General features: G+C 38.2%; 1 long non-coding RNA gene across 3 annotated transcripts; it reads left to right on the top strand.

Annotated features, from left to right (window-relative positions):
* The first annotated feature begins 955 nt into the window (after nt 1-955).
* On the top strand, nt 956-72,449 carry LOC118351658 (uncharacterized). Of its 3 annotated transcripts, XR_004807431.2 has the most exons (7): nt 956-1,010; nt 14,021-14,111; nt 16,057-16,141; nt 16,683-16,839; nt 67,694-67,812; nt 72,171-72,212; nt 72,329-72,449. It is a non-coding gene; the product is annotated as an uncharacterized LOC118351658 (long non-coding RNA). The 3 variants fall into 3 exon arrangements; XR_004807430.2 differs by lacking the exon at nt 14,021-14,111; XR_007404253.1 differs by lacking the exon at nt 14,021-14,111 and having other exon boundaries at nt 976-1,672.
* The last annotated feature ends 49,447 nt before the right edge of the window (nt 72,450-121,896 follow it).

The following is a 121,896-nucleotide window of genomic DNA, read 5'->3' as shown; positions in this document are numbered from 1 at the left end:
TTCATCCCTTCATGTCTGTTTCTTTTCCCCTTTACCAGAAGCACTTTTTGGACTATATTTTGAATATTCTTCTACAGTCAAACATCATCAATTCTTAAGTACTGTCCCTCACTTCAAAAGAATAAGTAGAAACATTCTTTACAAGATACCCACCCATTCTGTGTGTGTGTGTGTGTGTGTGTGTGTGTGTGTGTGTGTTTTCCAACTCCCTAGATTAAAGTTAACTCCCTCTATCTGCAGATTGTAAAATTTCTCTCGCTGGGAGGTTTTCTACTCTGTGTACTTTTATGACATTTGTAAGCATTAATGATATGCTGCAGCATTTTGTAGAGTACTATAACAGAGAATTACATATTAGAAAAAAATTAAAACCATCAAGTCTGTCGTCAGGCATTAGGAGAACTGCTGAATATTTCAAACACGTTTGGGATTTCTATAAAATTTGGCTTGGCATTTATATGGGGTTCCAAATAGTTTTTATCTCTCTCATCTTAATGATTACCCCAATTCATGTACTCGGTTTTTTCACTTTGCAGGAGAAATCAGCAAAAAGAAATTTATAGATCAGGTCAGAACTGGTAAAGCCAAAATTAGACTTTTTGCTTTATCTGTTTAAAAAGTGAAGAGAAAAACCTTTAGCTGGCGAATCTCTTAAATGGTTGAGATGATGAAAATGTAAATATCAACTAATATCTCAAACACAAAATAAAGATAAAGCTAAAAGATGTTAATTTGCTAAAAGGCCAGAAACTGAAAAGTCCTCTGGCCCTTCTGGTATATTTATCTACTGTTCACATTTCTGAAGAAGAAAAATTCTATGTGGAAAGTAAGAAAAAAGGTGCAGTAAATTAGGTAAATTGCCCCAGGTCTTCTGCTTAGGAAACTGTATGAGATATCAATCTACATATAGATTGTTCCTATAGAAACATATAGAATGTTTCATCATTTGTGATCTAAGACATCAATAATTCTGCCCTCATGGAACTTATATTCTGATGGGGGATGGGGAGGTAAGCCAATACTACATTGACAAGATGACTTGAAAGATCTAGGTTCTGGGAAAAACATCAAATGAGACAAAGCAAAGAACAAGCTGGTGCAGGCAGTGGGGCTGAGGGGAGATATTTATATTCATTGAAAAATTATTTGTAGGTTTGTCATGGAAAAATTCAAGCATATAAAGTAGAGTAAACAGGAAAACGAACCCCCATGTAACCATAGCCTCCTTCGGCAATGTCAGCTCATGGTCAATCTTATTTTCTCTTTGTCTCCACCAAATATTCCTGATTATTTCATGTATAAATATTTCACGATGTATTTCCCAAAGATAAATAACCTTTTTTTTCTTTTTACACAAACCACACCACCACTTTCACATTCTAAACAGAACTTGATAACTTATGATTTTAGAACTTACCCTTGAAGGAAGGTCTATTGGAGAAGGTACAATTTGATGAGATCGGAGTGAAAAAAGGAGTGAGCCTTAAGAAGATATGGTGATGGTACCAAACTTTAATTTTTTGGTTTTTGCTTTTTTTACACAAATTCACCAGTTTATTAGCTATAGGGGAAAATGACTGATTGCTCAAAATCAATTCTTGTTCCCTATCAAACACGTAGCTCACAGAACATTCTTTACAAAGGAATTGAAGATCTACATTTTTGGTGCAAGGTATGTCGGGGTTTTTTCCCCCCCATCTTCTTCATGACAGAGGGAGGTAGCTGAATCAATGAAGGAACTATACTTGCCTCAAATGGGCAACATAAACATAGAGGTCCCATGAACAGAAGATTCAAAACTGGTACTGGAACAGAGCCAAGCCCTGGTCAATCTTCTGTGTAGAAGGTTACATCTGAATGACCAACAAAGTCTTCAGCTGCTTCCTTGTTCTAAAGCTGGCCAGACTAGAGATCTTGCTGGCTGGCTTTTTCATTATTTCTCTTTTGAAGATCTCCTTAACCACACCTTTCTGGAACCAAGAGACAAAAATACTCTTTAAAAACCGTTGAATTACCTGCCACCACTTTGAGAAGCATCTTTGTGCTTACTTGTTCTTTCTCTGGATGAAAAGCAGCCCAACATAGAAGCAGCATTAATGTTCCTTTGCTGGCAGTTCCATCCAACCTCCCAGGGGAAGGCATTTTGCCAAGCCCTCCTCTGCCCATTTGAAATTCAAATCCTTGAATTTGCCTCAGTGCCACCTTTGTCCAGAAACCTCAAAAGACCCAATCCATGTCGATCTGCCTTGAAATTATAAAGGGACATATTACTGCGTAGGAAGATAAAGTGTGTTGAAATAACATCCAGGGTGGTGGTTAAATAAATTCAGGAAAACCAGGACATTCACTGTGAAGCCGAGACTGTCCTCAACTCACCTCCCAGGCAAGAAGTGGGCAGACAAGCCACATGATGGAGGTGGGCACTCTTGAACTAATGACTTTAGTGACTGTTTGACTTAGAAATAACATATCTTCCCAACTCTTAGCAGCCTCTGAGCTCTTTTTCCATGCATCTCCAAAAATGTGATTAAAGCTTTAGCTTAAGAAAATTTTAGTTAAGTTGGGAGAACCTTGTGTCTATTTTCTCGCTCAGGGATTTCTTGCTGAAAAGGCCTTGGCATATTCATTCAGGATCAGCTTGAACTTTATTTTCCATATCCACCAAATGGGACCATTCAGGTTGGGTTATATAGTTGATTTGAGGATAAAATAAACATGGCAAGATGCTTTGAGAAGTAAAAGGCCCAATGTAATGTAAACTTTAAAGATCAGGAACGCACCGAGAAGCCATGCAGCTGTACTTTCTGGCTGCTGAGGGATATGTTTGGCCCCTTTGATCTCAAAGGAATTTACCAGGCACCTACTCTGTGTTTGCATGTCTTCTCTGGTGCCAAAAAATGTGTGAGTGTGAGAGGGTGGTGGTGGGGAGACAAGAAACACACAAAATGATGAAGTGGCAATATATTGCACCATGGATCCTTCAGAAGGTTAACCTCTTCGAGCCTGAGTTTTCTTGTCAATTAAAGAAGACAATAATAAGACCTGTCTCATACAATACTTGTAAGGATCTAAAGAGAAAGAATGGGCAAAGCATTTATCAAAGTGTCTGGCACAGAAAGCTCTATAATTCTATCTACTTTAAAAAAGACTTTTACATTTTTCCTCCTCAAAAAAGGCAGTAAAATTCTGATTTCTCCCCCTCTCTGTCAGCGTTAAGAAGAGTGGATTTTTTTTTTTTTTACTGTCAGAAATAGGAGCCATGAAGATTGCTGAAAAAGAACTGCTGTCCAAGAATCACCGAGCAGAAGTCTTAGTGGGGAATGGAATGAGGGAGGGTAGTAGTTAGGCCTATTAAGATGTTATTTTGGGGGCACCTGGGTGGCTCAGTGGTTGAGCATCTGCCTTTGGCTCAGGATGTGATCCCAGGGTCTTGGGTTGAGTCCTGTGCCTGGCTCTCTGCAGGGAGCCTGGTTCTTCCTCTGCCTGTGTCTCTGCCTCTCTCTCTGTATCTCTGATGAATAAATAAGTAAAATCTTTAAAAAAAGAAAAAGATTTTAATGATTCCCAAGACAGAGGCATGGAAACTGTGATTGAGAAGAATGATAAATGATGGAGTCAGTTCTCAGAGGAAAGAAGGGCCAGAACCAAGGATATAGAACTCAGTGGCATATATGTATGTCCCTCTTCTTTTTGTGGACAAGGGTGCTCGACACCGTCCTCTCATGGCAGTCTTTCTCACTGAGCAAGCAGAGCAGAGATGATAATTGCTCTGGCTGACACTTGGCCCATGTCATGTGTGGTCTCTTTAGAGATGGAAAAGTTATTCGCAGAAGGGAAGAGCATGACTTTTCCAGAAGCAGGAGCTAAGGAAGAGACAGGGGGTGAATACAGTGAACAACCTCAAGATGAAAACAGATGGATCATTTCACCTACCTCTTCCATATAGGAACCTGGCTTATGATTCGAGCTTGCAAGAAAGCAATGAGGTGGGGGCTGCGGGGGGTGAGGAACGAACGGAGATGGTTTAGATCAGTCTACAGAATAACAATGACACAGATGCTTCGAGCATTATGACTAGGCACTCCATTGGGTGTTTCGCATATCTTTTCTCCTTTAATCCTTCCAGTGATTTGATGAAATTAGTCATGTTATTACCTCTATTGGGTGGATAAGGAAACTGGGGTTAGTAACCAAAATTATTCAACTAGTCAGTGGCAGAACTAAGGTTTGAAGCCGGGCTGTATGATCCTGGAGCCCAAGCACTGAGCTCAATAGAGGATTTTTAATATATTAAGGAAACAAGAAGTGGATAAAAGCCAATGTGAAGGAGAAAATGCAATGGATTTTTCACTTATGCCCAGGGCTTCCTATTTATTTATTTAGTCTCAAAAATATGTTTCTATGGTAAACAAAACTGAGGAAGAGTGAAACTGCTTCTTTGACACAAACTACAGACAAAAGGCTTTACAACTGGTTGTGTTTGATAAGAGAGAATACTTCTGTGGTGCCTAAAAGAGAACTGATTATAAATGCTACAATGAAAATTTGTCTTTTCAACAATATCCTCCTTAAAGTTACCTGTCGATTGTTGATAAGTGGTAGTGTATTATACTATAGGGTCCACGTGTGTGTGTGTGTAAACCGACCTGTTTGTGTTACACTGTCTAGTCTATCTGCTAAAAACAGCTGGACATTAGAATGATCTAACCACAAAGCAGCTAAGTGATTACTTAGAGTGGTTTAGTTGTCATGTCATATTCCTTTGATTCATTCTTATTTTTTGCTTTCGAGTTTCATTCCATTGAACCATTTAGTGGTGCTTCATCGTGGAGCTTATTTATTCCTCATAAAGTAGGAGGACTTTATCACCAAATATGATATTGTAACGTCATAAATGTGTCAGATGTCCGAAAGAAACACACTACTGGTGCAACATCACTCTGCGCCCACATCTCTATTAAATAAGACCATCTTCTGATAGATGGCGGCTTTCAAAACCATTCCCTTTCTCATTCAACAGTGCAGAGCATCCATGCAGTCAGATGTTTATTTATTATACAATTCATGCCTCTGAACATTCACTTTTTGTTTCATGTTTCTTATCAGTGTCAATTGTAATCAATTACTTGTATAAAATGATGGAACTCCTAATTTATGACATGATGACACACAGTAGATACAGCATTTCTATCTAGAATTGAACTGTACCTCTGCACTAGTTTTCTGCCAGAGCCAATAAAGGGCTCTGGGGATTAGAACCAAGATGAATAAAGCATATTTTCTTTTTCTTAGCCCCCTTTCCTAACTAGTTCAACTTTTAGAAATAACATTGGCTAGCCAATGAAAACACTCCTTTGATAAAGGCTAAGAATTTAAGATAAAAAACAGCTGGGCAGGGTTTTTTTTATACAAAAGGAAACAACTTTGAACTACATAGACAATGTCGTTTAAACCCAAACAGATGTGGTTTAATCTTGTTTTTGATCCTCTTGTAGATTTTTCTCAAAATGCCTGCATATGCATAGAAATGATGACTTTCAGATGTTTGAACATAATTTGTCTCTGTTAGAATATCACCTTGGTACATAGATCATGTACACCAAATACTCCCAGTCTTTGAACACGGACAGCAGGGTACAGGGAGAATTTATGTTGGTCTTTTGGTCTTGCCCACCAATTTTGTAAGAAACTGAAAGGGGAGAAGAAAAGCAATGGTATCCATATACTGTCATTTTCAGAACAAGAGTCACATGTGTTCTCCATGACTTCAGTAAATCATGGTGATAGTTTTAGATCCTAACACTTAGAAATGCTTTTAAGATGAATCCTATCACGTGAATGCTCTAAAAATAACACACTGTTGATTTGTGCACCATTTTGTGTCCCCACTGATTATTATCCACTTATCATATGATTTCCTCATGTATTAAGGCTTTCCCATCCCCTCTCTAGGAGAAGAAACCACTAGAGCAAAACTATGTTAAAATATAAAATGTCATCAGTTAGACTGTAAAGGCACCCACTAAAATATACTCAAACCCACTTTCAACTTCAAAGGCTATTAGAGTTGTTACCGCAGGCATTAGCCCAATGATTGAAGGAAGGGTTGTACAGATAGAAATTTTATATAATTTTTTTCTTCTCTTCTCCCTCCGTCTCCCCACTTGAAGAGTATAATGGGGAAGTGTGGGGAGAGTCTGTGAAACATGTGGAGAGACCTAAGATCATGAGTAGGAATCAAAAGCAAGGAGAGCTCTGAGGGCAGAGGACGCTGAGTAGTTAACACCCAACTCAGTCAAATGACCTTGGGCAAGTACATAAACAGCACTGCTTCAATTTAGCCTTGCCTTCAAGTTGCCTCCTCCTTGGTTTCTACAATTTTCTCTACAGTCATAGTCCTTGAGAGTATTTAAAAGACCAGCTGGACAAAGAGGAAATGAGATGCACATATTTATTTGAAAAATTCTGAAAGGAGCATGGAGTGCACACACGTGTGTGTGCATGTGCATGTGATGTGAAGAGAGTAAGCAAAGGGAGAGATGGAGATGAGGTGCACTGATGGCAGTGGTGGCTTTGTGCTTGATCATTGGGAAACCAGCCCAATAGCTCCCATCAAAATACACAAGAAGGGTCCCACTTTTTTAAGTGGTCAGTTTCTAGAACTCTTGGTTCTTTGGCAGCAAACTGTTGCTCTATGTAATGTCTCACCCCTTCAAAACTCACCTCGGGGCATAAGTGCAATGTGAGGTCATTTGGAGCCACAATCTAATCTACAAGAATCATCTGGCATCATATGCGAATGCTTATTATTTAAAAAATGCAGTTCTGTTTATACTGTTGGAGTCTCTAAGTCCTCTTCATTATCCGTTCATGCTGTCTGTCTGGATGTGTTTTCTGATCTTTGTGTGAGGAAGTTGTCTCTGCTCAATGTGACTCAGGAAGAAAATATGAGGCTCTGATGCCCTATGTTGTCATGATTCCCATGCCAGGGGCTTCATGAGTGATGTTTCCCACCAAGAATTACAGTAGCTGCCAAGCGATGGAGGAGGCGGGCACTGGCCCAATTATACAGCAGTGAGTGAGAGTTCCAGAAGTTTCATGGAAATCCAACTGACTCCTGGGGCAATGAGGAAGGGGCCGGGGACTGGAGGAAGCAGGGGGGGAAGCAGCATACCCCCTACATCAAGGGACCCTTGATCCTGAGCCAGGAGAGGATGGAAGTGAAGGTGGCTGCAACCCCTCTGGTGAATAGTTTTAGGAGTGGGAGAAGGAGTACATGTGACATAGTAGGGACAAACAAGATGGAAAAAAGTCACTGGACCAGGGGACCACAGAACTGGGTTCTAGTACCACAACTTGTTCACTCTGTGATTTTAGACAAATTATTTTCACTTTTCTTGTATACCTCGTGTAAAAGCAAAAAAATCAGATATCTTTTAAAGATCCTTCCAACTAGAAATGTTCTTAGAATAAGTCTTTTTTTTTCTACTTGTGATCTAGTAAACACATACCTCTAACTCCTTTTTTAAAAAAAATATTTATTCATGAGAGACACAGAGAGAGACAGAGAAGCAGAGACACAGGCAGAGGGAGAAGCAGGCTCCATGCAGGGAGTCTGATGTGAGACTTGATTCTGGGACCCCAGAGGACCACGCCCCGGGCTGAAGGCAGGTGCCAAACCGCTGAGCCACCCAGGCGTCCCTATACCTCTCACTCCTATTTCAGCTGTATGCATGGCAGAAAAGAAAAGGCGGAAGGGAAAAGAAAGGGAGAGGGAGACAAGAGCCAAGATGGAAGAAACACAGAAATGAAACAGTGATGATAATTTTGGCCCGTCTTCCAGTCTGTGAGGGCATGTGTGGTGTGGCTTTGAAGAAATGGGAGTCTTTATCTGCATTTGGTCTCAGACTCCAGGAGCCTCCCATGCCACGAGAATCTCACCCTGCTGAGTAACATCCTGATACTTAAAGAGACTAGTGTTAAACATTATCATGGTTTAAATTTTTATTATTGTTTTTGGTACAACATAGGCTCTAATACAAGCCAAATACTCCATCTGATACTCAACCAAAGACTCATTACTCTGGTGTGATGCTGGAGGAAAACCTGGCTGGGTTGGACTTGCAGAGAATGTCTTTCTAATGAGTCTTCAAGGGTAATTCAAACTGTATGGGATTTTTCACCCCATGTGGTGACTAGAAAAACTAGAATGCTATACCTACTGCGTGTATATGCCTCTTGGCATTGTGGCAGTCCCTGCTGTAATTTGGAGAACAGATTAAAGAGATCCAGCAAGAAGGGAAGAGGGGGTGAAATCATAAGTCACTCTTCATCTTAGAGTCTCTGTGAGGTGAGGATGTCAAATAACTAATTTGTATTGAGGCCCTTCTGTGTGCAAGGCACCATGTGGGACATTTTAGACAAATATATATATATATTTTTCTTCTTCACAACAATCTCATGATTCATTCAAAGGCTTAACTCATTTTACTGCCCTCCTACTAAATGCCAAAAACTCTCCTGGACTCCAGGGGAGAGTAGTAAACAAAAAGCATTCTGCTCTCTCTTGTGAGGTTGAATTCTGGTAGCAGGGAGAGATGAGAAACAAATTCACATGACGTCAGGTAGTGAGAAGCACTGCGGAGAAAAAGAAGGCAGAGCAAGGGGATAGAGAATGCCAGAAGGACAGGTGGGTGGTCAGAGAGGCCTCTCTGGTGAAGTCAAAGAAGCAAGGGAGCAAGGCTGGTTCCCGAGCAGAGAAAGCAGTCACAATTCCCCTACTACAGATGGGGAAACCGAGCTTCCCAAGGTCTCTTATTTAATAAGCTGTGATGATCCCATGAGATCGCCACACAGCATCTGCTTCACATTTTAAAAGGATGCAAGTCAGAGGAGGGCTGTGAGTACAAGCATGTCTGGCACTAAACACTGCATGATTCTATTAACAACACACCATTGCTTTGTCTGCATAGTGCCTGAGCTGGCCAGGTTCTCCTACTATACTGAACTAAGAGAATTGGCAAGTTGCACTGGTATTATATAGAAAAGGCACACATTTTCCTGGAAGTCTTTCCCCTTATTTATTCTACTCTTGAACCTCGGGCTATGAACAAAGAGTCAGTGAAGCATGGTTTTCACACAGTGTTCACAAAGTGACAGGACTCCTCAAAGAGGCTTCAAGGACTTTTGTGAAACATGTCAGGGAGGGTCAGTAGCTAGAGCTCATGGCCACCGGCTCCTGTGTCACCCAGAACAGAAATGATTTTATCACTCTAATATATTGGGGTTCTGAAATGAAATTTCCAGTCCTAGTACAAAATTTGAAAAATACATGAAAGCTATGGCTCCTTGTGAATAAATAGAGAGGCTTCTTGAGCCATCTTAAAAATGTGGCTTTAAATGCAAAGTTTCTTAAAAAGTTCCTGGTGGAATGATCACCCTACGGGGTAGCCTTAAAGTAGTGAGAAGTAAATGGCATATGTAAGTCTCCAATTGGATGAGAAAGCCAACTGATCCAAGCAACTGCTAAGAAATTCTGACCAAAGATTTGGAGAACCCATTGGAAGGGCTGACTTCTTCCCTAACAGATGTGGTATATACACTATGTGCACACGCACACGTGTGTGCGCACACACGGCATGAGTTTTTGTTGTTGTTGTTGTTGTTGTTTTCTAAGAAAGGTTTTTAAAAAATAGATAAAAATCAGGTTAGGAGGGACTTCTTTCACTCTAAACATTTCAGAAAATGTATAATTTCCACACTAAGAGAATTAGAATTCTTACCCACTAGGTAATTAAATAGGAAGAACTTGGAAAGAGAGTTTGAAAGCTGAAGTATGGTGTCTCATTCACAATTGATAAGAGGTTCATTTCCTCATTATTTAGTTGTTTGTTGCTGTTTGTTTCAATCAAAAAAGGAATATCCAGAGCTGACAGATGGATGCCTCTGGCTGTGGTGGTCATGGCGTGTATGTTTGCATGCGTATGAGTGCAGTCTCTGAGAAGAAAGATCTTTCTGTCTCCCAATTTTTTCCAAAAGGCCTCTTAGAGCAGAGAGTAGGTTCTCACCAAGAGAGTGAAAGCAACAGTAGTGGGTGTATCTTCTGAAACACTTCCTTAAATGGAATTCGTTTCCTCTGTACTCTCTCTTTCCCCATTCTATGAGCTGGATCTTGGATGTATAGTGGGAGCCACCTTTAATCAGGTGGGTAAGAATTCACACTAGAGGATAGCAGAGCCGTCTTTCTGGAAAAAGGAAAAGGAAAAAGGAAACAGATACTTGGATGATTTCTTGGAGAGAAGCTACCTACATTCTGTGACTGTCTCTGTAATATTTCAGGAAAGAGAAACTCTCTTGTTTGCACCACTGTGTTTCTGTGGTTGTCCTTGCTTTGTTTCTCTGTTTTAGCAATTTATCTTATACCCCAACCAATAACTGCCAATTAGATATAAGAAAAGATTAAAAGTTTATTTGGCTCTAGATTACTATATTTTTGAATCCTCTCTTCAATTGACCACTTACTACCCTTTGAGGCCCACAGGGGAATTACATATGTAGATAAGAATTGGACCTCAAACTTTAGTCTTCTATTGAGGTTGGCTGAATCATACAGAAAGATATTAAAAACTCAGTCACCAATAGGGGTTGGGCAGATCAATGCAAAGAAGCAAAGCTTACTGGGTAGTGTTGCACTCAGTGAGAATGTGTGACCCATTTAACTGTCATTCAGAAAAACGGACTGAGTATTTGATATTTTTAATCATTTAAAAGAAAATGGAATCTAGATTTTTTTTAAAAAGTGAAATCCACAAATTTTAATTAATAGGTTAATTTAAAGAAATTTAAGAGAAAATACCATGTGCACCAAAGAAAAGATTTCTTTAGGACAGGCCTCTAAGGCTTAGGAGAAATTTCCTGTTGCCTGGACTAAAAATTAGTCTTTGATCTAGAACCAAAGATATGTGGTTTGTTGGATGTTTTCTGACTTATTCTCTTAAGTCTTACACCAAAACACCACAAACCTAATCGGATAAGTATCAGTAAGATAAGCCTATTCCAGGCCAAATGTATATAAGCAGCAAAAAGTTGCTAGCCCCAAAGTAAGAAAGGTAGCCTCATGTCTTGAGTGGATATGGTGTGGGTCATTTGACCAAACATTTTTGGCCTGAACAAATAGTTCTGGAGTCTGTTTTATTTTTCCAGTAGAATCAATCAGTGTTCTCAGTTCCGAGTAAAGGAATTATTGGTGCCAAGGAAAATTAATAATTTATTAGAATGTCACAATTAAATGGTTGGGAGGTTGGGAAGAATAGGAGCCAGTGAAATTCCTTTAATCTTGTTTTTTTCCAATGAGTAGACACAACATCAACTATCTTTTGATTCTGTCTGTGACATTTTAGCAGAGCTCCATGTCCACAAATAACAGCTGCTAAATGGTTCTATATAAGGGACAAGTTAACTATACCATGGTACACAGAGTCAATGAGCAACTTGCAGCCATTAGAGAGAATGTGGTAGATCTCTTGCCATCAGGGCAGTTGGGGCACCATGTTGATGGCCACAGAGTAGAGCCAAGGAAGATCTACAAATGAAAACAAGGGTGCTACTTCTATAAGAGTGGGAAAAATATTCCTGGTTATGCCAAAACAATAGATAGTCACTATAATAACAGTTCCCATGTAGAGATTGCTTCCCAGACTTTCCTGAAAAAAACTTTTTTTCCTGAATATTGCATCCTGAGAAAAATGAATTTTATTTTATTTATTTTTTTAAATGAATTTTAGAAGTCAGGAAAATAGAAAAAAGTATCTTAATTCTGTGGGAATAAAAGATTGATATCACTTAGAGACATTACTCTTCAAAGGAATCCAATGCTGTCAAGAAGAAGAAAGCAAGAACAGGAAAAGTTCATGCAGAGTTGAAGGTCAAAGTCAACGTTTCTTACTAGTAACTGGGATAGGATGAGAAAAAGAGAAGCATTCACAATCTTATTGGTTTTGCTTGTAGCTGAGCCATGTTATAACTACATGTTAGTGGCACTGTTGCTGCTTATGGTGCATTATTTCGATAAATAAGGTGAATGCTAAGGTTATTCACATGATATCCTCTGTAGTAAACTTGTGAGTGGTATTCAAAGAAATGACAAGTTTTGGAAGAAAAATAGTAAGTCTTTAAATTGTCAGTTTCTACACACAATTCTATGTAGAGCTTACCACATGAGTAGAGGGTTAACATTTAAAACTCCCCAAAGGGATGCCTGAGTGGCTCAGAGGTCGAGCAACTGCCTTCAGCTCAGGCCGTGATCCCAGGGTACTGGGATCGAGTCCTGCATCAGGCTCCTTGCAAGGAGCCCTCAGGCTCCCTCTGCCTATGTCTCTGCCCCTCTTTCTCTGTGTCTCATGAATTTAAAAAATCTTAAAAAAATTAAAAATAGAAAAAATAAAACTCCCCAAAAATGTCCCCAGATTTTTTCCAGCATTTGAGTATCCAGTGTAGACTACAGTTTGTTGTTAGTACTTCTAAATTTAGGTATCTTTGTTATCAAACAATTTTGTTGCTATTCCTAATAATGAGTTAAGTATATGAAGAAAGTTGGATGTATTTGATAACAATTTATGATTTGAGGTATTCCAAATAATTTCAATTTTTCCCCTATTCTCTAACATTATCAGGCTAGAGTTCAGAAACTAATTACACTTGCCACAGGGAAGAGGGATTGTCCAAAGAGAAAGCCAAGGAGAGAAGCAAAGAGAAGGAATGCTGGCTGAGGCTTCCAAGAGAGAGAGCTGAGGCTGGTCTATACTATCACAGCCCTGAGAAAGAGAGAGAGAGAACTCTTCCCAAGAGAGAAGACCAAAGGAGAGGCAGACCAGTCTCCTCCTTTAGAGAGGAATAAGGGAAGAACAGGATCTAAATGTGTATGTGTGAATCAGGAGAGGGTAGGAGGAAGGAGGAGAGTGGAAATTTTGGCTCCTTGAAATCCACTAGAATTCCAACTAATCCTTCCCTCCCTCCCTCCCTCCTTCCTTCCTTCCTTCCTTCCTTCCTTCCTTCCTTCCTTCCTTCCTTCCTTCCTTCCTTCCTTCCTTCCTTTCACTTTTTTAGATTGGAGAATTATCTAAATGCAGATCTGGGAGTTCCATTTGGGTTGACCAGACAAGAATCAGCTGGATTTGATGGTTTCCCATCACCCACTGGGAATGGGTACACCTGCATATAATTTCTCCAGAGGGAGTGGATCTCTTCTGTTGGGGAGAGGCTATAAATAGTGAGAGTATGTTGAGGAATTTATCTCCTCAAATTCAGTGGAGAGAAGGAAAAAGGCCCATCTGGTGGTAAAAAGAACAGCTGTATAAACCCTTAGGAAGAGGTCTGTTTTATTATGGACTTGGATGACCGTTCTGAATATAGACTTAATGAATCTGTGAGTGGTGTGAGGCTAGGGGTTACAGTGAATATGTGGCTGTACAACTAGAATGCAGATAGAATTTGATAGGCTGAAACAGTGAATGAAATCTACCAATGTCAAACCTCTTATGAATAAGTGTATTAAGTCCTGGCCTTGGGTCCAAACACTAACTGTGCAAGTGCAAGAAGCAAAGAGATCTCAGAATTTAAATAGATAGAAAATGGAATTTGAATGAAGAGTGGACGGGGCAGCCCAAAACTTAATATTATATGTAATGAATTGACAATAGTATCTTTTGTGAATTGAATATAAAATAAGATACTACATGCAGTGCCAGGAGTATACTAAGTGCTTAATAAATGCTAATTGCTATTGCTGCTATGGTCACTGTTTGCTCTTGTTGACAAGAGGGTGAAAACAGGGCAGAGTGTTGAATACTTTGAGGTTTCTGGATGGATTTGCTCTCATCCTTCTTTTTCCTCTAGTCTTTTCTTCCATGTTCATTTTTAAATGTACTTTGGTGTTGCTGGGATTGATAAAAGTGGAGTTAGGAACTAGCTAGGGAAAGGGGCTCTGATCAGAAACCAACCTTAAATCCTTCTTACTGTCTAGGGCTGTGTCAGAAGCTTTACATGGATTATGTGATTGAAGCCTCTCAACAACCCCAAAGTTAGCAGCGATTGTCTCCCCATTTACAAACCAGGTTTGTACCTCTAACAAAGGCTCAGAAAGTGGCTTCACTGATATTACAGAACCAGAAGGGGACAGAACAGGGCTTTCAATGTAGATCTTTGCATTCTTCTCAATGGCTTTCTCTATGTGACTATGTCCCCACTGTAGGAGCTCCCCTACTCTGAGTCTGCAGCAGGGATGATGGGGGTCAGGGTGGAAATGGAGGTTGAGAATGGGTTTTGGGAAATGGGGGTTGAGAATGGTAGGGAGAAAATAAGGGGATTAAACAAACCATTTATGTGGCTACATCATTTCAAACAATTCAAAATATTTGTTCCCCTCAGAGAGGCTCAACAATAGTATCTTTGCATTTAGTTCCAGAGAAGTGGTTGGGTTTTGGACTTCTCAACGTGCCCACACTCTCTGATGGGTCCGCTGAAATGCTTCCAATTTTAAGTGACCCTTGAAGGAAGATTGAGTTGTGAGATCAATTGGTAAAACTTTATTTTCCTTTCTCTTTAACCCAGAGAAAGCTATCATATTCTCAATTTACAAAAAAAAAAAAGAAAAAGTTTACAGGAAGAAAAAATGTTCTCTCTTTGGAGATAAAAATAGCATCTGCTTTTCTGGGAGCCAGTTAGCAGCTGGAGGAAATTATTTCTATCTTATCTCTGACCCTTTCCTAAGTTTGCTGGTCACCTTTTTCTTTAATTACTTTTGCCACTATGATTTAAAACTACCAGTTTTAGCATCCAGAATTTCACTAGCACCTGGATGCTCAGATTTTTTGCTTAGCTTTAAAGTTTAGCCAAATTATACCACATGGCAATTTTAGGAGCTTGTCACCCTGTTCTAAACACTTTATTCTGAAAACAATAGCCATCATTTTAGAAGAAAATGCTCCCTGACTTCACTTATATTGCAAAGTTTTGACAAATTCTGAGTTTGAATTAAGCCACCAGTTCCCAAAACCATGTAGGAAAAACAATCAAGTCTAGGCTAGGAGCTATCTTTGTTTTCTCTTCAAATATGATATTTTAAAGTAAATTATATTTTGGGGGGCATGGAGAAGAACACATATTTAAAATGTGATCTTTATTCCATTTACATAAAAGTTTTCTGGTACCCACTGGACTCAGGGTAGGCAGAAACCTTATTATTAACTAAAATTTGAGAACTCTGTAGCATGGTCACTTTGAAGTGGCTCTTTGTTGTGGTTGGAATTCTAGGATGGGAGAAAAAGCTGTCGGCAACCTTGGGGAATTACTTAACTTTTCCTGTATTTGTTCCTTAGCAGTATAAGAAATGGCTCTTTTCAGCATAGGGAGTAGAGAAGTATACTTTAAAAATAGGGGCAGGATAGTTTTTCTTTTCCTTTGAATTCTCTTATCCTTAGTAAAAAGGAATGATCTTTTTTTTTTTTTTAAGATTTTATTTATTTATTCATCACACACACACACACACACACACACACACACACACACACGGAGGCAGAGACATAGGCAGAGGGAGAAGCAGGCTCCATACAGGGAGCCTGATATGGGACTCCGTCCTGGGTCTCCAGGATCAGGCCCTGGGCCAAAGGCGGCACTAACCACTGAGCCACCTGGGCTGCCCAGGAATGAGCTTCTTAACAAAATTTTGTCTCTCTATCCTTGGTGATTGAAAAGCATTGATGCCAGAGAGAACACAGGGAAGGGAGGGTGACAAACAACAGAGAGGGAAATTGGGAAAAGTCTACTTCCCACTATCAGCACTCAGATTAGGAGACTGACAATTCTTTATGAGGTGGCCAAGTGGTGAAGTATTAATCAGATGGCGATTGTGCTACGGATAGTGTTTTATTAGTGCCATGCTATGGTAGTAAAGACTAGCTTCCTGCACTACAGTAAGAGTGAATATTTAATAGAACTCTACTAAAGAAAAAAAAAAAAGAACTCTACTAAAGTATTTTTTTCAATGTGTTTGTCATTTAGAATTGGAGAAGAACATTGTCCTCATGGAGTGATGACCATCACTTACAGAGCTAACCTGGATCAGTACTCACATGGGCCAGGACGGGTGGGTGTCTGGTTAGGAGGCCTGCCTGCCCTGTAAGAATCTGTTGGGGACAGAATAGAACAGAGCAGCTTCTCACCTTTCTGAGCTGTTTAAATTCAAATTACCTTTGAGGGATCTGAAGACAGTCTGTCCAACCAAAGATTAGAATCATTCAGACAAGATGGGTCTCATAAGATTAATTTGGTCAGTCTCCTGCCTTTTGAAAGGATGTACATAAAGGGCAGGAAAATGACACTTCTCCCTTGAAAGGGAAATCTGTAAACTTTTTTTATTTTATTTTATTTTATTTTATTTATTTATTTATTTATTTATTTATTTATTTATTTATTTATTTATTTATTTAGAAATCTGTAAACTTAATGAAATAATAGTCAGGGGCTGAACCTCCATTTAAATTGAAAAATGTAATTTTTAATTTCTCATTGATGTTTTCTAATTTTTGAGTTAAAATTAAACAAAAAGTATCTTGTAATTCCAAACTTCCAGTTTATAAAGTAAAAACTAAAAATTATAAAACTCAGAATTATATTTTATCTTTCAGATGTGAAGTTCAGTGACACAGTTCCATAACACACGCTTGAAAGCTGTGTTCCTTTCCTTCTCAAGTGACCATCTGAGAACAAAAATTATCCTTCTGAAGCTAAACGTAGTCCACATTCGGCATGCACAGTAAATGCAGTACACATTTGGCATGCATAGTAAGTTCTTTCAACCTTGTGGTTTTAGTTAATTTTTAAAATACTTGATCATGAGAATCAATACTCTTGCTTTCCATTTTGCAGCCACTTAAAAATAAAAGCTTAATGTCTAAGTTCAATAATGCATTTAGAGGATGCAATAAGCTCCACTTTTTAGGCAAAGTTAGTTTTGTCAATGAGACAAAAGGCAGAGAAAGTAGAATATTCTGAAACATTTGTTCAGTCAACACATCAAAGTATATTTCTGAAGGCTCTTGAGTTCTTTAAGGTTATCAGGTGTGAATGTACAGGTTGTACAATATTTGGGCACCACTTGCATGCCATTAACACTTTGTATTTATAAAGCAGCTTTGCTTTTTTGAAATGTTTCAGATAGATCTTACAAAAGTCCTATATTTCTCTGACAATACACACGTGAAAGAACGAACATCTAGCTTAGGACAAAAATGAGATGAGTGAATTGACTTTGATAACTGCAATGCGGCATCAGAAGCTGGGGCTCGAGTCTCTGTTTTAAATGTGGAGGATGTTAATTTTCTTTTCAATACAATGCTTGCCCAAATTAGGCAACAGAATCTTAATCTCCAACTTTCTACTTACCCCCCTTGTGAAGTACTTACGACTCCTACATTAACAAGTACTTTATTAAATTTCACATACAACAATCAAATAGGCTAAACACAAGAGAGAAAGCATTGGACTCTGGTGAATGTGCTGCACAATGCTTATGAGTGGGGGCTCTGAGGTTGGGGAGGTCTGAGCTGGCACCCTAGATTGGACACTGTCTGTGTGCTAATGGACGAGAAAAAACAAAAAACTTTTGTGCCTAGTTTCTTCATCCATAAAATGGGTGATTGCAGGGCTTCCTCACAGTTGTTTGGGGAATTAAATGACAGGATGCACGTAAACCTTCTCGAACAGGGCCCAACTTGGAAAATATGCTAATATTTTGTTGAGTTCCTACATAATAGTAGTCAATCACTGTGACTTCTCCTTCAACAGTCATTCTTCACTTACCCACCAGAAGTCTTTATTTACTTTAGATATACCTTGACTACTTTAAGAGTAATTTCAGCCAGTTTAAAACAGAACAACTGATACGGGGAATCAATGAATAAAAAAGACAAAACCAAAGGAGAGAAGGACAAATTCTAATGAGGATTCCTGGTTTAAGGAAAACAAGGCAATGCACATAAAACAGCTCTGAGAGGGAGACAGAACATGAAAGACTCCTAACTCTGGGAAACAAACAAGGGGTGGTGGAAAGGGAGGTGGGCAGGGGGTTGGGGTGACTGGGTGATGGGCACTGAGGGGGGCCCTTGATGGGATGAGCACTGGGTGTTATGCTATATGTTGGCAAATTGAACTCCAATAAAAAAACAAAAAACAAAAAACAAAGAAAACAAAACAAAATAAAACTTAGCTCTGAGATCCCTGGCAGCCAGAGGAGAGAGGGATACTCAATACACCGAACCATGGATTGTACTGCAGACAAGAATGCATTCTGGTTCATTTCCATTACCAATAGCTGAATAACAAACTGACCTAACACTCGTGACTGAAATCATCAGGACTCATCAGTTTTCAGATTTCTGTGCATTGGTTGAGTGACTCTTCTGCTAATCTTGCAAGGGTCACACACTGGAGGCTGGGATTGTTCATTGGGAATCTTGGTTTAGTCCACATGGCCAACCTGTGCTTCCTCACAGCATGGCAGTCTCAAGGTAGCATTCCTATAGGACAAGCCGCAGTACTCAAGGCTCTGCTCAATTATGCTGGCTAACATCCCACTGATGAAATCAAGTCATAAAACCAAGCCCAGAGTAACATTAGGTGGGAACGCCAGGAGGCTATGGTTCATTGAGTCCATAATCTACCAGTGTTTTAGGACAGGCCAACTTAGAAATCTGGGACTCATTGGTACCTCTGTTTTTTTTTTTTTTTTGATACAGCTATCTTCATATTTCATATCCTTTTTGCTATTAAATCTTGTTTCCATGTGTTACATCTTTTTCCCCCCTCTAGTGAAACCACCAGTCTAAGCCTTATAACCTCTTATCAGCTAGGACTATAAAGATTTTGTTAGCCTTCTGCCTCTGGGAGCCCCGGAATAGTTTTTTCTCCCTTTTGGTTGATGTCCCTTCAGACCTTGCTTGCTGAAGCAGAAGTTTTACAATAGTTCTGCACATGTTGTCCATAGATTCAAGTGCTTCAGCAGATCTGTAAGCTGTGATGAATTCCTGGCAAAATTTTTGTAGCTTTAAGGTGTGAATAGAATAAACGGGGGGGAACATCCAAAACGCAGACTCCTGGGCCTATCAAAAGTTAATCTACAGAGAGCTAAGAGCATATGAGGCATTTTATCAGCATAAAGAAATATTGCCCTCTGAATTATACTTTCTCATCCTTTTTCTTCTGACACTTATTTTTCTTCCAGTATTTTACGTATCATTGGCCTATTTTACCTTCAAGTATAACCAGACAGCCTTGTGCTTAATTCTCTCCATCTTTTTTGGTAACTGGGCAATTTTGGATAAATCACTACACCTGTCTGAGCCTCTGTTTCTTCATGGATTAAATGGAGATAGTTTCCTACCTCTTATTATCATTGTGAAGACTAAATGACACAAAATAGATAAAGTACAGTGCCTGAAACATAATAAGAAGTCCACCACTACTACTACTACTACTCCTGCTGCTACTATTACTACTTCCTATGGTGTTTTAGGTTCTGCTTAAGAATACAGCCAATGCAAGAAAACAGAGTTAACAGATGAGAGAACCAGTCAATCTCTGATGACTTTGCTTGAGCACTTGGATCCAGCTGTGCCTGAAGCCATCCTTCTTGTTGGACTTTCTATTTACTAGGGTTGACAGGTTCCCTTTTTGCTTTAAGCCAGCTGGAACTAGATGTTCATCTCTTATAACAGAAAGGTCCTGACTTAGGTAGGGCCCAATCCTGCTCTGTATCAGTTTCATCTGATGAATGTGGTTAAAATATGGTTATGGTTTCTTTTTTTGGTCCCTGGAGATTCTGATTTTGTTGGCTTGGGATATGGCTGGGGGACATGTATTTTAGAGCACCCTAAAATGAGTCAGACATCACTAGTCTATTCATCACCTTTAGGAAACTGTCTTCTTCAATTTTGAGTTCCTTATTTGGCAGTCCCTACAGGACCTTGTAGGCTATCTTGCACATAGAAGACCCACTAGTCCTTTAAATATTTGTTGAATTGAACACACATTCCAGGAACATGAGTAAGGAGAAAGGACAGATTTTCTTGATAGGCTGATTACATAAAGTTGGGAGGATAGTTAAAAAGAAACAGATTACTTCCAGAAATTTTTAGCATTTCAGGGTAGCTACCTCGCTTGAATTAATTTCAGACAAATTAAAAATTCTATTCATTTTTCTCTTTCAAGCTTTAATGTTTCGGTTGTTACCAATTTATCACATGGCCTTGGACCTATTTCCTGACAATTTAATATTGCATTTTGTTTTTTTTTAATTTGTTTCAAATTAAGACCTCTTTGCTACATATAAAGATTTCATGTTAGGGTTGCCCTTTATGATAAATTTTACTTCAACTGAATGATTGTCTAATAGAAGTTTCAGTCCCATTCCAACCACATCAAGGGATTTCCAGAGAAAAATAGTTTCATACATTCAGTAGCCTGATAAATGGGGTGGGAATCCTTCTTTACTAAAGACAGACAGTAAAAGGTGTTACTGATGGAAGCATTACCCGCACACGCTATCAAAGTGGGAGAGACATCAGAGCCCACCTGGAACAAAACTTTGGTCCATTTATTTAATGCACACATTGGAAATTTCTTCTCCTGGCCCCACAAATATTACACTGGCTCTTTTGGAAAAAATGCATCTGAAGGCCTGTCTGGATGGATTTTTAAGAGTTATAGACTCGAGTTGACAACGTGACCACAGGAAAAGATTTATTCCAAAGACTTTCAGTGGGAACCACCCATCATCGGCGATGGAAGGGAGTTTGAAAGATCATTTTAAAAAGCGGCATTGCATTGATGGTTTGGATTATAAAGCTTAAAATAGGCCAAAGATAACTCAATTCAAACCACTGGAATTAAATTAGAACCTGGAAATTCATAAGCCAGAAAATATATGCATGCAGTCACATATTAGGGGCTCCTCTAATCAGATACATTATAATGTATCAAAATGAGGAACTTCATCCCATTTTTAACATCACAACAAGATCTACACTCCCCCCCCCCTCCACATCCTTCTATGTGATTATCAATTACAACATCAAAGCTAGGGTTTCTCTTAGGGGAAGAAGAGTATTCCAGGATCTCCAGGAGGGAGAAAATACCCCATTCTTTCTGCTAGAGTGACACATATTTTTAGATGGAAGAAAATCTTGGAATCATGTAGCCCAGGGATCCTTCATCTTGATTCTATGGATCTGCTGTGTGGGGAACGGGGTCAGTGGTTAAAGCTTACTGGAAACTGGAACATGTAAGTTAGTTACATTTTGCGTCTGAGTGTATATGAGATCCTGTGAGGTAGAAGCACTGAGAAAGATTAAGAGTTATCAATTTTCTCTCACTGAACCCATTTTATGGATGGGAGTCCTAAGGACTACATGGTCATACCTAACAGCACCCAGCAAGTAACTTGAAGAACTGTCTTGGAGTTATGGGTGACAGAGGAGAATCTATGAATGTGAGGGTGACAGGATGGGAAACCCTACAGTGAACTTAGCCCATAGCTCTGCTTCTTTCACCTACAGTGTTTTCCCCTTGTGAAAAATCACAAACATTCCTCTAGCTTCTCAAAAACTGCAAGATATGGCAAGATGGAGCCTACACTTCATTGGCATGTGCCCACCAGCTTGATCCAGTCCCTCCAGCTTTCTGCCATCACATGCTCAGCTGCTTCACTTATTTACCCTGCCCTGCCTGGTTGCTCTAACACTGGAGTTTGTGGTTTTGGATGCCAACAGTCCTGGCACCTGCTGAGTCCCTTGGAAGGCTTACAAAACTCCTTTGGATCTTGTTCTGTGTCAGTCAGGATGGTTGTGGGTTTCTTTCTTTCTTTTTTTTAATACGCATATCACAACAGCTTAGAATAACAAATATTTAATGCTTGCTCATGCTGCATGAGCATCAGTGTTGGGACAGGAGTTTTATTATTGTAGTCATTCAGGGGTCACAAACCAACAAACAGCTACTGCCCCAAATATTACGAGCAAGACAGAGTTCTAGGTCTTCTCACACTGACAAATGCTTTCATTTTTTTAAAAAAGACTTTATTTATTTATTCATGAGAATACACAGAGAGGAGAAAGAGAGAGGCAGAGACACGGGCAGAGGGAGAAGCAGGCTCCATGCAGGGAGCCCGACATGGGACTCGATCCTAGATCTCCAGGATCACACCCTGAGCTCTAGGCGGCGCTAAACCGCTGAGCCATGAGGGCTGCCCCTGACAAATGCTTTCAACTTGTGGCCTGAAAGTGACACAAGTTGAGTCTGCTCACAGCTCATTGGGCAGCACTGGTCACTTGGCTCCACCCGACCTTAAGGGGCATGGAGGTGTAATCCTATAGTGTGTGCAGAAAGCAGAGGCTGAGAACTATTCAGTGAGCGCCACTGGTTTGCCTTCTTCAATTAGCTTAGCTTAGTTAGCTTAGTTGTGGAAACCTACCCTGGGTATTGAGCAGTGGTGTGTAGTCTGGAAGAGCTAGATTGCTTTGGGATTCCTGTGGACATCTTTTCTAGAGTGGTGAAGCACTCTGTGCATGAGGGACATGTGAACCAGAAAGTGCTATGCACGGTTCAGGATGTCTTATTCAGAGAGTTGTCAAACGCCTATCTTGAATTAAGCTCCAGGGATTTTTCACTGTGCACCACCGGGTGAGTGTGCTGTAGATCTATGCCTCTGTTTCCTCAGCATGACTAGCATCCTACAGGTTTGTGGAGAGGATTATATTAAATGAACTTAGTATGTGTGTGAAGTCCAATGATCCCATCAATGGTAACTGCTATTTTTGGAGGCGGCACCTCCGAGTAGTCACATGAGAATGGGCTTACAAATAGCTGTGGAACTTTGCTAAAGTCACCTCTCTGAGACTCCCTATCCTCACCTTAAAAATGGGAACTCACTGTGCTATGTATGAAAAGCCCCTTGTGCAAATTAGTCACTCAGGAAATACGGTATTTAGAGTATTCTTATGTGGATTAACATGTAGATGCCCCAATTCTTTCATTTCTTTAAAAGAAAAAAACCCAAATGCTAATGATAATTCTTGCCCTGCTGACCAATATCCCTATCACTTGATTTGAGCCTGTTTTTGGCATAAAATGTTCTTGTGTTACGACCTCTTCTTGGATATAAACCATTCTCTGGCTGGGGCTCCAGGCCTCCTTGGTTTTTCCTAATGAGGTTGAACTCCATTCTAAGTACTTGGCAACATCTGATCTGTGATCCACACAGTACATTCGTGTAGCAGTCAGAAACCCGGAGCACAGGCCAAGGAGCTGCCGCCAGTTCCCCACGCTGTTGAGCAGCTCAGGAAATGTTATGGGAACCCTTAGACTTATTTACCTAAAGTCTCCCCTAAGAACCAGGGGACAAACTGACTCCAGGAAATCAAGCAGGTTACTTTTTCTCTCTCTTTCTCTTTCTTTCTCTCTCCCTGTCTCCCCCTCCCCCCCTCCACAGATCTTCTTGTGACTCTCTTGGACAAGCAAAGGGGGAATATAAGATACTTGACAAAGGCAAAGGAAAAAAAAAATCAAGAAATCCAAAGAGGGTTATCTGTACTCGACATCTGAAATCCAGTTCCCTAAATATCTGTCTCTAGGAGAGACACTGAAGGACGAGAAAGCCTGTCTTTTGGGGGACTATTAAGTGCTTTATTATTTTATTTAATCCTCCAGACACTGTGAGGTGGTTCTACTTGTTTCTCTGGGGCTTAGAGAAGTTAAACCATCCAAGGTCACACAGGACAGACAGTAGACTTCGAATTTAAATCACACCCAAAGCTAGCTCTACTTTCACATGCAATTTCTCCTGCCAGGGAAGTTAGCTGCAAAATGTTAGTTTTAGAGTCAATGTCAAAATGTGGCTCTAGAGAGGTTAAGAAGTTTCCCAAGAGATGAAATAATTTGCTGAAGAACATACAGCTGCTTAATGGAGAAATGGGCTCCAAATCTTGTGTTCTTTCCCTGCTTCTATCCAGCCTCCCAAACCAGGCTGACGCTTGGTTCTAACGTTGACTCCCTGGGATCCTTCAAGTTTCCCCAATCACCAGGAATCTGAGGGACTCACTCAAGAATCTCTTCAACTTGTTTTGGCATTAAAAGACTTACTTCATATAAATACCAAGCCTGGCCAGTTTCTGCTGGTTTAGAATAAGGAGCTCGGCTGGAGATCCACACTATCCCCTCTCCATGGGACCACGTAACAATGTTTCTAAGCTGCCAAGTGGACCTACATATTGAACCCATCTGCCAGCCCAAAATTACTTTAATTTTTCATCTGCCTTTTATAGGCAGTATTCCATTCCCTGGCTCTGACTGATAACTAGGTATGACACCAATCCTGCCCAGGCAAGCAGCTTCAAGCAAACTGGAAGTGAGCAACCCTGGATTCTGGGCCAGGGGCAGAGAGATGAGGTCAGCACATCAGATTTCAGCACCCAGATTTCTTTACAGAGAAAGGAAGGGTGAGCTTTTTAAAAGGACATTCTCAAGGGTACCCCAAAGATCCTGGCTCTCCCCCTCTGTCTTGAGCGGGTTAGAATCCTTGTGCGTCCAGCTGGCTGAGGCTCTGGGGGCTTTTATGAAGGGACAGAGACATTTTCCTACATGATAGGGAATTGGGTTTGGAGGTGTCATGGGATCTAAAGCTGACCTACCTAGCATTTTAAACCCCCACCTGTTTTTCAACTAAAGTTCTTGTGGATGGGCAGGGGTGGAGACACAAACCATGGTTTTGGTGCAAATACACGGCTGATAGAATGCAAGCGCCACAGGGCACTGTATATGTCTTGCGTAAAGTTTTCTTAAGTTCCCTCCAAATTAAGTCCTCCAGAGCTTTAATTTCACAGGCTGAACTTTTAAGTTAGCAAGTATAGATAGCATAATTCCATTATTTAAAAAAGAGATGGCTGAGGTGAGGAGAAGAGGGTGCTAGGAGGTGAAATAATTCTTCTTGACTCCTGATAGATCCTTCCTGTACAGGGTGGGTAGTTGGCAGAAAAGGTTCTCGCCCTCCTGCTGCCTGAGGGCCTCTACTCCAGGGAGGAGTTGGGGAAGAAAAGTTGGGGAATTAAAAACTAGATCTTCCTTTTTGTGTTTTTAGAAGTGCCAGTCAGGAGAAATGTGGGTTCTTCCCAGCTCCCCGCACTGGCAGCCCTGCTTGGGCTGTTTGTGTTAATCTACTTGGCAGAGGGTGTCAGGGTTCGAGTTCCTAATTCCACTGCACAGGCTTACCTGAAAATATGAGCCGCATCTCCCATCCTATCCTTTGCCTGCCACAGAAGTTATAGTTGGATTTTCCAACCTACAACTCTTCTGTCTTATTTCTTTATTTGTTCAGAATCTAGGTGGGGAAGGGGGTCGTATTTATTATGTCCCTATAATGGTTAATTTTAATGTGTCAAATTGGCTATGTTCCTCAGGCTTGCTTGTTTCCAAACAGTAGATGTTGATGTAAAAGTATTTTTTACATGTGATTAACATTTAAATCTGGTGACTTTAAGCAGAGAAGCTTCCATAATGTGGTGGGTCTCATCTAATCAGTTGTAGTCCATAACAACAAAGGCTAAATTTCCTAGAAGTAGTGATTTTGCCTCAAGACTGCAACATGGAAGCCTGTCCAAGTTTCCAGTCTTTAGATTCAAGACTACGTCAAATCTTAATCTCCTGCCTGCTAGTTTGCCCTATGGACTTAATGCTTGTTAGAGCCCACAAATGTGTGAGTGAATTCCTTAAAACAATTATCTCTCTGTTCTTTATCTGTGCCTCTGTCTCTCCCCATTTATTATGCTCTATTATTGTTTCTCTAGAGAACTTTAGGACAGTCCCCCTAAAACCCCAACAAATAATTACAGTGGCTGACATCACTAAGCCTCAATCTCACAGTTACTTACAAGGTAAGCAACTGCAGTTTTCCAATCTCAAAAAATAGGGAAACTGAGGCTTAAAGCAGGTAAGTAATTTGCTTAAGCCCATGCAACTAGAAAATGAAAGAGTTGCAGCATTCGAATTCAAATTTTCCTGAAACACTAGGAAATAGGTATTCTTAATCACTGTATCACACCAGGAAAGAAGGGCATAGTCAAAGCTATGATGTGGTACAGAATTAAGGTTACGTTGGTATAGTCATTTGATCATGGCCAAGTGAGGCAAACCTCCATCCATTAATCATCTTGTAATGAGCACTGCTATTTTGAGACTCTTTGCTTCAGTACAACAGTGAACTAATCACATGTTAAAGGTGATACTAACAGCTCAGCGGCTGATCCTCTGGCCAGCCTCCTTGGTGCTTGCAGGGCCTGGTTCAGCATGTGATATGTGGTTCTGAGTGTTCCTGCTGTGTTTGTTTTGCTGATATTCACCATAATTAACAACTCTCAAGGCAGGCGACATAGACCACCTATACCCTTTTTTTTTTTTAGTTCTATCTAAAACTATTATAAAAACTTCCAATATTAGCAATAACAACAGCATGAAGAAATAAAAGTATCTTTCTAGATAAAATTCACCTTTGAGGATGTATTCCTACGTTCATCTACTTTTGCATTTATATAATAGCCATCTGGAAAGAATACTGAGAATTTGTTCTGTGCATGTATTTTATTTCATTCATTCATTTATTCAACGTTAATTATGAATTCTTACTACATGCTCTTTTTTTAAGGGGCACTCTCCCAAATCTCTCCCTTTTTTTTCTACGCAAACTAGTGTCATCACAAAGTGCCCACAATGACAATAAAGGACCTCATCTCTACTCAGACTTTTCATATCCACCTCTTGAAAATGTATCTAACTTATTTCTCCTCCCTCAGAGCCTTGCTCTCTACTTTCCACGGTGATACTTAGATAAACTAATACAGAGAAATAGATTAGTGGATATTGAATGACATATCAGTTATTCAGTCTGGGTAACATATATTTTAAAAGTAAGATCTTTTGGAAGCACACTATCTCTATGCAGAAGGAGTGGCTTTCATGGCAGACATTACAGATCCTTTTTATGTGTGGTTTTGGTCAGATGAATTTTATCAGTGTCCTGTCAAATCTCACGACCTGTGTTGAAGACAAAAGCAACCCTTTACAAGAAGCTGGCAAAATGTCATCTTGTATGACATCATTCCACTTGTTAATGGGATGGTTTTATCACAAAAATAAAAAAGCACCAAGTAAGTATTTGCATTAAGAAAATCATTTGTTAAATATTTATAGAAGATCTAAGATAATGGTTAAAAGAGGCCAAAAGGCTTCTTCAAAGGATCTCCTCTTCAGTTTCATAAAAGTTTCACTTGACAGACTGAAGCTATATCTACTCCTTTTATTTTTCAGTGACTGAACCATCATTCTGATTAGGGTGACAAAAAGACCTGCTTTTCAGTTTCCAGGCATCTAGTCAGTAGTGTGTTTAAACAGTTAATCAGTAATCAGTAACATGTTTCTCCTAGGAAGTTTCTTTAAGGGCAGAGGGCTCAACTAGGAGGTGTTCATCTTTTGCTTTCCCCTCTTCCTCCTGCCTGGGAAGCAAATATAAAGGCAGGGGCACCAGCAGCCATTTCTGAACATGGAGCAACACTGGAAAATGAAGCCAAGTAATAGCATTTCAGAGCACAAAGGTAGAACAAGCTTGGTGAGTAGGGAATTATCCTGTCAATATTGGACTGTGTACTTCTAGAGTTCTTTGATGTAATATATAAAGTTCCACCTCACTTCAACTACTCTGTGTTTGTCTTCTATATAGCTATAATTGTAACTGAAACATCCCTCAGGTTTATTATTAGAATCTGTTAACGGTATTATTCCAATAATATTTCATTAATGGAAATAGCCTGAGATCTTGAATTTATTCCCAACTGACTGTTCTAGTCCGTTAGTATGAACAGAAACTGGGTTCCTGAACTTTTGGGTGTTGGGTCCTATTCTTTGGTTTTGAACACAGATCCTCAATTTTCATTGTTGTATGACCGTTGCTATTCATGGCTTGTCCAACCTATTTTTAAAGAAGTCACCCTCCAGAGAATGTAACTTTCATTTTAAGTGAAAAGCTGTTTCCTCCCTGTCCCCCTTCCTCCTTCTGAGTTCCAGCACAATTATGCCTGGTATAATTTATTGAAATCCACCCCCTCTTCCCATTTTCTAAACCATATCTCTCTTGGAGAATTTAACACCTGTAAAATGTTTGTTACTCTCACTTGTCCTAATCAGGAACTGAATAAGAAGACATTTTGACATTTTGGAAAGAATGAGTGTTTCTTAACTTAAGCTGATCTGTTAAACCAGTTAGTTAAGCAAAGGCCGGATGAGCCCCCAGGAAAAATCATGAAAACTAAATTAAACTGAACGCAAAAAGCAATTTGCCAGCAATGAACCTAATTCACAATTTGCCTCCTCCGGAGAAGAGTTTTCTGCTTTGGTCATGTGCCAACGAGAGCTCCATGCGATAATCTATAGGATTGCACAATTCCTCTTAGGACAGTTATGAAGGGAAAAATAACATTTGTTCTGCCAAAGTATGTGGACTTGCTGACATTTGCTGAAATACAGATATCATCTAGGTGAAAAGTGAACAGGATATTACCCTTAAGGTGCTTCCGAGAGCAAGTATGTTACAGATCTTTTCCACACATACATAAGGCAGCTTGAATTTTGGGTAATTGTGAGGGCTTGACTCTTGCAAGTATTTCCAACAGATCCCTGGTGACTTTTGGGCTTTGTGAAGATCATTCCTGTGATATACTCAACCTGGTGAGAAATTGTTCTTCGCGATTTTCAGTAACGTTTGTCTATTCTCCTCCTGTTGGAATGGTGATTTAAGGCGGATAGAATCTGGAGTTGTTGGTAGGGAGAGGAGTCAGTACACTTTAAATCAAGTGTAACTGTCATAGGAATTGCCTAATTCTAGACTGAACAGAAGGAACATGCTGGGAAAGGATGGGGGGAAAAGGTGCTATATATTTTCTAACCCTGAAGAGAAAATGGCGGGAGGGGGGAATTTTAAAATAATGGATATTATCACCAATTCATATAGGATGCTTACATGGAAAAGGCTCCAGGGATGGATTTGTGGAGAGCAAAACAGAAGAGATTTGACAGCTAATGGCAAATCTGGATAGTACTACTTAGATGCTATGCTGTATTTTAGTTACTCCTAGGCATTTTACTATTAAAAGATTCAAATCCAAAGTAGGCTTACAGGTATGAAAAGGAATTGGTTTCAGACTAAGCACATAGTAGAAAATGAATATAATCTGAGTTAAGCATAGATTAAAGCTACTATGCATAGGGTAGAAGCATTTCAGGATGAAATATGGTGAGTAGCCAGATACAGAAAATAGAAACAGTAATGAACAAATTGTTTAGTAACAGTCAAAAAGAACTTGGCCAACAGTCATCAAAATATTAGAGGATCAGAAAACAATCCATAGGAATTAGGAGATGTGTTTTAAGAGTATCTATCCATATATATGTGGATATATTATTATATGTTGATATGTTTATGTTGATATATATATCATTAAGTATACAACTGTAGAAGATTTCATGTTGACGTAGATTGGATGTGATAGCTTCAGATTACTTTTAAGATTATTTTATACACTAGTAAATAAAAACTCCGTTTAGACTGCTGATTTGTGGTGCTGCAAGGAAAACAGCAGCCATCTCTAATACAGTATCTAGGGTTTGAAGATCATTTATAGCTGTGAGCAGAGTCAGGTGGAAGCTAAGAAACTAATATGAAATTAGTAAGTGAAAATGTCAAGTTAGAAAGGGCCTTTGCTATCCCACTGTTGTGAAATGTTACAGTTCAACCAGAATGTTGAGGTTGTAGAGCACAATTTGGTTAGGAGGAGTGGTAATGAAAGATACAGTTATCATTGAATCAAATCCAATTTAATTCACATCTATAAATACAGAGACAGTGCTTACTGTATGCCAGGTACTGTACTGGTTGTTGTGAAGTCAAAGATGAGTAAGCTAGAGCCTCTGTCTCTAAAAATCTACAGTTCACTGAAAGACACAAGGGAGATAAAAGCAAGAAGCAGGAAAGTGACATGAGAGAATGTATGTAATAAGACATATAGAATTCCAGGCCATCTACAAGATACACAAAGAATATTACAAGGGAACAAGTAGCACTGGTTCAATGGGCATGACTTTTTCTCAGGGTGGTAAAAGGTGAGAAAAATGCCAGGTTTTAGAAAGAAACATCCCCCTGAGCTTTGGGAAGATGAAGAGGAGCAAGTCAGAGCCATTGTAAGATGGAGAACAAGAAAATGATTTGGCATCATCGATGTAAATTAACATTTGCTCTTTTGAAAGGAGGGAGTGAAAGCCAGATCATCCATTAGTGTCTCTCTCAGACCCAGTATCCAAATCTCTAATTTTATCACTCTGATTAAAATTTTGAGTTGGCATAATCACCTCATTCATATTTTAAATCATTTTTTGATAGAATGGAATTGACAAATTCTTTTCATGCTTAAAGTTTGAGGGAGCTGGTGAGATCATTTTTGACTTCCCCTTATCATTAACTTATCCAACAAATACGTACTGAGAAACTACTATGTACCAGTCTGCTGGGCACTATTTTAAGTACTCATAATACATCAATAAATAAAAGGGGCTAAGATCCTTGCCTCATGGAACTTCTGCTCTAAGAGGAAGAAAAAGACAATAATTTATACATATAATAAATACGTAAATATCATAGTCTGTCAAAAGGCGATCAATGCTAAGAAGGAAAATCAGACACCTTAGGTGTGGGGGGTATGTCTCTGCCCAAGCCATGCTCACTTTATTCTTACTGGCCCAGCATAATTATCCTCAGCAACCCCTTTAAACTCTGAATGATGTCCCAGCTTGTGGTACACTATGGAAATTAGTACCATAGTTAGAAGAGATCAGAATGTGTGCCTATGTGCTGGTGTATGTGTGCATGCGAGCATGCTTGTGTATGTGCATGCATACACACACGGGTGCAGGGCCATGTTACAGTATTTAACAAGGAAATTCAAGTAAGCATGATTGGGAAAGGGACTTCTGAGCAAAGACCAGATGGAAGTGAGAGAGTGAGCTTCTCAGATATCTCAGTGAGGACTGTTCCAGGGAAAGAAACGATCTAGGCAAAAGCCCTAAGATTTCAAGGAATGCAAGTGGGGCAGTGCCGCTAAAAAGGAATGAATGGAGGGGAGAGAATTAGGAGATGGGGCCAGGGGTAAAAAGGAGCAGGAACCAGACTGCATGGAGCTCCAGGCTGTTATAAAGGAGTTTAGTTTTCCTCTGGGTCCAGTAGGAAGCCATGAGAGTTTCTGTATAGAAAGGACATCTGACTTAGGTCCTAAAATCATCATTTTGCCAGTTCTTTGTGGAATCTATACTTTCTGAGGAACACTGTAGGAAGCATAAGGAAAGGAGGAGGCTCCTACTCTAAAATGATTGAAAAATAGATAGATAATAGCAGTAGACATAGGGTGAGTAGGGTTCAAATTCTGGATATGTTATAAACCAGCAGGATTTCCTGATGGACAGGAGATGAAGGGATGAGCTTCTCATATCTTGCAGCAGTAACAAACAATTCCTTATAAAACTAATTCAACAACTTTCGAGTTTTGGTTCTAACTGAGCTCTTAAAAAATAAAAAGCACTTCTCCCATTTTGCTTCAAAGCTTTCCCTTCCCTTTCAGAGCACTGGCGAAGTGGTGGGTCCCAATGATGACTTGTTAGAAACATAGCAGGCTCAGTCTGGTAAATATTAATATTAATATGTAGTTCTGGTTAACTGCAATGTAGGGTATATACCACACTGAAAGAATTTTGTCAAAAATGGAGCCTTTCCAACAGTAGCAAATAGGTAATCAATATGTTAAATGGAAAGCTTACATTTTGAAATGGTGGAAAGTGGGAAGGTAGCACATCTAAATGGTAAAATATTATAGTGGGCAATAGAGCAGAGAGCCAGGAGCTCTACCCACGTCCGTATCTATGACTGTAGCCACATCCCTTAACGCCTCTCAGATGAACCCCATTGGTTGTAAATGAAACATTTTACTGTGATTACAGCTCTGCCTTGGTGTTCACTGTATTTTTAGCTCTGGTATTTTGTGACTCTGTATATACTTGGAAGTTAGGTGAGGAGAACAAGGTTGTACACAACTAGGATTCTGATCTTTCTTGGCAGTGATCATTATTATTATTGTTGTTGTTATCCTTAGTCCTCTTTTTTTGCATATATGTAAACTGGAGCTCAAGGACTGGTATCTTCTCTAACAATGTATTATTTCAATAGGCCATAGATTGGGGAGGTCCTTAACACAATGATTAAGAACACAGATGTGGTTTTATTTTATTTCTTTTTAAATATTTTATTTATTTATTGAGAGAGAGAGAGAGAGAGAATGAGCTGGTGGGTGGGTGAGGGGAGATGGCACAGGAAGAGGGAGAAGCAGGATCCCTGCAGGGAGCCTGATGAGGGGCTTGATCCCAGGACTCAGGATCATGACCTGAGCCAAAGGCAGATGCTCAACCGACTGAGCTACGCAGACACCCCCAGATGGTGATTTTAAAGCAGATTAAGTGGTAAGTATATTTTAGGAGTGTTGTGTTATTACATAAAAGTAAGATATATTGTAACCACTCTTTTACTGTAACAACTGTTGATTGAAATTTAGTACTATGAGCAGAGTACTCTGTTAAATGTTTTACAAGAAATCTTTTAATTCGAAACAAAAACAAACAAGTGTATGTACTCTCCAACTACATTCTATTTTCATACCCATTTTAGAAAAGGAAGCAGAGCCACAAAGAACTTGCCCAAAATTATAGGAACTCAGGCAGTAGACTTCCAGAACATATAGCTTCTTAACCACCACACTCCATTCTCCTTTCAAGGCACAGAGAGGGTTAGCACAGCATCTGGCAATAGTATAGTGTAAAGTCAATAAATGCAAGATATTATGATGACAGTTATTACAGCAATGGGAATTCAGTACCTGCTGGGTAACTGAATGAGTCCATGAGTCATCTACACTGAGGCATTGAGGTGATAATTGAAATCAGGAAGAAATGAGCTCATCCGGGGGAGAGGACAGAGAAAGGCTGAGGACTGAAATTTGGAAGCTGGATTACCACATGCCCTAATGCACACTTGGGTGATGTTCAACCTGGAAGTGACTATTCTCATAACCTGCTGTAGAAACAAATATATTCTCTAGAACACATCTAGTGATTGTGTGACTGGTTCTAACTCCCTAAAATTGTTTCTCCTTCCTTGCTTCACCTTGTCTTCCCTTTCAGAAACATTTGTAAACTGGTAAGTCCTACCCTTAAAGAGTCCACTGAAGTTTAGTCGCAAACACAATTGCCTCTGTCTAGTAAAGATTTAAAAAAAATTTTTTTTGTCTGTCTAGTAAAGATTAATGATGTTTCTGATACGGATATTTCTGACTCATTGCTGTTGAAACTCCTGAGCTCAATGTCGAAGTTGGAAAATGAACTCTTCAATAGACTCAAAAGACAAGAGGCTATGTGTCCTTGAATGTAATCCAATCAAAGAGATTGCAAAGAACAACACAAGAGACAGTACTAAATTCATGGTGACATGAAAGATCCCTATTCACTTTGTGAGGAAACCACCAGGTCATCATTCTCTAAAAGACTGTCCTTTGATAGGGACCTGCCTGAAATGTTAAAAAAAATATTTCTAAATCACAACTCTTCACTTCACTGGTTGAACATTTATCAGTCCTCTAAAAATACTACTTTGCACGTCTTAATGTTCAAAGTGATATTAAAAAGAACCAAATAGGGACCCCTGGGTGGCTCAGCAGTTGAGTGTCTGCCTTTGGCTCAGGGCGTGATCCCGGAGTTTCAGGATTGAGTCCCACATCAGCCTCCCTGCATGGAGCCTGCTTCTCCCTCTGCCCATGTCTCTGCCTCTCTCTCTCTCTCTCTCTGTGTGTCTCTCATGAGCAAATAAATAAAAAATCTTAAAAAAAGAACCAAATAAAAAGAAAATTCAGTCAATAAAATACAAGCACTCAATTGGCTATAATGTACATTGGTAGATGTGGGAAAAAATATTTGGTAACATCCATCAGCAAAGTGTCATCCTGTTGAGGCTGGGAGTTAAATATTATTAAAGTTGTTTCAAAAGAATGAAGGGTCCCATCCCTGGACACTGCCATATAACTATTATTGGATAATAATATCATGCTCAGGCTCAATCAAATCAGTTGTTCATAAAGTTCAAATAGTGTTATGAGCCATGCTACTTTTTGAAAATATACCAATGCTGTTGGTTCTCTCATAACTACTATGCCAGTTAAAGTTACCAGTATTATCACTACAAGGAGTAGGATAAGTTTTTTTCTCATTCAGCCAGTGATGAATATTCAACTTTAAATGCTGCCCACAGATTTCCCATGTCCCCTAATACCTTGCTCCAATGTCAGGAAGAATGAGTTCATCCTACACCAGAATCACCTGGGTATCTAGTGAAAAATGTAAATTTTGGGGCACCACTCCAGAAATATTAAATTAGAAATTCCAGAAGGTAGTTGAAGAATCTACATTTTTAACAAAATCCTCTATTGATTCTCAGGCACAGACATGTGGTCAAGTTTGATCTCTGCCCCTAAATAGCTGTGTGACCTTGGGCAAATGACTTAATGTTTCAGAGTCTGCTTTTACTCAAATTCGCAATGGGGATAACGTCAGCCCTGCTTACAAGGTGGTGTGCAAGTTGAAATGAGGTAACTGATGGGAAACTGCTTTGTAAGATACAAAGCAAGGCAAATGTAGAAGATACTATTATTGTTGCCTAGTCATTTTCCTCCTCCTCCTTTATTCAGTTGGATTATGATGCCATGGGTAGCAATTACATGTGAAACATGGGCAGAGAATTGCAGAGGTATTTGATGTCTTCATTCTAATTCTCCTGAAGTTTGTTTTAACCTCCTAATGGTGAATTACTAAAAGGGATGCACCCATCTTCAACCCTTTCAGTAAGCATTGGCTTGTAAAATTTTTCTCTATGATGTAGTCACTGTTTTGAATCTGCTCTATTTATTCATCTACTCTGAGGAAAATATAAAATTGCAGAATGAGAACTTCTCTACTCTCATGTAGCCATGATGCATTACCACCAGTAGCAACAGCTCTTGTGAAAATAGGAAAATATGTCTGCTTTAGTACATATGGCTTAGAACTGATAAATAAAATGGGTGTGTCTCGATTTTAAAATAATATTGATTGATAGATACATTTGTTCAATAATATCTCTTGGGGCAAATATATACACAGAAAACCATATGTATTTATATTGATGTGTCTTAATTTTACCTATGAGGAGGAAATGAGATATGGTATATATAATTAGATTATAATATTAAAACAGGGGATAGAAATTTGTGTCAAATTAGTCTCAGTCTTAGAGAAAAAGCAATATAATCACATAAACCCATATTAAGTGATATAATCTCCACATAATGGTTAGAAGATAATGGCTAGGAAATAGTATATGTGCTGGATGGTAGTACTTGTTTAAATATTTACTGTTCCTCCTTTTAGACTCATTCCTCTGAGAGCACTCCCAATGGCTTGTTTCTCCTCATGGACAATCATGACTCAAGGTTGATATCAACCTTGGCCATAAGACTTGCCCTAATCAAAGAAATGTAAGTAGAAGTGACCTGTGCTATTCTGGAGCAGAAGCATTGAGTTACTGGGTAGCTCTGCAATCGCTAGGATAAGGGGTGCTCCTTCAGCTGGGATCACAAATGAAGACAACAACATGGAGAACTGCTGTGGACTGCCATTGTCATGTCACATGAATGAGAAATAAGCCTTCATTTTTCTGAACCGTTAAGATTGGGGGGGGGTTGGTTTTTACTGCAGCATAGTCTAATGGGCACTAATTCATGCAGTTTGTTCATGCTATTCCACCCTCTCCTATTTTATTTGTAATCAACACTTTTAAATGAATACTGGCAGGAATATTTGGTTCTGCTAGTTCTGGTAGTCTTGACCTCTGGCCATGAGATGTATAGATTAGTAGCTGGGAAAGAGGAACACTTTTTCACACATTCAGCATTTAAAAAACCCATTTATTTACTAGGCTGGAATGAATACAGCCCATTAGATGGATGGTGGATTAGTGGCAGTGGTGACATAATTTGACGGATCAGAATAATATTTAACATTAGCTAGGGTGGCTTTTTTTTTTTTTTTTTTTAGGGTCCATTTGTCGTTTGACTCTTATTTTGTTAGCTTTGTTTTTTGTTCTATTGAAATATTTTAGTTTTTCTCTTTATCAGCTTTCAATTATGCATTCTTTCATAATTCTTTTACTGGTTTTATTTAAGTATACATCCTTGATCTGTAACAGTTTGCCTTAAATTAATACTGGTGTCACTTCCCCAGGGATGCAAGAAATTTAAGAGCATGTAATTCCTTTTATCCTCTTCCCGCCCTTTGTGCTACAGATGCCATTTTCTTTTACATACCATGGTTTCTGTTGAAAATTCAGTTCTTAGACTTGTTGCTTCTTTGAAAATAGTCAGTCTTCTTTGTCTAGATGTCTTTATGATTTTTTGTTTTGTTTTGCCTTCAAAAGTTTGACATTGAACTATATATCCCAGTGTAATTTTCTTTATCTTGCATGAGAATCATTGAACTTATGCAATCTATGAATTGATTTCTTTAGTATAACATCAGTATAAACATCTCTGAGACTAATGCTCCCATGAACCATATCTCTATCTCAAACATTGATAATTATAAAAGAAAAAAAGATAAAATGAGATTTAATCAAAAGTTGAAAACTTCTATTCTTCAAAGGACATCTTGAAAACATGAAAAAGGAAACCACAGGCTGGGATAAGATATTCCCAATACATATATCTAACAAAAGATTCATACCTAGGATGCATAAAGAATTCCTACAACTCCACAGTAAGAAGACAAAGAACTGAAATTTAAAAAATGAAAATTTTATATAATACATAATAATATAATCTATATAAATGTATAATAAGAACATTAAAAAGTACTCTATATCATTGGAAATTCAACTTAAAATCCAAAGAGGTGTTGCAATATGTTCATCAGAATGGCTAAAATTGAAAGTCTAACATTGTCAAATATTACCTATGAAATGGAGCCACTTGGATTTTCACATGTAGTTGGTGGCAGTGTTCGGTACTACCCCAACCTTGGAAACAGGTTTGGTAGTTTCCTATAGATGTAAATTTAGTATCTGAAGAGGTTATGTGTTTAATGATAAAGATGCATCAAAAATCAAATGTAATTCTTTTAACATGGTGTCTTTTAATATTCACCTGTACATGGATGACTATGTTGCTTCCATTTTGAAATCATTATGTATAAAGCTGATGTTAACGTGCATTCACAAGGTTTGAATCAACATATGATGAAGATGTTGAGAAATGGGGAATTCATAGATCGCAGGTGAGAGTATAATTGGATAATCACATTGATGAACAATATTTCTAAAAATGAAACAAGTGAAAAAATTGTGGGAATATCTAAAAAATAGACTAATGTTCTGTTCTTAAAGGCTGAGGTTTGAAGTAACCTTGGAAAACAACCTAGAATGCAGCTTTCTCCTGTTTGCAAATACCAACTTCTAGAGAGACATTCAAGATACTTAACAACTGGCGTGGCCCAGGCACTAGCAAGTCAGAACTGATGTCTGGCCTGGAGGTCATCTACTATACCTGAGGTTAACTCTGAGATTGCTAGTCTAGAAAGGGATTCAAGCACTCCAAGAGATCCTGAGAAAGGGAACAATGATAGTAGTTCAACTAATCAGCATGAAAGTAATTTTGTATTTAAAACAGGTAATACAGTGCGACAATATAAATTTTATTTAACAAGTGTTACCAGCACTTTCTAGCTTATGATCAGCCTCAGCCATCTCCTTCTAAGTATACTTAGGGGGTGTGAGAAGAAGCATTCATCCAAGTTTTATCCTAAGGTTTACTCTCAATTCTTCTTGGGCCTCTGTGTTTTTCATTCCCATTGGGTACTACTGATTCAAGATTGCATTTATACCAAATATGACCTGCCACCACTTATAGCTAGTAAATAACCTAAAAACTGACCATTAGATATTTCTGTGTTTTAAGGGGCTTCAACAATCATCATGGCATCCATGATGGGATGCTCACATCAACTGCCATGTTGCCCATCCACCATCTTTACGCATTACCTGGGCACCATGTCCTAAATGCTCTTCTGTTTGTATTAATTCCCAAATTCTTGCTTTTTTGAATAGCAAAGTCTAATTCTCTTTGTTACACCATTCCACTTTCCCATCCATGCTTACATTAATACATTTATTCACTCAAGACAGAGTTGAGTTTCTTCTATAAACATGGCACTGTGGAAAAATAAGCAAAACTGCACTGAGTCCCTTCCCTGATGAAGTTTATAGACTTATTAGGGAAACACATGTTTAAGAGACAATTAGACTAGAAATGCCAAATTGAAACTATGCAAAATAAGGGGAAAGAGAGAAAGGAGAGCACATAATAGGGGGATGAGGACTGCTGGGGGTGGGGAAGGGCAGCGTGGCTTCCTGGAGGAAGTGCTCACCATGCTGAAATCTGAAGAATGAGTAGGAGGTGGTCTTAGCTGGAACCTCAGCTTACAGACACCCCCTTACTAAGCACATGAGGAGTTTGTCAATGGAGCTGTGGAAATCTCTTTGTAAACATAGATAAGGTACTTTAATATATGAAATCAGTATCTAAGACAAGCTAGTCTTATTTTGGACTCTACACCATAGTGAGGTATTCCTGGATTGATGATTATTGCTATTTCTGGTTTCATTGTTCCCCTGTTGGAATTTAAAGACTTATTGATGGGACAAAGATGCTCATAAATGAGCAAAGCAATTTAGCTCTATAGCCTGGGGACATTTTTGTCAAAAGACACTTAGAAAAAAGTTTAAGAACAATTATCTTCCATGTTCCAGTAGGATACCTGTTCCATTCTTTCTACCCCCCAACCCATCCTATCATTCAGCACTTGGAAATAATTTGATTCCTTAGGGCTTAAATTTTTTTTTTTAATGGAGGCTATTATTTAAGGAAAGGGAGTTGAAAATCCCTTAGAGTAGGCTAAAATAATCTATTAAAGAATACATAGGCTTATCTTTGCATTATTTTTTAAAAGACAGTATATGTATAGGTTAGATAAAAGTAGTCTAAAAAAATGTTGCTGGGGACATGTGGGTGGCTCAGCAGTTGAGCGTCTGCCTTCGGCTTAGGGTGTGATCCCAGGATCCGGTGCCCCAGGATGGAGTCCCATATCGGGCTCCCTGCATGAAGCCTGCTTGTCCCTCTGCCTATGTCTCTGCCTCTCTCTCTCTCTGTCTCTCTTTCTCTGTGTGTGTGTTTCTCATGAATGAATAAATAAATAAATAAATAAATAAATAAATAATCTTTTAAAAAATAAAATAAATTAAAAAAAGTGTTGCTGAGAGTTTGGGAATCCCTAACACATTTGGGGCTTCTGGGTAATATGAATACAGGGGAAATGATTTGACCATTTGTGATGAGGTCAGTGGGTCAATGGTTCATGTGACTATGTAATTAATTTTAAGGTGATACTTCTAATTACCTTACAGATCAACCAGGTCATCCTTTTGGAGCTGACCTAGACTGATAAGGGCAGAGCAAGCCCTCATTCACTTTTAGAGTTTCTTAAAGTTTTAATTGCTTCCAGCCAGGTACTCTGGGTCTTGATTTATTTTTCACTGGGCTGTGTTTTACTTTGGGTGCTTTTGAGATGCCAGAGATTAAGCCTCTGTGGTACCCCACAGCAAGACTGGCTATTATGCATGATACCATATAGGAATAGCCTAATATGTAACCAGATTTCATTAAGATAAAATTGAAAACAGATCTTGCACTTAAATATTGTGGAAATAAACTAAGACCACCCAAATGAAAACAGGCAGAGGCTCTTTATTCAGAGCTTGCAAGAGAGTCAGTCACCATTACTGTGTTTTGGCAGACTCCAAGGTAGGCAGAGGTGTAGGTAGGAAAGCTTCATAACAGAAAAAAGGAAAAGCACTAAGTGTGCCCTGGCTGGAGGCTGGTTAGCCAGTCTACCTAGAAGTGGAGCATCCTATGTTATTGGTTAGAGATGCATGTTTGGCTTTTTCTGATTGATCCTAACTTATAAGCAGGGGTAAAAGTTAGGGAAATTGCCAGTAATAACAAGTAATAATGATGATAATTAAGCCCTGACTACTTTGGGCCAATGTTAAAGGTATTTTGCTTGGCTTTCTGGGTTGTTCTCAGAGACAGCAGTCTGATTACTCCAGGTCTGACTTATATATAGCCAGCTAATTTCCTGGGCTGATTGCTGTGGTTGGTTTCCTGGGCTGGTTGCTGCAGCTTGTATGCTAGAATATTATTATTATTAGTGGCCTAGCCATTTTATGTTTGTATGTTCAGTCTCTCAGTATATTGATGAGGTATGGATGTAGACACTTTATTACTTTTTAAAGATATTATCTATTTATTCATGAGAGACACACAGAAAGAGGCAGAAACATAGAGGGAGAAGCAGGCTCCTTACAGGGAGCCCAATGTGGGACTCCATCCCTGGACTTGAGATCATGCCCTGAGCCAAGGGCAGATGCTCATCCACTGAGCTACCCAGGCATCCTCATCTTAGACACTGTAAATGTCTATGTGTTTTCTTTACACTGGGGCTTGTTTTAGATCTGGCTTTTGCAAGTTTCCCATGTTCATTCTCATCACATGATTTAGAGTATGTTAAGAGGTTGGGGAAGATTGTTTGCAGCACAAAATTTTGTTTGTCCTATCTGGGCAGAGGCAGGCAGTGCTGATTAAACTATAGTAGGTTACAATACAATGGGAAAGATTGAAACCCTGAAACTCAGCTGGGCACCAGATCAATCAGGCATTTCCAGGGAGTGAGGGATGAGAAGGACAAGAAAGAAGGCTTAAGAATCCAACTTTGATAAAGATCTGGGATGAAGTCCAGTCTTAAAAGCAGAAGAGAAAGAAAAAAAAAATCAATGGTTGCATTTATTTACTATCATTAAATATCCTCTCACTTCCCGCTAAGTGCTATGTTAAATGTCTTTTCTTGACTAGTTTCTATATTACTTATTAACATTCTATGAAGCTGATTTTGAGACTATCCTGTAAGGCTCAGAGAAATGAAGTGTTTTGCCCAAGTTCCTCAGTACTGAAGGGTTCATTAGGCTGGTACTGGAGACCAGTATGCTGATGCTCAAATCAGATTTGGGTTTGACTCCTTTTCCTTGCCTTCTGAATTCCTCCTATATGTGGCCTAGCCCATACCCTCAAGCTGTACCAGTCTTTTGGCCAGCAGGCAGCCCCCTTGGTTGATTTAACAGCCAAGTTGCTTAAATTGTGAGGATTAAATTATAATGCCACCTTTCCCCCCAATTCCTTCTCCCTTGAGCAGAAAGGACAAAACAAATGTCAAGCCCATTGCCTAAGCTGAGTAAGAAATTCCAGTCTCTCCCTCATTCCATACATTTCTTCTCTCTGTGAGAGGATGTCTCAGAGTCTTCTTTCTCATTTGCTTGGAAGGGGATGTGAAGAAGTTCCCAGGGAAAAGAACATGAGAGGGGATTGGGCTGTTGGAGAAGATCTTTGACATTTGAATTGGACTTTCTCTGTGCCCCCTTCCTGTTATGACTTTGTTAAATTATTATTTGCTAAGTGGAGCACAGAGTGCCAAATCATGAGCCATGGGTCCACAATAGAGCACAAGAGAAATTCAAATAAAGATATCTGCCCTCACAATGAAAAGGAAATAACAATACTTCTAGAGAAACTACACAGCATGCCTTGAGGTACTACGTGAGGAAGTCAAGACAGAGCAGGTGGAGAATAGAGGGTGATAGGGGAGAGGGAGAGAGAGGGAGGGAGAGAGAGAGAGAGAGAGAGAGAGAGAGGAAGATAAGGAGAGGGTAGAGAGGGGATCAAGGAGGTCTAAGGAGGAATCTAGCCATGCATTTTCAGATCCATGGGTAGAATGCTTTGGGGTTCCCAGGCTAGGGCTGGATTGGTCAATTCCAACAATAAGAAAAGGATTTTGGTAAAGCCAATGGGACCTTATCTAAGGGGGTGCATAAGGCATACAGGTGCTGGCAGGTAGGGAAGACTATTAATCACAAGGGTGATTATATCAGGAACTTAAATTTGAGTGTCAGTCTTTAGGGTGCTTTCTAGGACATGCACTTGCATAAGGGGTCTAGTGAAAATTGAAGGTCTCTGCGGGCCACTTCGATGGATGCCAAGGCAGCAATACCATGGAGTAGTTTAGCTAAACTTATTACTTCCCCTCACTAGTAATGGGAAATACTAGGTGGAGTTGATTGGTTGTGGTAAGGACTTTTTAGGCAACTCCTGGAAAGCACAGGATACAAGTTGTTGGCTCTAACTGTTGATAGAAATCTTTAGACTATAGGCTACTTAGTGCCTGTTTCGCTAGCTAAAAAGGAAGTTGAGCACATAGAGGTATGTAAGGGTGGGCAGGGAGGAATGGTACCCTCTTTAATTTGGAAGCCTTAGTAATGACGTGATACCTGGACCAAGTCTTATGGAGTGACTTAAGCAGGAAAACCAGCTGGGAGAAAAGTATGTGCAATGAAGAGCAAGGAATAAGTGAAGACATGGAGGGCTGCACAAGTAGAGGAACTGCCCAGGTCAGAGGACTATAAGCTGAATGGTGTGAATAGAGTCAAAAACACACTGTGGATGGTCATGTTAGACTAGAGGTCCTTAAACTTTCCCTAGGTCAGTTGAGGATTATTTGTAAGGAAGAGGGATGTTGAAAATATAGAGGAAGTCAAATGGTCCAAAGCACTGTCAAATGAAGCTGAAGAGAGATTAGCACCAAACCTGCAGCCTTCTCAGGGGCCATTAGCTCTCTACCTAAACTGGAGACATTTTAAAGGGCCAGAAGACTAGGGGAAATACTTTATAACTATCTCTGAGACTAGACCCCCTCCCAGCCCTGTCCCACCAACTTGAAAACCACAAGTTCATCTCCAAAATTGAGAATTATAAAGGAGAAACTAGGTCAACTTCTTAAGTAGAAGGCAAACCTTAAGAACTTATTTTAAGTGCTTTGTCAAAATCAATGATCATTATCATCCTTGCTATGTAAGAGATTCACAGACAAATAGAAAGATTTCACGCAGACTTTTTTTCGTCTTTGTAAACTCAGATTGTGTGTGTGGTTTTTTTTTTTTTTTTTTTTTTCTGTGATTTGACTATAAGTAAAGATAATAGCTGTGCTGTGCCTGGTCTATTCACCATTGTGTATCTAACCAGTACCAAGGACAATGCTTGGAGTATTGGTAATTTGGGGACAAATAAATGTATGAAATATGTATGTTGTATAAATAAATATAGTTATAAAATATATATTTATATATAAAGTTTTAAAATGTCAGAATAGTTTGTAATGTTTGTCAATATAAAATCTTTAGTAAAACTGTAAAAACAGAGGAATTCATAGGGAAGGTTATCTTGTTTAATTCTTTAAAATAATGAAGAAATAAAATAATGACAATGTTGACAGGTAGAACACTGGCACTCTTTTTCATTTTATTTATTCTAAAGTCTATGTTTGAATTGTCTCACTCTAAAATCATTTAAACATAATTAAGAAACTTTGGAATGTAGAGACAATTAAACATAGACTGTTTACAGAGATTTTTTTTTAAATTTTTGATGCTAGAAGAGAATGGTATGATTTAGAGCATTTCTAGTCATTTTCAATGCCATCATACACTCAGACTACTACCTATTCAGTAGAGCTATCCATATAACTGAACTTGGCTGCAAAAATGAAAAGTAGTATTCCTGTTTCTTCTCGATCTAAAAATTAAGCAAAATTTGTGAAATACTCAGTTGAAAAGAAAAAAAAATCTACTCAAAGAAACCACTTGAAAATTTAGGGGTTGTTTATGTGTTTGTGTGTGTGTGTGTGTGTGTGTGTGTGTGTGTGTATAATTCCTGAATATAGTTGCTTTTTCCTTTAAGATCTTTGTTATGAAAGGAAGTTTCTTAGAACTTAATGGGTGACATTTCTGCATACCTTATCTGTCAATTGCCAATGCTCTCTTTGCTCAGAAATGTTTAGGAATTATAGGAAAAGCAGGCTGCTTACTGGGTGTCATAAAACCCATTTTCAGATGTGCCGTTTCCAGATGCCTTAGCTTAACCTTAGTGCATGGGATTGTTTGGCGTGATGGACGGCACTCTGTAACATCTGCAGGCTGCAATGATTATCTGAAGTTATGGTCAAAGCCAAATCCCATACCAAAAAATAAGTAACTTGTATTCATGAAAGTGGTTTTATTTCTTGCACAAATGGCCAACAAGCTGTTATGTTAAAGGGTTCTGTGTATAAACTCATCAAGGGTAAAAGGTCACTTAAAAGAAAAAAAGCCCCACCAACTTAGAAATGTAAGTATAAGAGAGGAGTGAGAATTGAAATATACTATAAATCAAGCAGTTTTTGAATTTACATTCCATGATAATGACTTCTACAGTGCTCCTTATGTCAATCGGGTTTCCAAAATGATTACCTCTCAAAGTTTTAAGTAAAAGGTAGCTAGGTTACCTGTTTTAAATGGGCAGAGAGAAATTTCATCATTCCTTTGTGATCTCTCAGTGATTGAGATTAAAGATTTTAATGATTTAAACAAGGAAATCAGATTAGATTATGCTGTGTTTATCACATGTCTCAGCAAAAAAGAGACTAGAGGCACTAAACTTTTTCTTTCCTCATCTTTTTCTCTGCCTAGGAAGAAAATTTTATAGTGAAAATTTATGGGTTGAAGACATAAAGCTGCAATCTAAGCAGATGGCATGGTAGTTTGACCTTGACTTTTCATTTTAAATCAAGCTCAGATCACTTACATCCCAAAAAATAGTAAATTGCAATTTTTTTTCTGCTCTTTACACTGAGTCACACGTACCTTTCCGAATACTATCATTTCCTTGCAATGCAAGGACAAGTATATATGTAATGCTATTTCCTTCCTGACTTGAGAACAAAATGGATGGCATTCTTATTATTATGGAAAGACTAACACAAAAATGTCACCAGACATCTATTAGAGAGGTACTTTCTACCTCATTGGGACAGCCAAGCGCTTCTTCCCATTAACAAATAATCATTTGGGCAATAAACACCTAGAAGAGAACCAGTGGACTTTATCAAACCAAAAGTAGACTAGATCAGAAACAACAATGGACCCTTTAACTGATATCTTCAGTTGATGACACCACATGAGGCAGAGATGAAGGACAATGATCCTTCTCAATCACTACTTAAAGATACAAAATTACAAATATGAAATTCTCTACAGACCTTGAAAGATGCCTAGAACTTGAAAAGTCCTAGAATTTAATTTCATATCCTCTTCTCAAAAGACTTAGAATGTGGATATACTTTGATCCAGCAATCTAATTCTTTTTTTTTAAGTAGTCTCTATGCTCAGTAAGGAGCCCAGCATGTGGCCTGAACTCACAAACCTGAGATTGAGACCTGAGCTGAGATCAAGAGTTGGATGCTCAACTGAATGAGGCAGCCAGACAATCCCAGCAATCCAATTCTTGATTGTATTACCAGTAACTGTTTTAATAAATGTGTAAAGCTATCCATTCAATCAGGGTTGATTATGATACTGAAAGATGTGGACTAACCTAAGTATCTACCAACAAAAGATAGGGCAAATAAATGTTTGCACAGGGATCCCTGGGTGGTGCAGCGGTTTAGCGCCTGCCTTTGGCCCAGGGCGCGATTCTGGAGACCCGGGATCGAATCCCACGTCGGGCTCCCGGTGCATGGAGCCTGCTTCTCCCTCTGCCTATGTCTCTGCCTCTCTCTCTCTCTCTGTGTGTGTGACTATCATAAAAAAAAAAAAGAGAAATGTTTGCACAGCCATCCAAGAGAATATCATAGTTATGAAAAATAATGCAGAACTTTATTTTTAAAAAATTCATTACAAATTAAGTGCATAAAAGCTAGGTTACCAAAAGTATGAAAATAAGAAAACTGTGAATCCATTTTTGTAAATATTTATCCTCTGTGCAAAACCATGGGGAGAATGGACTTTGACTTAAATAGTTTAGAGGAGAAACAGTCTAAGTACCTAGAACAAAACCTGTGTAGGATTAGATATCCATGTAGACTAGAAAGCATCTTGGCCAGCCCTTCACAACAAACACAAAAGTCAATCTTAGATTCATTGTAGATCTAAGTGCAAAAGATGAAATAATTAAGCTTTTAGAAAAATAATAATATCTTCTGGCCTGGGGTAAATAAAGATTTCTTGGACAAAACACAAAAAGTGCTTTTATAAAAGAAAAAAGGTAATTTGCATTACATTCAAAGAATTTTATTAAAAGTATTTATAAAAAAATACCATTTAGAGGGTGAAAATGCAACCCACAAAGTTGGGGAAGATGTTCACAGAATATAAATAAGAGAAAGGATGAGGAACCAGAACACACAAAGTCACTCAATAGATCAGTAAGTGAAGAAGCTGATAACCTAACAGAAAATCAGGCAAAACACTTGAACACGCAGTTGGGAAAGGAAAAAAAAAAGAGCGACAAGCGAAACATAAGAAAAGGTACTCCGCTTCAACAGTTATCAAGGAAATTTAATTAATCCCTGAGATATTATTTCACACCACCATGATGGCTAAACTAAAAAGAAAGATAATACTAAATATTAGTAAGGATAGGAAACAACTTTCATGAACTGTGGGAAAGTACTTTCAAAACTGTCGATATTTACTAATGCTAAATATAAGACTATTCTGTGACCTAGTGATTCACTTTTAGGTGTGTAACCAAAAGAAATGCATAAACTCCTGCCTCAGAAGGCTTGCACTCAATGTTCACAGTGGCACTATTCACAGCCCTAAACTGAAGTAATCCAAATGTCCATTCATAGTACAATGGATAAATATCGCCGTAGCTATACAATGAATCCAAGAAAGCAATGAAAATAAATAAATGTAATGACATAGGCAAAGTGTCAACATGATGTTGAGCAAAAGAAGCCAGACACAGAAGAATACAAATTGTAGGAGTCTGTTGAAGAGGAGTTCAGAAACAGGTGGAAAATATCTGGTGTTAAAAGTCACTTTTAACAGGACAGTAGGAGTTGGAAAAAAAAAAAAAGGAGGAGGACAGTATCTCCTTGAATAAGCTCAAGCAGGCATTCTAGTACTGATAATACTTTTTTATCTGAATGCTGGTTATATGGATGTATCTATTTTGTTAAGAAACAAAACTGAGCCCTATGCTTATACCGAGGGCACTTTTCTGGTATGTATCCTGTACTCTCGGAAAATGTTTATTTTAAAAAGTGCATGTAAAGCATTAAAAGGCTGCATTGAAATACTGCTTAAGTGTTAAATATGGTTAATACTCAAGTATTAAGTATTATTTGTCCTGAAATAGCAGATAATAGAGCTTACACATTAGGATACATTAATTTAAAGAAAGCAAATGGAGCTCTTAAAAAAACCCAGAGAAATGTTTCTGACTACTCTAAGTTTTTCATATTGAGGAGTGTGTCTACAATGAGATCTAATATATGTTCTCATTCTTGCCTTTTGTCAATTGGAAGCTTATTTGAGTATTTTTCAGCTTTCCACTTTATGTTTTTTTTCCCCATAGATTTTCTCTTTTCAGAGAAATATTTGACATTTAAGATGATTTCATAAGTTGGGAAATATCAGATGACAAAGCATTACCAAAGTAATATAAAGAGATTAATGTCTCTCACCACATCCTGGATTCTTACATTTCTAGGTTTCTTTGCAATTTTTAAGGGTGATGTCTTATATCCCTTAGGCAGTGTCCGAAATCAGATACTCTGCTTAATGATTAGCTGCATTAATTACTGGCTTGTGTCAGTATTCCAGTAGGCATCAGAGGAGGCTTTATGGTTTATCACATCAGGGGTGCAAATACTGAGGGAGTCTGAGAATACAATTTTGCAATAGATAATTCCAGCCAGTGAGAGGGCCAATGACCTCGATTATGACATATAAGAACAAAACTGCAGACGGGGATCTGTGGTTTGCCAAAATGAATAAATAATATTATATTTCCAAAAGTGGCCAAATTTAGCCTCGTGGAGAAAATGATGGTGTTGATGGAGAGATATTTCAAGTCATCTCTACCTCATTCAGCAAGATTTTCAGCTGTGAGCAATCAGGAAAGGAGGTGGTCATTCAAAGTAACATGTTTTGGTGTAGCTAACTAGAATTATCTAGGAAGTTAATGGTCCATGAGGAGCAAATTTGTGTTTCAGGAGTCTGCTGGTCTGGCAAACATTTTAAGTACAGACCTCCTTCTTGACAGGAATTATTATATAAGAGAAAAAATAGACCTTCAAGTAAACACAGATTCATGCTAAAGTTTTTTTTTTTTAAGGCCAGCAAGTAATTTTATCACTTAGCCAATATCTCATGCTCCTTGCACACAAAGAATTGTAACATACATGGGGACATGTGACACACATATCGTCAGAGTCTTCAAAGTCTAGATATGTGGCCATGCCGTGAGGTTAATTACAATAACTATTTTTAAAATCATCTACTATGGTCCAGGTTCTTTATACAGATTTCATTTAATTCTCAAACAACCTGGAAACTAATGATAGTAGCAGCTTTAAAATGATCATGCCCCATTACTGAGTGCTTGTGCTATGCCAGGAGCTGCACTGAAGATATAATTTAATACACTCTGAAGGTGTGATATCTATTTTCTAGAGGAGAATGTATTAGAATCCCATCATTAATATGTTTAACTGCCATGAATTAAACTACGGTCCCTTGGTAAAATGAGAGAGGAAGAAAAAGAAGCCAAGAGAAGGAGTGAGGAGAAGATGACTCTCCAAATGTGGGTGACTTTGCTGTGCATCGACAGGAGGATGCTGTGCATTGACTCCCTGTGCAGGAGTTGGTGTGAAGAGAAGATGTAGACTTAACATTTCTTCCACCAGTCTCTTTCTTTGTTCTCAGTGACTAAGAATCACACTGGGGTGAAGATAAGTGTTTAAAGATTCATTTTTTTTTTTCCCTCACACACATAACCACTGACAGCAAAAGGTCTTCATTTACAACCGAAGAAGCAGAGATCTTTGAATGTCTGGCAATTGAAACAACTTTCATTTCAAGAATAATTTTAAATATCACTGAATTTTGCTTACTATTTCATACTTCAAAACTTCCCTATGAATCACTAGTACACCTCTGACCCACCCTGACTCTCCTAACATGAAGATGCTATCCCGCTCACTGTACTACTTTTAGTGCCCAAGGGTAGAAAGTTACCAAGTGGTGGCATGGAGACTCTCACCGATGATCAACTTCAAACTCCACATGTACTATACATTGCATCTCTAATAGGAGGTTCTCCTCCAGTGGCACCATTGCTGAGGACAGCATGAGGGCAGTGGCCCTTCAAGTAAGTGCACACCCTCAGTACTTGCTAGAGAGGCATATGCCTCATCAGGTGTGCAACAGGGCTAAGGGATGTCTTAAGGAGCACTCAGGTGAAGCTCATCCAAGGGATAAAATGATGACACTGTGAGGAACATGGAGATGATGACACCAGAATAAAGTTTATTAAACTAAGAAGAGGATCTCATCACCTAAGGAACGCAACATCTAATTTTGAACATGTGCTTTCAAACTATCAATGCACCACACACTCCAGAGAAGTTCTAATGTTTCCTCTCTACCTCCAGGGGGCGATGTCTGAGCAGAATTCGTTAGTCTGCTTTTCCGTATACAACTGAAACAAATTTTCTTTCTATTAATCTAGTGACACTGTAATTTTAGGACACTGTCATTAAGGCAATGGTGCTAAGGAAAAACTCCTTCTGAATTTGTTAAATCTTTCTTAAAAAAAGTGTGAACCCAGGCATTAAAGGAAGGAGACGTCTCTATTTTTCAACTGCATTGTGTTGTAATACACTGAGAAGCATTTAGAGGTGGTGGACACCCTGCAGTTGGAGTGAGGCAGTATGAGCTGGAGTTTCTGCACCGCCCTCTAGTGCTGTGTGACCTGGGGAGGTTACCGAACCTCTTTTTTGGCTCCAACATTTCAACCTCTGCCTTCATCTTCAATGCGTCTCTGTGTATCTAAATTAGGATATTTGCCACTGGGGCCTGCTGGAATAGTCCAGAATGATGTCATCTTTTTTTATTTAAAGATTTTATTTATTAATTCATGAAAGACGCACAGAGAGAGGCAGAGACACAGGCAGAGGGAGGAGCAGACTCCCTGAGGAGAGCCTGATGTGGGACTTGATCCCAGGACCCCGGGATCAGCCCTGGGCCAAAGGGAGATGCTCAATCACTGAGCCACCCAGGCATCCCTAGAATGATGGCATCTTGAGATCTTGCTTTAACTATAACTGCAAAGATTTTTTTTCCCCCAAGTATGGTCACATAAACAGGTTTTGGATATTAGGATATGAACATATATTTTAGGGGGCCAGATTTCAACTCATGCACCCATGTTTGTAATAAGGCCCTTAAAAAGTTTCATATACATTGTCTCATTTAAAATTTTAATCATGAGGAATATGAGCACCTGAACACCAGTAATCCAATGAAGACTATGAAACAGTTGTAAGAGAGGTAAAGAAGAGGGAGAAGGGGAATAAGAATTCGCTTCATCTATGGAAACATCAAGAAAAGCCTTGGGGAACAAGTAAAAACCTAAATAGAACTTGAAGGAACGGCTGAATTTTGAAGCTTAGACTTCTTCTCTATTTTAACACTGATAATAATTCACATTATAGGCTTGCTCTGAGCATGAAGAGACAAAATTCATGCAATCAATACATAGCCTGTTATGTAGTTAGCATTTAATACCTGTTTATAATAATTGTTATTAAATGTTGCTGCTTTTTCAAGACCTGCCAAATAAGTCGTCCAATTGCTAATAACATTCCTATTGCTGTGCTGAATGTTGAACCCATTAGACTTTAAAATATTTTCCTCTATTTTTCTTTCACACAAACGATTTTGATGATTCCTTCTGAAAGGTGTCAATCATGTCACAAGATAAACGCAGAAGATAACATTTATGCTAGAATATTATGCCACCTGCAGGTAATCAAGGGTTGCTACATTTTCCACAAAAACTAGCTGCATCTGCTAATATTAATGAAGTGGCTTCTGACGCAGGGGCCTCTGCTCTGAATGTAGGAGGCCTCCATAAATACTTGTTTTCCTGTTGGTGTATTATGGTTAGTGGATGCTGGTCAAAAACACTCCTTTAACTAAGACATCAAAAATGTTTATGCTTTATTCCCATGCTCCTGATTTTTTAAATTTCAGAAAAGGCAGCATCTCAGCTCTTAAATAGACTGATCATCTAAGTCAGTGGTTTTCAAAGTATTATTCCTGGATCAGCAGCAGTAACTGGGGCCTTGTTAGAAATACACCACCCCAGCCTTGTGAATCAGAAATTCTGGGGATGGGGTTCAGAAATCTATTTTGACAGACTTGCCAGCTGGTTCTGATGCACGAAATTCTAGAACCAGCCATCTGGATGTGTAGAAGTGGGGTTTCTATAGAAAGGGTGGAATGAGGGCTAAAGGGAAGCCGGGGAGCTTATAGAAAGGAAGGGAGGAGGAGGCAGTGAGAAAAGCCTGACCCAGCTGTGTGGCTTCATAAATGGGTAAACAGAAAATACTTATTTCTGATAAAAATAGATCTCACGTATTAGCAACATTAGGACTTGCATACTTTTTTGTCTAGCTAGAGAATTCTGTTTTTCCTATCAAGACTTTAAAGGAAATGTTGGCTTATATGGTTTTCTATTTTCTCTGACGTTAAACTCATTTATGAGCTTACACCACATCTCTTAAATAACTGAAATTTCATTCGCAGACATAGCTAAAACCCAATCTGCAAATCCTTCAGAATTAAAAAGACGTATTATTCCACCTTGCCTCATTTAAAGTCAGTAAAAAAAAAAAAGTAAATCACTATTATCAACTGCATAAAAGTACGCACGAGCGGGAAAGTATTCTTATTTGCAAATATGGATTTGAAATCAAGTCACGTCCTCTTACCTTACGAGGAGGTGGGAAAGCCTCTGAAACTGGTGCTGGACCCACGTGGTTCTCAAACTTGGCTGAACATTGGAATCACCTGAGAGCCTTTAAAGGCTATTCCAGTAAGAGGGCACGAGGAAAGTGCTTAGCATAACGCTTGCCCTATTAAAGGAGTGTGATCCCCATTGGCCAGTACTACTACTGCAAGTAAGATATTCTTCTCTTCTGTGAATGAAAGCCAGGTTGCACATTAACATCACCTGGAAAACATCGGCACCCAGGTCCGGCTTGAGGCATCCTAATGCACTCGGTCTGGAGCAGGACTTGAACATTTTTTCCAGCTCTCTAATGTGGAGCCAAGGTGGAGAACAGAACAGCTGTTATGGAAGATGAATAAATTTAGAATCTTCATACTGTGTCCACAGTCTCAACAGGAAGACAGACACAACCAAAATGGACTATGATAACGATGATAACACCTATGAGTGTTTAACTTTGGGCTGGATATCACATCTCTTTATGATATCATCTTTTTTTTTTTTTTTAAATGGGCATTCCATGAAAATAGTGAAGTTGAGGTCTAATTCACCTAATTCTAAATTTACCTAATTAACAATCCAGGTGAATATATCATATATTTTAGATGTTTCATCTCTATGATGTTAGATTCTAGATATCACAGCTCTTTTCGATAACACCGTAAGGTGGGTACTATTATCACTGACACATACACACACAAAGTTAATTTCTCCATTATTTTCTAAGATGCCAAAGAATCTCTTGTTTCATAGGAATAGGAGATAAGTCCAGAACTGCTTGGATGGGCGCAGGAATCACAGAGAGAGGAAGTACCTCTGCATAATTGAGGCTGAGGCATATACAATGTGGGCAGAGGTGAAGCGAGAAGAAACTGGAAATGGACTTTGAAGAGCTGAGTGAAGGAGTGGGAGGGGAGAGGCAGCTTCAATGAGGGGGAGGGCACGTTTTTAGAAGATACACATCCAAATTCAAGTGAATCAGATGCTCAATAAAACGTATAAACTTAAAAAATGCATGGGGTCACTCTATTTCTCATACAAACCAATTGGTGACCCGCTTGATGGGAAGCTTAGTCAACTGCCATGGACAAGGAAGTACTGGCACAGGGGTGACAGACTGTCAGAGGTATGGAAGCTGAGCTTGAGCAGGTTAAACCCATTGCCCAGTGCTAAGTGCTAGGGCATGGTGGAACTGATTTCCGGGCCTGAATTCTTATCCACTTCACTCCATCAGGTAGATGATGGCGGCCCTGTGTTCAAAAGTTGTGGCTAAAAAACCATCTGCTCCTGGAGGAATCAGGGAAAATTGAAAAAGAAGACATTTGAGAGAGGATGATGACTGAAGTGGGACAAGATAGGGTAAAGGCGATAGAATTGGACAAAGATGCAGGCCTGGGAAGTACAAGGCATTAGGCAATTCAAAGCGATCTCACGCAGCGGAAAGCTAGAACTTTTGTCAGAGAATGCTGAGAAATCAGGGGGAAAGTGTGGTTTGAGTCAAATTTTAGAGTTCTGCATTTTTTTGTAGCTTGAACTTAATTTGTAGAACAGTGGGAAGTCACTGGCTTTCTGAGTAGGGAAATGAGTGCATTTTAAGACTATGTCTAGCAGCTGTGAGTTTTCTTACTAAAAATACAATCATAGAATTTTTAGACCGAAAGAGACTTTAGAGTTTATTTGCCCATTAGTTTCAAGCTGGTGGTCCAAGGGCCAGGAAGAGCCCAAAGATGTATTTTGTTTGGTTTGGTCCCCATAGTACATCTTACCTTTTCTTTTAGCCTTGGGCTGGAACATGCAGTCTGATTTGTAGCATTTTCTCTGGGTATGTCAGTTAAATTCTGTGAGATGGCCACGTGGAACTCAGAGACCAGAAGAACCCTTTGCTAAATAAACTTCAAAGTTCTGACCAAAGAAGAAGTGTTCCGGGGTATGTTTTATTCTATCCCAAGTTATGTTTCGAAGGGTGGTCTTTTTTTTTTTTTTTTTTTTTCCTTTTAACAGCCATGACTGTTGTGTTACTGTGGTCAGTGAGGACTCCCCCTCTAAATAACATGCATGCCAACCGAGAACCATCTTAAAAACCAGATGATTTGAATCTTGAAGATTGGCAATGTGTAGTCTGAGCCAGACTGCTGCCATTTTTAACCCTCCTTCCCTTGTCCACGATGCACGTTAAGCATGAAATGCAGAGATTCCCCATGCCACTCTGTAATTCTGCCTATTGATTAATACTGGCAAGTTCTCATTTCCCCGAGAAAGGGCTGCCTGTCCACAAGAATTCCCTATGTTTTCAAAGTGGTAAAGCATAGAAGACATGGCATAAGTATAATGAAATACATTTTTGGGGGGTCTCTTCTTTCCTGAGCCTTTGCCGCACCTTGTCCTCTTCCTGTTCATATAAGCCACAGACTAATTGGCCAAAATTTGCATACAACCCTTCATTTCAGAGCACAAGGTACTTTGAAGGGGGAAAAAATAATCATCCACATTTTTTAAATTGAAAGCACTTTCTTAATGATTTTTCCATGGTCAGAGGTTGAAAACCCACAATTTATTCATGTGGAGCAAAGTAAAAAAAAAAAAAATTAAAAATAAAGCTTTTTGTTAAAAAAAAATTTTATTTATTTATTTGAGAGAGCACGAGCATAAGGTAGGGGAGGGGCAGAGGGAGAGGGAGAAGCAGACTCCCAGCTGAGCAGGGAGCCCTGAGAGAAGGGCAGGGAGGGGTTGGTCCCAAGACTAAGACCAGGGGATCATGACCTGAGCCCTAGGCAGAAGCTTAACCAACAGGAGTCACCCAGGCACCCCTAAATAATGCTTTCTATTAGGTTTCTTAACCTGGGCACTGTTGTGTTTTGGGGCCAGGTAATTCCATTGTTGGGACTGTCCCTAGGTAGCAGCATAATGCTTTTTGCTCACTGGGTGCCAGAAGCACCAACACTCCCATTCGTCACAACCAGAAATACCTTGTCATTGCCAAATGTGCCCTGGGTGGCAAAATCTCCCCTCAACTGAGAATCACTGCTTGATATCAATCTTAATTTTGCCTTTCTGTTTGTCACCCTACACTCTCTAGGAAGCACAACTGACAGAAGTATAAAATTTGGCACTATGTGAATTAAAGTAATTAAGTGAAACACATTTTAATCTTTTTAAATTTAAAGTTTAAAAACACTAAAATGAGTTTTCCAAAACTGGTAAATTCATGAGAAAATTTATTAAACTTATATTCATCCTAAATATTCATAGGAGCTGAAAGGAAAGAAGGTAAAGAAAATATTTTGAAACTTGGAAATTATGTCTCTAAAGGAATTAATGGTTATTTTTAATGTTGTTGTGGTGTTAATATCGCATGGGGCATGTGAGTAACAACAGATCCTTTCTGCCTCTCCTAGAGTAATTACAATAGAATGTCTAAACATTAAATCTTGAAAAGGTTTCTAAACATGATATAGGAACTGGTAACTAATAAGATGCAAAAAAGGAATGTAAAAGTGACAAGGACCATGAATATTTTTTCTTTTACAATGATTTTTTTTTTTTTGGAAGAAGGAGAAAGAAATTCATTTCTAAGTTTTCTCATGGCTATTAAAAGAAGGCACAGAAAGAAATAGTTTAGGTTCATGTTTTAATATGTAGTAGTTGTATTTTGGACATAATTTTTAGATAGTAGGTTTCTGCCCATTTAGGCTAGAGAGGTGTAAAAGTTAATGATTCTGAAATCAAGGCACATGACAATCATGACAATCACAGAAACTTAGAAAACACTTCGTCCTTAACTATGTTCTTAATCCTGGCTGTGGATTTCACATACTTAAGATGTTTTAAAAATATATAGGTGTCCAGGCCATATAGACAGTTATTCTAATTTAATTAGTATAGGAGGAGGCTTCACTATTATTTGTAAACACTCCCTAGGTGATGCTCATGTTAGGAACCACTGGTATAACCCATGGGTTGCAAATGTAAATTGAGACAGGGACCAGGAAGTTAATGCAAGTTAATTAGTTGTCCCAAGGTAAGAAAACAGGGTCGGGTCGGGAGTGTGGTAAACTGAGGTAAACAGAGACTCTATCCTCTGTCTAAAATCAGTCTGTTGCACAGTGGTAGCCATATGGAAATGCCATCCTGCTTTTTATTAGAAGCAGACATCTAGGTATTTTAGAGAAATTTCTCCAACTTTTTGGAATACCAGAAAGGAGCCAAAAGAAACATACCTGTGGGCTGCCAATTTGCAACCCTAAATCCAGTCCACTTTCTTTACTTCACCAATGAAGAAGCTGAGAATCAGAAATTACACAAGTGCTCATATGATATAGTTAGTGGCAGAGCCTGACTAGTCGCAGGTGTTTGTTTTTTTCTGGTTGTTGCACATTGCTATCCTACACCTTCATGATAAGGAGCACATTTACTCAGTGTCTATAGTGTGCCAGGCACAGTGCTAAGTGAAACCCATATACATCTTTTTAAAACCTCTTAGAGAATTTATGGAATAAGGATTAATGGTATCCCCATTTTACAGATGAGGGAAGTGAGACCTTGACCACAGAGGTCCAGGAGAGCCAGGTGCTGAATTCAAGTTCACCTGATCACAAAGCTTCCTCTGTTAACTCTTTGCACCCTGTTTTCCTGGATGTTTCTTTCCATGTTGTGTAAGGGGTCTCCCTTGATTGCATTTGGAAGGTAGGCACATAGCTCTCTGGTCCTTGGGGCATAAATCAAGGTCCTGTCCAATGGTGCTCTTCCTGTGTTGTGCTCATCTTTTGTGTTTATTATTAAAGTTGATCCTGCTTGAGGTATGAAGTTAGCTCTTTTAGGTGGGCTGGAAACCTAGGAAAAATGACAGCCCTAATGAAATGCCCTCGAAGGGAGACCATGTCAGGCTTGCTGCAGTTATGCACGGTTTGCCTGTTTTAGAAGAAATGGAGTAAATTGAACATTGGCCTTCCTGTCTCTCTCTGGACTGTCAGCCAGCCTGTGTATAAAGACAAAAGTTTCCACTGAAAGGCACCATAAGGACAGACCTGCTTTGCAATGGGAAAAAAAATGTGCTTAAGAAGAATGTAGAAGAAAAATGAAGATGGTTTACCATTGAAAGCCAGTCAGAATCAATGAATGTATTTGCATTACTGACTCAGCATTTACTTCCTTCTCTCTTCTTTCTGACCTCAATCCAACATTATTCCAAAGACTGGCAGTACCAAAGTGTACAAATATCCTTCAGACGTACTCCAAATTTTATTTTTTTAAACTTTTTTTTTTGTTAAATATTTTATTTATTCATGAGAGAGAGAGAGAGAGAGAGAGAGAGAGACGGGCAAGGGGAGAAGCAGATGCAGGCTCCATGCAGGGAGCCCAATGTGGGACTCCATCCTGGGACTCCAGGATCATGCCCTGGGCTGAAGGCAGATGTCAAACCGCCAAGCCACCCAGGGATCCCAACATTCTCCAAATTTTAGATAAGAACTAAAATATTCATCATCCTCACTTCTAGGTATGAGAGTTCAAATTATAAGCAGAAACTGAAAGTTCATTCATTTAGTATCTTGTCTCTGCTCTACAGAGCCTGGTGCTCAGTGCTAAGAAGCTGATATGTTACAGCATGACATGATCTGACCCCAAGGAACACAGAGTTCCTTGGCAGTATATATATTGACTCGTAAAGCAATAGTCACATGTATTGCTGTGAGTTCAGAATTGCTATCTTAAGTTTTAAATTGTTTTTACTTCACCAGAAATACAGTTTATAGAAAAAAAACCAAACAAACCAAAACAGATAAAAAACTCACAAAGTCTCCATTATTCCTCTATTCCAGAAATATCCACCATTATCAATTTGTCACTTCTCTTACATATTTGCTCATAAATATATGTAGGTTTCCTTTTTAATGCCAGTAGGGCCATAGGGTGAACAGGGTTTCATAACTTGCCTGATTCTCCATTACAATGGTATAGAGAACTGGGAAACGGGGAGCAGAGGAACAAGCATCATCCTTGCCTGTGGCTAATTCACAAGGAAGATGAATTAGTAGCCATTTGTCTGGGTTGGGGCTGAATGTACTCAAACCATGCATGTACATGCAGACCACAGCAGAGCCAGGGTTGCAGGGAATGTGAGTTCTGGAGACAACACAAAAGACCAAATGGTAACTATCATGCCATCCCCTTCTTCCTTCAGTGAAGATGTGGGAAGTTTAGACTAAATTTACCATTGTATTTTAGATGATTAATTTCAGTTAGATCAATAACTGACTGGTATCTAAATTGACGAACAGCGGCCACTTGTGTTGTTGTTATTTACCTTTACTTTGATTATCTTGGACTCCTCTTAGGTAAACAAGTATGCAGAGCCTTCACTCACTACTTTCATCATTTATAGATTCATCAACCAATGGGTCCATCCATTTATTTATGTGCCCCCACAACCAACAGACACTTACTGAGGATTGACAGTAAACCAGCCACTGGTGAGAATACAGAAAACAAGAGATCATCTATGGCTTCAAGAAGCCTGTATAGTTCAGTATGGGAGAAAGTTAAGGCAGCAATTATTATAGAGAGTGATCAGAATTATGCAAAAAGAAGGAACTGGATGCTATGAGAAAACAAAGGAGGGAAGTTAGACACTCAGGAAGGATGTCATTTTAGTTGGGCTATCTACGAGATACTCTGAAAGAGACACTAGTGTAGTGGTTAAAGGCAAGGTCTTAGTCAAATTTGAATTCAGATTGCATGTCCAAGTAGTTGAAACCTCACATTGGTGCTGGATCATGCTTCTAAGGTCATTTTGCAATTTGTAATAGGATTGCCTTATCTTCCTACTCTACCTGCCTGAGGTGTATATTCCATGTACTGTTTCCCTTTGGTTCCATACTCCTATCATTTTCCCATCATACTCAATATTATTTCCACCCTCTGGTTCTAGGATACCTATTGTTTTTTGTTTGTCTTTTTTAGGATGTCTGTTGTGCTTCTAGATACTACCTCCTGCCCTGTTTCTTTTGAGTAAAAGCATTCCAATAATGAAGGCCTCAGTGAGCTTGTAGTAATTTTGTTCCAATACTACAGTGTCTGAGATGTTACAGTTACTAAATATGTAAATAAGTATTTGTTGACTATGTGGACAAACAGATGAAAAGTAAGGATATCCTATGTAAATATCTTGAACTGAATAGTTTTATAGAACATTTCCCCCTCATAAATGATTCCTTGAAATTCCAGCTTTAGCATTCATTATTGCTTCATCACTCATGAAATGGCATCTCCCCAAAGGCAGACTCTTGATATTTTTCTTGCCTATTCCTGGAGAAATTAAACAATGTAAACCTGTTCTAGTGCAAAGCCTCTGAATATCTTAACAGACCATGGAAGTATTTGCTTCTTAACATACTTCCAATTTTGTAATTTTCAGTCATGGTAGGAGTTTGTATTCAAGGCATCAGATAACTGGTCCTAAAATTCTCTTTCTTGACTACTTGGTGGATATGTCCCTGAAGAAATCATCTCCAATTAAAACATGAATGCCAAGGTACAGAACAAAAAGAAAAAGAGGGAGGGCAAAAGAAAGGAGACCTAATAATGTTGCTGTGTCTTATACAGAAAAGCTAACAATGTATAATTATAGGAGTTTTTTGTTTTTTGAAAGTCGGTTTAGAGTTCAGACTGGTGTATAGAGACTTTTGGGAGCTAATGGGAGAGAAATCTTGGTCTATTATAATGGTGGGTCCCAAAGTTCTCAGCTTCTGAAAGAATTCTAGTATATGCAATACTCTGACTCTTGTAATACCTTGACAAGGAATTAGAGGAAGTAAGTGGGAATTTTACATGCAGGTAGACTGACTCCAGAGTTTGTGCTCTCAATATGAGTTGATGGAATGGATTAATGTGCTACGTATTTTAAATACATTTTTTATTTATTATTGATAGGGTAGCAGTATTTTAAGATTTGTGGATGAGAAAGCTAAAGCTTAAAGGGATCAATTACCCAAGGACATAAGGCTAGCAAGTGAAGTACTCAGTTTCAAAGGTAAATCTGAATTTATATTTTATTTCATTTTTTTTATCTGAGAGCTTTCAGACATGGTTTGTAGAAATAAATATTAGCTTATCATTTATAGAGTTTGCGTTTTACCTTTAATTAATAACAATAATTAATTAACCCCACAACTTTTCACTTCCCATTGAAAGTTAAGGAAATCTGATGGTTAGGGACATTGAGATGCCAAAGGTCTCACAGGCAGCAAAGGGGAGAGACAAATACAGATCCTGAGAGGTCTGACCTTGGCATCCAGATTGGCTCAACATCTTAATCCACACATTTTTGGCTGCTTTTCTTCTTTTGTGTTCTGCCTGTGTTCTGAGCTTGGGGCTTATATTCTAATTCCTAAGTATCAAGGAGACAGCTGTTGCACCAAGAAAGTTAATAAAAGGTAAAATTCAGCTGCCACTGCTTACGAACATCTCTAGAATATAAATTAGGAGAAAATCTTTCAAAAACTTCAACAGACCTGGTTCTTTTAAGCTTTTCATTGGGGTACTCCTTTGATAAATGCAACTTTGGGTGGGGACATTTGCCAAGAGTCTTAGTTTGGGAATAAGAGAGGTTAAGGTTCTTGAAAGAGAAACAGTGAAGCCTGGAAACAGAATTTTTATGAGTCATATACCACAGATACCCCCAGAGAAGCTGAAATATGCCAATCTGCATCAACTGAAATATTGGCATCTTTATTATCAATACCTCTTAGATCTTCAGGATGCACTGTTTGTTAACAAAGCTATATGTGTATTAGATCCCCTGCTATAAGGGAAATGCCATTGTGGTAGAGTCTAGTATTGTTTCAGAATGGGGAAGGGCAGTGTAGGGAAGGGCACTTACAAGGGGCCCAAGCTGGATGCTTTATGGTGGGTCTTGCAAGGTGGGGGAGTGGTGGAATTGAACATATTCTATGATATATTTACTGTTATGGGTAGGCACTGAGAAGAGAAGGTCTTAAATTAAGTCTTAATGACTTAATTAAGTCTTGATAAAGAATCTATTTTATTGGTAGGCAGTCCTATCTTCCATGAAGAAATATTTCCTTCCAGGAACAGGTAGGTATTTACTTTTGCTCATTCTCAGTATCGTTTAACATATGCTTGGGAAAATATGCCCAATCCCAGAATTGTTTCATTAGGACAGGAAATTATGCTAGTTTCAGTTCTCAGGCAAAAAAATATCAGGAATGTTCAGTAGTAGGCCAAGGCTATATTAACATATATTAGCCACAGTCCTCCTTACAGAGTCAACATAAGCTAGAGTCTTTCTTTCAATAAATACCTGATGATTAGACAGGTCCCAATGTGCCTTTTCTTTTTCCCAAGAGCTCTGATCAGATATAATGTTCCTCTAGTTGTTCAGCAGTCTTTTTCCCTCTTTTATAATGTAAGTGCTCCTAAGCTAAAAGATAATAACACTGAAAGGGATCCTCTTCCCTTCCCATGAACACTTACTCTCAAACTTTGGTCTGTGTGACAGTCAGGGAACCTCTTGAACATGAAAATCCTGGGTCCCACCAAGATAAAATTGTGTAGTAGGGATGAAGACTCCAAACTTTAAGAGTTCTCCTCTGTCTCCAAACACCACCACGACCATCATCGAGTGATGCTTGTGCCTGTGTAGAGATCCCAGGACCATGCTTTGAGAAGCACTGAAAGCTTTGGGTTTTCCTGGGAAGTATAGCATCTGCAATTGCCACCTGCAATTGATAAGCGATCTCTGTTGAACCTGGAGTTTCTTGTTGGTGTATTGACATCTCTGGGCATTTCAATATGGCCATGTAATAAGGAATTGACTGGGTTTACCTTAGTTCTCTGGTAGGTTATATAAAAAAATCTGCGTCCCAGAATCTACATGATTTGTTTAAAAGGCAATTCATTCTTTTCATTCTATTAATCATCTTACCCCATGTCAACTCACTTCTGATGTTTCAGTGGACGATGATCACAATGAGGGTGATGTTTAACAGGATTTCCTTTCATTTGCATATTTGAGGGAATACAATCTCCCTTCTTTGTCTAAATAAATATATTTATAGGTTATTTTACAAAAATAATATCACAGAGAATTATAAAGAAGCATATAAAAAAGTCTAAAATTCTACTTTTTAGGTATCCTAACATTTGTATCTAAGACTTTGAGACTTTTCCTCTTCAAACATAAAATTTTTATAAAACTTTGATTATATTAGAATACCTCTTTTTGCTTCTTTAGAAAACTTACTATGTTGGGACACTTGGGTGGCTCAGTGGTTGAGCATCTGCCTTTGGCTCAGGTTGTGATCCCAGGGTCCTGGGATTGAGTCCTGCATCAGGCTTCCTGCAGGGAGCCTGCTTTTCCCTCTGCCTATGTCTCTGCCTCTCATGAATAAATAAATAAAATCCTTTTTAAATAACCCTTACTATGTCATGAGCATTGTTTATGTTAATAAATTCAGTTGAATACCTAAGAAGTTTTCACTTTTTATTATGAAGAGTGTACTTCCAGGGAACATATTCTTGTACACTTATTTTGGCACAGTTGTCCTAATAATTATGTTAACTTAGTACAGGGAGAATTAGTGGGCCACATTTAAGATTTAAACACGTGCTATCTAATTGTCCTCAGGGAAAGCTTAGAATTGTCTGTTTATATAGTCTCAAATATTGCCTACTCAGAGAAGCCTTCCATGATGACAACATCTTAACTGCTCCATCTCAATGCTCTTGATGCTAATACATTGTTCATTGCATTGATTACTACTTGACATATTATATATATGTTTTTTTTTGTATTATATTTTCTCTTTCCCAGACTATATGCCCCACCAGTGGAGGAACTTTTCTTTTGTTCACTGTTGTATCTCCAGCTCTTAGAATAATGTCTAGCAGATAACAAATGCTCAATAAATAAATGTTAACTGAATTCATGATCTGTTGCTAACATGAGTTATTATCTTTTTTACTCTCCTCTGTAAAGAGCCATATTCCAGTTGAATAGGAATGTAAAGTACAGTCATATGAAGGCAGCTTAGCCAGTTTGTGTGTAGGCTATACCTGCTCCCCATCTGTTGGGCCAGCTCTTTGTCAAAAGTCCCAGATTTGCTTGCTTCAACTATGAAAACATTACTACTGCCCAAATGACAAGATTTTTATCCTACCCACGTACTGGACATACCTTTAGATCTGTGGTTGGCAATCTTTTTCTGTGAAGAGGCACATAATAAATATTTTATACTTTGTCAGCATGTGATCTTTGTCATATTACTCAAATTTGTGGTTGTATCATGAGAACAGCCAGAGACAATAGGTAAACAAATGAGTGACTATGTTCTTACAAAACTGGATTTACAAAAACAGGTGTTGGATCAGGTTGGACTCCTAGGGACCTGCTTTAGAATCAAACTCTTAATCAGTTCTTAATCATTGGTTCGCTGTTATACAGAATCTAGAATAGCTCTGTCCAATAAAAATGTCATACAAGTCAAACATGCAATTTAAATTTTCAGTAGCCACATTACAAAAATGTAAAAAGAAACAGGTGAAATTAGTTTTAAAAATACATTTTATGTAGCCAAATATATTCAAGATATTGTTTTAACAATATTATTGTTTAAATATTATAAATGAGATGATTTGCATTTTTATATGAAGTTTTGGGAATCAGGTGTATACTATAGCACATCTCGGTTGGGTCTGGCCACATCCCAAGAGCTCAGTAGTCACATGTGGCTGATGGCCTTGTGCTAGGCAGTACAGATCTGGAGCAGGTTTTCTTAACACTGGCACTACTAACATATTGTACAGTAACACGTGGTTGTGGGGTGTTGCAACAATTCATGATAGGATGTGCAGCGGATATCCTTTGCCTCTACCCACTAGATTCCAGTAGTGCCTTCTCATTGTGATAATAAAAACTATTTCCAGATATCACTATATGTCCCCTCAAGGGCAAAACTGCCTCTTTGAAAACCACTGATCTAGAATATGCATTCTAAATCTTGGTCAGTGAATTCCCTGAAATTGAACAGGATAGTCGGTACCTAATGTGCTTACATTTGGGTTGGGGTGGGAGGAAGATGAAGGGAAGAAGGAGAGGGTTTCTTTCTTTCTATAGCTTTTTAAAGGTGTCCTTGACCCGAAACAGATTAAAATCACTGATCTAGTGGGAAGAGATGTTACATTATGCAATTAGGTGCATGCCACCAATGAATTCACACCACAAATCCAAACTTTTGCCTGTGTCCTCTTAAAATGATATCAGTTCCCACGATGAACCTAAACATTTCAATCTTCTTAAACTGTACTGTTATTTTGCCATCTTGATCCTTTAGTGTGAGGATACTGATTCTGAACAATTCATTTTGAGCATTACTTAGCAAGAAGCTCCATGAAGGAGCAGATTCGGATCAAAATATTACAGCTATGGAGAGGGATTATGCGTACCATTTTAGCAACCAGAGAGTCATTATATTGAGACTTCAATTAGCAAATTGGGCAGGTCATGAGACTGAGAGTTATATTTGCATACCCCAAACAGCTATGTGACCTTGCCTGAATGCTTTCTCAGATTGTTTGGGGAAAAAAAGGAGAGGGTATTCAGGGTATTGTCTTCCCCTGGAGGGGAGGTAGGTGCAGAACTGGGGTAACTGGGTGATGGGCTTTAAGGAGGGCACCTGATGGAATGAGCACTGGGCGTTATATGCAACTGATGAATCACTAAATTCTACCTCTGAAACTAATATGCTACATGTTAAGAAAGTTGAATTTAAATTAAAAAATTTAAAAAGGTTATTGTTTCCTTAAAACAGTAGTTCTGATTTACACTCAAAACTCTGCTTGATTGCTTATATCTATCTGCAAACAAAGATTGAGGGTGGGATTACAAGGGTTATGAAGGTAAAGTATAATTAGTTTCTCTTGTTTCCTCTAGATGCTATAAAATATTGGAAAGAGTTGATAAAATTATTAGAATATGAACTATCTCTAGTGGATGTGGGCATCCAAACAAGAGTTCCTCAACCATTGGCTTCCATTCAGAAGGGATTATTTTCTCTGTAATGTAAACTTCCTCCCCAAGTCTGGGGTGAAGGAGGGGGGCCTCATGTGTTCATGCAGTTAAAATTCATATGCTTTGAATCTGAAATGACTGAGGATTTTGGGGGTGGTGATACCTAAGAGACTAACTCCCTCCGCTAACTGAAATACTTTCCTCAATTCTGACTTGTTTTTGTGCCTGAACTCACTTCCATGTTTATTTGCAGAGCAACACTACTCACTCACTCTCTCAGAGAAGGCTAAGCTGTCTTTTGGCTCACATGTCACATTCAGCGCTGAGACTTTTAATGCTGTATAATTTTAGACTTTTGATGCTATTCTATCATCTTTCAATGAATATAAACTTATTGTTAGAGAGATGTATTGATAGGACTTACAGAGCATAGTGTTCTTCATACATCTTTAAATTTATGAGTATGTACTATATCACTGTTTTTTTTTTTTTAAAAAGAGTTTATTTATATGAGAGAGAGAGAGACAGAATGAGTGGGGAGAGGAGCAGAGGGAGGGAGGGAGAAGTAGGCTCTCTACTGAACAGGGAGATGGGTGCAGGGCTTGATTCCAGGACCTCAGGATCATGACCTGAGCCAAAGGCAGACACTTAACCAACTGAGCTACCCAGGCACCCCTAGATCACTCTTTTCATAGTTTGTTTGGAGCCAATTTTTTTAAAGTATCACCTGTAATCATCATATGAATAATATATTTATGTTGCATTTGTGTTAAAATTATTAACAGGAAAATATATTCCAATTTTGGAAACATTAACTTATGCTACAAGTCTGCTAAACCTCTCTAGGCATTTCTTTATGTTTTAATATACCAAAATACTCAAGAGTATAGATGCCTTAGGCCTCTCTTGACATCTGAGAGGCTTTTCCCCTTGCTCAGATCCAGTGGGAAGTAAAGACACTGACACTTGCTGAAAAGGAAGACTCTGGAGGAAGGGGAAAGAGGAGGAAGAAGCCTACAGGAGATGGGAAAGAAAAGAGACAGGACCTAGAGACATTCTCAGGAAGTCAAGGCAAAGGCTTTAAAATAAGAAAGGGAATAAATCCCCTAGAGCTTGGTGAGGAAACCCAAAGCTAGACATTTGTCCCATGAATCTGTGGCCATCAGCTTCCTCTTGAAACACTCACTTCAGCAGACAGAATTGTTTACGCCTCCAGCAAGAAGCAAACAGTTTGTATCGCCTTGTGAGGACCTGCTCCTTCTGGGAAGCAAAAGAGGTTGTCATAATGGATGTGAGGAAGGGGGATGCGTGGGTGGCTCAGCAGTTGAGCATCTGCCTTTTTTGGCTGGGGCGTGATCCCCGGAATCCGGGATTGAGTCCCACATCGGGCTCCTTGCAAGGAGCCTGCTTCTCTCTCTGCTTCTGTCTCTGCCTCTCTCTCTCTCTTTCTGAATCTCTCATGAATAAATAAATAAATCTTTAAAAAAGAAAAAAAAAGATGTGAGGAAGGAAGGCATTCAGCCTGAGGATTCTCAGATGCCTTCCCAGTATCTTCCTGCTAAATCCATTGAAATTGAAATTGAGCACCTGTGGCTCTCAGCCATTCGCAAGCATATGAGACAACTTCATACTCAAGGCTAACAAACAGCCTCCTTCACTGGCATTTCAGGACCATACAACGTAAAACAGTTCAATCTAAAGCCTTTTTGGCTTGATTCGTAACTATGACACTCTCAAAAGGTTTGGGCTCATTTGTTCTAAATGCTTGAGCCTTGCAATAGGAGAGACGCTTTGAATTTTACTTAACTAAAAACACCCTCAAGTTCTGCCACTGGAGGGCACCAGTCGACAATATTATTCTCCCACCATTTTCCTTGTCTTATTTTTTTTCCTCCCTAACTTGACCAAGAACTCTAAATAAAGTCCTATTTCACAGATTAAATTGGAGCCGCTTTATCCTTCCATAATTCAGAATCTCAAAGAGCAATTTCTTAAAATAATTGGAAATCACGACATTTCACACTCATTTCTGGAATCAATATTTTTAGTCCAGTGCACATTAACCTAAGAAGGTCGCTCTCAGAAGAATGACAGGGAAATATTTACTTATAATCAGTCAGCAATTATTGTTTATTCTACGACTACATCTGCACAATCTAACCACTGAAAATGTTCAGATTATTAACATTTAAAGAAAGACCAAGTCAAAGACAAATATTTAAGTTTACTTGAAAAATATCATTTTCATTTTGTTTCAGAAATATTTTGAGAGATTTTGAGCTAGATATTTGAATGGACATTTCCTCCCCTCAATTTTAGCACCCTCATATAATTCATTTGCAGTAATGTTCTTACAGGAATAATCAACAATTAATACTCTGTCTCTACGGTTCTCTCTAACCACCAGATGCTATTGAGGCTTAATGGGTCTGAACAAAAGAAAAAGAACTTTGGTGGGGAAAGATGTCTTTCAGAATCCTACTTTGAACCAGAAGAATCTATTCTCTTGAGACTGCTGAAGAGAAGGTAAGCTGAACAATCAACTTTTGAAGGCAAATTATAGAGATTTGAGGTTTTTTCCTGATTTTATTTTGCACCCCACCCCATTTTCTCAGACACCTTTCTCTTTGTTTTGCTTATAATTTCTGCTTACAAGTCATCTTAGCTATTGCTATTTTTCACTACTCACCCCACTTTAAACTCATACAAAACTTGAACAGACTAAAATTGCACCCTGGGATCATTTTACTCTCATAAGTTTGCCAACATTTGGATATTAACTGGCAAAGGTGGCTGAAGATAGGGATTTGGATATTATTGGCAAAAGCTGCTTGCAAAGCTTCTGTTGATAACTTTGGCTCTTCTATAACTCAATTTCCTCTTATGTGAGAAATTTCTCTGGCTCTACACTCAAGAACTTTGTCTTCAAAGGAAAAAATATTCCATCATCTCTCAAATACCTCACAGGGATGTTTTGACATTAAATGAATTATGTTAAATAATCAGTGCCAGCATAGTGCCAGGCACAGAGATGCTCAATCAATATGAGTATCTTCTTTATCTTCCTACTTCTGTTTCCTTTTTCTCTTGGAGCCTAGAGCCAGATTTTATATCAATCAGAGCAAGTGTGTTGACCAATTTTGTAACTTATTTGCTTTCCTCTTCTTTCCTCAAGTTTGCTGTGTTACTATATATTTCTTTTCCAATGCATTTTTTAAAAATTGAGCCTAAATTAAAAAAATCATCTAAATGATTTGGGACAGAAATGAGTATCTGAAGGAGTGTAGGTAGTTCTTTCTGGGAAGTTATATTCCTGAATAACCCCTAGCATTAGAGATGTTTAATCAAAGGCTGGGTTACTCCTTATCAATATCCTTTTAGGGGGATCTATGTTTTTAAGTTAGGGTAGAGACAGCATGTTGTGCTTGAAAACATATAAACTCATAGTAGCACAGACCTAAGTTGAAATACTTGTTCTGGCATTTACAAGTTAGGTAAACTTGGTAGGAGAGAATTAACAGAATTAAGAGCTCTCTCAGCTATAAAATAGGGATTAATAATTCTTAACCAGTGGTATTGGTACGAAGATTAAATAAGATAATAAAAATAAATGTGTTCAATGTCATTATATTTGTTGCTGCTTTTACTCAACTAGATGGTTTCCTAAGGACCTTCTGATTCTGAAGATTTTATAAATTAGATTGTATGAGGTAACAAGCTTCTCCTCTGATGACCTACTGCAGTTCCTCTGCTTCCCTCAACTGCTCATCTCCCTGGCCATTTACACACTCTATACTCTCTTCCACAGTACTTCAGTTCACACCATTCCTATGCATTGGAAACTACTCCACCATATACCAACCTCTTAACTATCCTCTAAGGTCCAACTCCTATCACGTTTCTATGAAATATCCTTATAAAGGGCAAGAGGACCTTGTCTCTACTTCTTCCAAATACTTACCATTATTGACTATTTCCTTCTTGCTGGGTACAGCTTCCCTGGTTCCCTAGAAGCCAGTTTGGTTATTTCACTGGATGTTTTTACATGACTGGAGTGAAGCATCAATCACTAGACTGACCTCCTAAAGGGTAGGTAGAGTCTCTGTGTATCAAAAGCCTAACTCAATGCTTAGTGTAGAGTAACCACTCAACAATACTGCAGGAATGAGTTAGGAAACCACTTATTTGGTATTGTTACTATATTTTTGTCTATTGTATGTCCTGATAAGAGGCTTTGAAGTCAAGTTCTTTGAAGTCAAGAACCTACACAGAACATTGATGTTAAAAAAACAAATCTGGGGGAAAGAAGGAAAGCAGACATTACATGTTTGCATATAGAAGAATACACTACCACCTCTGAAGTAGACGTGTTAAAGGAACTGATCCTGAATCTGATCAAGCCTTTAGATCCAGCCACAATATACAGAAAATGCAAACAATACGGGAACATGTAAATGACACCACGAGGTTGCATTTGGCAAAATCCAGAGTACAAGGTGCTCTACCATAGTAAGCAGCAAACTACAGCCTGTTCCTTGCCTGTTTTTGTATGCCTTCAAGCTTAGGATGGTTTTACATTTTTAAAGCTTAAAAAAATTAAACAAAGAAGAAAATGTGACACAGATGCCTCCTCTAGAGGACTACTGACCCAGTTTTTTCCAAAAATAAACTGCAGAAAGAAAACCAAGAGAGATGAACAGAGACTGAAGTCATAGATGAACTCCCACTGAATTGATTTCTGATTTAAACTACAAAACAGCAAAATAAACATTCATAACAATTATGATACAACTGATATTTAAGGATTTAAGGATATTAATGGTTTAATGATATTTTATTGACAATATATTAGGGTGTGACAATGGTTTATTTTTTTTAAACCATTCTTATCTTTTTGATATACATCCTGAAATATTTACAGATGATGCTGTGTGGGGATTTGCCATATAGTAATAAGTGCAGGAGGAGGTGAGTGGAGTTGTGGATGTAGCAAGATTGTCCATGAGTTGGTGATTGTTGTAATTGGATGACTAATTTGTGAGGGTTTTTAAATACTCTTCAAATTTTAAATATATTTGATATTTTTTTATAGTAAAAAGTTAAAACAACAACAACAACAAACTTTGGAGTTTTATCTGGGGTTGATTCCAGTCAAAAGACCTCTCTCAAAGTGCTTAGATTTTTTATTTTTCCAATTTCAGTTTCCTTATCTGTAAAATGGAAATTAAAATGACGCCTACTTCATAGGGTTATGGTGACAACTATATGAGCTATGGCATACACAGAGCTTAGTTAATGCCTTACACATAAGAAAGCATTCAATTATTGCTAGAGAGTGTTGTTATTACTGCGGATGTTATTTTCTCATTATGTGCTGATATTGGTGGGCATTTGTTGATGAGATTGCAGAGGACAGCATGACAATAGACAACTGTATTGGTATAGTGACTGATGGGCATAAGGAAGAGCAGCAACAGAAGACAATGGTGGGGACTCCAGAGTCCCCAGTAACCTGTATGTTGCAATGGCTACTCTGGACCGAGTTATATTAGACCTTGGGATTGGAGTGACATGGGACAGGCTGTGGGGCTGGGCCCTGAACTTCTCATGCAGGAATATTATCTTAGAACTTGCAGGTCAGGGAGTGAGCGGTATAATCCAACACTTAAATCCAACCTTAAAGCCATTTCTGAAGCTCTGCTTTACAATAATTTTCTGTCACTGATGAGAGGTGTTTTGCCAGAATAAACACTACCTAATACAGGCTTAAGAGGAAAAACAACTTTAAAAGTATTGATTTATTAAATCCTCAATGAATATCACCCTGTCATAGAGGCAATATACCACAGTGATTTATGGCAACCCTATCCATAGTGCTGATCTTTGAAGAGATAAAGAGCTTGCCCCAGAATAAAAATCTACACATCACTGCTTTCATTGAAAAAGTCTTGCTATTGAAAAAAAAAAAAAAAAGCATTCAAAGTAAACACTATGCTTAGTGACAGAGTTAATTTGCATTCTGGCACAAGTTTCTTATGTTTGCAGTCTGATAACTAGTGTATGCTTCACATTTCTGAGTCACACTAGTTGAGAGTAATGGTACTTAATGAAGGGGGAATTTTGCCCTCCAGGGGTCATTTGGTAATGTCTGGGACAGTTTTGGTTGTCATACCTGAATGGGAGGGGTACTACTGGCATTTAGTGGGTTAGAAACCAGAGATTCTACTAAGTATCCTACAGAGTACAGAACAGCCCCACAACAAAGCATTATCTGAACCAAAATGAAAAGAGTGCCGAGGCTGAGAAACTCTTAAATTTTAACAGCGTGACTTCAGAACCAGACAGAGGTGGGAATCAAACCCCTGCTCTGCTACTTACTACAAGCATGACTGTGAGCACAGTATTTTGCCTCTGTAAGCACCTGTTTCTTCCACAAAGCGTTGAGCTGGCAGTGCTGTTGTGCAAATGATGTGAGCAAATGCAGATAGACTCTAATACAGAACCAGAGAAAAGCAAATGCTCATGTCCAGCAGATATTATTATCACACTTTTTAGATATGGCTGTTATCCTGGTGACCCATGAATTACCCAAGGATTCACTAAATTAAGAGCCAAGGTACCAATTTTTGTTTTGTTTTTTCTTTCTCTCTTCCTCCCTTCCTTCTTTCCTTTCTTTTTTTTTTTTTGATAAAAAACTGCAGTAAGTTTTTTAGATTGAGGATGTAAAATGTAAATGCATTTCATTTCTTGTTGAAGATGAGTGCAAAACAAAATAAAACAAAACCCTGAGTTTGATTCCTTAAAAGATAAACTTTATTGTCAGAAAGAGCCACTCCATAGACAGAGCTGGGAAATTCATTTGAAATTCCTCTTTTGTCCCTTAGGATGAAGTATGATGCATGCCCGGGAGCTTAATGGTTTACAAGGTGGGACTCCCACTGTGTCTTTTTTTTGCTGGTGATTTTATGATTCTCCTACACACAACATGATGGATTCTTGAGTATCCAGAGCTTTGAATCTGTACTTTTTTTTTCTTTTCCAGCTTGAATGAAACCCTTCAGGCAGAGCTGTGAAGATGTGGTTCTTAAATAAAATATTTTTCTACTGTGCTAATAATTCACACATTCTCCACATTTCTCTTCTATACTCAGGGTCAGTGGGATACATCCATTTTTCTTAATTTTATCTGGCCTGTTTTTCTCTGGCTTCCAACAGCTTTTTATGAAAGCACAGCATGGCTTATTCCAGGTGCTGGTATTTGGGGAGGATGAAGAGTTATGGAGGGGGAGGGGACACTTTCTTATTCTTTTCCCATTACTCCATTAACAATGGCCTTTTAATGATTTGAAAACTCTTTGTAAGGGACCTAATATGAAATATGGCATTACAAATCCACATAGGAGACACAGTTCAAACAATAGAAGCAATAACACACTTTCATCCTGCTTCTAAGTTTTAATAAAATGTACTTTACTGAGAGCCAGTATATATTTTTTCCCCACCAGAGAAGCCATTTGCTTGCTGGATTGCTAAATCTCTATAGAGTTAACATTCTTCTTTTAAAGAACTGGATATTTGAATTTCTGGGTCAGGTGGAAAGACTGTAGTGTCAGAAATGAAAATAGTAGAAATTTCAACTGTGAGTATGTGATTTCACTTATATACATATGCTGCTATGGTCTACTGGTACCAGTTGGGCAGTCAGGTCAGCAATAACAGTCATGCCTATTTGAACCTTCTGCTTTCCATAAGACCTTTGGACAATATGATGTAGCCCACCTAATATTATGCTTTAAAGCACAAAAATTGTATTTGAGTAAATGAGTAACTAAACAGTTCAAGATGGGCATATTTTTAAAAATATACCTTAGAGACTCCAGTCATAAAAGACTCTCCAAACATGACCTAATGCCATTTTTTTCTTAGCACATACATTATTTCTTAAAAATCTGACATTAAAGCCACAGAAAGTTGGAATAATTGGGTTCTCTTTCTTCTGCATTCTCATCTGCTATGATTAAGTGATTTCATTAGTTTTTATGGCCTATGCTTCTGAGTCTTTGTAGGGAAGACCCTTCATCTTTCCTTCTTATGTTTCTTCCTGGTCCTTTCAAACAGGAAATATTTCTTTCTCTCCCTTGTTCCTTTCTTGTTTCATTGGTGACTCTGGATCAAAGTCACTGCTCATGTCTTGCCTGGAGTTTGATTCATTCTGTCTCAAGACTGTCCCAAGTACTGCATGCTCTTTTCTTTACTCTGGTCACTGTGTTGGAACCTCACTAGGCAAGGGCTGAAGCCTACCTCCAGCTGCCATGTCTGTGACTTTTTAGGCACAATCTATCCCAGAATTTGCAGGAATGCCTATTTTGGGCTTGAATCCAAATTACCTTTTTCAGTCCAGTTTTATCACTCATAAAAATAATCCCATAAACTCCATTTCTGGGTCAGTTTCCCAACTGAGTCAGAATTTGGAAGGGAGTAGTGATAAGTGGTTAGGTTTCTTAAAATCAGAATACCTTTTTAAAGATCTTAGTGCAGTTTATTTTTTTGTGCCACAGATGGCCAAGTCTTATCATACAGTTAAAAATTAATACTTTTCATTCATCATCATTCATTATAATTATCTATAAGGACTTGTTAAGCCCCAGGCAATCTATTAAATTACCAAGGAGAACATATATAAGTCATGGGTCAAGCCATCAAAAAGCTTCAATCTCCTAAGGGATTTAAAATATATATGTTGATGAAAAGAATGCAAAATTTTAAAAAGAGTAAATTAAGGGAGGCATACATAAAATGCCTTGGGGACATCAGAAAATGGGCCCTAAGTTCCATCTGGGAAGGGCAAGAAGTCTTTTATTTGCTTGTTTGTTTATGATTTATTTATCTGAGAGAGAAAGAGAGAAAGTGCTCCCACAAGTAGGGGTGTGTGGCAGAGGGAGAGGGAGAGAATCTCAAGTGGACTCCCTGCTGAGCATGGAGCCTAATGTGGGGCTTCATCTTAGGATGCAAGGTCATAACCTGAGCTGACATCAAGAGTCTGATGCTTAACCAACTGAGCCACCCAGGCACCCCTTTTTAAAAGAATTATTTATTTACTTTAGGGAGAGCGAGAAGACAAGAAGTTTTTTAGAGAGAGATGGGATTTATTTATGTTGGACTCTGAATGATGGGTAAAATTTAGACATGTGGATAAAGGAACAATGATTTAAAAGAAAAAAAAGACTTTCTGGGTAATGGGAACAGTGAGCATGCTTGTGTGAAAGAAAGAAACATGGCTTATTAAGGGAATATTCCCATTTTATAACTTGAGAAGATGTGGTGGGAAAGAACAACAAAGCTTGGAGCAGGAGATGTAAGTTGATAAGCACCTCTCTTCCAGGATGCAGGGTAGGAGGGGGAATAGTTCTGGAAGCTAGAGAGCAGAAACGAGATTCCTTCATGTTTGGTCTTTTGGCAAGTTCCAGTTACGCTATCAGTGCCATTTCTCACTAAAGAAACAACTTCCAGCGTTTTACTCATTTTTTCATTAAAAAAATTTTGCAGTACCACACCAAAAAAATAACTCAAGATGGGAAGGAAGTTTAGATAGTTTTTTGGGCACACAGAATTTTCCCTTGATTCTGGTTATCAGCCCTAAGAGTCAAAATAGGGTGGGTTTAGCTGCAGTAACCCCATATCCCAAATCTCAGCAGTTTAGGGAAACAAAGGTTTACTTCTTACTCATGTCCCATGTCTACTGAAGGTGAACAGAGGTTCTGCTTCTCAGGAGAGTTTCAGAGAAGTGAGTTTTGTCAATTAAGTGTTTCTGTGTAGAAGTAAGAGGTTACCTTGGCTCACATTTCTTTGGCCAAAGAAAGCTTCTGGATGTACTTCACTTGAAGAAGGCAGGAAAATGCAATCCTTTCCTGTGCTGAAACAATGGAGGATGGTTCCGATGTCTGCCACAGCCTCTTTGTGTGATTGCTACAAGAGTACATCCTCATTTTAGCACCATTATGCATAACCCTCAAAAATATTCCTAAAGATTATTTCACTTATGGAGTATTTAATATGTGCCAGATACTGCTCTAGCCTTAGTATATTAACTTTCTCTTTGAATTCCTACAAAAATTCTCTGATGTTGGTTTTAGTGTCTTCCTAGCTGTACCATTCCTAGCATTTGTGTTCTTCCTCCCAGATTGCATAAAGCTCCCTTTGGATGGTTGGTCATTAGATGCAGTCTTTCAGGAGATTCTGAAAGATTAATGGATGAACCAGGGAGGATGGACACTATACCTCTAGCTGCTACTGCTGCTACCATAATGTGCATGGCCACTATCTGCAGACTCATGAATCCTCATCTTTACTGAATACTCTGTACATGCCAGACATGGTGCTCTGCACCTGTGAGGTGGGTATTATTCTTTTGACTATTTTACAAAGGAGACACTGAGGTTCAGGGAGATTGTATTATGGCCCAAGACCACACAGCTAGTAAGTGGCAGAGGTGGGGATTCAATCTGAGTCCAGCTTACACCAGAACTGGTATTCTTAAAAACCATGCTGTACTACTAGGGGAGCTAGATGGGAAGGAAACAGATGGGAATTTGGTTTATAATCATGAGGGTTAGGATGAATGGAAATAAATGTGGAAAACACTAGAAATGAATGCCAATCTAGAATATGAGAATTGAGACTGGGAAAAAAAAGAGATTTAAAATGTTTTATAGGCATTAAATTCAAAACACTAGGAAATTAATAGAGTATAAGAGAAAGAGGAAATGAATATGAGTAAGGGTGTGATACATATAGCTGGGGGAAAATGAAAGGAAGATCTGGCTTGTAGGTACAGGTGTGGAAATACATTCAGTGTTGGATTTATTGAACTTTGTGCATGAGTGGAATATTTGTGTAAAAGTTCATTCAGCATGTAAAAAGCACAGATCTATAGTAGGTATTATAGATGTATAATAAACCCAGTGTCATATATGTTTAGAAATGCATGGATCTAAAAGGTATGGATTTGGGCTTCATTGACTTATTCATTAAAATATATATTTAGGACCTTCCAAAGCATATAATAGGTAAAGTAGAGGGGATAGAAGAATTCAGAAAAATAAACATGATCATCAAAAGAATAGTAAAAGAGAAGGTAAAGGACTAGATTTGAGGGCATGCCAATATTAAGGGATATAGAAGGGAAAAAGAGAAATTTGAAAAGTAGTGGTTGTCAAGGAGGGAAGAAACTAGAACAAACACCAAGTCCCAGAATTTGATGTATGAGAAAGATTTTAGGAAGAAAATTATGAGTGCTCGGTAGGGTCACAGAGATGTCAAGAATGTATTCACTGGGACACCTGGGTGGCTCAGTGGTTAAAGTGATCAACCTTTGGCTTTGGCTTGGGGACATGATCCTGGGGTTGTGGGATCGAGTCCTGCATCAGGATTCCGCATGGAGCCTGCTTCTCCCTCTGCCTATGTCTCTACCTCTCTCTCCGAGCTCTCATGAATAAATAAATAAAATCTTTAAAAAGAAAGAGGATATTCACAGATGTGTTTGGGAGGAAAGAGATAGGTGAATACAGAACAAAGTACATAGGTGTATTCTTTTAAGAAGCATGGCAGGAGGGAGAAAGCAAGAAGATGGTGCTTGAGAGGTAATGGAGACACAGGAGGATTTTTAGGGTAAGTTTACAAAAGGGGGCTAGTGAAGAGAGAGAGAATCTGGAAGTAAGGAGTGGGGTTGGGGGAGGAGGTGGGTATTTTAGTGAAAGTGGTAGGTAGGAAAAAATGGAGTGAAGGCCAAGGACAGTGTATTGTGTGACTTTGTCCAGCAAGCTATTCAGCTAAAGAGAACCAGCAGCAATATTGGAAAGGGCTCAGAATTAGAGATGAGAGGGCAGCTCCGGTGGCTCAGCTGTTTAGCGCCGCCTTCAGCCCAGGGTATGATCCTGGAGACCCAGGATCAAGCCCCACGTTGGGGTCCCTGCATGAAGCCTGCTTCTCCCTCTGCCTGTGTCTCTGCTTCTCTCTCTCTCTCTCTCTCTCTGTGTGTGTGTCTCTCATGAATAAATAAATACAATCTTTAAAAAAAGAATTAGAGATGAGTATCATGACTGTTATTAGGGGAACAAGGAAGTAAGAGACTCCAGAAATAGTGTATTGGTTTCCTAAGGCTGCCTTAACAAAGTACCATAAACAAATGTGGTAAAATGATATAAATTTATTTTCTCTCAGTGCTGGGGGCTAAAGTATGATATCAAGGTGTTAGCAGGGCCATGTTCTCTCTGAAGACTCTAGGTGAGGATCCTCCCTTGCTTTTATCTTCTGGTGGTTGCCAGCAACCCTAAGCATTTCTTGCTTTGTGGCAGCATGGCTAAAATCTCTGCCTCTGTGTTCACATGGCTTTCTTCCCTCTCTGTTGGTCTCTTTATTTCTCTAAGGACATCAGCCATTGGATTTGTTCAACTGTCATCTAAGATGGCCTCATTTTAGCTTGATTACATCTGCAAAGACCCTATTTCCAAGAAAGGCCACAATCTGAGACTTTATGTGGACATGAAGTTTATTTTTATTTTGTTAATGATTTTATTTATTTGATATATATATATATATATAGAGAGAGAGAGAGAGAGAGCACAAGCAAGGGGAGTGGCAAGCAGTGGGAGAGTGAGAAATAGGTTCCCTGTTGATCCCTCCCAGTACCCTGGGATCATGACCTGAGCTGAAGGCAGCTGCTTAAACAATTGAGCCACCCAGGCACCCCTGCACATGAATTTTAGAGGGACGGGATTCAACGCAGTGCAGGTAGTAAGAGCATCCTTGAAATGATGATTGTAGAATACAGACTGAGGTGTCAAGAAGTGACAAAGGTGGTGGTGAATAATAATAACCCAATGGGGTTAAAGATCAACAAAAAGTCTGAGATTAAGAGTAAGAGAAGCAGGAGGATGAGGGTTTTACCTATTGAAGGAAATTTCAGGGTTGGAAACTCTGGAGATTAGGCATTTAGTCAAAAGTAGAGAGTAGGACTGAAGTTCTTCATGGATTCCTATAGTCCCCTTGAGTAGTCCTATGATCTTACTCAACAGACGAATAATGTACAAAGGCTAAAGCTTCACAAAGAAGAAACAAAACAGTTCAGAATGTTCACTTTTGTGTTAACCACCATACTCATATAGCACGTACTCACTTATTCATTCCACAAACATTTATGGAGTGCTTGCCATTCATCATAAATTATTCTAGGTTTGGGGTTCCAGCAGGGAAGCAAATAAACAATTAAATACCTTTGTTCCTGCCCTTATAAAGATTGTATTCTATGGGGAAAGAGATAATAAGCAAGTGCATAAATATACAGTCAGCGGATATGTTCTCTCATAGAGGAAATATACCTCATCCTTAAAGCTTAGCAATTGCCTTAATCTTGTATATGTGAATAAGATCTTGTCTTTCTAACACAGTAGATTTTGAGAAATCTTTGTGCAATTCCTTTCTGTTAAAATATGGCTGGTGCCACAATGAATAAACTGATCAAAAAATCCTTCAGAAATATGCATACATGGAAAGGTGGGAGAGTAAGAGAAAACAAGACAAAATCTTAGTAATTTTCATAGTAACATGTGGTATGATATACTTTAATCCTTTGCATCGTAGGTCCACTTTCTTTACATGGAATCAGAGAATTAAAATGGCAACAGTTGTATTTGAATATAATGAATAATTGTTTTTCTTTTTGGTCAACTGACATTGGCCAACTGACCCTTGCTGTGTTCCTTGGGAAACTCCTTCTGTGAATACTGGGAACAGCAGTTACTGACTCACACCACAGATACTGGGCACCCCCTGCAGAGAGGGCACTGGCATGTAATATGGCCTCAAATAGAGGCAACCATGCATGGTTTGACAGTTGTTTCAGGATCAAGTTTTGAAAGCAGAAGTTGCAATGATACAAATACACTGTTATAGTTGGTGGTGGTATCTGTTCTCCCCTCTGATCAGTCTCCAGTGTGGATCTGGGTGTTGCCCTGGTTGCTTGATCTCAAGTCTAGTTCATTCATGCTCAGAATAATTTTCTAACTTCCTGTGTGCTAGCCTTTTAGAATAAATTCTTTTTCTGTGTTAATCTGTTCACTGTCAGCTTCAGTCGCTTATGTCTAAGACAAGCAACTGAGATATTAAGTTTCTAGGGATATTTTTCAGCTATTGTGTATTTAGTGTTTCATTTATTTGGATACTTTTTGAGCGTGTACTAGTAGCTAGGTACCTTGATGAAAATTTGAGATGTAATGGTAAATAGGCATATCTTGTCCCAGCTCTTGGAAAATTCATAGTTTAAGGTAGAGGGCAGACAAATATGGGAACAATTTCAATAAGATGAACTTTAGGACATGATAGGGAAAGAGAACACAAAAGATAGTCTGCTCGTTTTCATCCTAATCCATACTTGGTGATCAAGAGGGAAGGAAGCTTATTGAGACACTTGGGTCTAGTTAGAGAAAACAGGGTCGATACTCTGAAGAAAAGAAATTTTAAGAACTAGGAGGTAGGGGGAGTGTTTTCACCTAGCAAAGAAATGAAGTGAACTGTGAGCCATCCTGGAAACCTATGCAAATAAGTTCTTCACATGGAGTCCAGATCAGCAGATATCAGAATGTCGCTAATTCCAGGTCCCTTTCCCGGTGAGGCGGAAGCTCCTAATACCCTGTCGGAGGGGGTCTTATTAATGCTGGGACTCGGTCTGTTTTCACCCTCACATTTATGTTTATCAGATACTGCTACTATTACTAGTAATGTGGGTTTACATGTATTGAACATTAACCACGTGCCAGGAAGAAATATGTTATTTCCCTTACTCACCTGAGGATTTTAAGAGAGGTTCCTTAGACTTCTAATACAACTTCCCACCTTCACCTGTCTTTTATATTGTTGGGCCCCTGCCAGATAACATTTCCCAGCCTTCCTTGCAGTTAAGTGTGGTCAAGTGACTAAGTCCCGGCTAATGGAGATGTGATAGAAGTAATATGGGCTATCAAGCCTGCAGCTGTAAGACCATGGGCAAGCTTCCTTAATATTCTGTATCCTTTTCAATAAGCCATAACCCATGGAACCCAGCCTGTGCCCTACAGGTGATAACAAAATTCTAGGGAACAACAGAGCAGCATGAGCGAAGTCGTCTGGGTGATTGTATTGAATAGGGCCGCCCACCAATCTGGAATGTTTCCTTCACTCTGTTATATAGAAGATACAAACTTGGACAGCAGTTAAGTAAGCCACTGGGTTAATGCCAGGTCTCGGTGATAGTAGCCTCAACTCAGGCTAAATTAATATCCGTCCTGCATTCTGGTTCTGACAGGTGTCACCCCTGCTCTGCTGTAAATGAGCACCCCGGGCTCAACAAGAGATGGACTCACCCTCCTCAGTTCACACACACATGACAAACACACCAGTTGGATGTGCTCAACTGCAGATTCCATGTTCTCGAACACCCTGCTCTCCTTGCCTTGGGACTGGCCAGCTCTCGCTCAGACTGAGTGCTACCAGCGTTGGCCACTGTGCAAAATCCCCAGGAGGCCAGAGGCAAGCGTTCTCTACAGTATCGCTCAACTGGAGAAAACATGCAGTTATGAAGTTAGGCTCCAGCCAACCGGCTAAGTGAAAGGAAAAGATGCTTGAAAGTGTTCCTGTGAGAAATGGAAGAGGGCTCATTAATAAGAACATGCGCCATTTGTTGAGCAGAACAAACAAACAGATTTTTGGCAAAGAGATTTACTTCAGAGAAGAAAGGAAGTGCCTGCGGTGGTGGGATGGGGGGCAGAATGCTGACACACAGATGTGAGAACAAGATGCTGGCACCAGCTGTGCACTGAAGAGAGTTATCGCAACTATCAATTTTCTATTTTTGTTTTAGTGATTTATCAGTTAGAATTATCACACTGTGAAAGCCTTGTAATAGAGACTGCAGTTTCGAAAATGCAAGAACCAGTTTTAGCAAACGTTCTTAATACACACACAGGCTCACACTCAATATGTGTAGAGACCACCCAAAGGACGACAGTCGGCTCTGTGTGTTTTGTGCATCCGTGGGCCCCCATTACTTGGGCTTCGACTTATGCCTGTTCATGAAGAACAGGTGTTTGAAATAAAATCAAGGGGAAAATCGCTATGAATTCGGCCCCTCTAAAGACATTGCAAGAATTTCTAAAATTACTCTTCTTAGACAAATTGTTCCCACAAGCCCAGATGATTTTTTATCTTGAGGGTGCCCGGGGGATACTAAATCTTCCTGCCCACATAAACTCGTTTTCAGATGGGCTGGAGATTCCATTTATCATACATGCAGGGCTGGGAATGCTCATGCCACATTAAAGGTTAAAGCTGAGAAAGTCGGGGAGACACTGCCCTGGCCTAGTGTGGCAAGGCTGTGTCCACAGACACTGGCCTAGTGTGGCAAGGCTGTGTCTACAAATATGGGAGCAATTTCAATAAGACACAGACACTGGGGGTGCTTTTCTTTTTAGCAATGCACGAAGATGAGTAAGCTTGTTGTTGGCTTAAATAAAAAAGCCTACAATTCAAGTGACAAGTTTAAACTCATTTGTGTACACGGAGCATTTCAAGATGAAGAGATTACAGGATTTAAGGGTGAGTGAGCTCCAAAGGGATGTGTATACATGTGTGTTTAAATATATTTTTGTATATACATATATTATATATATACATTTTTTAGATAAGGTTTTTTGTTAGATATGTATAAGCGATTTAGATGATTTAAAATTTGTACAAGCATCTTTCAATGGCTTCTGATCCAAATTATAATTTAATAAATATATTTCTCAGTGCCAGATGCCAGTCGCTGGCACCTGCTCAGGCTGATATCGAGTTTACTTTGCAGAATGGAGTTTTCTTTGGAGCTGAGGGAATTCTCTGCAAGAAAATCTTTCCCAGTTCTTCATAAATATGCCAAGAGAGTTCTCTGCTGGACCAAGGAAATCAGAGTGAGTCAAACCTCAAGGAAGAAAGCCAAGTTAATTCATTAGCAACTTCATAAACACTTTAAATGGCAAATTTATAGCCGACGTTTAGTCACAAAGATTTTGGAAATGTGTTCTTTTCCCACAATTAGAACTGATGTCATTGGTCTTAGCCTTCAGCTGATCAGATGAGAGAATGTAATCAACTCCTCAAACCTGGCTTTAGTCAAATCTAGACAACATAAATTATAGGATAAAGACATCATCTTAGATTACCTTTCAAAAATTGACAATCAAGACAGGGAAGATTAGAATTTTATCTACCAAATTAGTTGCATTCATCTCTTGAACTGAGGCTGCCAATGTGTCAGAAATCAAACTGATCACAGCCAAGAGATATTGAAAGAAGTAAAACCCGAGGGGGAATGAAAATGCGTTCAGCTAAAGGAAGCAAATACAAATAATAATGGAAACAGACATCTTTTAGTTAATTTCTAGTAGGGAATTGCTTCTTTGCCAGGGTGCTAGGTACATGCACATTTGTGTCAAGTCTGAACAGCTTAAAGATTCTGAATTCAGAGCTACTAAATCCTCATTGTTTTTGGTGTGGACAAAATGGAATTTAGCGTAGGGTCAGAATTCTTAAGCAATGGTGCATTTCTAACTTCACTCAAGGAAGGCACTGGAGATGGGTTTCAGTTTTTATCCTTATATCAAGAAGTACACAGGAAAGACATTTGGAACTTAAGAAAATAGATGAGAATATGGTTTACCACTTGATCCTTACAAGCAAGCCAGCCCAAACCAGGGGAATGCAAACTATCCTTCAATTTTTTTAAGGTTTATTTATTTATTTATTTATTTATTTATTTATTTATTTATTTTTGAGAGAGAAAGAGACTGAGCAGCGAAGGGGCAGAGAGAGAGAGAGGAGGGAGAGAGAGAATCTTTAAGCAGACTCCCTGCTCAACAGGGAGCCCAATGTAGGGCTCCGTCCCAGGACCCTGAGATCATGACCTGAGCTGAAACTAGGAGTCAGCCGCTTAACTGATTGAGACACACTGGCACTCCCTCCTTCAATTTTAAACTTCAGTTCTTATACATGAAGCTAATTTTCAAAGAAAGAGGCACTTATATCACTGTAAGCTGCTAAGTGTATCATGATAAAATTATGATAAAATTTTGCTCATTTCTAATTACAGGGACCAACGAGTTACATTCACTTTATTGTCCTTCTTGCCTGAACTAGGGCCATGTAACTGGCTAGAGATACGGAGAGCCTGGCCACAAATTGTAATGATTGCAGTGAATTCTACTGGGCACACTTCTGGGTGCATTAGAGCAGGGTTTTGGTTACTCTGGCCCATTTCCTAGAGGATGCCCATAGATGTGGCAAAGAGAAAGTGTGGGAGGTCCTAGGAAGCCAAATGACTTGATGAAAGAATGAGACTGTGGGTGAATACGTGGGAAATAAACCAATTTTATTGACCTGCTGTATTAGTGTGCTAGGGCTTTTGTGACAAAGGTGGTTTAAGCAACAGAAATTTATTCTCATAGTTCTGGAGTCTAGAAGTCCAAGGTCAAAGTGCTGTCAGGATTTTATCCTTTTAAGGTCCCCAAAGGAAGGTCTATTCCAGGTCTCTCTCCTGGCTTGTTCTCCCTTCATCTTAACATTATTTCCCCTTTCCCCTCTATGTTAGTCTCTGTGTCCAAATGTCCTTTTTTTTCTTTTTGTGAGACTACAGTCATATTGGACTCATACTCCTTCCCACATTGACTCCATATTAAATCGATTACTTCCATAAAAATTCTATCTCCAAGTAAGCTCACCATCTGAGGCGCTGGGGTTGGGACTTCCACATATGAATTTTGAGGGGATGCAATTCAACTCATAAACATGTTATATACATGTCTGGTTGTTTGGGGCTTTTTCCTCTCCTACATAACCTCAATCCCTCAGAACAATTCTGCAAAGCTGATATCATCGCTTCATTTTGTCTTCATTTGAGGCTCAGAGGAAAAGAGGAAATTCCTCTGAGTCACCAAGCTAATAAGTGAAGAAGAAAGAATTTGAAGCCAAGTTTTAGTGTTTCTAAGACCCTACTCTTTCCACTCAATGATATGTTCAAGCAGTGTTCAATGAGCACCACCAAGAATGGGATGATACAATAGGCACCGAGGAATTCAGAGATCATGAAAATCTCTCTTACATTTGAGGACTATATATTCACAGTAGGAAGCATTTTATTTCATGAAAGCCCAAGGACTTGTCCAGTTCTTCAATAAAGTATATAATTATAAAGCATGCATGTAAAGAACACAGGGCATTTTTGGTAGGCCAAGATATTTGATGTTTTTCAGATATTCTCTATTGCTAAGAAGTGGTTACAAAAGAGTAGAACCCCACTGAAACACAGAAAAATTCCAGTGCAAATTACACAATTGGCAAAAAATGACAGCATATATTTATGAGACCTCTAAAATGGGAATACCAGGGCGAAGATAAACATGTAGTTTTGATGAGTTTATCCCAAATTTTATGATAAGAAAATCTCGAATTAATCTGTTTTAAATTTCAGTGGATAGGAATGTTTTGTGTTTATGGTGTAGTATTTTTTAATACATTGCCTTAGTGTTTACGGCTTCAAACACTCAGTCAAAAGCTCTGGGGAACTCTTTATCTCCTTCCATTTTTATTTCCAACTGCCAAAGCCATGGAGGCTGAGTGAGGATTGTTTTTATGAATAGATGCAATGAATTAGAAACAATGAATTGAGAACAATGACTTATATCTAGTGACTTTTTCATTCTTTCCTTTCATGAAATAAACCACTGTGTATAGTATCACACTTATTCTTTCATGTTATTAAATTTCTTGTCAAAATCTTCCTTAAACCACAGAGACGAAGATGAATTCTCCCTCTGAGTCTGAGCAGTTAAATTTACTTCTCTGACACACTGCAAGTTGATTTAGAGCTAATCTGTCTGCTTTTTATTGGCTCCGTGTAAAACATTGCTTTTCTTGCTTTCTTTTCTTTCACTCTTCATTGTCTCATAGAAATATGTAACATCAATTGATACCGTAAGAAATTAGTGTCTCTGAGAAAAATCCAGGAAGACTTTTATAAGAAAAGAGAAACACTCATTACTTATATGCTTTTGGATTTCCTCCATATAACAATAGGCTGGAATGATGACAATCTGAGGAGAAAGGGGGCAATAATCAATACTTGGATAGTAACTCTACTGAAAAGGAAGAACCATGATCCAGACACAGCAACAGGATAACCTGCTCCATCTACTATTTATCAGTGCTAAAGTCTGGCCTTCCACTTCACCAAAGATACAAATATTCAACTTAGATTCATGATACCATGTTTGATTCCTCTATTGATATTATTAATAAGCAGATATGTTGTAAATATTTAGGAATAAAATGAAAGAAAAGCACCAGTAATCTTGGGAAACCAATTTGGGTTTATTAAGAACCAGTTCCAGAAATGAATTTCATCTTCTGATATTTGCTAATTTTGTGATGTGGGCAGAGGATAGCCTGTTTCAGAGAAAGGGCTTCTAGGATTCCCTTTTGAAAACATTTGGATTGAGTGATAGTCCAGTTAGGGGGGTTGTCACTAGCTTTGAAAATTATATTCAAAATTTATTCATTTCCCTCATCCCAGAATGAGATACCACCTCACACCAGTCAGAATGGCTAAAATTAACAAGTCAAGAAATGACATGCTGACGAGGATGTGGAGAAAGGGGAAACCTCTTACATTGCTAGTGGGAATGCAAGCTGGTACAGCCACTCTGGATAACAGTATGGAGGTTCCTCAAAAAGTTTAAAATAGAGCTACCCTATGACCCAGCAATTGCACTACTTGCTTTTTATCACAAAGATACAAATGTAGTGATCTGAAGGGGCACCTGCATCCCAATGTTTATAGAAGCAATGGCCACAATACCCAAACTATGGAAAGAGCCCAGATGTCTATTGACAGATAAATGGTTAAAGGAGATGTAGTATATATACATATACAATGGAATATTACTCAGCCATCAAAAAAAGAAATCATACCATTTGCAGTGATGTGGATGGAACTAGAGGGTATTATGCTAAGTGAAATAAGTCAATCAGAGAAATAAAATTATATGATTTCACTTGTGCGGAATTTAAGAAACAAAACGGCCAGAACATAGGGCCAGAAAGGAAAAAAAATAAGAGGAAATCAGAGAGGGAAACAAACCATAAGAGATTCTTAACTATAGAAAACAAACTTAGGGTTGCTGGAGGGGAGGCGGATCAGAAGAATGAGGTAATTGGGTGATGGGCATTAAGAAGGGCACTTAATGTAATGAATACTGGGTGTTACATGCAACTGATGAATCACTAAACTCTACCTCTGAAACTAATAATACTTTATATGTTAAATAATTGAATTTATTTTTTTTTTAATATTATTTATTTATTTTTATTAGAGATACAGAGAGAGAGAGAGAAAGAGAGAGAGAGAGAGAAGCAGGCTCCATGCTAGGAGCCTGACGTGGGACTTGATCCCGGGTCTCCAGGATCACACCCTGGGCTGAAGGCAGCACTAAACTGCTAAGCCACCGGGGCTGTCCTGAATTCAGTTTTAAAAAAGATTTTATTTATTTATTAGAGAGAGAGAGAGCACACAAGCAGGGGTAAGGAACAGAGGGAGAAGCAGACTCCTTGCTGAGCAGGGAGCTTGATATGGGGCTCGATCCCAGGACCCCCTGGGATTATGACCTGAGCTGAAGGCAGCCGCTTAACCAACTGAGCCACCCAGGCACTCTTAATTAATTGAATTTATATAAAAAAATAAAAAAATAAAGCTGATTCATTAATGTCAATTTTTAACAATTCCAATAATGCAATCATAGAATCTGAAAGTAGTTTTTTTTTTTAATTCATCATTTTAATTAGTATTTACAGACAGCCTACTATGTGGCAGGTACTTGGGCTGGGCATTGGGGATATCATAGATATTAAGACACAGTCTTGAACTTACAGTTTAGTGGGGGAAAACCAAGGAAAAAGAAAGCACTTACCACGGGGAGTGATACATTCCATGCGCTGCTGTGCTCTGCTCCAGGAATATACTATATTACAGGATTAAGGTTCTATATGGTGCTATAAGGGCACCAAAGAGAGGCATTGTGTGTGCAGTAGAAGCTTAGGGAAGATATTATGGAGAAAAATGACATCTTGAATGAGAGCTAAAAGAAAACTAAAACTAATCAGATAAAATGCAAGGCTGAGTGTGAGAGAACATCCTCAGGGAAAGATGTTCCAGGGAGAAGGAAAAGCATATATAAAAATCTTGAGTCTTGTCAATGACTTGGATAAAAATTGAAGAGACCAGTATAGAGCAAGTTGGTATAATCTTCCTAATATTCATTATAAAACAATTCCACTGCAGATGACTGAGGGATTTGTACAATGACCAAATTTCTAGGAGTTGGACTTGACTAATTAAATCAATCCTAGTCATCCCATATTACTGCCAATGACTGGTTTGGCGTCTAGGCTTACGTCATTTAGTTCACAGCACTTCTATAATTGAGGGGTTGAGCAGAGGTGGGCCAGTGGGGGTACAATAGAACCACTTTCTGGGGACTTCCAGGAAACTGTCACTGGAACAGAAGGTATATCCTGTCTTATATGTGACTGTGGGACCATATGGCCTCAATTGCTCTGGCAAGCCTCTTAATGACCATGAGGAGGAACAGTGTTAGGATGAAGCTGATACTATTGCTGAGGGAAGAGTGGAGTCCTTGATAACATAATATGATGGAACATTCAGTTCCAAAGCAAGCTCTACCTCTGTACTTGTTATTATGAGCTAAGAGTCTCCTTTGTTGTTTAAATAAGTTTGACTTGACTGAAACATCTGAAACATCTTTTAAAGCTCAAACATCTTTAAAAACATTTGATAATAATATTGACAGCTAATTGAAAATTAGGAAAGATAGGAAATAAACTTAGATCAAAACAATAGGATTCAAAGGGATTTTAATGGGGGGAGGTGATAGGCTTGAACAGATAGGCAGAGATTTAATAGGGATAAGTATAAGGCTTTTTTATATTATATATATATTTCAAACAATAAAAAATAGGGATGCCTCGGTGGCTCTGCAGTTGAACATCTGCCTTTGGCTCAGGTCATGTCCTGGGGTCCTAGGATTGAGTCCCTCATTGAGCTCCCCAGAGGGAGCCTGCTTCTTCCTCTGTCTATGTCTCTGCTTCTCTCTCTGTGTCTCTCGTGAATAAATAAATAAAATCTTTAAATAATAATAATAATAAATGGCATAGAGGAAGCTCAGATGGTATCTGCTGTTTATATGAAGAAGACTCAGGGATTTAGCAACAATTCAAGTGTCATACAAATTAATTGTACGACATGGGTGTCATACAAATTAATTGTGTAACATGGATTCCAAAATTTGCAACCAAAGTTGAATACTGCACAAATCAAAACACCTGAATTGTTTTGAAACAAATCAGCCTTTAAATAGAAGTTCTTTAAAACATGTAATTCAAAAGTGACAGTGATGCATTTTGGGCTTTTAGGGTCTTCATGATTAATGACATTAAAACTATAAATAATGATGTACTTTTACATTTTTGCAAATAATTTCTAAAGAGATGTTCAAGTTCCAAATTTTTATTCATGGTCAAGTTCCATTCATTAAGGACCTATTTACATGAGTCTTCCATAAAGGACATCTACATTGACTAAGCAATTTTATTCCCTGTTTACGTTATGAATGAATCTATAAATGGTTTGCTCTACTTGTGTTTTGCTTTAAAATCTTGAATCTTTTCAGTAATGTTCAGAGGCACTTCTCTGAACCCTGGCTGCACTTTAGAATCACTCAGAGAAAATTTTAAATATAGATGTTTAAGCCTTATCCCTAGAAGTTCTGATTTAACTGTTTATTAATATTTTTGAAAAGCCCTCTAAGTGAGTCTAGTGTATAGCCTAATATTAAATAGTGGTCCATAGGATCAAATTTAATCCCCTTAAGTATGGTATTCCTTGGTTTTCAAAATGGGTTCAAATTTATTAAGCTTCAGAAACCACCACACTTATCCTGTATATCTTGTGCTCAATTACTATCTTTTAAAACTTTCTTGGTCGTAACAATATCTTGAGTAGCCTCTCAGGTTTCCTTTTCAATCCTGAAGTAGGTAGAAACCAAAATATGCAGATCAAATACTACAAAGTCACCCACAATCCTATTCATCTATGTTTGCTGTTAGTATACAGACAAGCATATCAAATTATTCAATTTCCTGACTGATGGAGTTTGGAGTGGCCCATGTTATATTACTTTTTGCTAATGAGGCCAAAGCTCCAGAGAAGATTTTCTTTCTAGGGATAAAGAGAAAATCTCTGTGAGACGTTAAGATAACTTATCTCTTTGCACTTCCCCATGCCTGGAATACAAACCTGAAGCCTAGTAATACAGCAGCCAGCTTGTGATCATGAAGTAAAGAATGTGAAAATAAAAGCCTACCGACTAAGGTGGGAAAGACAGAAGAGCCTGTGTACCTGTTGATACCACTGAATTGCTATGTCATTTCTGAAACCACAAACTCACCATCACACCAAAATATATTTTAAGCCATTACAGTAGATTTTTCTGTGATTTGAAGCAAAATGTATTCCTAAATAAAATTACTATGATTATATTGCGAACTCTTTGATTCATGACATTATTGAAAATAAACTCAATGGCTTTTAAATAGGAACTATTCAAAGCAATTTTGGTGTTAGAGAAAAACAACACACTACACACAATGATTATTTTATAATGAGCATAAATTCTACTTATCGGCTGGGTAGGAGGGACACTGGGATCACAATTTGGGGATGTCCAGAAAAAGGTTGTTCATTTGGTTTTTTAAAATGGCTTTAGAAGCATGCTTTTTTTGTTTTGTTTTTAGTGTGTATTTTTTACGCTTTTGCCACAGCTCTATCAAACTTCTTACTTGTTCATTCATTTATGGGATCAATGTAGCACCACCGATCTATAAAATGGCTGCTGGGGGTACCTAAATAATTCATCCAGGATTAATAAGCCTCTTAAATGAACATGAATTTGGCTATTCATGGGTTGGATAAATTCCTAAATGGGTACAAGGTCTTTCTTGCAAAGGATGCACACTGTATTTGTCATTCAAGAATATTCCTTTGATGAATTCAATTAAAATTTACTCCGTTTTCATGGCTTATTGTGTAACAAGGAAACTGATCCTGGAAAATTTAGATATTTGGTGTGGAATAATGTATATTTAAAATGTATCTTTATTATGCAGACCTACTTTAAAATCAAATGGCTGGATTCTATAATATCATGGATTTTGGAACCCATGTAAGCTTTTTTTTTTTTTAAGTAATGAAAATGGGTCTATAAAGCATTTATGACAAAGTTCAAAATCTAAGGTTAATACAAAAGGGTTTGAAAGCAATCACCAGGTAAGTAGAAATTTAGCGTAGGAAATGAAAGGCAAAGAAGGGGAAATAAATGAAGAGGAGCAGTGGGCAGAAAGGGATTTGAAAGGAACATTAATACTCCACATAATGAAAAAGAATATAGGTAGATGATAGTGAATATGGTAATGGTGAAGAATAACTGATGGAGTTACTTCAGTCTACACTAGAGGAAATTGATAATAAATAAAAGTCAGTTGGCAGATCTGTGGGTGTTCTGGACTTTTAAAAGACCAATAAATCAAGTACTTGTAATGTAAGTTTCAGAATGAGAAACACACGTGGGGCCTGCATCTAATTTCCCAGTCTTCACGAAAATGCATGTCATGTCTATTGCAAAACAAAAACAAATCCAGGAGAGCTATTTAACATACACCAGTGAAAATAAAGATCAACAGAAATTGCCTTCTAAAAATATTTTTAGAGGAATTTAAAAGCGACGAGGCCCTCATTATTTCCATTTCTCTACAGATTGCCAATGTGCCTCTATTATTTTATGCTCTTTTCCTTTCAGTAAATGCTAATGAGAAAACGATATGCATATGCATAATCTGGGCAGAGCTACATATGCAAGATGATGCTCTATGCATTAATTTGCCATCTTCCTTTCTGTCAGCCTCACATATTTGAAGAGCTGAAAGAAAGTTCTGGAGGAGGAGATTTTACCCAATCACCGTGAGAACTCCAGAAGTCGGGTCATTTTTCAGGATAATTACTACCACAGAATGATGGAACTGGCCTGAATTTTGAAAACCTGTTCGTTCTTCTCTAACTAATCATGCTACTCTCAAAAACCAACATTGTTTTTGGTCAGGTCTTTGTATGACAGACAGCTGGATTGCATGTTCTATTATGATCTCTTAAGGATTTTTCTTGTTCAATCCACACAAATAAACATTCTGATTAACAATTTCCAATGTATCAATGTGGCAAAATCCATGCCAGAGGGAAGAAAGAAGTACTTGAGACTCCCCTAAACAAGCAGTTTTGATAAACGAATTTGGTCATAGTTCTATGGAATATAACACTAACTGTAATTGAATTTCATTTTTGAAGAGTTATCCAGTTTTGATAAAATTCATTATCAACTAATTTCTCAAACCCTCTCATGTGTCATTTTTCCAAGTAGTTAAATTTCTTGGATGACCTGAGTTCAAATCCCAGGTTCCCAATGTACTAGATACCGACCTTGGGCAAATGAATTAATGAAGAGTTTTCTCTTCTATGAAATGAAGGTAACAATAATACCTCACACTGCTACAAGATTCAAATGAGATAATGAGTATATAGCACTTACATTCAGATGTTTTCCCAGTAGACCAAAGCATTTGCTTTTAGGTCACGAAACACAGATAAGTGATCGGTGATGGCGGATATAGCCTGTACCTATAAATGATGGGACAGGGTTTATTGGGTTGTTTCCCTCTTTATAATATTTAGCTACAAAAAAAAATATTTAGCTACATGGACTTGTATAAGATTGGAATCAGGTGTGGGTGGAGTTATCTCATATCTCTTATCACATATGTTTGGTAGTGACTACTTCATGAGAAGAAAATCTATGAGATTCTGAAGGGAGAAAAGCTCAGGACTGTAAGGCTGAGGGCAGACCTGTGATCATGGGCACCCAAGGGTCTTTGATTTTCTTAGGTAATTTCAATTTTAATGGATCATTTGTTTTTACTACTCCTCCAATGTATTGAGAATGATAAAGATGGTAAAGTTTTAGAGTTTGTGGCAAGGCTTTCATAATTCACAAACAACTGTACCCGTAAACATGTTTTCCTATCACTTGACTGGTAAGTTGGAATGTCCCAGAGGACAACAGAATTGGTGTGAGAACTTCATTGGCCTCAGCCTTAAGAGGGCATTGAGGAAATTTAGGCAAAGTTTTAGAAAAATCAATCTAGAATCTTATAGGTTCTGCTCTAGTTATTTTTTCCAACGCATGAAGAGTCTTTTGCCTATGGAGTTTCTGTAAACATAGCTAATATCACAGGTGTTTTTTGAATCATACACAATGTAGGCATATTACTACCCATAATAGCAATAATTTCATCCTGTGTGAGAGAATTTTCTACAACTTCTAAAAATAATCCTTCTATAGTATGTTTTATCTGGCAGTTCCATTTGCTAAGTAGATTAACACCTATTAAGTTTGCAGAAGCTGTGTCACAGAAGAGAAAGGAGTGTTTTTCTAATAATAGTCCCAAAGTAACAATTTTAAGTTGGGACAGAGTAAAGGACTTAAGATCCCACTATTTGAGTGGTTTTAGTGTTCTGAGGGACTTGATCTGCCATGGGATGGGGGTTGAAGGTATACAGAATGGTATTGTATCAATAAGCGTATTGTTATTTATTTGTATTTGTAAACAATTTACCATGGAGTTTAAAGAAAGGACATGAAGTATTGGGTTCTAATATTTCCCCTGAAGCAGCATCATTAAATGAATTGGGATAGCTGTCCTTTTGTTTTGCAACTAATAAGTGATACTGGAAGGACTCTCGTTTGCAATATCTACAAGTGTCCTTATTTATAGTTTTTTGGTTCTTGAAGAATAGAGGACCTTTGTTCCTGTTTGTATTTGGAGGGGAGGGGTTGTTTTATCTGTAGAGCCAGATGTTTGTTTTGGTTTCTAGCTTTTTTACATTCTAGAACTTTTTGAAAATATTTAGCCACATGTTGGAGATTGTCTAAATTGGTAATTTCTCACTCTAATTATTTTTCTGACTATGGCTCCATTTTAGGCCCTCATTTTGAATCCATTACAAAAGAGAGAACAAGGCTCCTTTTGTTACTGTTGAATCTACCCCAGAATAATGGTTGAAAGTTACTAAAAGTTTATTTTTAAAGTTCCCTATTTACTCATTTTTATCTATAATTTTTGATATTTACTTATATTTATTTATAATTTTGGATCTTTAACCAATCTACTCTTATGGGAAAGGCTTTTGAACTTTGTGTCATGGATTCTTTAATTTTCTGGTGTTTCAAGGCCAGTCTTCAAAGATTTTTTAAAAATATTTTATTTATTTACTTGTGAGAGAAAGTGAGAAAGAGCACAAGTGAGGTGAGGGGCAGAAGGAGAAGCAGACTCCCCACTGAACAGGGAACCAGATACTGATGTGAGGCTAGATCCTGGGACTCTGGGATCATGACCTGAGCTGAAGGCAGGTGCTTAACCAACTGAGCCATGTTCAGTGGAAAGTTTTTAAATATTCTCAGTTGGGAGTGTTTAAATATACTTCTGGTCTTTCCTCTCTTTTCACCCATTTTCCCTGTCTTGGGAGTTTGCAATTTAGTTACTAGTTTATTCAGATATAGTCAGAATACCCCATATTTTACAAAATCTGGAATTCTATACCAATATATTTGTTGTATCTTCTTGAGGTATAATCACTATAGCCCTTAACCCAGCTCTGAAATGTGGCTTACATTCAACCTATGTAGATACCCCTTCTTTTTTTTAATTTATTTTTTATTGGTGTTCAGTTTACCAACATACAGAATAACCCCCAGTGCCCGTCACCCATTCACTCCCATCCCCCTTCTTGTTTGGCAATTTTAAGGAAACATTGTCAATATTATTGTTTTTAAAGTCCAGAGTCTTCTTCTATCATAAGCTATTTAATTGATGTTTCTTCTAGAGTTGTCAGTAGAACTTATTCACAGTCTTGCCATGGTATCTAGGATGTGAGGAAGTAATGCTTTCCCCAAAGTATACTCTTATTTCTTCCAGCAGTCACAAACGTCCCATGTCTTGGCAAATTTGAATTACCTCAAATTCTGTCAGCTTGGGGAAGATAAAAATGACCCATTCATGAACTGAATTAGCTTTTCTAATTTAACAATTTTGCACCAATCACCATCTCTTATTCAAGAAGCATTCTCTATTTCTGTTCCTGGAGTAAAACAGTCTAAGAGGTTGAGGGCAAATCAATTTTCTTTCTTGTTTGTCTCAACCGATGATCTCTTTTCTGAAGACATTTCCAGTCTAATACTGAGGACTGGCCATGGAAGTAGGAAAAAAATTCCTTAAAAAAATCTATAAACTATAAATCTTTGAGAAAATCAATAAAATTAATCTAAAGTATATGTCAAGGTTCTAAATAATTGTTAAAATATACAATCATAAATGTGGTCAAATCTGCTGGTCACTCTCTCCTCCAGACCTCTTGATACCATCTACTGAGAGGCAGGAAGGAAAACAGTTGACTCGAGCTAAATCACCACAAGTTTGAAAGCACTTGACTTATGATTGTCGGGCTTTAATTCTTTGCAAGAGCTTTTAGGAAAATGGATTTTAGCCATAGGTTCTAGGGATTGCTGACTCCTGAAATCTGCATTAGGGTTGCATATGTTTATAGCTTCCCTTTTTCCTATGAGAGAGCCATTGAAAATTTGAAATATTTCAGACACAGCTCCTTCCATCTATGACTTCAAATGTACTCCTCCTTGTTTGGGAACATTTCCCTTCCCCTCTCCCTGTCATTTACCCCATTAGTCTAGTTAATGTAATGCAAGGGTCAGATCTCATCTTACATAGAATTTCCTTCCTTATTAAAACTCTAAGAATCTCACTGGGCCTGTTCTCTGCTACCTCTGCACTGATACTTCAGCATCTCGGACAAAAAAATGTGTTGAATAAATAGCTAATTCTATAGGTAATGGGTGGTAAGGTAAACAAGAGAAGGTTGAAGTTTACGTATGCCACATGAAAGTTTTTGTCAATTGCAGAATATCACTCAAATAGCTTTAAAAGGAAAAATGGCACCTAACATTATCACCAAATTTAATAGTGTATTACCAAATAGATTCTAACATGGAACATATGTATGCAAGGTAATGAGTTGGTGTTTTATAGGTTACAGGGTATCTATAGGAATTTTAAGGAATTTCTACATATTTAAAACAGGAGAGAGATAATTTAAAATTTTACCTGTAATTATTTATACAGCATAGTTTCTTTATAGGATACCATAAAATAAACTAGAATAATTACACAAATATTTTAAAATGTGTGAGTGCTCACTGTGTGCCAGGCATTATATAAGAATTGGAGACAGATTGATAAATGGATGAATGCAATGAGTTATTCAGTAACTGGTTAGTATGAAAACATTTAAAATTCTACCACTCGCCAATTGCTCTGGACAGCAAGTAAAAGTCACAGACCACAAAGTAAGAAATGTGAGAATTGGGAGTATTTTTAGCTTTTGGAACTTTAGTGCCTCAGGACTTAATGTCTATCCCAAGATTCTATTTTTTTAAGAGGAAAAATTAATTTCAATAAATTCAAGAATCCCTTATTCCCCTCCTTTCTCTCTGGGTTTGTGGATTTGTGTCTAAATCGGTGGGTTTATGCTTAGGGTGGAGATGGGCACAATGTTGTTTGGGTCCATATTCTATCAACATTGGCATTTGCTGATAAATTCTCATTCCTATCTGGACTTTGGTCATCAGCCCACATATTTATTGAGAGTCTCCCTTGTTTCCAACTGCCAGACATTATCAAATCCTTCTGCTTGATGTCAGTTAGGTACACATGGTAAACCACCTACCATTCCCGCATGATGCTGTGTGGTGGGAAACTCTACTCCCATGATCCCTGCTTCTCCCAAACTCTGCTATCTGAGGAGGTCTCAGTCTCATTTTCCTAGCTATATCTTGTAGAAATTTCATCTGTACCCACACCATGCTGAGTGGGGAAAACCAGGGTCTGGCCATGTTTTGGTCTTAACCTAGTGTATTAGGGTAGAGTTAAGCCCTTTTCTCAGACATCAAAATAATGTCACTTGAACAAGATAGAAGTCCATTTCTCCCTCATGCAAAAATAGGGAAGGTGGTTCTGTACTGGTGTCATAGTTGAAGGCTGATACAATGCTTTCAATGTGTTATCATCTAGGTTTCTTTTATTGTCTCGCTCTGCTATCCTCAACTTGTGACTTCTATCTTGTGGTCCAGTTTTTGCCTTTTTTTTTTTTTCATTTCAGCCAAGGTGAAGAAGGAGAAAGGCTGTACTTACACATATGATCAAAGTTTGTTTTACAGAAGGAAAAATAGTCTTTTACCTAGAAGGGTATGTCATAATTAAAACTTGCCATTTCTGTTACTAAAGTAAAGAGGAAATGGGTATGATGTATGTCTAAGGGGTAACCAGGAGAATCTGCTCTACCAGGCCTGGGGCTCTCATCACCCTCTTCTAGGTTTTGTGTGCCTCCTTTGGGACTCAGTCTCATGGCTCAGTTCAGGGCTGCTTCTTCTTCTTCTTCTTCTTCTTCTTCTTCTTCTTCTTCTTATTTATTTATTTATTTATTTATTTGTTTTGGAGAGGAGGAGGGACAGAGGAAGAAGGAGAGAATCTGAAGCAGACTCCCTGCTGAGCTCAGAGCTCCAGGCAGGGTTCAATCCCAGGACCCTTGAGATCATGACCTGAGCCAGATTCAAGAGTCAGATGCTCATCCAACTGAGCCACTCAGGTGCCCCTATGGCTCCTTCTTGAAGCCCACTCCAATCCAAGTTTTTTTTTTTTAGCACCTAGCTCTCCTCTCATTTTAGCAATCCATGGTACTGTTATTGTGACAGTAGTTAGGGAGAGGGAGGATGAGTCATGAAGCCTTTTTTTATGGAGCAGTTGCCTTTTGCCATAAAAATGATTATGTGTCTTCAAAGTCAAAAGCCAAAAATCAAATGTTTCATGATGTGCTGAGTCATCTCAGCATAAAAATTCTTAATGTAGAGTCTTTCTTAATAGGAGATGAAGTAACAATAAATACTAGAAACTAAAGACATATTGGTCAAGACAACAAAACAAAACAAAAACATGATCTGATTGCCAATGAATGAGCTGGACTCTAATTTTTTAGTAAACTGAATTCTGAATTCTGGTCCAGTTGCTCTCAATTAACTTTGACAACCTTCTGAATTTTCAGTATTTTCTTAGACAATTGCTCATATAAACAGAGGATACAGGGACTATTTAAAATGTGACTAAGTATTCTGTATGGGAGCAAAACAAACAACTACCAGAGTAGTTTAACTACTTGCAAAGAGTTTGACTGGGGGAGATATTTTCCCCCATGAACTGATAACCTTTCCTTCAAAGTATAGGCAATACTTAAATATGTAAACTTCCATAATAGGAATATAATTTGGAACACTGCTATTATTAGCTTATCTCTCAGTATGTCCCAGAGATTTTTTTTGGTTATACAATTTTTAGCAAATACCTATTTAGAGTAGTGGGCCATATGTAACTAAAGTAGGTCTTCATTATGTCAGGATGGGCCTGGTAGGGTTAAGTTCTCAGTACTTGTCGAGAATAATCAGAAATCCTACTTTATTATTACATTCCACTTGCATTTATTGTAATAAAATTTCAAATGTGCCCAATAAGTGCTTTGAATATATAAAACTGTTGTAAATAGTTATTTTTTCTAACATGTCTTCAAATTAAATCCTTGGCCATAAATGGTAGCTAGTTTTTTAATAAAAAATGATTACAAGGGCTAATCTCATAGACAACAGGCTTTCGACTCAAGGGTAATTTAATAAAGGTATTTCTCTATTTGCTGATTGTGCAGTGCTTTGTGCCTGAGATATTAGTCCTATCTTTTTACTTAAGAATTGCTGTCAGGGGACAACTCATAAAAATAGAATCTCATTAGTATTAATCGTAACAATTCACTCAGCGAGCTCATATGCTCAATTCTATCTGACTATTCTCCGTGTCACAAAAATGGCTTCCTAGCTCTGATTTTTATAACGAAGCTTTAACCAAATCATCTCCCAGTTAGATTATTCTGCATACAAAGTGAGATTTAATGTATTTCAAGTGAGAATAATACTACTGGAAGGGGCATTAGTGTTCAAAAAGTCCCACCTGCTGGTTTTACAGATGACAAAACAGAATTTATATGACTAGTTCAAGGTTATGCAGCTATGCTATGTGTGTTTCAAATTCAATTACAATGAAAATGAGAAGGTATGTGTCAATAAGTACAACTGTTTAAAGCTTAGATTTAAAATAATACCATAAATATGATGGAGTTGCATCTCCCTTAGGTGTTATAGTATAAAAATATTAAGTAAGATGAAAATCATATACAGTCAATTACCATTATCTTGCACCTGACTTCTCAATGTTGTACTCAGTGGAGTGCTTGGTGCCATGGCTTGATACATATATTATTGGCAGCATGACACAAGATTTGCTATGGCCATATTTATGTACTACATTAGAAACTGATAAGGAAATTCTCAACAAGTCCAGTATGGCCAGTTTTCTTCTAACACTGAAATGGACATTGATTTCTTCAATTGAGCACCAGATGGTGGGGCCAATTCATGTTGAGGCCATAGTGTATGAACAATGCATATAATGAGTCCTCAAGTTCCCACTTAGCATGGTGTAATTACTACACTATGAATTCCCATAGGAACTAGAACATGCTTAGGGCACAGCAGTATCACATCTCTCTCTCATGACCACTCATTTTAAGGCATGTGTTTCTTGGATGAAATTGTCTGCATTATTTAAGTTATTTCTCTTTTGCATCATTTAAATTTTTCTTTTGCCCTATTTTTCTCCAATAGGTGAAGTAAAAATATTTAAGTTGATAAAATTAAATAAGATGCTGCAATTCCAGTGTATATGTATATAATCATAGTATTATTGTTTGGCCATGTTGTATTAAGTTCAATAAACATTAGGGGCCTGCTATGTGTTTTCAGGCATGTGTCATTTATGTAATATCTTAAGACCAGTTAGGAAAAGATTCACGGGGTAGTACTGCATCAGACATAAGCTCTCACTTTTTGCCTCTGGTTCTTGTATCTAATTCTTCTGTCCTTTATGTTACATAAGAGAGTGATGTATTGTTTGAAGGACAGTGATGGTGACTGTAAAGGCAGAGAAGCAGAGCTCTCCTTGGTGAAGGTGTAAAACAAGACCAAAGGGATTTAAGTCTGCCTTGCATGTTTCATACTTGATTATATTCAGTCATTTGTATTCTTTCATTGTGATTTAGAACTTTCTCTTGATCATTTTCTAACATTTTGAGTGAGACAGTGCTGGAACTCTGACCCCATGAGCACAGAGAGATGTGTTACCTTCATTTAACATATCCATGGGAATATAAAGCTGGGATATTGTTCCTGTTTATTAGGGGCTTCACAACATTACAGAGGAGTAGAAAGACCTTCTGTAGTGAAAGATGACCAAGTCTCTGAGACTTCAAACTAAAGGATCTCATCAACTGAGATGCTGTTGGCCACAGCTAAATAGTAGGAAAAGCACAAAGAGGCTCATGAAAAATAATTTACTGTTAAGGTAGAAGGAGACAGGATTAGTGGGTTCATTTTTTCCAAAACTATCCATATGGAAGTGAAATCTTGGTGCTTGATCAGAGAGATTATTTCCTAATCCTGCCATCCTACAGAAAAGGCTATGTCAATGATTCTAAAAGTTTTATCATTGGGAGTAATAACAATCAGCAATGAGTATCCTTCACTGAGTATAATTTCATCTATATCTGACATCAAGAGATGATGAAGCAGTAATAGTTGCAATAGCATCCAGTTTCAGGGGTTATGAGCATTGGTGGTGATTGTCTTTTGGCCTCAAGGGTCATATTTTAGCAATAAAATAATAGCAGAGGACTTGGATACCCTACTTTCAACAATGGATATATCATCCTGACAGAAAATCAGTAAGGAAACACTGGGCTTAAATAACACTAGAGACCAAATGGATCCAACAGACTAGTACAAAACATTCCATCCAACAGCAGTAGAATATACATTCTTTACAAGCACATGCAAAATATTCTCCAGGACACATCATAAATCGGGGCACAAAACACATCTTACCAAATTTAAGAAAATTGACAAAATACCCAGTATCTTTTCTGACCATGATAGTATGAAATGAGAAATTAATAGCAGGAGGAAAATTGGAAAAGTCACAAATATGGAAATTAAACAACACACTCCTGAATGGCCAATGGGTCAAAGAAAAAAATCAAAAGGGAAATATAAAAATACCTTGAGACAAATGAAAATAGAAACATAATATACCATAACTTAAAGGATATAGCAAAATCAGTTCTATGAGAGAAGTTTATAGTGATAAATACCCACATTAAGAAATAAGAAATATCTCAAAGAAACACAAATAACCTAATGCTGTACCTCCCAGGAACTAGAAAAAAAAAAAAGTAAGCCCAAAATTAGCAGAAGGAAGGAAATAATAAAGATAGGGCAAAACTAAATGAAATAGAAACTAGAGAAACAGTAGAAAAGATTAATGAAACTAGGAGCTGTTGAAAGATAAGCAAAATTGAGAAATCTTTAGCCAGACTAAGAAAAGAATAGCAGGCTCAAATAAATTATAAATGTAGCTGTTATCATAAAAATACAAGGCTCATAAGAAACTACTATCAATAATTATATACCAACAAACTGGATTACATAGAAGAAATGGATAAGTTCTAAGAAAACTGTAGCCCACTGTAACTGAATCATGAAGAGAAAATCAGAATAGACCAAGTACTAGTAAAAGATTGAATCAATAATAAAAACTTGCCAACAAAGTAAAGCTCAGGACCTGATGGCTTCACTGGTTAATTTCACAAACATTCAAAAATGAATTAATGCCAATTCATGTCAAATTCATGACCAAGTGGAATGAAAGGATGGCTTATAACTAAAAATTAATTAATATAACACAGCATATTAATAGGACAAAAAACACATATACACATAATAATACACAGAAAGGCAATGGATACAATTCAACACCTAATAGTGATTGAAAACTCTCAATAAATTTTGAATAGAAGTGAATTTCTGAAGTTCACTGCCCAAATAGATACAGGGCATCTATGAAATATGTACATTTGACATCATACATATTTTAAAAAGACAGTATGTTACCAGCACAAAAAAAGACATACAGCCCAATGAAACAGAGTAGAGAACACAGAAGTGAATCCAAGCATTTCCTGTCAATTGATCTTCTACAAAGGTGCCAAGAACACACAATGGGGAAAGGAAAGTCTCTTCAATAAATGGTGCTGGGAAAACTGGATATCTGCATGCTAAAGAATGATATTGAACCCTTATTTCATAGCATATATGAATAGCAAGCCAAATGTATTAAAAACATAAATGTAAGACCTGAAACTGTAAAACTATTAAAAGAAACATAGAAAAAAATCCTTTTTGACATTGGTTGAGGCAATGATTTTTTTTTTTTTTTTTTTTTTGGCTACAAAACACAGGCAACAAAAGAAAAAGTAGACAAATGGAATTACATCAAACTAAAAAGCTGCTTCAAAAGAAATCAGAAGAAACCATTGATAGATTGAAGAGAAAACCTATGGAATGAGATAAGATATTTGCAAACCATAATCTGATAAGGGGTTAATATCTAAAATATATAAGGAACTCAATGCACCTAGGTAGCTCAGTCGGTTAAATATCCAACTCTTGATTTTGGCTCAGGGCATGATCTCGTGAGACTGAGTCCTGAGTCAGGCTCCACATAGGGCATGGAGCTTGCTTAAAATTCTCTCTTTCTTTCTCCCTCTGCCCTTCCCCTTCACTCTCTTAAAAACAATATATATATATATATATATATATATGGAGTTCAATCAACTCAATAACAAGGAAATAAATAATTTGACTAAAAATGGGCAAAGAATTCAAATAGACATTTCTCCAAAGATGACATAGAGATGGCTAATGTGAATATGAAAATATGCTCAGCACTGCTAATTATCAGGAATATTCAAACCAAAGCCACAATGAGCTGTCACCTCACACCTGTGAGAACGAAAATTATCAAAAAGACAAAAGATAGCAAATGTTTTTTTAAAAAATATTTTATTTATTTATTCATGAGAGACAGAGAGAGGCAGAGACACAGGCAGAGGGAGAAGCAGGCTCCCTATGGGGAGCCTGATGTAGGATGATCCAGGACCCCGGGATCACAACCTGAGCCAAAGGCAGATACCCAACCACTGAGCCACCTAGGCACGCTAAAAGATAGCAAATGTTGACAGGTATGTGGAGAAGAAAGGATCCTTGTACATTGGTGGTGGGAATGTAAATTGGTTTAGGTATTATGGAAAATAATATGGAGTTTCCTCAAATAATTAAGAATAAAACTTCCATATTATCCAGCAATGTCACTTATGGGTATGTAGCCAAAGGAAATGAAATCGGTATCGTGAAGAAATAGCTGTACTCTCACGTTTGTTGCAGTATTATGCACAATGGCCAAGATATAGAAACAACACAAGTGCCCATTTGATGAATGCATAAAGAAAATGTGGAAAATAAGTATATAATGAAATGTTATTCAGCCTTGAAAAGAAGGAATCTTGCCATTTATGATGATATGGATGAACTTGGAGGACTAAGTAAAATAATCAAGGCACAGAAAGACAAACGTTGCATGATTTTACTTATTTGTAGAGTCTAAAAAAGTTAAACTCATAGAGCAGAGAGTATAATGGCAGTTACCAGGAGCTAGGGTGGATGTTGGGAGAAATGGGGAGATGTTGGTCAAAGGGTACAAAGTTTCAGTTATGCAGGATGATTAAGCTCTGAAGATCTAATGTACAGCATGGTGATTATAATTAACTGTACTGTATTGTATTCCAGAAATTTGCTAAGAGAGTAAATCTTAAATGTTCTTGCCACACACAAAAATAGGTAACCAACTGTACGAAGTGACAGAAATGTTAGTAAGTTTGATTGTGGTTATCATTTTACAATGATTAACAAGTGCTATACAATGATTATATCAAAATGTCACATTGTATGCCTTAAATACATGCAATTTTTATTTGTTGATTGTGCCTCAATAAAGCTGGAAGCTTCTTTGTGACACCCTCAAAGAAGGTGTGTCTTAATTTCTGATTTACTCGGTGAGAGCACATAGCAACTAAGACTGATCTTTGAAGAGGACTAAGCTATGCATATTCTTTGATAGACCTTTGGGAAAGAAAGTAACAGAAAAAGAAAGGATTCCTGCTCATCTGATAATGTGGAGGATGTCAATGTGAGAAATCCCAAGTCACTGGGATGGAATATGTTGGCTATGTTTTTTATTGAGAAGATACTTATGGTGCTTGTCTATCTCCTTAGAGTAAAAGCTACGTGAGGGCAGGAAGGGGTCGTGTCTTTCTAATTCTCCACCATTCATTCTATTTCCTGGTAGTCAGTACATAGACATTCAGTAATTTTTTGAGAAATGTATGAATGATAGAATGGCTGTATGCTTGATCCTACATTTAGACTATGAAGTCTTAAATTCAGAGACTAATAGCTGGTGCTTCTGTGCTGTGATGTTATTTCCCTCAGCACTTGGCACAAGAGTGGGCACATGGTAAATAATATAGGCACCAGGGATGCATTATTAGCATAGGTAGCACACCTCCCCTTTGGAATTCCAAATGTCTTTTTCTTTTTCCTTTTTCTCTATAATATCTTTAGACAAATAAAGTGTCTTCTTCTACTATAGTAGAATAATATAAATATTTTAAAATATGTATCTAAATATGTATATAAAGATTTTAAGGATATATATGTTGTATATAATATATATAATGTTTGTTTATTTATTTATTTACTTATTTATTTTTTCTGCCAGATACTGACCACCAAGTACTTGAGCTGACCACCAAATACTTCTGGCCTTATCCCTTGCCTTCTCCCTTAGCTGCTCTCAGAAAACACCCACTCTTCTATTTCCATTAGCAACCTAATGAGCCAGACCACTTCTCTCTCTATCCCCACAATTCAAGTAGTGGATTTGTGCACCTTTTGTTTGGAAAGAGAAGCAACTTATACAAAGCAATGTTCAAATGTAATGTTTTTCTATTGTTAAAGCATCCTATTACAACTCCAGCTTCACAATTCCTTAGCAACAACATAAGGTCTGAAAAAAGGTGATAATTTTATAGCAAAAAGGATAGTTCATCTCTCTAGAGAATAAAACTGTCATTGATCTTCATGACAAATTGAATCTCAGGGTCTGAAAATATAGACCTTGTTTTCCTTCTTTTATTTTTTTTTCATTAAAAGGATGACCTTGCCTCTATTGTAAATCAAAAGTAACTAGTGCTTTGTGGTTTCTATAAAGTTACAAGGAACGAAAAAGGGCCCATGGCACTGGTCCATTACTATGCACCTCATCTGGGGAGACTTCACAGGTATGTTCTTTAGTTTCTGTGTGTTGACATTTGCTCTTCAGCCTCCTGGCTAAAGAGAGGGAACATATAAACTAAATTTCTCCCTTGTGAGGGACCAATTTTTTTTCAGGAAAATTTCATAGCTGTAAAAGACAGAAATGAAAAGCAGTAGTAGTAGCTCAAACAAATGTCAATTTTTAAAAAAATTTTAATGCAACAAGAATTTCAAAAGAAAAAGTAAAAAAAACATTTAATTTTGACTTGGTAATTTTAACAAGCAAAGTAAATAACATATTAAGATTACTTTCTAACATTTAACCATATTTTCCATTTTAAGGGTCCAGATTAAAGGTGCAATCAACAGATATGCATTCAGTTTTACTCAAGAGGATATTTTAGGGAGTATGCCTTTAAGAAGCTCACTAAACAAATCCACCTGTAGATCAAATTATGGATGTAGCAAGAAAAACAGTACTATTAGACTATGGTAGAGAAGGAACTTAATTTTAATCTTAAAAAAAAATCATAACCTAATAGAGGTGATGGCATCCAAAAGATGAAGGCTTTTGGACACACATAAAAGTGGGAATGACATTAAAAGTGAGGGAATAGCACAATCAAAATGTCAAAATAATACAATACAGGCCATATTCACAGACCATAGAATATATAGTTTTATGTTATAGGAATATTGTAGAAGATATAGCTGGAAGATAGCATCAAGTCCTACCACGGAAAGTACTGAATAATAGATTAAGAGGCATGATACTGTTTCTGCAGGCAAGAAAGTATGTGGGATATAGGTGTGAGAGTCTGAAATCTGGCAAAGTTGAGTTCAACACCTGGTGCCAACATTTAGTAGCTGCGTGGCCTTAAGCAGTTTACTCGGTCTCTCTGAGAGTCTTTGGTAATGTGGGTCTGACAATAGTTCTTACCTCATTTGAATGCTGAGAAGGGCAAATGACCTAATGCATGTAAACATTTAGCATTGTACCAGCACTAAATATGTATGGGAAAGGTGTTAGCAGTTACTATTACAGACCATGGAGAACCATCAAAAGTCTTTAAGTTGGAGGATATTGTCATTTGTCTTGGGTAAGAAGAGAGTTAAAGGCAATGGGAAGTAGGGGGTTGGTGTATTTTAACATTCAAGATAGGAAGATCATTTCAGAGGTGAGTGCAAGATACTCTGAAAAGCTAGATCAATAGGGAGTAAGATCAGTTGCTGGAGACAATGTCTGGAGGAGGATTATGAGTTTGAATAGGTTAAGACAAACTGATAAGTTTTCATCTTTTCACAGTTAGGATATGGAAAAAGCCATCGACTAAGAATACACAAAATTATATGCTAATGACCAAAATAATAGTTATCCTTTTAAAAACTGGTATGGTAGACTGAGAGTGCAACTATTCTAGAGATGAAATTAATGATCATATTCTAAAATGTTGCAACTGAAATGGTGTTTAGTTATATTAGATTGATTTTGTACCATACCCAAGAGAATGCCAACAAAGTTTCATGGAAGATATCCAAGTCTCTTAACCTTCTAAATGTTTTATAAAGATATACTTATTTATTTGAGAGAAAGAAAGAGCCTGTGAGCTGGGGGTGGGGAGGAACAGAGGGAAAGAATCTTCAGACTCCCCACTGAGTGTGGAGCCTGACACTGAGCTCGCTCAACCCCAAGACCTATGAGATCATGACCTGAGCCAAACTAGGAGTTGAGTGCTCAACTGATGGAGCCACGCAAGTACCCCTTAATGTTTTATAACAAAAGAATAGCAAACTACATACATATTTGTAGTAAAACTAATTAAGATGTGACCACTCTGAGGGCTCCCATTACTTCAAGTGAATCTGCATCTAGCAAGCAGGTATAAACAACAATTTGAGATAACTCACTTCTGATCTACCTGCATCTTACCTCAAGGTAGACTTTTATTTATTTTTATTTATTTTTAATTTATTTTTTATTGGTGTTCAATTTACTAACATACAGAATAACACCCAGTGCCCGTCACCCATTCACTCCCACCCCCCGCCCTTCTCCCCTTCCACCACCCCTAGTTCGTTTCCCAGAGTTAGCAGTCTACGTTCTGTCTCCCTTTCTGATATTTCCCACACATTTCTTCTCCCTTCCCTTATATTCCCTTTCACTATTATTTATATTCCCCAAATGAATGAGAACATATAATGTTTGTCCTTCTCCGACTGACTTACTTCACTCAGCATAATACCCTCCAGTTCCATCCACGTTGAAGCAAATGGTGGGTATTTGTCATTTCTAATAGCTGAGTAATATTCCATTGTATACATAAACCACATCTTCTTTATCCATTCATCTTTCGTTGGACACCGAGGCTCCTTCCACAGTTTGGCTATCGTGGCCATTGCTGCTATAAACATCGAGGTGCAGGTGTCCCGGCGTTTCATTGCATCTGTATCTTTGGGGTAAATCCCCAACAGTGCAATTGCTGGGTCGTAGGGCAGGTCTATTTTTAACTCTTTGAGGAACCTCCACACAGTTTTCCAGAGTGGCTGCACCAGTTCACATTCCCACCAACAGTGTAAGAGGGTTCCCTTTTCTCCGCATCCTCTCCAACATTTGTTGTTTCCTGCCTTGTTAATTTTCCCCATTCTCACTGGTATGAGGTGGTATCTCATTGTGGTTTTGATTTGTATTTCCCTGATGGCAAGTGATGCAGAGCATTTTCTCATATGCATGTTGGCCATGTCTATGTCTTCCTTTGTGAGATTTCTGTTCATGTCTTTTGCCCATTTCATGATTGGATTGTTTGTTTCTTTGGTGTTGAGTTTAATAAGTTCTTTATAGATCTTGGAAACTAGCCCTTTATCTGATATGTCATTTGCAAATATCTTCTCCCATTCTGTAGGTTGTCTTTGAGTTTTGTTGACTGTATCCTTTGCTGTGCAAAAGCTTCTTATCTTGATGAAGTCCCAATAGTTCATTTTTGCTTTTGTTTCTTTTGCCTTCGTGGATGTATCTTGCAAGAAGTTACTATGGCCGAGTTCAAAAAGGGTGTTGCCTGTGTTCTTCTCTAGGATTTTGATGGAATCTTGTCTCACATTTAGATCTTTCATCCATTTTGAGTTTATCTTTGTGTATGGTGAAAGAGAGTGGTCTAGTTTCATTCTTCTGCATGTGGATGTGCAATTTTCCCAGCACCATTTATTGAAGAGACTGTCTTTCTTCCAATGGATAGTCTTTCCTCCTTTATCGAATGTTAGTTGACCATAAAGTTCAGGGTCCACTTCTGGGTTCTCTATTCTGTTCCACTGATCTATGCGTCTGTTTTTGTGCCAGTACCACACTGTCTTGATGATCACAGCTTTGTAGTACAACCTGAAATCTGGCATTGTGATGCCCCCAGATATGGTTTTCTTTTTTAAAATTCCCCTGGCTATTCGGGGTCTTTTCTGATTCCACACAAATCTTAAAATAATTTGTTCTAACTCTCTGAAGAAAGTCCATGGTATTTTGATAGGGATTGCATTAAACGTGTATATTGCCCTGGGTAACATTGACATTTTCACAATATTAATTCTGCCAATCCATGTGCATGGAATATTTTTCCATCTCTTTGTGTCTTCCTCAATTTCTTTCAGAAGTGTTCTATAGTTTTGAGGGTATAGATCCTTTACCTCTTTGGTTAGGTTTATTCCTAGGTATCTTATGCTTTTGGGTGCAATTGTAAATGGGATTGACTCCTTAATTTCTCTTTCTTCAGTCTCATTGTTAGTGTATAGAAATGCCACTGATTTCTGGGCATTGATTTTGTATCCTGCCATGCTACCAAATTGCTGTATGAGTTCTAGCAATCTTGGGGTGGAGGCTTTTGGGTTTTCTATGTAGAGTATCATGTCATCGGCGAAGAGGGAGAGTTTGACTTCTTCTTTGCCAATTTGAATGCCTTTAATGTCTTTTTGTTGTCTGATTGCTGAGGCTAGGACTTCCAGTACTATGTTGAACAGCAGTGGTGAGAGTGGACATCCCTGTCTTGTTCCTGATCTTAGGGGAAAGGCTCCCAGTGCTTCCCCATTGAGAATGATATTTGCTGTGGGCTTTTCATAGATGGCTTTTAAGATGTCGAGGAATGTTCCCTCTATCCCTACACTCTGAAGAGTTTTGATCAGGAATGGATGCTGTATTTTGTCAAATGCTTTCTCTGCATCTAATGAGAGGATCCTATGGTTCTTGGTTTTTCTCTTGCTGATATGATGAATCACATTGATTGTTTGGGTGTTGAACCAGCCTTGTGTCCCAGGGATAAATCTTACTTGGTCATGGTGAATAATTTTCTTAATGTATTGTTGGATCCTATTGGCCAGTATCTTGTTGAGAATTTTTGCATCCATGTTCATCAGGGATATTGGTCTGTAATTCTCCTTTTTGGTGGGGTCTTTGTCTGGTTTTGGAATTAAGGTGATGCTGGCCTCATAGAACGAATTTGGAAGTACTCCATCTCTTTCTATCTTTCCAAACAGCTTTAGGAGAATAGGTATGGTTTCTTCTTTAAACGTTTGATAAAATTCCCCAGGAAAGCCATCTGGCCCTGGACTCTTGTGTCTTGGGAGGTTTTTGATGACTGCTTCAATTTCCTCCCTGGTTATTGGCCTGTTAAGGTTTTCTATTTCTTCCTGTTCCAGTTTTGGTAGTTTGTGGCTTTCCAGGAATGCGTCCATTTCTCCTAGATTGCCTAATTTATTGGCATATAGCTGTTCATAATATGTTTTTAAAATCGTTCGTATTTCCTTGGTGTTGGTAGTGATCTCTCCTTTCTCATTCATGATTTTATTAATTTGAGTCTTCTCTCTCTTCTTTTTAATAAGGTTGGCTAATGGTTTATCTATCTTATTAATTCTTTCAAAGAAGCAACTCCTGGTTCTGTTGATCTGTTCCACAGTTCTTCTGGTCTCGATTTCGTTGAGTTCTGCTCGAATCTTTATTAACTCCCTTCTTCTCTTGGGTGTAGGATCTATTTGCTGTTTTTTCTCTAGCTCCTTTATGTGTAAGGTTAGCTTTTGTATTTGAGTTCTTTCCAGTTTTTGAATGGATGCTTGTATTGCGATGTATTTCCCCCTTAGGACTGCTTTTGCTGCATCCCAAAGATTTTGGATGGTTGTATCTTCATTCTCATTAGTTTCCATGAATCTTTTTAATTCTTCCTTAATTTGCTGGTTGACCCTTTCATCTTTTAGCAGGATGGTCCTTAACCTCCACGTATTTGAGGTCCTTCCAAACTTCTTGTTGTGATTTAGTTCTAATTTCAAGGCATTATGGTCTGAGAATATGCAGGGGACGATCCCAATCTTTTGGTATCGGTTCAGACCCGATTTGTGACCCAATATGTGGTCTATTCTGGAGAAAGTTCCATGTGCACTTGAGAAGAATGTGTACTCAGTTGAGTTTGGATGTGAAGTTCTGTAGATATCTGTGAAATCCATCTGGTCCAGTGTATCATTTAAAGCTCTCGTTTCTTTGGAGATGTTGTGCTTAGAAGACCTATCGAGTATAGAAAGAGCTAGATTGAAGTCACCAAGTATAAGTGTATTATTATCTAAGTATTTCTTCACTTTGGTTAATAATTGATTTATATATTTGGCAGCTCCCACATTCGGGGCATATATATTGAGGATTGTTAAGTCCTCTTGTTGAATAGATCCTTTAAGTATGATATAGTGTCCCTCTTCATCTCTCACTACAGTCTTTGGGGTAAATTTTAGTTTATCTGATATAAGGATGGCTACTCCTGCTTTCTTTTGAGGACTATTCGAATGGTAAATGGTTCTCCAACCTTTTATTTTCAGGCTGTAGGTGTCCTTCTGTCTAAAATGAGTCTCTTGTAGACAGCAAATAGATGGGTCCTGCTTTTTTATCCAGTCTGAAACCCTGCGCCTTTTGATGGGGTCATTAAGCCCCTTCACATTCAGAGTTACTATTGAGAGATATGAATTTAGTGTCATCATGATAACTATTCAGTCCTTGTTTTTGTGGAATGTTCCACTGAACTTCTTCTTAAAGGGGAATTTTAAGAGTCCCCCTTAAAATTTCTTGCAGAGCTGGTTTGGAGGTCACATATTCTTTTAGTTGCTGCCTGTCTTGGAAGCTCTTTATCTCTCCTTCCATTTTGAATGAGAGCCTTGCTGGATAAAGTATTCTTGGTTGCATGTTCTTCTCATTTAGGACCCTGAATATATCCTGCCAGCCCTTTCTGGCCTGCCAGGTCTCTGTGGAGAGGTCTGCTGTTACCCTAATACTCCTCCCCATAAAAGTCAGGGATTTCTTGTCTCTTGCTGCTTTAAGGATCTTCTCTTTATCTTTGGAATTTGCAAGCTTCACTATTAAATGTCGAGGTGTTGAATGGTTTTTATTGATTTTAGGGGGGGATCTCTCTATTTCCTGGATCTGAATGCCTGTTTCCCTTCCCAGATTAGGAAAGTTTTCAGCTAGAATTTGTTCAAATACATATTCTGGCCCTCTGTCCCTTTCAGCACCCTCGGGAACACCAATTAAACGTAGGTTTTTCTTCCTCAGGCTGTCGTTTATTTCCCTTATTCTATCTTCATGGTCTTTTAATTGTTTGTCTCTTTTTTCCTCAGTTTCTCTCTTTGCTATCAACTTGTCTTCTATGTCACTCACTCGTTCTTCCACCTCGTTAACCCTCGTCGTTAGGACTTCTAGTTTGGATTGCATCTCATTCAATTGATTTTTAATTTCTGCCTGATTAGCTCTAAATTCTGCAGTCATGAAGTCTCTTGAGTCCTTTATGCTTTTTTCTAGAGCCACCAGTAGCTGTATAATAGTGCTTCTGAATTGGCTTTCTGACATTGAATTGTAATCCAGATTTTGTAACTCTGTGGGAGAGAGGACTGTTTCTGATTCTTTCTTTTGAGGTGAGGTTTTCCTTCTCGTCATTTTGCTCAGTGCAGAGTGGCCAAAAGCAAGTTGTACTTGATAGAAGCGCGAACTCTTCTCACTGTTGCATTCCAGGTGTTCTCTCTTTAATTCTCAGGCCGAATTCATAGATTTTCAGGATAATTTGAAGGTTTTCTAGGTAATTTGGTGGAGACAGGTGATTTGGAGACCCTACTCTTCCGCCATCTTGCCCCTCCCTCCTCCAAGGTAGACTTTTAAAATTAGTGGTCTATACTGAAAATCTTCAGGAAAACCACAAAATTTAGAGTATGCTTGTGGCAAATAGGATTTTCTATATACTCACCAAATGGCCTGTCACATCAGGGTGGATGTAACCCAAAAGTCAGCTGACTCTGTGTGAGACCATCGGCCCCTCTGTGGGTTATAAAATATTTGCCTATAGGAACAAGTTTAAACCTAAGTATAGTAATTTGTCATTAAGCAATTAAAATATTTTATAAAATTCCAGGTTTCTTTCCTTTTTTTTTTTTTTTTTTTTAAGAGAGAGTGTGTGAACTGGGGCTAGGGACGGTCAGAGAGAGAGGGAGAGAGAAAATCTTAAGCAGCCTCCACACCCAGTATGGGGTCCTACTCAGGGCTTGATCTCACCATCTTGAGATCATGACCTGAGCTGAAATCAAGAATTGGATGCTTAACCAACTCAGACACTCAGCCATCCCCAAGGTTTCTTTAAGTGAAAAATTTCAACTACTTTAACAACAGCTTATATACTATTTTCTGTATTTAATATATTGCTTTATGCACTTGAGATCGTCAGTATGAATACTTTGGATTCTAGGGGGAGAAAAATCATAGATTTAATTAATAAATAATTTGAATCTTATGTAACATAAAGATGGAAAAAAATAAAGATAAAGTCCATGACTTAGGAGAGCAAATGGACCAGGATTGAGGGTCACAAGTTAGTGTGAAAGCAACTCTTTTTTGATTGTACCATTGATCATAGTTAAGCTAGCATTGCAATAATCAGTCTGAGATCCAATAAAGTATCCATGACTTTGTGAGGATCGGTTGATCTTGTCCAGCTGACTTTGCTAATTGAAAGAGAGAGAGGGAGAAGGGAGGGAAGAGAGAGACAGGGGAGGCATGAGGGAGAGATGGGTAGAGAAAGAGAGAAAGAAGGGGACAGAGAGACAAGGGAGAGACTTTTACTGAATGCTAGGTCTACATCTTGCTGAGAGCTATGTTTCTCAGGTATCCTCTCTTATGTATTCTTCATGGCACCCACAAGAAGCAAGTATTCTGCTGCAGTAGAGAAGAAACCAGTGAGAAGAGAGGGAAGCAAGTTGGCTAAGCCCACAAAGATGATACGCGGTGGAGCAGAGATTCAAAAAGCTGTTAGCTGTACTCCAAGATCTATGCCTTTCCCCTCTGCTCTACATTTCCTTCTTCCCTAAATATGTCTTCAGCATTTAACAAACTCTCACAAGTGGAAACTGCTCCCCAAATTATTAAAAACATGTATTTCAATTTTGAGAAACTTTCTTCAGAGGGCTTTATATTTGTTGGGAACACTGCTTTATATTCTATTACATAAACTGGATCTATGTGAAACTTTGGGCCTTTTAAAAGATTTTATTTATTTATTCATGATAGATAAGGAGAGAGAGAGAGAAGTTGAGACATAGGCAGAGGGAGAGACAGGCACCCTGCAGGGAGCCTGATGCAGGACTCAATCCCCAGGACGCTGGGATCATGACCTGAGCCAAAGGCAAACACTTAACTGACTAAGCCACCCAAGTGCCCCCTTGAGTTTTCTTTAAATGACATTTTCTTGTGTGAATTTCTTAAGTAAAAGGAGAGACTGAAAGCTGAGGGGTTCACAAGATTAAATTATGATAATTGATCATTTCTAAATCCTTGAGTGGCTTCTTTTCTCTCTAGGGGAAAATAACAAATAATAGGTTGTTAAGGAGGCTAATTATGGAAGGTTTCTTGGGGGGAAATTAAAAAAAACACAAAAGATCATTTAAAAAATTAAGTTCTGCTTCAATGGAAGTGAGTCAGACTCCCACCCAGCAGCAAGAACTATATCTTCAGGTGCAACTTTTGTAAATTAGATGGTATTTCCACTGAAAAGAATCCATCTCTGTAACTGATAGGAAGTCTCACGTAAAATGGAAAACATTGGAATGTAGAGGAGAAGAGTAATTATTAGGTCTACCACTTACTAGCTATCAGATCCTGTTATACAAAACTGAAATAAAGTAGTACCTACCAAATAGAGTAATTGTGAGTGTTTATTAGGACAACGCATGTGAGGTGCTTAGCATAGTTTCTGGCATCTGTTTACACTCAATAAATAATAGCAGGTAGAAGTGGTGATGACGGTATTGGTGGAAAACACTGAACATATCCCTTAGAGTAGACCTTCACAAATTTTATATGTTTACAAATCCCCTGGAGTTTTATTAAGATACAGATTCTAATTCAGTAGGTCTGGGATAGGGTTCAAAATTTTTCATCTCTAACAAACTGAGGTGATGCTAAGGCTGTTGTTTTGAGGATCACACTTGGAGCAAAGCTTTAGATGGAGGGCACTGTGGATCATACATTTGAAAAACAGTGGGAATTGAGATCATTCCTCAAATGAAGTACAGAGTGTAGAGCCTTTTGCAATAATCGTATTCCTTAGAAATGATACTTGCTTTCCATTCTGGGGCTTTCACCATTGGACTATTAAATTTAGTTAAGTAAGTTCTGTAGAGAAGTGACTCCCTGACCTCCACAGTGGTCTACAGCTATGCAGATGTGGGTCCTTCTTATGGGGAATTTATAATTTACAATGACAAGACCTGCATGAATAAAACATTAAATGGTAATACAAGGATGAGCGAAATCAAATTCACAGACGTACAGAATGAGAAATTGATGCTTCTACAGGATGGAAAAGCGAGAGAAGTTGCCGTCTTTCAGTTACCCACAGTAATTACTGTGGAGGCCTTTTTCTCTTTTCACAGGTAGACTGCTCTACAGGTAATGACGCATCTCAAGGAGCCTGAACAAGCAACTCTTTCTAAGACATGCAAACTTGCACTTCTATAAAGAAAAATCATCAGAGATCCCTGGTAAAGAGAACACATTGTAGATGGAGGGAAATACTGCCCTCATTGGTAGTCTAGGTACCCCAAACTCTGCACCTCTCAATTAGGCTGGGAAAGTTGCTATCAGCTCAAGATGTGAAGTGGGTGCTATAGTAGTTCAAAGCTCAGATTTGCAGACCTATTCAAGGACAAAAAGGTGATCTATTCTTTGAATAGTTTGAGTATGGAATGATGGTGAGAAAGATCACAATATATCTTGTTAAATCCTTAAGACTTCAAGAAAAATAACACTGAAAACAGTGCTAAAGACACCTCAGATCAGAAGGTGAAAATCGCCCATTGTGAAAATATTTATATCATGTGCAAAATATATTTTCTTTACCTCTCTTTTCAAGACTGCCATGGGGCAGTCAGTGAAATGGTAGCACTTATCGATGCACACACAGCTGTGTATATACACATGCAAACTCACACACAAATTTGACAAAGGCCCAAAGGCAAAAATGTTTTATCATTTCACAAAAATTAATTAAAGCAAGTGAAGAATGGAATCAATTAGAGGTAAAGTGCTGTGCAATATAAAATACTTTCTAGTCATTGCATCTAATTAAAAGGAGAAGCAAATCATGACTTTTAAAGGGCCCTAATTATTATAGAAGAAAATTAATTAGCAGAAATTCTCAGCTGGACATTCAGGGATGTCTTTGGACAAAAGGAATATCCAACTAAGGAGGCTTGGCAGGCCAAAAAAGATCAATCAGATTTCTGGAGAATAGAAACTGTTGAGAACTCTGGGTAATACAAGCTTGTTTGCTGATAAGTAGCTTGTTTACTGTCCATACTAGGACTCCTGAATATACACTAAAATCTGTGACTTGGTACAATAAGCTGTGGGGACTTCTAGTAACTCAATCAGCCCTGCTTTTATCTTGGGTATGACAATTGCACTAGTTTTCAAAGAATTAGCTTCATGAATTAATCTATATTCAATTATCTGAAGACACTTCCAAGATCGTCCAGTGGCCTCAAGGTTTTCTTATAAGTATGAATTATTTCTTCCAATGATGGAGTAAAATCTGTTGGTCAATGATGTTCTGGTTAATAATATGATGGAAAGCAGCTTTGACTCTATTAATTCAACTTTCTTAACCTCATATTCTTTGTTTTCAGATGATTTCTTTTTTCTTAGAAAATCTATTTTGTTTTCTAATGCTATAAATAACACATGCTCATTGAAGGCACTATAGAAAACTGAGTAAATGCTCAAGTGGAACAAAAGAAAATCAGGTCATTTTATTTTAAATCAACTTTGGCAAAAAGCCTAGTGCTAGTGCTCTGAAATTTCAGGATATCATAATTGTTTCCTGTGCCCAGTGAAACTGAGTAAATCCTTGTTGACAATACTTTTTATCATTTGTTAAATATTACCCTTAAAAGATGTAATTTTGCTATTATTTTTAAAAGATTTAATTAATGCATTGTGTGTGTGTGTGTGTGTGTGTGTGCAAGGGGAGGGTCATAGGGAGAGGGAGAGAGAGAATCTCAGGCTGACTCCATGAGATCATGACCTGAGCTGAAATCAAGAGTCAGAGCTCAATTGACTGAGCCACCCAGTCTTTGCTATTACTTTTAAAAATTAAATGGAGGAGATATTTGGGTAACTAGTTTGTTCAACAAGCCATAGCTATAGAGTATAAGCAGAAAGCAAGATGATTCTTTTTCAGAAGTGCCTTTGGCCAAACTATTCTCATGGACTTTGGCTTTGCCATCTCTTGGATTAAATCTCAGGCTAGTGAAAGATTTTATAACCAGTACCTTGTAAATAGCTAAGAATCTCAGAGGCTTAAAACTTTTTTCCTCTTCCAGCTCAGACCTACTTTGGACTTATAAACCTAACATTGGGGTGGGATGAGAAGGTGGGGAAAGTCACAACCAGCTTCTTCATAATTTTTCTACCTTATATTTTACTCATGGTCCTGACTTAGGATGGTGAGAAAATGACACACATTCAGTAGAAGCCTTATTTCAAATTTTGAATTTGCAGACTTTTTCAGGCTAGCAATAAGTGGTATAATACTGTCATCATGCTGGGCAGTGGCAGCAGCCACAGCTCCCAGGTTGCCAGTGATCATCATGGTAAACAAATGATATATTTATCACCATTCTGTACCCAGACAACAACTCTGTTTTTCACTTTTAGTACAGTATTCAAAAAATTACACGAGATATTAAACATTTTAGTATAAAATAGGCTTTGCATTGGATGATTAGCCCATAGGCTAACATATTTTTTTTCAAGATTTATTTATTTATTTATGATAGACATAGAGAGAGAAAGAGAGAGGCAGAGATATAGGAGGAGGGAGAAGCAGGCTCCATGCCGGGAGCCCGACATGGGACTCGATCCCGGGATTCCAGGATCGTGCCCTGGGCCAAAGGCAGGCGCTAAACCGCTGAGCCACCCAGGGATCCCTAACGTAAGTATTTTGAGCATGTACAAGGTAGGCTAGGCTAAGCTTTGATGTTTGGAAGGTTAGGTTATTAAATATATTGTCAACTTGCAATACTTTCAAATACATGACATGTTTATAGAGACATAACCCGGTTCCAAGTCAAGGAAGATATGCACTTCCAATTGCTGATTCCCCAACCTGCCTCTAGTTTCCTCAGGGCAGGAGTAGGGAAAATGAGAGAAGTAAGGATCAGAAAGTATCTTATCATAAGGCTGGTAGAGCAGCGTCTTGTTTTGGTGCCCACTTGGTATGTCCAATACCTGAAACAGATTCCATATCTCCTGGATAATTGGTCAGTTATTCAGAGACCTTGCAAGCTCCTTTGATAAGAGTATGCTTAGGTGGATATGGCCACCACCTCAATATCTGGTTTCTAGCAGACCATCCTTCTTTGAGCTCTCCCCTCCAGGAAGTTCTCTTGGAAGGATGGTTTTTAAAATAATGGCCTATTTCTGGTCTGTATTTGTGAGCACTTCTTTGCCCCCTTCAGGCTTCATTGGAGCTGGATTTTTTTCCAGTGAACTCAGATTCTGATCTCATGGCACACTGATTTCTCTGGTGTGTACTGGGAACCAACTCTGCATCCTCAAGTCTTAGTTCCATATCATAAGCTCGCAGAGAGATTCTTTTGAAGCACACACTGAGACAAAGATTTCAGAGAAAGTAATTTATATAAGTGGTGGCTGTAGGATACACCATAAAAGGAGCAAGACAGGGAAGGGCAGGAAGCCAACAATGGATATATTATTGGGCAATTTTGAACACTGAAGGCAACTGGGCCTCATTCCCATGGTGGCTCAGAGAGACACTGGTCAATCTGCCTTAGAGTCCTCCTATCTGTGGGAAGTTGAGCTCAGGCATTTAGTTCTCAATTCCTTTCTGTCTTCCACTGAGGGTTGCTTCCATGGTGTATTATATCCCCCGTGTTTCTGCCTGGCCTGTGCACCTGTGAGCTCAGGTGACTAGAGAAGAGTCCAGGCAGAGTTCTGAGTGCTTGCATTTAGAATCTGTTGGGTCAGCTAGTACTGGGCTGGAAATGTCCACTGACAGCATCTACTCTCCTTTACTACTTAGCTGGAGGGGAGGAGGAAGCAGTTTTTTTCTTTTATTTCCAAGCATTTTAAAAAAATTATATCTCATATGTATGTATATACACATGCATGTATTCATATAGTGATAAAACGTACATTATGTAAAATTTAACATTCTAATAATTGTAAGTGTATGACTTAGTGGCATGAAGTACATTTGGAATATTATAGAGATATCACCACTATCCATTTCCAGAACTTTCTCTTAGTACCCACAAAACAGTAAGTCCCCATTCCTCCTTTCCCCCGTACCTGGTCATCTTTATTTTATCTTATAAATTTGCCTAGTCTACATTCTTCACATAAATGGAATCATACATTTGTCCTTTTTATATCTGCAAGCACTTCTTTTTAGTGGATTATAGGAGCTCACAAAGCCAGTTACACCAACTTTTTTTTTATCAAATCCTGCCATGGTGGTTTGGCACTTCCTGTTGATATATTGGCTTCAAGGTCCAAGTCAAAAGAAAGGAGTTCTTTTTCAACAAGATGTCCACTTAGCTCATAATAATCTAAGCTGTTATTTCCACTGAAGGAAACATGTGACTTTGACCATTAGCGTTGTCTTTCCATATGACATCTGGATAGACCTTCATGCAGAGAGTAGTATGATTATGAGTTTCAATTGTCAAGTCTATTTTTCCCTTTGAGAATTTTAGATACTCTGCAAAGCTGGAGGGAGATAAAAATAACTTCTTTAAATGCATACATCATCTGTAGAATTAAATGTGTATACACTTTTTGGTCCTTTAAAAAAAGTGATATTATTAATCAAAAGTGCAAAAAACTCCAGACTTTGGTGGATTTTAAGGTCAAAAGTGGTGACATAAAGAGCAAGTTTGCTTCTTGAATGCCATTCCTGTCATATTTATTTAATATTTTGGTTATTTAGTTTATATTTAGTGTTGTGTCAAAAAGATTTCAATTTGGTTTCAAATGTCTTGGCAGTGTTGATGAAGATGGTTATATAGATCATTTATTTTAACTGTTGAGAAAAAAAATATATTCTTGACATCAATTCATCACCTCTCTAGTAGCCTCTGCTTTATAGAAGTGAATATGATGGGATGCCTGGCTGGCTTAGTTGGTAGAGCATGCGACTCTTGATCTCGGGGTTATGATTTTGAGCCCCACATTGGGCATACACATACCTTAAAAATAAAATCTTAAAAAAATATGTGAATATGGAGATGCCTGTGTGGCTCAGCAGTTGAGCATCTGCCTTTGGCTCAGGGCATGATCCCAGAGGGCCGGGATTGAGTCCCACATCAGGCTCCCTGCATGGAGCCTGCTTCTTCCCTTGCCTATGTCTCTGCCTCTCTCTTTGTGTCTCTCATGAATAAATAAATAAAATCTTAAAAAATATATGAATATGGAGAGTCTCAAGTGAAACTAGACATTTGCAGATCTCACCATCTCTATTTTCAGAAAACAGGAGAAAACCACCTAAGAGCTTGACTGTGCTGGGTTCTCAGTTAGATACAGAATTATATGTGATGCATAAATGTATTTAAAGACAATGCAAGGTGGCAGTAGTGGGAAAGTTGAGTAGGCATGGCCTGCTTGCGGATAGTGGCAATGATAAGTTGGTTATTTTATAATAGAAATCCAGGATATTTTTAGATTGAGCCTTCAGAGGTGAAACTGAGGATGCGGAAGAAGATAAGTACTAAGCTAAATAAGCATCAGAGCATAGTAATAGCCCTTTTAAAAAAGTGAGGGAGGAGGAACCTTCTAACTTAAAGATAAACATAGCTTAATCATCATTTACTTATCCATTTATTGAAAATTTGGAAAAGAAGATAAGTAGAATGTGCAGGAATAAGAAATTTTAAAGTTGCTTGCATGTAAATAATGGTTAAGTTGGAACAAATCGGCCACAGTTTCAAGCCAACCTGGCCCTTCCAGTATTTTTTTTTAATTTAATTGCAACTTCCATTGCATTTTAATTTTTAAGTAGTTTTCCACATTTTTATTTGTCAATGTAAGTCGAGTAACATTTATTAAGCATGTAACATGGAAATGGAGACTAAAATTTGGATTGGAATTAGAAAAAACAAAAATCAGTATCTCTGCCTGTGAGGATTAGATGTGTTAATGCTTTTAAATTGTTCCAAGACTAAATTTCAGTTTCAAAAATATTTTGTAGCAATTCAAGCATATTTATGAGTATCACACAGCTACATCCAGTTAATGTGTACATGATCATTTTGAAATTTGTATGCAGGAGTTGGATTAGGCTTAGCTTTTGTATCTTCAGTTTTGGCAAACAAATAGTACAACAAGCAGAATTAGTTTATTGAACAGTGAACTGGAAAGGGCACCTGCATAAAATGGTCAAATATTTTCCAATAACTGCCTTCAACTCTGTACTGTCAAATTTTCCCTGTCCTTTTAGGACATCTTGAACAGAATCTACAACTTCTGCCTGACATTGATCCCCAGCCAAGGACCACCAGAGCAGACCTGTGGTTATAAGTTGAGATCATGACTCATTGCAGCGAGAGAGAACTTGTGCCAAGGGAAATGTGGAACATCTATGTGGACGGTGTTAGAAGTCTGGCTACAGAATTTGGGCTTGAATTAGGTGATTTGGGGAAGGGTTTAAGCTTTTGGAATGGGCAGTGGGGCTTTGTGCTGGATTTGGTGCTTTCTGGAAGTGGAGGTAATTCTATAATTGGGTATCTAACTGAACCTCTGTAGAGGGAGACCTGAGCCAAGCTAAAGCTGTAACTGGTTTAGAAGTAGTAGTCACTCACGTTAGCCAGGAGTGGGGTTATTTGGAACTTTGTGGTTTGCACAGTGCCCTTGTTTTGGTCTTTGCTTATTAAGTAGTCTTGTTTCAATTCACATTTATAGAGCTGTCTTGCCTGATGTTGATGGTCTATGAAACTATTAACATGCCCTCCCTGTGAAGGATAGAGTAGCTTGTAACAGCACCAAGGCCCAGCTGGTAATAAGAAGGCAGCCCATGGCTGTCAGTGACTGTTTTTCTCTTTCTCACTCATCACCTCTAGCTATTATCAACTCCTGCCTATATAGTTTATTTCCTTCTCTTTCAAGCTCAGATTTGACCTGTCATTCCAGGACCCACAGAAGACAAGGACTTGTCCAATGACAGCTCTCCCCCAGACTACAGTCATTAGATACCTGAGGACCCTGAAAATCTTGCTCAAGTTTTAATTCCCTGACACAGAAAATTGGATTCCTGTTGTAAAGACTTCACCATCTCCCTCCTTTCTCCCCACAGTGGTTTAGCTTACATCATTCACTGTGATCCTTTTTCTCAACCTCAACATTTCCCATAGATTCTCTTCTACTCTG

This window comes from Canis lupus, chromosome 20 (genome assembly GCF_003254725.2).
Source record: "Canis lupus dingo isolate Sandy chromosome 20, ASM325472v2, whole genome shotgun sequence".
Taxonomy (NCBI): Eukaryota; Metazoa; Chordata; class Mammalia; order Carnivora; family Canidae; genus Canis; species Canis lupus.
This window is presented reverse-complemented; position numbering and strand designations above follow the sequence as displayed.